Consider the following 144,179-nt stretch of genomic DNA (forward strand, 5'->3'; position numbering starts at 1 on the left):
TTTTTTAAGTGTATCCATCCATTCATTCATGTGCAGGTTTCATGCAAACTCTGTCCAGGAATGCTTTTTTGTTACTTCAGGTGTTCTTTCCAAAGGTATAATTAAGTCACAGTAGGTGAATAATAATAGTAATAATACCTCCTTCCCCCTTAAAAAAAATCCCCAAAACCAAATAACCAAAAAAATCCCAAACCCAACCCCCAACAGTTTTTTAGGAGAATACTTATTTCTGAGTTGTACCCACTAGTGCTATAATGCCAAATTTCACCATCTTATTTATTTGAAGTTAAGGTGACGTAAATGATAAAGTGAAAGTTGTAATGTGTAGCAGATTTTTTGTGTCCTATCTTCCCGTCTTGAAAAGAAATAGATTATTAAAGATATCACTTTTGAAGAGGGCTTTTTCTCCAGGCTTTTACTGTGACCACTAAGACACAAAATTTCTCAATTCTAGTCTGAAGGATATTTTACACATTAAACTTCACAAGGAGCCCTCTATCCTGTGACAAACACTGCATATTCACAGTTGATCTTTTTTGAAAGGATTTTAAGCTCCTCCTTGTCCCTGATACTGAAACAGGGAGCTACGTGGCAGCACCACTTGTCTGTGAGGAGGTGTGGGATGTAAACTATGGAACAAACCTGAGGTGCAGAAGGTGGAACAACACTGACCATATGCTGATGAAAGAATGTCATAGTCACAGAAAAGTGTTAGTTGTCAAGGACTTCTGGAGGTTGTCTGGTCAAACCTTGAAAGAGGTTTTTGACCTAATGTCAAAACAAGGGTAGATTGTGCAGGGCATGGTCTCATGAGTTGTTTCAAGTTCTTCTTATGAGTTTGTTAACTTCTTTCTTCTGCTAGTAAGATGCTCTTCAGAAGGTATTGAGTGAAATGCCATACACAACATATATAATCCCCTCTATTCCAAAGAACATATACATAAATCTTTGCTTTTCAGTTATTCTTCCTGCACTACTCTATCAGATGTAAGCAATTCTGTTCAAAGGTAACAATTATGTAAAATTACCTTTCACATTTTATATGAAAATATATGTGTTTACTTTGTGCCCTGCATCTTCTAGGTGCTGTATAATTTCATATTCACACAGTTACAAATGATTTTCACAGGCATGCTTTTGGTGGGAAGGCAGGTGAGGAAGACAGAATATGTCCCCCAGTGTGCAGGGAAGAGCCAATTTCAACATGATGATGCAGCAGTGGCTGCTATTCTTGTACATGCATTAACATTCAGTGTTTGTACACAATGCACTTGGGTGTTTTGACCTTAAAGTTTGCTACTTCTGCTTCCACAAACCGTCAATGGAACCCCCAAATACTTATTCTGTATAACCACTGACTTAAGCATGCACAGGATAACACCATGTCTCATCTCTAATTCCTCTGGGGACTGAAGAACACTCACAGAGGCTTTTTTAGGGTTTTGCACTGAGTTGAATTCCCTCTCTGCTACTCATCCCCAAATAAGCTTGTAATCTAATCTTTCTTGCACAGCAATATATGAGAAATATCCAGGAAGGCTTACAAAAGAATCTGGAAAATATTAAGTTCAAGCCAAACTGTGGCATTAACAATGCATTTCCACTGTGTTTTATTCAGGCTCCTATTTAATGAACACACCTTGCCTGAATTTCAGCTCTCCATCAAATGGCAATGTTTTAATCCACCGGGTTGTCAGAGGGTGGCAATGTAAGAACACAAAATAAGCACATGGCGAATTAGCAAGAGCTTCTCCAGGCTGGGAGCAGCCAGGTTTCCTGACAGAGCAACAGCCTTTGCTTTGTTTACTACCATCACACTTAGATTTCTGTGAACTCCATGCAAAGCAAGACAGGGTAGTCCTGAAGAGGCAGCATGCTTCCTACAGGACTGTCTCATACACAGAAAACCTTCCAGATAAGAGACAAACACAATCCTCTTATTTATATTTCAGCCATGCTCATCCCAGACTGAATTTTTTCCAGACTTGCCAGAAGAAATAGAGGAGGAAGCCTCATGATGTGCTGCCTGGAAACATTCCTCAGCCTTGCCTTTCTGCATCCCATGAAGCTTACCTTGCCGTGTTAGTAGTTTTTTGATGGATCTACACAGAGTTGCAGGACTTGTCAGGTAGATGCCTATTACAGCAAAAAATGGCAAAACCAGTCCAAGGGTGCTGGTGATTCCTCTTGATGTCACCTTCTCTGACTGTGCTCACATCTCTCCTCTAATTAACTATGCAGTCATATGTGATCATGGTGCTAAGAGCCTCCAGGTGTTCCTGGGCAGCAGCTTTCTCCTAAACCTTACAGTGACAGTGATTAGGTACATCCTTACCTCTTTTCAGTAAAACATTCCCGTGGTGAGCTGTGCTGTGTGATGGCTTGTATGAAAAGAACTGAAATACTTTGCTTCATGCAAATTTGGCTTGAAGGATTGAAGTACATCTGACTTTACCATGAGAAGGAATACCTGGGAAAATTAGCACTTTCTGTTGTTCATATATACACATGTACAAGGTATTAACAGTGTACGAGTAGGACACCTAAACCTGCCATTTTTCCCAGCAAATAATTGTCAGGTTTGCCTTTCAAAGTAAAAGTTATCTTTTGTCTTGACTCCTGCTGGTAGGGGTTTGTACCAGTAGATGGGGCAGAGGTACTGGAGTGGCTAAGGGGAGTATACACAGGGAACACCTCCTGGGCTGGAAAAGGTTTTCTGTCAGATCGTTGTGCGTTGGCACAGAGCAGAGGGAGGGTGCTCTTTCACAGACTGAAGCAAGAGAAATGTTTGCTCATGTTTCTGGAGTATCTTTAATTTTGTAAAAATCACACATGGGACCATTATGACTGTTACTCTTCTCCCAGTAGGACTGGGATTAAGGCTGTGTTCCAGTGCCTGCTGAGATGAGTCACTATTCGTTATATCTCTTATGGTGGCTAAGAATAAATTTTGTTGTCAGTGCTGCAGCATCTTCAGAATAAGTGCTGTCCCCTTTGTACTTACAGAAGAGCTGAGATTGCAAGAGGAATGTGTCTAGTTCTTTTCTGAACATAGTCCCAAATTTTTGCATTTGAATTATATATCTTGGACAAACAAGATATAAACATGAAGGGAATTTGTCACAACATCTTTCAGTAAATTCATATATCAAAGTGTATTTTTCCTGAAAACATTTTACTGTTGTCAATGCATGTACCACATCTAATTTATAGGGTGATGTCTCTTGGAACAGCAACTCATCTTTTCCTTATAAAGCACCATGCACAAAAAAAGTATTAATAAAGGAATAATAATGGGATCTGATTGTCTCTTAGGGACTGGGGCAGGGATAATTGATTCTGTTCCAGAAACTAGAAAAGACAGTATAGTTTGTCTCTATCTTGGATAAGGCTCTGGGCTGATAATGCAGGATGTGTAAAGTACAGAGGCCCATGGATGCAGGCTCAAAGCAATCAGATCTTAAAATATAAATCATAGGTCAGAACCCCAAAGAAAATGTATTATCAATGCAAAAAGTTTTGCATTACCTCCAGTTGAGATTATGACCCAAAATACAGTTAATCTCATGAGATACTGCAAGAATGCTATTCCACTGGAAAAGGAGAGCACAGAGGAACAGTTATTTGGCCAAGAAATTAATTTCACTTCTGAATATGGAAGTAAACTTATTTCTTTGCTACAGACTAATCAATCCACACGAACAGATGAATTAGATGATCTTTAAGGCCCCTTCCAATCCAAACCATTCTATGATTCTGTGAAGAGTTAAGCCTAGATCAAATATGAGAAGTTTTCAAGTCTTATTTCCTGATCCTTCTGCTGATTATCTGAGGCTAGAAGTTAGCAGTCTATTGATATAGGTGGGGGAAAGACACAGAGTTTTGTGCTTCTCAGCAAAGAAACACAGAATTTGAATATCGAGCTGTAAGCTGCTTAAATCAGTCTCTGTCCACTACAGCATATATATTACTACAGTCTGTTATTGTCATAGCACGTCGCTACTTAATGTTTGAAACAAGAAATACTTTTAAATAATCAATATGAGTGTATTGCAGACAAATTAGTTCACACATTTTAATTCTTAAATAATATAATTCTTAGCAGATGCCCATAATTACCGATAGAGATGTAAAAATGCAATAAAAGAACATGTGTGGAGTTTGCTTATATTCACTCTCAGATCTACCATATTAATGTAATTATATGCTTTAGTTTAGGGCAAGCTTGACAACTTCTTCATTCTTTCAGTTAATATCACATATTTGTAGCTTAAGCAAAATAGAAAATGACAGGAGAGTGGACAAGCTGTTTATATGAGCTAAAGAAATAATTGTCAGATTATTCATGGCACTGTAAAGAGTAGGAATGATAAGCAGCCCAGCTATTATAATGTGATCAGCTAATGTTAGTCAAGCATTGTGAAGATAGAAAGAACTCCACAAAGATTAAACATAGCTATTATCACTGTTAATGCAGAGTGATAGAAGGCAGTGAAACCTCCTAGCATGAGCTGCATAAAGCTTGCAGAAGCTGAAATTTATAACTGAGAGATTTGCAGATGGGATAAAGACCATTACCAGCTGGTGAGCTCTTTCTGCTTGTTCCTTGCTGAGGTCTGAGTAGGTGGACATTTGAAAAGATAACTCATAGATAGTGGCAGAGATGTAGAATATATCACAGTAGGAGGGACAAATGTGGGTCAAACTGTGCAGCAGCCTGCTTCCCTCCAGATGCCCTCTGGGTCCTCTAGTCCCATACAAGGAGCAGCAACCCTGAGAGCTACAGTTTGCTACTCACAGCACTCTGTGGACCTGGCAGGCCTTTGAATGTAATCCATATAGGCACAACCATCCTGGAAACATTAACTTCCTTTGGCTGCAGCCTTGTATTTTGAGGTATCTTGATATTTATGCCATGGATTGTTACTTTAGGCAAAATTTCTTCTATGTACTGCATAAAACAAAAGATGTTTCCCTAGGATTGTTTGTTCCATCAATGTATTGTTACGTGGAAGTAACTGAAAATAAGCATTTTTAACTCTAAAAGAAATTTTTGTATTTTAAAAGCATTACTGTTCCATCCTGCAAAACAAATGAGCCACAAACTCTTGCTGTACCAAATACTAATGCCAATTCTAATGCCAATTCTAATTCTAATGCTAATGCTAATGCTAATACTAATACTACTAATGAATCACTTCACAATATTGATGGTTTTTATTCAGTTTGAAAAAAATTGAAATAAATAAATTTATTTGAAATATATAATTACAGGAAAAATGTGTATTTTTATAAAAACCTATTTTGCCAAGTTTGTCATCTAGCTCTTCCATGTGAAGTGTCTCTTATGAACAGCATTGGAAAAACACCCAGTCTTCCAGAAAAAAAAACAAACAAAAAGCCAAACCTACTAAGGAGGGGTGAATGGAGACAGTTAGGAATCAGAGATGATCTTAAAACATAGGTTCAAATTTAGGAGACAATGCTGCATGACCAGGGCCTCAGTTTCTTCTCAAGTGGCAAACTCTTATATTTTTAAAGTTTCAGGGAAATATTTTCAAAGAATATGAAGATACCTGCTCCAGCTGGGGTGCTGGAGTGTCTTCACCTTTCAGATTTATTGTTAATATCTCTGATGGACTGGGCATCAATAGTATTTTGCAGATTCTCTAAATGGAGAAATCTCCATCCCAAAGTCTCATGCATGTGGGCAGGAATAGCACAGAGATGAGGGAGGATAAAAAGAGTAAGAAGAGGAGTACTGGAAAGCTGATTTACCACATGACATTTGGAGATCTTTCCAGCTGCTGGTGAATCTTACCACTCACTTCAGACCTTTCAGTTCATTGAGAGCTGACATTCAGAATAACAGCATTATAATGGCTCTTAAAAGAGCTCTGAGACAAAATCTGAAGTGATTCAGAGGGTGATTCACTTATATTGATAGCAAAATATCAGCAGTAGCTAAACATGACAGATACAGTGTGTACAGAGGCAGCCAAGCCAAGTCTAAATTGGAGTTTTGAGCATGCATTTGTGATTTAGTCATCTGGATAACAGGCTGCAGGCTGTGAGAAACCAATATTAACTGAAGAGCATTACATTATCTCCAGTGTGAGTAGTCCTAAAGGTACAAAATGTTTGTCCCTTTAAAACTGACTGTTGTCAATGTTGGGGTGTGATTCAGACTAATAATTTAACAGATGACCTCTGTCATTGTTTTCCAGCTAATTTGTATTACAAGAACTGAATTTAATTCAACTCAAGCTTCCTATACGTTACAGAATTTGGCACCTGTACTTCCACAGATTCATCATTTGTGATGACAAAATTGAGTAGCAAGAGCACCACAGGTCAAACCATCTGTAACAGCACTGCATGTCCTCGCTTTTCACACTTTTGTTGCTAAAAGACTGTGTGTGTCTTTTGACACCTTTTGATACAATACACTGAGAGACGTGGAAGTACTATATCACAAGAAGAACAGTAACCCTGCTAGTGAGCCACGTATGTTCCCCCTGCAGAGCCTATGACTTTGGACAATGGTTGAAATGGAGGTGATAGGAGGGAGGAAGTAGGAGACCAGCAGTTTCCTAAGCTGCAGTGGGAGCCACTTCGGGAAGCTTAACATAAGACCATAAACAGTGTTCACTGTGATGTTGGCGTATAATGGGGTGCCTTCCAGTAATGTACTAAGAACATATTATTCCTGAAGCTGGACACAGGGGCCATGATAAATTGGGATGTCAGGGTTAAGTTGCTCAAATATTTGGATAGATATGACTATCTGGGTAATTTTACTGGAAGGTATTTATTTTTTAATCAGAAATTACATGGAAGTGTTCAAGTGTTTGATGGTAACGGTTGGACTTGATGATCCGGTGGGTCTCTTCCAACCTGGTTGTTCTGTGATTCTGTGATTCTGTGAAGTGTACCATGAATGCTGAAAGTGGACAAACAAAACAATTAGGTGGAATGAAACAGAGCAAACTGCAATATTAAAAGACAGCCTCCAACCTGTAAATAACATAGACTGGTCCCTCAATGACTGTATGATACCCTTTCTTTTCAGCAGCATTCATCTCTCTCAGTGTGCAAATAAATCTTTGGACTAACTCACGGAAAGCTTTGCAAGGGCACCCTCATAGCGGACAAGAGAGACAGTCAGTGAAAACATGTTTCTGATTCACCTTGCATGTTTTATTAATTATATTAAATTAATACTGAAAATGAAGCAAAGAAAGGCCATTCTGCTTATGAGAAGACCTTGGTAGTAAAAACCCGCTGTACCATTGCCATGGCATGTTAAACAAGCATACTTCCTCATAACAACATAGAAGGGAGATTGGGCAGGGGTTATGGACCTATGAAAGATCTGTAGAAGGAAAGACTACATTTCTATCAGTAAAATGATAAATTCTGGTGTTTTTCTTAGGCTTTGCAGCCAACACAGCTCACAGTTATAATATTGAAAAGAACAGGGTGCCTCCATCCAAACTACATACCTGAAAAGGCCCCTCTAATGCCAGGGGAGTATCCAGTTTGGCAGAGGTCTTATCCCAGGGATATGACCTCCCAGAGAGGTCCTATCCCTACCCTTCTGGCAGCATAGCAAGATGTAGAGGAGAAAATTCCAGTGCTTGAAAGTATTGTCTGACACTGTTTACTCTGCTGGAGAGATACAATCAAAGAGTACTGAAGCATCCGTTCATTGCTGTTTCCCCGATGTAGCTGTGGCAGGATAAGTGTAGCTATGACTTGGCATCAAAACACTTGTTCTACCTACTTTGTTGTTCTGTAAACTTAGGCCAAGTTCCCCTGTACACATAAAGCTTTTTTTATTGAATCCTTTTCTTTCCTATGGTCTTTCCCTCTCTTTGTTGTACAGTACCCTCAATAATAAACCACCCCTCTTCAATAAAAGAAAACTTCTCTGTTCCTCAGTTTGGGGATTTTCCTTTTTTGTGTGCACTTCCCCAGAGAAAAACAGATTTTCCATTAAGTATTCTCTTCACTTCAGCCACTGTTCATCCACTTGTTAATGACATTTTTACTTGTGCTGTAACTTTTTCCAAAAGGGTGGGGAGAAGTGTTGGAAAATCATCTGATGCTAGCTGTACATTGAAGCATTTAATAACATAACAATTCCACAACAAGAATCAAGATTATTTAAATTACCTTTTGGATAAATTCCTCAAAATACCGGGTTACACTCACTTGGCCTAATCTTGGCCTAGAGAGCAGCTCTTCATTCTCTGTTCCCCAAACTGAACTTTCATTGTTTAATTTGAATTTTTTTAGCTATCTTGTCTTAAATAAATGTGTTGAGCTGACTTTTCATCTAGGAAATATTGAGCCAGTAACACAAAGAACTCTGGCAGAATTTCTTTTGCCAATTAAAAGAGAGTTTCTAGAAGCACAAAAGATTTGTCTTCTTTGATATGAAACAAGAAATTTCTTATGTAAATTGGTTTCTCACAAATGAGGGTCTTAATGCTGATACATGACTCTGATGGGTAATCAAATAATAAACATTTTCATTTAGTACAGACATAGTGCTATATCATTTGAATAATAGCCTTAATGAACAGGCATGTGTAGTTTTGCAAAAAAAAAATATGTGATGAAACTCTCAAATGTCACATTAAGAAACCATCAATCTAAATTATATCATTAAATCCTGGCTTTTCATCTTCCATGAAAAAAAATATGAGTGGTTCAGGTTAGAAATGCAAGCAAAAATATGGAATTTGGATTCTTGATTGGAATTAAAATGAATATTAGGACAGATCCTATGTCCCTTTCCATATTAGTAACATTCAAACATATATCATTTATCTCATGAGATATGATATTCCCCTTCAAAAGTCCAGTTTGTATACTTAGAGTTTCTATATGCCTCATGACTACAATGAACCCTGAAATATGAGAGAAACTTATTCATTTAGTTCCAAATTTAGAAAACAAACTGAAAAAAATCTAAGTAAAGAAATCACTGCTTTCCCCCACCAATACTTGTTGAGTTCCACACTACTCTTCAGGTCTCTTTGCATTTCCATTAGCTCAGGAATGCTTTTGCAGCAGCAGGATACAACTCTTAAGCTCTGTGAGGTTCTGTGAACTAGAGCAGCTGCTGCGCAGTATTACAAGTGCAGTGAGCTACCTGCATGGTGTCTACAGACTCTAAAGCAAAAACATATATGGAACTCCTTGTATTACATACCTTGTATGTTAGATCAACCAATAACGTTGAATTAGTTCTCTCGAAACATGCAGTTTTCTTAAAGGCCCTGGGCTTTTTATTTTTCCTCATTGCACACTTCATTTTTAAATTACTAGTATATGTTCAGTTTAAAAAAAAGATGTAATGGAAACCAAATGTTACAATGCCTTTTCCACTTAGCATTGTAACAGGATTTTTCACTGTAAGGAAGGAAAATAGTCTGACTGACCATTTCCAGGAAATTGACTACTTTTTTTAAACTTTACTTCCAGTGCAATCTGTATTTCTTCTGTGCAAAACATGATACATGGCAAATAATAAAGGGTGGCTACCTGACACATATGTTTTTACTCAAGTCCAGGCAGAAGGGTAAATGATTAATCTATTTTTAAATGATGCTGCAACAGTAGACCTAGTATGTCATCTTTTTACTGATTTATATAAAAAAAAAAAACCTTAAAAAAAATCAGAAGATCAGAACCTTAGCATGCCACTGGTAGCTATATGCTCATGTAAACTATCAAAGAATCTAGCTGAATCTTAAATCTGACTGAATTCACAAGACTCATTGTTATGTATGTTTTTAGCCTAGGCAGTTGAAGGACATGTGAAATAATTATATATTACAAAAATGTTACCCAAAGGATCCATATTTAAAATTTCTTATAAGTAAAAATAATAACACTAAAATTAAGACAGAGGCAACAAAAAAAATATTACAAAAGTGACAGTAATTAAGATGATTCAGAAATTCATGTCATCTTCAGGTTATTTTCTCCAGCACTTCAGAAGAGTAAAACAGGAGCCATAATGCAGTGACAAATAACAAATAACAGTGAGACGACCTTTTTGTACTTGCAGATACATTTTACAAGAGGTCACCTCCAGGTTTAACTTCACACCATAAAATGCAAAATAAGAGAAATAAATAACATGCAACTTTGTGTGCAAAATTACAGCACCTAGGCACTGGCCTTCATGGCTTTGCAGCTTCCCTTGAGAGCCTGAGCACACGTCCTCCTCCAGCCTCCTCCCATGCTCAGGCCTTCAGGAGTAAATACTCCTCCCCTGTTTCTCGTGGAGTAACGCTCCAAGCTGAGACTGCCTGTATTTGCTGTATCAAACAGTGACCCATGGGTAGCAAGTTGTACAAGGTGCTTGTTCTCTGATGGACATAAATAGTTTTTTTAACAAAGATCTCTGATTTCCTTGTGAAGGCTGAAATATCCCAAAACACAGATCTCATGCTGTTCATTATAAAGCTTTTAAGGAAAACAGAAAAAGTCTTGAAAAACTTAGCAAGGCTCTAATGGCACAAATTCAAACAACTTGACTGAAATTCAAGTAGCAAAACTTGTGTGCTTTTCTCTGAAACTCTGCTGGGAGCACAGAAAAATTCCCATCCATCCACAATACATATGAATCTATGTTAAATAAACTCAATTGCCTACATTTTTTCAGATATTACTTCCCTCATTAACATGATAGCAACTTATGCAAGAACTTTTCATAGTCTATATATCAGTTAGCTCTGTAAATATGACATAATTTGCATTGAGGTGCTAGGATTGAGTCGCACACCATGCAGGATGGTCAGGGTAGATTACTTTTGTCTGCTTATTCCCTGTGTGAAAAGCCTGACTCCCAAGACGCTCTGCCATGAGAAGCAATCATGCTGAGAAAAATGATCAGGACTTGTAAGATCTCTAAAAGCTGCTGAAAAAAAAATCCATCTTCATAATCTGTTGTCTCTAAAACTGTGGGTGGCAGCAGTGTCCAGGCAGAGGGAATTTTTTGAAGCCTCCCCCCAGGGCTCTGACCTCCACTGAATATTTCTGGAAGAGTCAACATTAATTGCTGCCCTAGGACTGGAAGGCCAGGCTCACAATAGACAAACACATTAGTTTGTAAATGAAGGATTAAGTCAGGAAACCTTGCTAATAATTTAGTTCAGTAGCTCCATAATCACCACAGTATGATGGTGAGTAATTTGCAGCGTTTGTAAGCATGAGTTCAGTGGCCCTCTAATTGACTCAGTTTCCTATTCTGGATAGCTGTGCTGATACTTGGAGTCGTTCTGTAAGATGATCTTTAAATAATGCTCCATGTGTCACAGCACATGTGGCATTCCTGACTTCCACTTCTAGCTTTCCTCATTTGGATGATTTATGGGCTTGTGTAAATCAGTCTTGAACATAAGTGGGTGCCTGTTCTTTTGCTGATTCATATTCCCTCCATTGTAAGCAAAGTTATGCCCTTGTACGATCTCCATTATTCACAGACTTTGCCTGCCTTCAATCTGAATTTGCAGGAAAGAGCACAGCTTTGCAGAGATTTCCAGCTCGAACAGATTCTTTTGTATTTTGTCTGCCTGAAAAATGAGCTGAATATTTTCTGAATAAGCAGGTGTACAAAGCACAACTTCTGTGGCAGAATTAGCATTCCCACTGTCCTCCTGGTAACTAATTACATGACAACTGGGGAAAGCTGAAATGAGCTGGGAGTGATGTCCCTGATTCACCTACTCCAATACAATGTGTGCAAAACAGACTCAAGGGTCACCTTTAAAAATTCAAGTTCTATTTAACTATGTTTTCACATGCTGGTTTCTAATAATGATTAAAACACATTGATGATAACATTTTTGCAAGGCCATTATGAAAGGACAAGGCAGTATATGAAACAAGCATTTTGTAGTGAACACCATGCTCCTGCACTCGTAATGAACACAGCCTGCAATGAACACTCCACAAAGTCGGCTACACATTCCAAATATAAAATGTAAATAGATTTTTTTTAAGTGTCTGAGGTTTTCAAAAACAGTGAGGGGATTTCCCTCATTAACTACGGAAAAACCAACATGTTTGAATTAGGTAGTTTAAGCCAAACACTCATGTTTCGTAACTTTTCTCTCCAGACTTACAGTGGAGCTGGTTGTGACACAGGAGGATGAGATGGTTTGGTCATGTTTTTTCATTGAATCAATTCCTCTCCTTTGTTGGAACTTTGACCTTATATTTCCAAGACTTGCCAAGATCACCAGGTCTTACAGCCTTCTCAGAACAGCACAAGAATGAATACTAGTGTAATATCAGTTTAATGAACTTCAGTATCAGGGTTAGTTTGCAAAGGCACTGTCACCTAAAAATGAGAAATCACAAATCAGCTGTAAACTAGATTGTGAAAGTTTCTTTCCTCCTCTGCTGAAAACAGTTAAAGTGATGAGAACAAATGAGAAGGAACAAACTAAACTGGATTTACTACACCTCATGCATGGAGGGCCAGAATTTTTCAGAAGTGCACTATATGACTCACACCCTTCTCATGCAGAGTTCAATATAAAATGCCCGTTGACAGCAGTGGGAACAGTGTGAAATTCTACCCTACAATTTATTGATATGATCTCTCTGCAAAGAACAGAACAAAGACCCAGCTCCCATGCCAGACAATTCACAGCCTTGGCACTGCAAATGGAGGTTGAGAGTTGCAAAGGAGAATGATGAGAAGTAGTGCAAAAACTGTAGTCATAAAATGTTATAGTACCTCACTTGTGGCATATTTGTACTCTGTAAGCTTTTCAAGTGTTTGATTTTAGTTTCATTTTACTTGTTTGTCCTGATCAATGGATGAGTAGAGTTGTGTATCATTATTTTGAAAAGCACTATAGTTTCTATGCAGTACAATAAATTCAATGATTCAATTACAGTTTGATCAATGGCAAATTCAGCATGGCAGTGACAGAAGGTCTCAAATCCCACATCCCTCCTCTAAGCTCATCCAATGGAAGAATGAATTTTGAACCTTTGTACCTGTACTCCGTAATTTATCCAGAAGTCCTGGCTAATGACTTGCAAAACAAAAATTAATCATGTAATATCTATTATCAGAGAGAAATAATCTAAAGGAAAGCTAATAAAAGGTTTTAAATTGTCAAAGAACACAAAAATATTTTAGATTCCTTCCTATTTGTATTGAATACTGTAATTTTAAAGGAGGCACTGGGAAATGCCTATCAGAAAATTGTGTGGAGGTATGTGGTAAATGCCCTGTCACCTCAGAGTCAGTCAGTGAGCACGATACACCTCTTAAAAGAAGATGTTTAATCCAGGTCATTCTATAATTCAGGACATTCTCCTCTCCTCTCCTCTCCTCTCCTCTCCTCTCCTCTCCTCTCCTCTCCTCTCCTCTCCTCTCCTCTCCTCTCCTCTCCTCTCCTCTCCTCTCCTCTCCTCTCCTCTCCTCTCCTCTCCTCTCCTCTCCTCTCCTCTCCTCTCCTCTCCTCTCCTCTCCTCTCCTCTCCTCTCCTCTCCTCTCCTCTCCTCTCCTCTCCTCTCCTCTCCTCTCCTCTCCTCTCCTCTCCTCTCCTCTCCTCTCCTCGCCCAGCCTAGCCTAGCCTATCCATGCCAGGACATACACCAGTTTATGGCAGGCCATGGACTGCTCTTTGAACATGCAGAACTGTCTGTGAACTCCTGTTTTAGCTCGTTTATAAGTGGTTTAGTTCAGCTCTTCAGCAGGTAGTGGTAAAAATCTTACAAGAAAATGCTTAGCAGCAACCCGTTGTTTAATCTATTAATGATAGCAGGTTTCAGTTTTTCATGGAGAGACAACTTAAGTCTTGAAAACAGAGACCCTACAGTGAATAGACCCATGGTTTACAATACTACTTTGTTCTTAGCTTACTCTGTAGACAGCTGTTTCCACCAATATGCAGAAAAATCTGATAAATAACAAGTGAAACTGTCATTTTCCTTCAGTTATGAAGACACATGGATTAGTCGTAATCAACCCTACTCAAAACTTGAAAATGTATGATGGAAAAGCTATGCAATTTTTTTTCTTGCTTTAAGAGCTTTGTAATACTTACGATGATAGAAGGTCAGAGAACAAAAGGCTATTTCATTGATAGTTCTATCAGTGAGAAAGTTAACACACTAACCAGGGGGCTGGATGTGAGATAGCTGGAATAATAAAAATTCTGAAAGGTGTTTCTGCCTTCAATATTTTTTTTTATTTATTCCTGAGACAGTAAATGAAGAAAATAATTTCTTGCTCTTTTTCTCTTTGTATCTGTCTTTTTTCCCTTATCACATTTACTCTTGTTATGGGTAATTCTTGTGACAACTTGAACAAACCTGCAGTTTTCTTTTTTCATGTTGCTAAATAAAGAATGTAAGATGTAAAAATGCATATTTATTATGTGGTCTGTGAAGGGTTACATTTCTGAGAGTGGAGTGCTTAAAGGGCTTGCCAATATCTTATTATTCCCAATTAGTCAGAAAAATTGGCATAACTGTGGTTTAATTAAATTTATGGACCAAAAAACTTCCGCATGCCTTTGCCTACATTCTTTGTGGAAGCAATGTACCAGTTTAAGAATAGAACAAAAAACGTACTTGTAAAACATTTTTTATTTTCTAGTTTGTGTTGCTTTTATCATCTTTAAGTTAGTCTCTAATCATAAACTTCGAAAGATGTGGAAGAATCCAAGCGCAGCAGTTTGCACTCTTACCTAGAATCATCTGGTACTGGTCATGGGGACCTGCCCACTTGATGGAGCAGATGATGCCTGACTCAGTGTGCCCGAGGAAGGCAACAAAAATATTCAGATCTCTTCCAATATATTGGGGGAGGTGGGGAAGAATGCCTTCCTGACCACAGATTTGGCAATCAGTTCTGTTTGTACATGTGAGTAAAGATCTGCTCTGTTTATAAGCAACTCATATGTATCCTGAAGTACTGCTTGTGTCCCAGTAGTTTTCCATCCCCATTTGGCCCTTTTTAGTTATTTTTAGTGATTCAGTCCATGTACTTCTATAGGCAGAGAATTTGAAGCCTTCACCTAATCCGTAAGGACTTGATATCCCCAAGCACTTGGGCAGCAATAGTTGCACCGCAGGCAGAACTTGGGTTACCTAAGCACAACCATTTAAAAAGGAAATTTTATCAAAAACTCATGTTATTTTCACTGGAGAAAGTCTAAAAAAGATAGATGCAGATGAAACAAAAGGGAAACTCACTCCTTTCTAAGATTTTAGGGAAGGTATAACAACTTACTCCCTTGAGATGCTTGTCTGTATTGCAGTTACTAATTCAGATCAGATGCTTGATTTTCTAATGGCTGACATTGACTGGATGAGTTTCATATTCTTTCTTATCTCCCTAGTGCTGGTGGAGGCAATGTACCTAATCAGCATGACAGATGATCCACCCTGACAGAACAGTAAGTTAGCATATTTTATTACTTCTCTCTAATGCTACACAGAAATTATTAAACATCCAAATGCCAATATATGGAAAATGGGGCCAAATATTCAGAAGGGACAGCAGCTGATCCAAAGACAAAGCCAATCTTAGAATGCAGCAATTTCTGCTCTTTACCCACACTAGTGTAAACCTGGAAAAAATCCTTTAACAGGAATGTAAACCAGAAAGGACTTTGGATCAATGTACTTTGCTGGTATTATTTACGTTGCCAGGAGTGACCATATTTTGCTGTTCCTTTTTGTTTGTTTCTCTTACAATAAAAATCATTTTACCTCCTAGCTCTTTCTGTTTTGCAATCTAGCTAAGGGACTGAGAGGACTATGTTTATTTGGATGTATTTTAAGAAAAAAATATGGGGGAAAAGCCATTGTTAGGAATACAAACCAAGAAATATGGTGTATTTCTCATTGATGAATTAAAATATTCTTTCACTAAGAGGGTATTTACTTCTGTCTAGTAATTTGTAGTTAATTGCATATGCTCAAACACAAATTAATGAAACATAAAGTTCTGATTTTTTTGTCACTAAGTAACCTTCATGTTTTGTGTGTACTGTTTTTAATAGGACTCATTGTGTTCTCAGGAAATTATGTGCTAATCTTTTTAGCTTCCAGAAAAAAGAAAATGAAATATACCATCAATGTAAGGAAATTCTTCTACCTTCATCTGAGCAGACTTAAATTATGTTGCTGATGGTATTTACAAAATATCCGTGGTCAGTACAGTGTGTCTGTGCTAAAGTCAATGAAGCATACAGTGAACAGGACATAGTCACATGAGGCTTGAATTCATTCCAGTTTGTACTCTGGAATTCTTTTTTTTTTTTTTTTTAACTCAGATGATTGCAGTGACCAACATGTGATTTGGAGCGAGGCTCACTCAGGTCAGGCCTGCAGAAGCTAGTGGCAGAATGCCTGAAAGCAGTTCAGACCAGGAGTGTTTGTGTGTGGTAATTCAGTGAGTGTCACATGCAGATAGATATAAGTTTTGAGACATACTGACAAGGTGTTCTGTTGAATGGTAAATGCTCCTGAAATAACAGCTGAAGGGCAGGTAGCTGTTCCCTTCTCTCAGTTGTTTCCAGAGGTATCTTCCCAGGTGTGGGTCTCTCCTGTGCACCTTTCAAGGCAGAGCTCAGTTTTGTAGACATCCACTAGTCAACTTACTTCAAATTTACTTGTACCACTTAAATACATTATGTAGGTACATTCAATATACTAATATATTATAGTAATGTCTATAACTGTTTAAATAAAAAACATATTTTAAAATAAAGTCACAGTCATGTAGCAGTTACGGAAAGAGAGTTCCTTGAGATCTCTGCTGTTAGGCAGTGTACGTGCATTAGACCATAGCTCTAGCTAAGCAAAGTTTTGTGTGTGTATAAATTGCATGTTACCTTTGCTCTGCCTAGGTTTTGTGCACCACTGCTCATCCACTGCTCTCATATTTCCTCTGTTGCACAGACAACCGTAGCCTTAACACAACTTTCCAAGGAAGACTGTTGAAGCATTTTTCAGAGAGAAGCCACCACTTGTGTCCCCAGACATACAGCAAGTGCAGAAATATTAATACAGTTATCTGGGAACAGCTTTGGTTCTTGGATGCCCCCAGCAGAATTGGCAATGGAGATGTCTTAGACAGCTTCTGTCTTTCTGACTCATTTTATCCGAACTATTTTGGGTGTTTCCTGAAAACAGCTGTTGAAAGCCATTGAAACTATCTCTCTAGCAACTGTGACTTTTTTTCTTTTCAGAAGGAAAATCTGCTGTCCCATCAAATATCAGGGGTCAAGAATCCTCACCCATATATATGATAGAAAGTGCATTCAAGTCTGTTGTTCAACATAATTATTTAATAGATCCCCCACATTAGTCAGACCTTGGATTTATGAAGACTGTTAGTATTTAAAATTAAGTTGCATCTTCTTTGTCATTAATCAAAGAATAGTTTAGGTTGGAAAAGACCTTTCAGATCATCAAACTCAAGCATAATTAAGTTGTTCTTCTGAAGGAATCCACACTGTAGGTATGGAACATATAAAAAAGCACAACTTACGCTGGAGTATTTAGGGAAGTGGAACTAAAGCACAAATGTACTGACATCTTCACCTTTCTGACAAGTACTTATGAAAAACAAATAGTCATAGGCAAACCCCGTAATGTTATGAAGGTAAAAACAGATCCTTGAGCTGTGCAACTGTGTAAAGCACAGCAATGCTGCGTGCCAGATGGCAACTAGGCAAATTCTCTATAAGATAGGCTGCCTGCTCCTGCTGAAGCATCCGGGATGACAGAGCCATGATATCAATAAGTAGCAGTATAAGCAGATGAACAGTGGCTCCTACTGCTCATATGGGACTAAATTTATAGAAAACTAAAATCACTAGGAAAGTAATTACAGAGGCTGGAAGTCTGCCTTTGTATGAGGCTGTGACAGACATGTCTCACACGGTATGCTCTCCTTAAGTAAGTTATTGCTTATAATGAGCCTCACTTACACTGCTATTTTTTCTTCTTCACTTAACTCGTGCTGGGATGATGTTGTAATTAGGAGGAAAGTGCTCTCGTTTGATGGATGTTTCATCTTTGGAAGTCTGGCAGTATTTTTTTTTCTCCAACATTGTGCTGCATCTCCTTTCTCCTAACCTTCTCTTTCACCACGTACAAAGGAAGGGGATGAACTGCCTGAGGTGCACTCAGATTACATGGAAATATCAAGGATTTAGATGCCTCACCTTAAAGCACAAGATGGGGAAAGAATGTTTTGTTTTAGTAGCAATTCACTGTCACCATTTCCTGTTAACTAGTTGACTAGAACATTCTTGAGGAAACAAGAACAACTCTGATTTTTCATTATACCCTGAAGCATGTAAGACTTGAAACAAGCTAAAGAAAAAAGATGCAAAGAAAAAGTACGATACACCTGATCTGTTCAGTTGTGTTGCATAGTAACTCAGCGACACTGTTGCTGGACTCTTTATGTTTGGAAAGAGTGAAGAAGTTAATTGACAATGTACTACTGCAACCATGTTTATGTTATATTCACAGGGTTATGTTCACTCTAATGACTTATTTACCAGAACAGCTGGTTTTATTAAGAATCTGGTGTAACTTGTCAGCCATAGTTATTGAGGCAAAAATTTTCACCACTTTATGGTCACAAAAAAGTAAAACAATGCAGAAATGCAACAACATGAGAAAATAGTGAATGTTGGTAACAAAAGTCTTCCTGTCACTGATTTGTAAAACTTGTTTTCTAGACTTTAATAAGCAGGAAGTTTTAATTGCTAGGAGCTGTTGCTGCAGCAGTTTTTTCAATATCTTGGATAGTTGATAACAAAAATCTGCTGGCTTGAGTTAGTGTATTTTTGTAAAACATTCATCGGCAGCAACTGCCATGTGGAACTTAGAAATTATTTTTAAAATACCTGAGATACATACTCACTCTCTTTTGCTGGTTATATTTACCTGTACACTTATCGTTACATGATGGACCATTTAGATATCAAGAGAGCTCTACATAAATATTTTAAAGAAAGCTATTTGAAGAATATTTATTAATGTTCTATACATAAATATGAATTTCTGAAAGTCACAACATGCAAATACTGTGATACAGAAATAATTAAAGACTTCAGAAGACATTCTAAAAAGCATAAATAGAGTATTATAGTTTTAAAGTACAATTTCTCTCTGAAGCAGCTACATTTATGAGGTGAAATCTCAGAGGAGAACAGGGAATCACAGTTCAAATCTGAATAAGGACAAAATCTTTTCTTCCTTATGAGGACTACAAAGAAAAGAAATTCTGTACATGAAGTAGTAAAATATTTTTCTCCATTATATTCATTGGTCTAATAGGAGATATTGCTTCTTCCCAGGAACTTGGTCCTGCCAGAACTGCAGTCTAAGTTATTTCACCACTTTTCCATTCAGGACAACACCCTGGCTATTCTATCTGGCCGAGCATTTTGCCAACTATCTATTGTTGGAAATGAAGCTACTGGGAGAATATGCACCTAGCATGATTAGGCTCTGAAATGGCACAAGAAACCAACAACTGGGCCATGAAACAGCCAATCCAACTCTTTCCAACAAGGGCAGTGTGTTATTGGCATACCTTTCAAGAAGGGTTTTCAAAGTGCTTTCTAAAAATTCATTAACTGAGCTACTTGCCACTTAACATGATTATGTTAGACTGGGATCATTTCTTCAATACTGAAATATGACTCCCATAGTGGTAGTATGGGGGGAAATGCATAAGGCCTTAATCCTTTCTTAGTGGTGATGTGGGAATTTGCAATTGTATTCTCCTGGAAATTGCTCAGACACAGGGTCTGCCTGTAGCATTCCCAAGGGCCTCAGCTCTACGAGTCTGCTCCCATTTGTAGTAAAGGAGGATAAGGCTTACTGAGTTAGCATATTTCCAGAAATGAAGATAGTTTTCATTTCTTATGAGGGAAAAAAAAAAAGTGCCTAGACAATTTACTGCAACTGGTAACAGCCTCTGCTTTATACTCCCTTTGAGAATTAGCACTTGTGTGTCTCCTACAAACATAAAGCTCATAAAGCTGATGCTGGAAACAACTAGCAGTCTCAGTACTTACGAATTCCTGAGAAAGCATTAACCTAATCCAAACCTCATCTGCAAGACATGATAGGATCATGACAGAAGTTTCCATATTTGCAAGTTTACAAACTTGGAATAAGTAAAATCTTGCTATTATAAGTAATCCTGATTTTTTTTCCTGAATAAGAGTAATGAAGAAATACAATGAAAATACAGCAGTTTTCTGAAGGTCAGAGGATATTTGCTAAAATGCACAAATTGTTGCTTTTGCCATGCAAGCTAATAAAGGCAAAATTCTGGTCAAAATGCCTAAATACCAGTTCTGATGCATATTATCCTGAAGGCAAAGCAGAGCTAGCCAAAGTTTTTCTCCTGGAAGAGAGTTGTCTCATTTGGTTGATTTCAATTAACAACTTCCTTGAAACATTGTTGACCTTTGTGGCACAGTCACTTTCAAGTGAAATAAAGGATGCCAGTCTGATCCACTCAGCTCCAGAACAGTTTAACCAGTATCCGTAGGGCACACATCCTGTGACTTGATTTAATCTTATGATTATGGGAGTGTCACTTGATGTGTTAGGTGCTGTAGACTTAGGAGGTCCTTGACCTTTTTTACAACTATAAGACTTCCTTGTTCTCAGAACAAAAAGAGTAATGATGAAAAGTGATTTTTTTTGCCTTTTTTTTTTCATTTAATGAACACAAAGCAGATGAGAACTAGCAATGATTACAATAATAGGAAAACATATTTTAAAATTAAGGATTTTTAAAATCTCCTTCCAAAATGAAGTTGATGTTTCAGAGGCAAACAGTTATTGATCACTGCTTGTTTTGTTCATGGAACTACAGTTGCTTAGTAAGCTGGGCATTTCTGCAACTAGTATAGAGAAATGTTTCTACTTGTCACAATTTGTGCTTTTCAAAGTGGATAACAACTCTCCAGGAGTAATGTTTTCTCTGATGTTACTTTAAATTGTAGTATTAGTAGATAATAATATTAGCTTTTTATTTCATTCAGGCAATATAACTGGTAAATACCTTGGAAGTTTCTAAGCCTTTCACTTGAAATATCTGGTAACAGAAAAATGTGATCTTTGTAATGATTAAGTAGACAGGACAATAAGAAAATAGTTTTGTGGGATTGCACCATTAATAAACTATCAACCACTTTCAACTAATTTCAAGAATGGGGTCATGTCTCAAAACTTTAATTGCTATTCCAGTCTTGAACAATGTGTGACTCATGGGAAAGGCACAGGTGGAACGAAGCTGAAGAAATTAATCCAAAAATGTTGAGTTGCACAATTCTGGTATGGGAAAGGAAGAGGTAAAATATGAAATACCTATTTTACATTAACATAGAGACTTTAAACTACAAAGCTGACATCTTCTAGTGTGTTTTCTGTCAAACATTTAATTTTGATTAAAAGATTTCAAATACATTTTAATGGTCAAGGTTTTGGGTTGTTTTGTCACATTTATTTACAGACATTATTTTACTGCTGAAAAAAACACATAGTGGTTTGACTTTGCTAATTAATTTTAAATACAAAAGTAAATGTTCATGGAAAAAGATTCTTGTAAAAGACTGTACAGCTGCTTTTTCACTTTAATGATAATTGCGTGCCTAAGAAATCTCAGACTGTTTCCAGGCTTCATTATAACACTGAGTCTACTCGTAAAAGACCTTGTAATGATTTAATCATTCACTCACTCACTCATTCATTCATTCATCCATTCATGTACTGGGACAACAACAGTCATGTGGCTTGAACCGCACTTGTTCTAGTGGTGGATTATAATCTAACTGATTATAGAAAGTTATTCAGCTTGCTTTAGGCACTTTTTGGGAAGTCTTTCATTTTCTATATTATTTGATATCTATATCTGCAATCTAACTTCCTATTTATGTTAGGAGACATTCAGCATTCTGAAAAAGGTTATATTATAGACTGTGTTTTATTTTATACATCCTCAAAAGAGCCAATGTTATTTCTCCCAAAAGCCAATTGCAAACTTTGCATGGTTTTACCTAGGAAATAATGATCTTTTCTGTAGACATAAGCAGCTTTTCTTACATTTAAGGGGCTAAGGTATAGATGTATCCCACACTACCTTTTGATGTTATTTTTGGCTATGTCTAGCTATGTCTGGTCAACATCATGTAGAGACTTGACATGAGACTGGATCCCAGAAGAGTTGCATTGGCATAATTCTGTGGCTGGCACAGCATTATTGCTGGTACAGCTACATGGCTTCCAATTTGAGACCTAGCTTGTGTGGCACTAGCTGGGGTATCTTCTCACATCCCAGAATAAAGCAATGTAATTATAACCCTTTCACTTCTGATATATCTGTACTTAGGCTCAGCACAAACACATTATCAAAGCAATCTTAATAATAATTAAAAAATTAAAAATGCTGCCTTCAGAAAGCATATATTAACATATCAGAGCATGTCAGAATTGAAGTCACCTAAGCAATCCTTTGGCAAATGTGAACAATGCTCTTTATTTCATTGAACAATCACCATTATTTCATAAGATTTTTGCCCCATTTGTTTTCTGACAAACAGGCATCTGGGGAATTTGAGGGGATAGAGAGTGTTTACTGTATAAAAAATCTTCAGAGAATTCTGCTGTTGGATTTCAAGACACCATTGGACCAAAATTTTGTAATGACACAATACAGATTAGATAGGGTTGGCAGTTTGTTACCTGGAAAAAACATGCCCTTGCAAATATGGCTATCATGCTGAGGACTCTGCTCAGAGGTATGGCTTTCAGTAAAGAGACTGGAACAATTTTTAAAGATAAGTAGATTTTCTTAATATATTTATTTTGTTTGAAATAGCTGAACTATATTTGATGAAATTAAAAAGAGACAAACAAGCAAACCATTATCTGAGAAGAAAACTTTAGCAAGTAATTTTGGGAAAACTGTAAAAGATAAAGCCATGGAATCTTACGGTAAAATTTTTTGGGCAATCTTGGTACCTAAAACAACAATGTGATGAGATTGTGTCCGTTTGATCATACACAAGTAGAATTCTTGCTTTTAAAAACATTAACATAGGTGTTTTAACTGTGCTATCTGAAGACTTGCAAGTTACATATATGGATGTGATGAAATCTTCCTAGTTTATTACAATTTCTGGTATGCTCTGTGTAATAACACTTTTAGTTCCATTAATGATTTTGCAGGAACACATTGTTCTATATGACGGTTTCTTAGTGGTTTCCTTAAATGTTGGGCACATCACCCTTCTGACTTTTCCTACAGCGTGCCTGCTCACTGGTATTGCAGGATTGCAGCAAAACCAAGTTGCAGCAACTGGAGTTTGACCTTTAACACAGAACTGCCCAATTGCTTTTAGACACACATTTACTACTTTTAATTGGTTTTTAATTCTTTTTCTTTCTTCTTCTTCTTTTTTTTTTTTTTTTTTTTTTTTTTTTCTGAGGGGGATATTCTTTTTCTGGTGAAAACTGCATTTGACCTTTAGAACAGAAACTCACAAACCTGTGCTGGCTAGAGGCCAGAGCCCTTGGTCTAGCACAGAGGGCAGCTGCCAGGCTGCTAGTGGAAAGGAAATGACATGATCATGCTGCCACCTGTTTCCAAAGAGGTACGCTAGCTGCCAGGTTGCTTGTTCGCCTGGTCACCTTGTTGTAGCAGGGTCAAATCATGCTGGGTGCTGAGCTCACTGGCTTTACAGCATACTGGGTACCTTGGGCAGAGCCTGAGCTGGGCTGGCCAGGCAATGGACACTGGCTGTAGGAAATATGATGCAACCTGTTAAGAATAGTACCTTGAATATGTCAGGAACTGTTTTTTTCCAATCCTTTAATATATAGATGTCAATGATGGCAAAGGGAGAGAAGAGAGTGTCAATGTCTTGTCCTAAACCACAAACTGATTTCAACAAGCTGCATGCATTTTTTGCTAATATAATAACCATTTTTAAAGCTGGGTTTTATTGCATAAGTTCAAGACAACAGTATATTGTGAGTATACTGAAATGAAACTCTCAGCACAGCTGATGTGCTGTTTCCACACACATATCTGATGCCTCTGACTGGCTGATCAAGAATGCAGTAGGTACATTAGGCTTAGTTTGCCAAACCAACAGCGTATCCTGTGAGGCCTTTCCATAAGGCTGGGAACAAGCTCTGGCTTTTGTGCCTATCTCATGTGATAGCTTTATCAGAAAAACAGATGAGAAAGAATGGACCATGATCAGTGGTTTAAATATTAGAACTGTCCTGGTAACATAAAGAGAAAAATCTTCCTTCAGTGGCTTTGAGAAACTTGGTATTCTGAAGTTATACTCGCTGGAGTCTTGCTCAGAAGCAGATGCATCCAAAGCAGCATAGAGCGAGGGAAAAATAATGTAAGAGGAGGTCATAATTTAGGCCACTCATTGAACCACACAGCTTCAAAGTGGAGAATTCTGAAGGTCTTGAGGTAAACCTGCTGTTAGTTGCATCTTTAAAACATTTGGAACATAAGGTATACCACGAAACACTGCAGTAACATTGCAGCAATCGTGCAATGCTGGTGGGATGCAGGTGGTGGAACACAAGAGCTATAGCTGTAGTACCAGCTGCACTTTGCACCTTTTCTAACCCTGCATGAAGCTCAATGATCCAGATTCTTCTTGCAATGCCAGTAGCTAATCTTGTTTACAATATGCAGTTGTGGACACTTTTGCTGCTGCTGATTGACCAGAGCCTGTAGCCGTGAAAATGTAGGAGAGCCCCCCAAAGCTGTCAGAAACAAAGTCACTCAGCTTGAAGGGCTCTCATCAAATGGAAGATTTAATGCTAAAGCAGAATGAAATAACACTGCTTGCACATCAATGGCTACCTACCTCTACAACATACATACCTTTTGACTCATCAATCACAGTGAAAAAGATCCTTTAATAGTGCAGTTTTAGAATTTAGACCAAGACCCACAAAGGACTCGGGTACATCTGTGTGCCTGCTGCAGGCAGATACAAGTAACCTCTGCACACGCTCTGAACTCACAAAAAAGCCCATGTGACTATAGTTTAGTCAGTTACTGAACCTCAGCTAACATGCTCTACTGAGACGAGTAAACAAGTATTCTAACTGAATGATAAAACACTTAAAAACATTTTTATTGTCATCACATTTCTTGGTATCCAAAAAGTATTTACCAGTACCATTTTGTGGAGTACCTGGAGGCCCTTGGCTTCTGCTGTGTTACGTAGAAAATAAAAATATAAGACATAGTTCCTACCTTTCACAGTTTGTCGTCTAGCAAAAGGTAAAGACAACCAGACGGTGGAAGGGACAAAATAAGCTGTTGTACTACACCAAAGTAACTTTTGATTTGAGCAAAGTGATGTCTGCCTATCCCATCATTATTCCGCATGTATTTTTTTCTTTTTTTCTTTATGATGTAGAAGAACTGCTTTCAGGGTTTAAAGTCATACATGAAACATTGATGGGACTAGAAAAAGCATTAAGAACAACACTCTGGTTTTGGCCTTGGTAATTCAAACTTTAACACAGTCTTAGTAAAATTGAAAAGTAAAATTTAATGTGTAGATACACTACAAAACTGTAGAGCAGATTGTGGAAACTGCATCATCAAAACTTTTCTGAAGCAGAGCTAGCCTTTCCTCTTTATGCTTTCATCCTTTGTTACACATGTTATATTACATATTAACTGGAGTTGTGGGTGATTAAGGAAAGTGGCTACCCTCTGGGTCAAAAGAATAGCTGTTTGTGGGAGATGATGCCTGAAGCTACTCATAGAGGGCATTACTACCCAGAGAGAACAATTTTTTTCCTAACTGATGGGTATTCCTATGCTTACAAACTCAATCCTCTTTGTAAATAAAGTGAATGGTGCTTTTGCATGTATAACTCAACAACTAGGAAGGGCTGGGTAATTCCAAACAGCCAGTGGTCACTACTTTCTTGAAATGGGCTTGTCAATGAGATCCTTGAAAATTCCCAGATGATCAAATCACAAGTTAATTTTAAAAACCTCCACCTAATTGTAAGTACATTTTATTACAACCTTTAAAATAAGGGTAGCATTAAATGATAATGTGCTCTTAAGTAGCTTGGATATTACAGGGATACTCTTGTATATTCATCACTAACTTACTTCTCCAGTGCCTTCTAATTCTGAGCAGGCATCTGTTTTATTGCTCTCTTAGAGCTCATGGCAGCATGGCACAAAATATCTGCTTGCCTTGCAGGCAGCTTGATACTAGCTGTTTTGGGACTTTGTCACTGGGGAAAGCATTCCTGAGTAATGACTTCAGGACTGAGTCCAAGGTAAATCCTTGCTCAGAAGTAAATCTGCGATGGTCTTCAATTCCATACTTAATTCTATCTACAAATCTTGTTGTTTATCCCTTGATACTGAGTATTACATTGCTTTTAGCTGCTTCAGCATTAAGTAGCATAGATTTTCAGGAGCAGGCAACAGAGTTGATTCAAAATGGAAGTTTTATTTTGTGGAAGTGGCCAGTGAAGAGCTTTTTTTCTTCCTTTTTATAATTTAATTATTTCAAAATGGAAATTTCACAGTAAGAATCATCATGCACTGGAACACATTGTCCAGGGAATCTGTATAATCTCCATCCTTGGGATCTTTTTAAAAAAACCCACTAGATGTAGCTCTGAACAACCTGTTTAAAGTTTTGAAATTCCTATGCTTTAAGCAAGGCCGTGACTAGATGACCTCATTTGGCCAGTGAACTTTTTGCAAACCTTTAGGCATGTTTGCACATTGTTCTGGATATGGAGCACAGATCTAAAACTAAAACTAAAGCTGACCTTTGCCAGTACATCTACATGGCACAGAGTGTCACAGATATACAGCCTGCAGTCCCAAAGCATTGGGGACATTGCTTATTACCCAATCTAGTCACTTAAGGGTCCTTCAGAACTTATTGTACAGCGTACTGGTTCAGGCACAGTACTTCAGAACAACTCTCGGTCTACAAGATGCAGGGAGAAGCTGTTGTAGTAAATAAAACCCAGGTTATCTTTTCTTCTGTACCAATACTCCAGTGGTGCAAACATCACCCTTTTTGTCCACTCTTCCCTCTTTGCAAGCAGTTTACATTGTGAGATTTGACTTTAGTTTCTCAGTCTGCTCTCAGACTAAGGAAAATATTTGGTTTGAAAGGTGAAACTCAGAGTAGCTGAGGTGCTTGATGATAGTCACCTGGTATCAGTATTAACAGAGGACACTCACTAATAGAATTAAAAATAGCTACTGAAAGTGAAGTTTTTGGTTTTAACTTACTGTGAATGTTATTGCATTTTATCAAGGCATTTTGTGCTAATAGTATTTAGTATGATAGCAGGAGTAATATGGGATGCTATAAAGCTACTGGCCAAAGCATAATGTGGCGTTTGGAGAGGTAAAATCTTTATGATGACAATTCTTCTCAATCTCTAAAGAAACAAATACCCTCCCACAATTTCCAGTCATTTCTCATGGATGCTGGACAAGGCCCTCAAGAACTGACCTTGGAGGACTCTGAAGCTCATCAGCATTCAGCTGTGCTCTGCTTAAACCAGCAGGAATCAAAGGCACTCAGAACTTCACTTTTTGATACCTCTCAGCGTTTGGTCCTATGTTACATCATGTATGTACCTTACCTTGTAGTCAGGAAACACTTAAATTCCTGCTGATTTCAGGGATTGTATATTCACAAACAGTAAACAGAGACATACAAAAGGTTTGAATAAGCTGTTAAATTTTCTCACAGTCGAGAAAAGTTCTCATAATACAGATTTGTAAAGAAGTCTATTTACTCACATGTATTTACTACTGGCATTTGAAGACTATTCTACACATCATTTACAAAGAGCTTTTGTTTACTAGATAGTTATAGGAATCGGGCAACATCAGTTGGATGCCTCATGTGGGCTTTACCTAGGGTCACAGAGGCTATGGCTTTAGCAGATCACTAGCACAAGAAACATCTAACTTTTGTCATCCAGGAATTAGGTAAGTCATCTCTGTTACTCACTGAGCGCTCCTTGATAGTTTGTGTAAAGAAAGCATCTGAACCAGGCAGAATAAATATTTGTCTGCAAGTACCTGTCTCTCTCCACTGACTACAGAGAAATAGTTGAGTGCCTGAGACTAATATCTGATGTTTAATTCAGTGGAAAATCGCTTCAGTTCCTCTGTGCGTTATCGGAATGTGCTCAGATGAAAAAATATACAAATAAGCTAAAGAAGATTTGGATATGTAAAGGGATTTATTTTTCAGTTTATTAAAATATTGAAGTCTTTACATTAATCTGTGTTGAATAGCTATACTTCTGTCAATACACAGTGGAAAATAGCACTGCAGTTTCTAGAGTTACTCCTATTTTAGGAGGCAGTGAGAGCTGAGTGTCCTCAATAACTCTCAAGATAAGCCCTTTAAAAAAGTTATTTGAGACATAAGGTTCATGAGGTTTCTATGGAGATGGTTTTTTTTGTATGTGTGTATATGTATCAAAAGCATTTGCATCAAAGGGGAGTTCTGGAAAACAGTTGTTACAAATTCTGTGTTTTTCAATCCATAGCTTCTCATATAGTATAATAAAATATCCCTGATTTAAGTATTGAAGCCAAAAGGAGTAGCAGGATTTCAAGACCTATGCAAATCAGATCATGCAGATTAAATCCAATCCTATGAAATCTGTCCAACAGAAATACCTTCAACAACAGAAATACCTTCACTTTTCTTACGTCCTAGATGACAATCCACAGCACAACCACTTCTGGCTCCTATCTGCAATGATGCTAGGTCCTTCCTCCCTGCTTTCTGCAGCTTCCCTTAATGGGTACTGTACAGTGCTCAAGCTTGCTCCAAACCACTCTGCTTGATGAGACAGGCACTCATGTCACATCCAAACCCTGTGATAATTTTGGTAAATTCCTTAAATCCTGTGTGGCCTGGAAAACCTCCTAGTTTTGCTGGGGCTTTTTGACCAAGCCAGGCTTCTGGTGGTGTTCCACAATTCTGCACTTGAGTGGCAGGGTGTGAGCATGGACAACTTTCAGCATTCCACAAAACCCGCAGCATCTCAGACCTACAGTATCCTTTTGCCTGGTACAAGCCCCAGTTATGAAAATGCAGGGTGGCCTGCTTGGTCAGATGTCCCGTCTTGCTGATGAGTTGTCACAGATGTCAGGACAACTGGCAAGTAGAACTGTCTGACAGGGGTACAAGCACCTGGTGGGTGCTTCTGTGGTTGTGTCTGACACCAGGCACTGGAAGACATGGTGCTCTAAGAGACACTTCCTTCTCCTTTTAGCAGTGTGTTCAGATGTTTCTTACTCCCTGTCAGTTGCAGAGATCCTCTGCACTTTTTCTGACTGCATATTTGAGTTTTTTCCTTGCTTCTTGGAGATCCTCTGGCCTTTTCCCAGTTTGGATTCACATCTGTGCGAAAGTGTAACTTGAAAACTTACCTCTGCTTCTGAGTGCTGCAAATATATTTGTTTGGGATGGTGTGATACGGATGGGGGCACACTTGGAACTAAGGCATCTACTAGTTAAACTCTTTGAGTTGGTTCAGAAACTTAAATATTTGAACAATTATCTTAACAAAGGGCAAGGGGTAACTACCCTCTGCTTTTCAGAAAAGAAAATGTTTTCATCCTGATTATTTTTCCCTAAACGCTATTAGCCATACTTCCTAGTGAAGTTAGGTAGCCTGCAGGTTAAAGTTCAAGAAAGTGCATTTGCTGAATCCATGAATATACAAACATACCTTGCTGTCATCAGCAACTGAAAACTAGGAAAGTCTTTTGCTTAAAAAAAAACTAACAGGAGTTTAATAACTTGCTATACCTTTAAATGCCCTCCCTGAATTAAAAATTAACCACTATAGTTAAATAATTTTTATTAGCTAGCAGCAAGTTAACTTTGCTGATTATCCAGATATTCAAATAGAATTGACATCTGATCCATAGCAATTTCAGCTCATGTGATTACGGACACCTACTAGATCAGATAGGTTCAGCTTTCACTGTTCACTGCCACTAGGCTAAGATTTACCCTTGACACACATTTTTCAGCTGCTCGAATAGAAAAAACATGCATAGATTATAGTAGAAATTCAGAAGAGCGCTACAATTCTGTGGTACATTATATATACATGTAAGACTCTGCAGCAGCGAAAAAAGATGGAAAAATTACAAATCAAGAACAACATATGAAGAATGTAAAGCAAGGCTCTAAATATTTTATAAATGCACAGATGCCGTAGTAAACATACTCCTAAGAATGTTGAGGGAACTAGTTAATGAAATGTTCAATAAGAACATCTTGTACGTTTTACTGCAAGAACATTAATTTGGCTGGAAGAACAGTTTGAAGGAATGATTAGTACTGTCACTGGCTTCTCTGAAGAACACTTGCAGGCATCTAATTTTATTAACCTAAAATGGCAGACACTGTATCTACACTGTGTGAAAGATAATATAAAGAAAAGAATGTTGTATATATGCAGAAAAGAGGGAGTACTAATTACCAGTGAAAATATACATTATAATGGATAAGAAGCACTTAAAATACATTTTTCTTTGATAACAATGTTTTTCTGGAGTTTACAGTAATCATTAAATGAAGTTACGCAGCAATATATGGAATATCAGTTTCTTTCATACCAAATCAGAACTGTAGGGATTATCGCAATAACTATAATGTGTTTTCCAGTGTGAAATAAATAAGTCTTAAGAGTCCCATTATTTCATCTCACTATGTGGGGATTTACACCCATCCTTGCCAACGCCATTAACAGAGATAAGACTTATGTATGCAAATCCTAAGACAGCACATAGAGAATAGACCAGTAAATTTTGCAGAATAGTTATTAGCCTGAAATTCTAGGGAAAATACAAAAAGGAACTCTCTTGTAAGAAATTAAGTATTCTGGGCTTGATCTTTATGCCCAGAGCATGGCAGATGGAAAAAAGTATCAATTGTAAGATTAAGATGTGAAATAGTACAATAGAGAATGTTTCTCCCTGTACTCTGGTCATGAGCAGGCAGTGCCAGAGCGCATTGTGCATATTAACTGAAAGCATGTTAATCTGAAGGTGTTCTAGGAGGGGGAACAAAGGGCTATATTCAAATAAAATGCTGTACATACCTGATTTAGGACCTGGAATTGCTCTGGAATTTAAGGTTAGGAGCGTGATGAATGAACCAAGCTCTTCTTGCTCAGATTGGGCACACTCAGGTTTCCTGCAGAAGCAGTGGGGATACACAAGTATATTAACATTAGATAGCCTGGTTACTCCTTATGTATTGCGGGGTATAGTTTCAGTCTACGGAAAACAATGCCAAAGAAAAATTTTAGAGGATAAAGTATAAATGTGTTAAGCAGCTCCATCTGTGTGGTTCCTCTTCCCCAGAGCAGTTCTTGAAGCTCAGGACTCCCAGTATCACTCTGGCTTTGGGGCTTATGTTCTTAATCACGTAGTCTTTCGCCATTACTGGGCTTTGTCATTTCTGATTTATGGGCAGCCAGTTAGAAAAGCTCTTCAACACATATTTCTTTCTTCTGTCCCTCCTCTCCTCACCCCCACCCTGGGGTTGAGCACTGGCTGAGATCCTTTACATTTATTTATTTTTAAGGTACCTTTAATTTCAAGATCTCACCTTACTTGTGACTCAAACTGTGCATGTCATATCTTTTGTGTATGCCTGAGATATTTTCCAAGAGATAGTTGAAGTACCTATTCTGTTGTGAAAATGAGAACTGAGAAAACACAATAGTCCTACTAGGTTTTCTGTCATTATATAAGGAAAAGAATCAATCCTATAACAGACAGCAGGGCTTATCCACAGGTACTACAGATCAGTTGTACTGAGACAGGTACAAAAAAAAGTGACGAAAGGAAAGTCCTTTTTCCTCAAAACATAAATAATTTTTTTTTCTGATACACAGCAGAGCTAAGCAAAGTAGTTAACAGTTTCAGCAACTCTTCATCTCTCTAGTATATAAGATTAATTAATATTTACTTTACAAGTAATAATTTTATTTGGCAAGTGACAATAGCCTTCCAGTTTTCCATTAGCAAGAATAATTTCCAAGTTCAGATAATATCTGCTTCCCTATTGCTTGTGCTAATGGAGAATGCTCCTTCTGTTGTTTTGAGCTATGAAATTTAATTGCCCAGAGTGGCTGATACTTATTTTGAACAGCTGCTGAACAAACCTTTAAAATGCTATAATTGCATATACAAGAATTCTTAGTTTAATGTATGCCTTGTGGCATTAAAAACATGAGTGCACACAAGAGAGATAAAGAGCTCACAGACCTTCTGAACCATCTTCATTTGGGGAAGGTGATTTCTTGTGTTTCATTCTGCTCTCACTTATATTTATTATACAGAAGTAACATACTTCATTTACATGGACTTTTCCTTATTTGCACAAGTAACGGTGGAAAATGTTTTCAACTCTTCCTTTCATGGACTGCTTTTTCAATAAACCTGAACACTGAATGGCAGACATCATCTTTGTTAGTCATGGTATAGTGCATGTTTGTGTGACAAGAACAGTATATTTTCTCCCTAAAAATATTTTCATGTCATAATTTGTAGTCCAATACACAAACAAATTTTTTTTCTGAAAGGAATGAGTCTTGAATACAGTGTAATATTTGCTATGATACTTATTTGACATCCCATCATATATTGTGCAGATAATCTATTTGAATAGTTTTTTGACTATTGCAAACAAATACAGTGACAAAATCTTTACAAGAAAACATTCTGAATTTATCTACACGAGTATATAATGCATTGATTTTGGGGCAGTGGCCAGGTTTGGAGCACTGACTCTCCTTCATGGTCCCTGTAGGGCTCCCAAAGTTGATGGCTCCCATCAGTCTGGTTGAGGTTTTAATAAAAGCTGAAGAAAATATCCACCAAAGCCCAGCATGAAATAGCTGTGAGCAGAAATAGTACAGCACAGTAGCAAATAGAGGTTTTAATAATTTGGCTGTTAGGCAAATCAATCAAAACACATACACTACAATTAGCAGTCTAGGGTAGGAAGCAGTATGCACAAGACACCAGGAGTGGAGAACCAAGATGTGTCTTAGTTTACTCTATGGACCAAGGAATTGAGAACTTCTGCCCTGGAGGGGTAGACATATTAAGGAAAAGTAATTATCTGATGTCGTAGAGTCCTGTTTAGATTACAACAACATGATATAGCTGCTGAAGTGCTGAAGCTTTCTAAAGAAAAGGCATTTGGCCTACTCTGTGGGGTCCATTCCTTTCCCATTATACAGATCACAGAGTAATAGTTTAGCAACCTAGGCGTGTCCTCTTTTCAGTGATGAAGTCACTGACTTTGACTATCCTAGATCATATAAATGCTGCTAGGGGATCCATTAAGTGCACAGTGTAATTCTCAACATTCCCACAGAAGAATGTGGGGTTTTTTTCTTAGTTATACATTTGTGGTAAATGAACTCCAGTATTGAGAGACTTCTAGGATAACAGCTCTAAAATTAATTCACAGGTTCAGTAGAGAGCCAAGTAAAGATTTCTTGCTTTGTAGATGTTCTGAAAACAGAAGGAAACCTCTTAAAAATGCTGTTTTCACTTATCAGCAACCACAGGTATCCTGTTGCATTCTGTTCTGAAGAATCTCGATAAAAAAGAAATCATCCTGGTAAAATTTGCAGGGGATTAAAAAAAGCAAACAAACTCAGCAATAATAATTTACTCAGAAGAAGTTTTTCTCCTCCACACTGAATAAAAAGGCCTGGAATTTGCATTCTTGGGACTGAGCAAGTCGTTTGTTTTTAGGATGTGCTGCAATGGTAAGAACAAGAGAAGTGGTGCAGAGGGACAGAGGGCACATTTATATGTTGCTGTCACTTCTGAGATGCTCTCTGGAGATCAACCTTGCAGAGCAAGCAGCATTTTCCCTAAAACAGTATGGAAAAATTATCAGATTAATATGGAAATGTAGGTTAAAAATGTTCTCTGTCATTGGGAATGCATGGGATATACTTAGTTCCTATCAAGGGATTGCGAATGAGTTTCAGGGCAATTGAACACTGAATTTCCTAGTGTATCACAATTATGGAAACAAATGTACCATGAGAGGGAGAGCTTTTAAAATGTTATTAATTACTTCATCAAAGGTTTAATCCTACTATTTGTGAGGATCGTGCCTTTTCTCCCTCTTTTCCAGCAACTGTAATTAAATTTCCTTTAGCCTTTCAGCTTATGTATTTGGATATTTATTGTAGCTATTTTCCAAGTCTGAGGCAATAGAACACATCCTGGGGTGAAGAGAGGAATGAGTGGAGGTAGGTAAATGTAGAATTAGAAAGATAATGCTCCAGTTAAAGAAATTTTATTGAGCCAGAAATCAGATGTTTTGATTCCCAGATTTTCCACTGCTTCCTACAAATGTATTTGTGTCAATCATATCAACTTCTGATTAATCAAGATCTCTTGCCCTAGATGAAGGATTTGAGTGTTGTTTAGAAGAATTGGCCTTGAGTAAAATATCTAGGGTTGCAAAACTATCTAAAGGAATAAAGAAAACATTCCTGCCACCATCTGATATCTATTTCTCTAAGCGACTAGGATCTCAAGTGCTTCTACTCACACTGGGAACAATCAAATTTCCACTATAATTTGGCACCTTCTCAGAGCATCTCGTATTATTCTGTAGACATCCTTAGAAAGCTCTTTTCTGTAATTAGAAAAGGAAACAGCATTTCAGAGCTACTGAACATGCTTAGCTTATACCCACTTGTGGTAAAGAAGATACTACAGTATGCTTTTTTTATGCTTTAACCTTGGATCAAGTTTTATGCAATTCTTTCATGCATTTTTACATATTTTGAATGGGTTTTGAACATTTTTTATTTTATTTTAATTCTCCCTAGTCTTTATTAGCTGCTGGTTAGTTATGGTTAACCTTGAAAGGTTGAAGTACATTTCAGATTAATTTTATGGTAAGTGAACGATTAAGGCTGCATAAGTACTGGAATATAGTTGAACCAAAATACTACATATGATATAAAACTTCAAAGGCTTTGCCAACTTGAAATTCAAATACAGTTCCAGGCCACATTTAGTAAATCACCTCTAGCAACAGAAAGGGCTGAGCCAACCTCCACTTTTTGTAGGAAATCTGTCCTGGAACCAGTAGCTCTATTTGTCTCCACTGGTAGAGGAAAACCTCTCTAGAAGTGTAAATATTTTGGTAATTCTTGTGGTGTTAGAAAAGCCAAGTCTCTTAGTTTTATTCATTGCCTGCATGATAGCTGAGGGAGTGAGCAGCAAGAGAGAGGAGATGCAACACAAGGTGCATGTGAAGGTAAGGATCGTCAGTGCAGTGCCCGTGCTGCAAGGATAGCTCAGCTTCCATGACCATCCACTCGTTGATATCCTCCTCTATGCACATTGGAAAGGGAACAGGTTTGTGCAGTGGCAATAACTGTCTTGTAAGGTTTCACCTTCTTGCAAGCAGCCTGTTTTACAGGGGCTCCCTTGCAGCCATCAGATGGCAGTAGCTTTCAGATGTCACTCCCAGCCTTGCTTGTATTCCAAATCGTGGTCAAAAAGGTTAAAGACTGCATAGCCCTTTAGCTCTTAACATAAATCCAATTTTGCAATCAAACTAAGACCACAGCATAAAAGATAAGTTGGAGTTATTTAAGTTGTGAGGTGTAAGCTCGAGGTCTCCTCTAGCCCATTGCAGGCTCTGAGTTCTGGGCAGCAGGTTTTGTTGTACAACTATGTCATCATCAGCTGAGTTTTGGTATTTTGTTTTCCCGAACTACTAGTGCAACAATAATGAGCCCAGTAGTAATTTTTGCAAAATCTTGTCTCATTGCTTACTATATTGAAGTAGGATGAAAATAAGTTGGCAGCAGGCATCTAGAAAATCAGAAATTAACTTTCAAAAGTGCGTGCTAGTTTGCCCTATAATAGCTGGTAAGCAAGAATGTTATGTTTCAGCACAGAACATTTTTGGGGAATCAAAATATTCTCTCACTATAGCCTGGTTCACATCTGCTGTGGGCTTTAATGTTGTTAACAATACTTGTGATTGCAGTAATAGAAATGTAGTCAGGAAAGAGAAAAAGAAAAGCCCTCTTATCTGTATTCAGAACCCTAACACTAACAATGCAGTTAATCCTGCTGCAATTACAGAGTAAAAAAATGGAGGAACAAATCTCAGAAAAGAAAATTAATGTGAAAAAAACCACTCCTCTGCATTTAATTAATGTTAAGGATGTGAAATAAACCCACATAAGCCAAGAACTGCGTGACTGTGACAGAAAATCTGGATCAAAATCAAGACCTTGATAAAGACTGTTATTATAGAAGTAATGTAGTTGACCACAGAGAAAGCCAAAGGAAAAAAAAGTTACTCCCATTGACTATAAGTAGATATAGAGCAAATCAGACAGATGAAGCTGTTATTAAAGTGACCCTTGGGTTACAGACTAGAGGTAGCAGCATTACTGGAAAGGAAGTTGCATAACATCAGAGTTGCTACTCTGCCCCGTGCCTGTGAGTTCACATATTTCACCGGGCAGTGCTGATGGGGCAGAGGTGCTCCACCCTCTGTTCTTTCTCCTTCCCAATAAACCTAACAGAAGAATGCAAATCATTTCCCCACAAGAAGTAAAAAAGAAGGTATGCTCACTCTCTCTGGTTTCAGCAAAGGGGCACTTGCCCATTTTTTTTATTTCTTGTTTTTCCTTGAGCATTTTGATACGCTCATTTCCTTTCTTTCACTGCTGCCTGACATGAAGCTTTATTGGCAGTTTTCCGTTTTTGGCATCTGTGGCTTCAGCTCCTGTCCATCAGCTTCTCAAGATCTTCAATGTGGATTTTCTTGCCTGGATTTACTCCTTCTTGTAACTCTTCTTGTCACATGAAGATCTGTCCATCCTACTTTTTATAGTCCTATTACTCATGGTGTCCCTTTTTTTCCAGCTACAGGCATTACTATAGTTTGTTGGAATGAGATGCATTCTCAAAATGCCCGTGTATCTTACTTAAAGTAATAGGGAGTTATACAAATAGGTCAGATGAAATTGTTGACATTGTAGCTGTGTGAAACGAGGTGAGATTAACGTCTCTGGTATATTTCTTCAGAAGGTAGGATAGAGAAAACATATAACAAAAAATTATTCAAGACTTCTTGTAACTAAATATTAAGTCAATTTCTGAGAATGATTAAAGAATTCAAATAAATTTTACATAGTACTTGATTTTTATTACCAACAGAAGTGTACTATTTTCAGACTATTAAATAATGCTAAGAACAATTCAGGAGCATCTGTTTTCCTTATATGTTGATTTGTTTCCTGATGCCCATAAAACACGTACTTTAATCTTAATGACTGATAAAAATTGTGACTTAGGAGAAACTTTATGCTATCTTCTTAAAATAAGACAAAAGAATTTGTAGATGTTGGAACATAATCCAGGTATACTGTGAAACTATCTCCAGTCCTGTGCAATAGGATATTGAAATGATGAACCATCTAAAAACTACCTTTGGCTGTTCTTTTTTGTTCTTTTTTTTGGCGGTTGAAAGAGCTGGGGTTGTTTAGCCTGGAGAAGAGGAGGCTGAGGGGAGACCTCATTGCTCTCTATAACTACCTGAAAGGAGGTTGTAGAGAGGAGGGTGCTGGCCTCTTCTCCCAAGTGACAGGGGACAGGACAAGAGGGAATGGCCTCAAGCTCTGCCAAGGGAGATTTAGGCTGGACATTAGGAAAAAGTTTTTCACAGAAAGGGTCCTTGGGCACTGGAACAGGCTGTCCAGGGAGGTGGTTGAGTCACCTTCCCTGGAGGTGTTTAAGGCACGGGTGGACGAGGTGCTAAGGGGAATGGTTTAGTGTTTGATAGGAATAGTTGGACTCGATGATCCGGTGGGTCTCTTCCAACCTGGTTATTCTATGATTCTATGGTTCTATATAGAAGTACAACGCATTTTTTTTAATTGTTAAATTACACTCTTTTGTAACAAAAGAGTTTTGTTTTTAATTTAGTCTCCTGATTCAGATGCTTCAAGCCACCGGGTTATGACATTGCTAACATACAATAATAGATTTTGCATGACAATAATGTTTCACATTTTATCAAATCATCTAGAGTATAATACTGTTTACTTCATAACTATGTTGGTCATCTGAGTATAGGTTGCTTCTGCAAGCACTAAGCCTCACAGTTGCAACTTTCTGCCTCTTACAATGAACCACTGCTTTGTCACCTTGGGCTTCTCAGCCCTGTTCACTAGTGAGGCAGGTGCTGAGATCTTTCCGCTTTACCCCAATTCACCTCACTGGAAAGATCATTGTGGTCTGTCTGGCTCATCCATTTCACTCAATTCAGTTTTATTTCTCCCAGTGGCTTATGCTTCAGTGGTGCATCTAATCAATGCCTTGCCTTGAGGTCTCCACAGTGCTCATCCCTTTCCTATGTGACCATTCTTTTCTTCTGCTCAGTCGTTTTTATCCCTGTTGCTGCACCAGTGATTGCATATCGAGTTTTCTCTTCATTAATTTTTCTGTCTTCCATTTGCACTGTCTACTAAGCAAATCACTTCACCTGAAATTACTCTCCTGATGTGACCTGCAGTGCCCCCCTCCTTCAAATTGCTTCTCAGTACAAACTTTTGCTAATATTGCTACAAAATTCAACCAATTAAAAAATCCTTTATAGTGGTTCAGGCAAGGGTACATCATAAATTCATGATATGGAACAAACCAGAATGAACAAAGCATGAAATGTACCTTGTGTATATTTTTGCCTTTGTTTCCATTCTTAGTATGTTTATTTTTCCATAAGAATAAGTATTCACACAATGTTAAAATAAAGCCTAGCACAACTTGCATGTTACTGAAATACTGAAGATTAGCAGGGACGTAGAGGTACAACCTATAAACATTAATGCTGAAAATTGTACGATATTCAGTACAACACCATATGCACAAACCAGATTTTTTTGAAAGTTTCAATCTTTTTATCTTGAGTGCTTCCATGAATTCTGTTACTATTGCATCTCCCAATTACTTCTCAAAATTTATAGTATTTTTGTCTCCTTAACACCAATGCAATCCTAATATGTGCTATTGTTCCAATTTAAGAGACAGAGAACTAAAGAAAGGAGAAACCAAGTTCCAATAAATAACACTGACATCAAAAGCAGAGCTCAGTTGGTGTGTCTAGTTTATTAATAACCAACTCAAAGTCACATTTGATACATTTAACTTACTCTAAACTCCATTGTAACTGACTGCGCACTACAATTCTTAGTCAAAAGAACTTCAAAATAAGGATATTTCTGTATTTATATCTCAGGACTTAACACACAGTATCTGATTAAAGATTGCAGTTACCCAAGAGCCACCATGCAGCAATGGGCAGAGGATACTCAAATTTTACATCCTTATGTGAAAAAACTCACAATAAGGGTGAAGAAAAGACATACCAAAAATATCTCATCACATCCATGTAATATTTATGATTAAAGACTAAAATTTAATTAAGCTTAGAAAACTAGTTGTAAGGAATAGCTAGATAAAAGGGTAAAATTCTTATGTTTTTACACCACCTTAGAATCTTGGAGAACATGTCCTACTCATCAAAACATATGTAACAAGAAGAGAATTTAAAAACATTTAGATGATAAAGATAGAGCTCATTGGTGAATAGGACTAGTAAACAAATAACCTAGTAGTAGCCCATAGATGAAGTATTACAATTTTTTAAAAATATATATTAGTAGTTATTATAGGAAAGACTTAGGAGCTACCTATACAGCGGAGTTTCTTTACAGGTAAGAAACTTGAAGATTGTATCAGTGCGAAGTGATAACAGAAGGGACTAATACTTAGCAATTTGATACCAAAATAATGGGAAGTGGCAAATGGACAATTAGCTGTTAAAAAGGCTCTTCCTTGCTCCAACAGATCAGTAAGTCTGGCGTGTGTATCAGGAAAATTGCTAGACGGTATAATAAAAAATAATTAGTAGACAAAAGAGTAAAGATGATATATTGGGCAAGAATCAACACAACTGTTGTAGAAAAAAGCCGACCTTTGCAAAACTATGACAATTCTCTGAAAGAGTCAAGGATTATTTGGATAATGTTGATTCAAAGTTATGAGCTTAAATTTTTACAAAAGTAGTGAAACTGAATTGCCATGGAGTAAAAGGGTAAATCTTCCAGATTATTTGGTGAAAGATAGGGAACAAAAAGTTGTGTGAATGATAATTTTTCACAGCAAGGAACTGTCAGCACTACAAGGATCTGGATTCATAAATGCTATGGAAAGATGGTGAGATGAGAGGTGATTTTTTTGTGTAATGATACAGAATTAATCAGGATAGTGAAAGCATCAGCTGGATGTGAGGAGTGACAGAAAAGTCTCATGATATTGAGCAATGAAATGACAGATGAAATCAATATCAATAGATGGAAAGTCATGCACTCAGAAAAAATAACCTTCACTGTTCATTCACAGTGATAGACTCTAAATTAGCTATTACTGCTCTTGATAGCAACCTTAAAGTCCCTGAAAACTTCAGTGAAATGTTTGGTTCCTGTATCTTCTACAAGAAATAAGTGGCAATTAAAGGAAGACTTATTGCAGAAGGAATGAGGAATTCAAAAAATCAAATGGATATGTAAATCCATTGTACACCCATATCTGAACAATTAAACGTGGTTCCGGGTAACCTGTTTCTAAAAGACTGTAATAGAACTAGAGAGCACAGAGAAGGGTGACAAAGATAAACTGTGTTACAGAACAATTTCTATACAAGCAGAGATTAAATAGATATGACTGGAAAAGATGATTGAGGCAAAACAATGAAGCCTGTAAAAATAAAGAACTTCAGAAAAACAAGTAAAAAAGAATTATTCAGTTTCTTTTATAGCATAAGAATTAAGAAGGCAACCAATGTATTTATTAGGTACCAGACTTGAAACCAATAAAAGGAAGCACATTTTCACACAACAAAGCTGAAAAAGACATGGCGAAGAGTTCATTATTAAATTCTGGCTCACGAAGTCCCAAGGGTGATGAACTGCAGAGTCTGGGATTCTATATCAGAAAAAAGATCATTTGACTTGATCCATTTCCTATATTCTTTCCTTAACAATCTCTTAGACTACGGTTATTCTAGGAAACTAAATGGAGCCAGAGCAGAGACCTGAGTCCAGAGATTTCAGCTGTTCTGACAGAAGTTGTGCTATGTCATTTGTCTACAAGGCCAAAACCACATGCCTTGGCTTCTTTTATTCACTGTTAGAGGCATAACCTCAGTGACCATGGTGAGAGTGGCAGGCAAGGTAGATCTTTGACACCAGCAGGGCAATTATTAACTTTTAACATTTACCTCCCTTTCTTTGCCTTATACAATTTTTTAAAAAATCTGGAGGCTAGTTAAATACTTTACCTCTTTTAAATCCTTTACCTTTTTGTTCAAAATATGAGATTATTTTTACTTCTGCAGATTTTCATTTTAGCTGTAAAATATGTGCCTAGTAGATTTTCTGCCTGCTTATTTTTCTGTAATATGGTTTACACATCTCAATCATGTACATGTAGAAGATGCATTCTGGTGTAAGAGAAGTGAGATCTGTTCAAACAGAGATGATAATTTGTTCTGTTCAAATCCAAACTACCATAATTTGAACTCATGTCCGCCCAGAAACAAAACCAACTGCAGATCTCTCACATGGGTTTTGTTTTATTCTATTCCCTCCCAAGCATTAGAGTAGCTCTAGAAATAAAAAGAAAACAAATGTTTGTTCCCACGCTTCTGTTACAGCAAAACAAACGCTTCTAATCTTTGGGGAAATTTTGGAAGGCTATTCCATTTCTTGTTTTATGTGCTTGCTACAGATGAAAAAGATTTTTGGAAGAAGCTTTTTGTATTCTTATGACAATAATTTCCAATTGTTGGATCACCTCTCGTTATTTCTCACACACCACTCTGTACATCTACTGTCACACTTCTAATCAATCCATTTGTGAATGTTGCTGGTTAACAGTGTTCCACAGGCTCTCTCACAAACCATCAAGGTTCCAGATCACAGCTTATGAACCACTGACATGCTAAATAATTTAATTTTTATTTTCCTTTTCAAAATAATCCAGGAGCACTACTGAGTTAACCACTATTCAAGAACTGCAACATTTAAGCTGATCACAGAACTGTATTTATTGTGTGCAGAGCTAGCATACCACTCAGGGTGGTCTCTAGACAGCAGATCACTTCTTACAGCTTGGTTTAGGTACAAAGTCAGTGTGGGCTGAGAAGCTGTGTGCCTGCAGACATACAACATGTCTGGACTCATGTGCTCCTCTCTGGATGACTCTTACCGGAGGCTATTTTCTCTCTAGCCTTCCTTATTATTGCACAGTTTTCACCTATCTATACTTACTCTTTCCCCAGTAAAAATTATTTTTTTATCACAAGTCCATTTCCTGGTGGTGTTGATTACTACATTATCCAAAGGCATGAAGAAAATAAAATTCTTTTGCTCCTATGTATGTGTCTCTGACTAAAACATCTGCAGGGCCTGACATACACACACACACACACTTGAATACAGATTACTCATACCTCTATTTGAAATCAGATGATTTCACAGGTTAATATTTCAGAAAAAAAGCAGGATAAGAGGTAAAGCTTTCACCTTTAACAGTATACTTATTTGAAGTGAATTTATTTTCTGAAAAGCAAAAGTGTTGTAAAGATGCTGTTCAAGCAAGAGATTTTGTCAGAAATTTTTCATATGCTTTCAGAGGACAATGATGAAGATATATCAATTTATAATATATCATAAGAAATTAATATGACATCAAATATCATAAGAAATGAAACAAGTATCAAAAGTGAGAATAAATTATGAATATTTAGGTGATTGTGTAACAATGTCCAACAATTCATTTTGAGAGAATTCATCTGAGTACATACTGAACTGAAGAAGAACACTCCCTTTAAGAAATTATTAAGGGGCTTTAACTATAACATAAATAACGATGTGGCAAAAGCGTTTGGATATGCCTTCAATGGAAAGCAGATAAGCTGAGATGAGAATGGAATCTGAAGAATTTTTTTCTAGGGACAAGAAGTGTTATTCTCAGAGCTGAATGTCATACATGTGTTTAAGGCTACACTTAGGATAGCATGAAGTTTTTCGTTAAGTCTACATTGTGGTATTGCTGTTACATAAATTATAGTTATTGCTCCAGGTAAATGTAGGAATTTGACCTTGACACATAACACAATTCTGATCCATTCATCTAAATAATGTTTCTAATGAAGCAAATTCATTTGTAGTTAAATATAACATCCACTCCCATGCTCAGTTAGATTTATCTTTTAGGCAGTAAACTTAGTGTGATTCTCACATGCATGAATGTGAGACGCAGAAGTAGGCATTTCCCTGAGGCTTCCTTTCTTCCTGAGTGTATGGGGCTCAGTCCAAGCTGCCTGCCTTCTTGGGATATGTCCTGAATGTGTACATTGGTCAAATAAGAACGAAGCTAAGAAGTGCCTTTTTTTCTTAAAAAAAATAATTTGCCATTCTTTTGAATTGGGGATTTGCTATGAATAATCCATATCTGAGTTGTCTTGGCCAGCTCAGGATTATAAAACACATAATAACACTTCTGACTTAATGGTGCATGAGATGTTTTCAGAACAAAGAATCTCTTACTCACGTAGTTGTTCCTTTTCCTCAGACTTAGAGAAACAGGATTATTTCCAGTCATCAAAAGGTAACCTCAAAATAGTTGTGAACATGGCTGATGAAAATTATTAAAAAAACCCAACCAAATAAGCATCTATTCACCAAAAGAGTCTGCAGAGTTGTGTAAGTGTTCAGTATCATTGAATGGACCTAGCATCAATAGGACAGACACTTCTATGGTTGTAGTCAAATGAACCTTAAAACTGGTGGTCTAGGAGGAGAGCAGATGTGATAGTGCAGGCTATTCATGATGAAATGTTACTGAGAATCTGCGTAAGTGCTCAGATGGCTAGTCTCAGCTGTATCCCTTGTGGCAGCCGTCATTCTCCTGCACAGGTCATTTAAATTCAACAAAATTGCAGACAACTCAGTGACAGTACATCATAAGTTTTATATACTCCAGGTGGAAACTTTTGACAAGTGCTCACCAGCTCCCCTCTGCTTATCTTGCTTAAAACCAGAGTAAATAAATCCATAATATGTTTCCTAAGAGAACACTTAAAGGTATGTCTGTATAGAGCTCTCTTTGGAACCAGGAACAGTGTGAAGAAAGTGCCAACAATGACCAGATTATTGACGAAAAGAGTCTGACATAGAGGGAGAAGTTGAAGCACCTGGTGGTGCTTTACCTGAGAAAGCTAGTGGGAGACAGTAATTTTCAAATTTATTAGAAACCTGCTAAAGAATATCAAGGAATAAGCTGGAAAATAAATATTGCCAAGCCTATCATGTCTAGAACAAGAAATAATAAGCTGAAGCAATTTTTAGGATATCAGGAATAGATTAATGGTGTAGTAGATTGCTCAGGGAAGTTATGGGATGTCTGTCACTGAATACTTTTAGGAAATGACTAGAAAAATATCAGTAATTATTTGGACAAAACTGATGCTGACTTTGGGCAGAGAGATGAGCTGGATGATCTCTTAAGGTGCATTCTGGTCTTATTTTCCATGATTTTATGACCATGGTAGTCTGCTCAGATTGATATACTTGGGTGCAAGACCTTGCTAACATGATCATGCTGCATTTCAAGGCTGAAATATTCCCTGCACTAACTTAATGAACTCAGCAGTAGCTCGGGAGTCCCTGTAGCAGACCTCAACACAGCCTGCAGATCTGCTGTTTAGCATCAACCAACCACCTTAGATGTTCAAAAGATACACTCTGAAAACCAGATTGAGTATAGCATCGGCTGAGAACATCTTTGTGCTCAGGGGTCAGTTAGGGAGACAGCTCTGTTAACCACTGTCAAACACCATCTGTGAGGGAGTCACATGAAGTGACACTTCTATGTCCCAGGCATCACACATTCTTTCCATGATCTGCTGCATGTGACCACTTGGTCCTGTCTATGACAGCCAACATTGCGGGGGGGCAAGCAGCTGCAGCAGTCTGTCCTTAGATTCTTCTTTTAACTCCTTCTGATAGGGCTTGTGGTTAGGGGTTATATACCTATGTGATGAGTGCTGGTGACACATGGATCTCTGCTTGCAGACCACAATCTGCTGTTCTCTATAAAAGAGGTCGACTTTCCAATCTCACCACTTTTCATTTGATAAGCAGCTAGCGTTGTTGTGCTATTTCTGGTCTACAGGGAATTCCTAGGCAATACTACAAATAGAGGCGATATTGCCTAATGCCAGCTGAAGGCTGTGAGAAGATGCAATGTACTGCTTTGCTGGGGACAGAAAATTGGATTGTGTTAAATCTAGTAGGTATGCCAGCCATTCTTCATTTGGCATAACTGCAGAAATCTGTTGATCTCTGTTACAGAAGAGGCAGCTGAAACACAGGCTACATGCACAACTCGTGTAAGAAAAGTCATCGGTTCAGAGGCTGCCTGAGGTCCTCAAAACATGTCTGGGGAATAGTCAGGGGCTTCTGTGGGGCTCCTGCTTTCTCAAATTCCTGCTACAAAAGCATCCTTTGGCTTCATACCACACACCAGTTCTGGCCACTGATGTTAATCTGTGAGACATAGTGACTGTATCTTAAATGTCTCACTTGCTCTTGAGCTGCACGTGAGTACTTGAGCCACAGCCTATCCCCAGGGCAGACAGAGCAGCCAGCAGGGTCATGTCCTTGCCCAAGGACAGTTGCCTCAGCTGTTATAAGGAAGAAATCAGTGAAGTCTTCTGCTGCAATAAAGACCACCTGTTATCCTGAGATCTGGCAGTGGAGCTAGTGGAGACCAATCTTGCTTTGCAGTGCATGCACTTTGAGGAGAATTTAGGAGAAAGATGCTTGGTTTACGTGATTGTGGTAAATTGTTTAGCTTATCACAAGAGGAATTGGGGTCAAGAGAGAAATTCAGCATAGGAATTTCAAAGCATTACATGATGCAGAACCTGTGTTGCCCTGGAGAACTGCTCCTGGAAGGAGAGGTTGTAAAGAAGGATGGTAGTAATCATCTGATAAGACAGGGGACATTGAATCATGAGATACTTTGAATCTCTTAGGGAAAAAATAAGACCCATGTATGAGTCTCTTAAACCTTTCAACAGAAATTTAATGGTGCACTAATGAAACAACATTCATGTTGAGTGAATGAATTTCACAAGACAAAGCTTTTGTCTTTTGTCTGTAGTTCATTCAAAGCTACTGAATTATGATTTATACAAGGAATGGCTATTTTTGCAGTTAAAGGGACTGAAAGTGACATATGAGCTTCTCCCTACTGGAACTGAATTAACCTGAGTGAGGATTTTAATATCACTAGTTCTCACTCTTGTTCTGAAGATAATTTTGTTTTCAAAACTGCTTCCTAAATAACAGTAACAAATGCCAATTCAGGTTTTCATGGCATAGCATATGCTGCTACTTTCTCCAATTAACAGAGTTTCTAAAGTTTCTTAAAAATCCTGATACACATGCATGCATGCACACGAGCCTGTGCATGTGTGTATTCAAAACAGTTGAAAGAAACCAAATAAAAAATCCAAAATGACACGAAAGCTGAACTGTGAAGATAGATAAAAATGCTCTGAAAAATGTGGTTACCAAACCACTTTGCTCCAAAATATGTTACCATACTCCTGGTTGCTGTTCTAGGCTGCTCAGCTGGCCTGTCTTAATGATGGTGATGTGAACTGACAATAATCTCTTGCTGGTATCAGCCAGAGAGTAAGTCTGCATATCAGTGTGCTTTAGTAAATGGTTTCAGTGATTTTTAGAGGGACTTTGTATGTTTCATTCTGGCTTTTAATAAGCAATATGTTGGTCGCAATGAAATGTCCTCTCTTTCCAAGTATTTTTTTCCTTTGAGGTTTTAAGAAGACTCTCTTCTATAAACAAATGATTATCTTCACTGAATAACTTCTATTTAATACCATTTGCAAAACTGATAACCTTTTGTTCTCCAAAGAAAACAAGCATAATTTCTTTATCATTAGTCTTTTAAAGCTCATCTACTGTGTCATGGGATTGCACGTCATGTTCACTTCCCTTTTATTTCTCTGTATAGGTTTTAATGCAATATACACATTGTTTTGCCTATAGACAAACAGGCTCACTAGTCTTGTATCTGTGCAGCTACACTGCTGACAAGTACTGTCAATAAACACGGAGGCATTTTGTTCTGTCTCGTATTTAGGTAATATAGTTGTCACAATAGACAAGACCAACAAAGAATGTCAACAAGCTCCAAGCCTATGTGACCAGGTTTTCAGTTTGTCTTTGGTCAAACTTTGATTTAAGAGAAAATAAAAGCTTAGGCTAAATCTCCACCTGATATAAACTGATGTAGCTTCATTGAATTCTGTTTACAACAGCTAAGAATGTAATCTTGTGTTTGTTGACTAGAAGTTAGCTCGAATATCTGATCCAGGCTAAGTGTGGTTGAAATGATCTCATTTATTCTGACCCAAACACGTGAAGATGTTGCTTTTGATTACAGAAGGTTTATCTAAATAGAATATGAGGCAATGTCTCTCCCAGAGGTCCTAGTTCACACTTAGGGGTGCTGCAGCATGGCTGCAATTTGTTTATCACTGTATCAGCAACTGGTCTGAACTGTGGGATGGCTGCAGTATAATTTGGGAAGCTCTGTTTCTGTCGTTTGAAATTAAGTTGGACAAATGATGTAACTTTTTCATTTGATTACCTGATTACCCTGCTACTAGGTTGGAATATACTCTTAGTGAAAACCTGTTTCTGTAGCATAATTAACAAGCTCACATTAAAAAGAAGACCAAACCTTGCCTGATTTGAAGGCTGCCTGCCTATAGTCAGAGGATTTGAACACTGGAAAATAGAAAAACTCCTTAAAAAGTGCAATATTAGAAAGTTTAATACAGAAACAGAAGATAAAGGACATACTTAGACTGAAACATGTTTAAAAATATAAAAAAACTTCTATTTATTTTCATTATATTTCTAGTTTTATCAGTCAAGTCTTAATTTAATTGCTTTAAGTTACACATACCAGCTGTAACAGACTTAGAAGTGAAGTGAACACAGTAGCAATCAGAGGCCTCCCTGAATATCCCCTGTGGTATTAGCCTCCAATGATACTTACTAGTGTTATTACATCTGCCTGGTTGCTGATTTGAACCAGCAATTTTCCTGAACATCATAGTTTGCTTTGACATAGCCAGAACTGAGTTACATACAAAAAATTTTCCTGTTGCTGCAGGAGCACTTGGAGCAGGATAGAGGAAAATTGACACTTGGTTAAGGAATGGCCATCCAAGTTTCATGGAGGGTCTCATTAGGCTCTAGACTCTATAGGAAAAACTTGTGATGGATGTCCAGATTGCAGAAGCTAGAATATATCTGAATAATTGCAGTTGTTCGTTATGGCATTTAGATAATCAGCCTGCAATCCCTTCCTGAAAGTCAAGAAATAAAGGTCTTGTCACATGTACTACTAGTACCTGCCATATTACAAATCACAGGGAATATAAGTAGTTGCTAATTTAAAACAAGTTTCAGCAGCAGAAGAGCTGGTGTTAGCTATTGTTTCTTGTTTTGCTGTTTTGCTAAAGGCTTTTGCATGTCCTTGATAAAGTAGAGGTAGCCTTTAAAAGACTTTTGATAGATACTTTGTGATCTTCACGCAAAGTGAAAATCAGGTTCAAGATACTTTGTTAACTGGAATCTATGAACGTATCAGGAAATGGACTGTTACTTGGCTGTGCATTTATTCCCACTCTTTTCATATTAAAAAATAATAAAAAGTAAAGTTGTAAAGAAGAGGCAAACCTTTGCATTTTTAAAGATTGATTTTGTCAGACAGAGTGAGAACATCTTTGTATTTGCATAGTAAAAGGTAAGAAACGAAAACGAAAACTTTTATGCTAAAATTGTAGGAAAATAAACAACCCCAGGTTGCACAAACACTGTGATAATATTGGTTGTTTTGTGAGAGCACTACATTTAGCATAAGTCAGCAAATTACAGTTTACTAACCATTTTCCAATTTGCTTTTGTAATGCAACATTTTTTCCAAACAGCTCTACTCTGCTGGGCATCCCTGCTATGGATTGTTCATCTGTTAGGTAACACATGGACTCCTGCCAGCACACTAGCTTCCCTGGAACCCATCATTTTTGCTAACCCTGGGCCTTTGGTCGTTTAAAACCCTTCTAGCTTTGTATTGCTAGGAAATTCAGCATGAACTGACCTCTTATTCTAAATCAGCTTTGCAAACAAGAACAAATCTGTCACTTCCCTTGAGAAAAAAACCAAACAACTCTAACAACAAACCCAAAAGCCAACTACTAGATGCTCTATTGTAAGTTAATGTATTTTGATTATACATATGTAACATTTGATTTTCCTATTAGATATTACTTTATAGTGCACATAGTCCCATTCATTACATTAGGATCATGCTGGGGCACAGTGCATTCAGCATAAACAGCGCTATAAAACTCCATCACATTGCTAGCTGCCAGGACTTACAGAATCAGAACTGAATATATTTTTTTGAAAACTTCCAGAATCTAACATTCAACTTGCCATATTGTTCAGGAGTCACACGCATAGGAAAAACAATTCTAATTCTCAATGGACACGTTATTCTGCAACAGAGAAAAATTACATGTTTCCAAGCTACACTGCATTACATTGCAGAGCATCAGCAGCTATGTTATTTTAAATATTATATAAGCATAAGAAACTACAGACCTTCCCCATATAATCTGAAGCCCACAATAATAATAAAGGTGGTTGAAAACACTACATTCTTCCATTTTAGTGATGCATAAGGGTTTTTTAGAGATTTTTGGACTCTAGGTGGTTTATTCTATGCAAATTGTCCTTTGTTCTTCTCTTTCCTTTTATCTGCAAATCACTGACCTTACTTTTCCTTATACTGTGCATCAGCCACAACATTCATCTTGCCTCTGTTTGCCACAGTTCCTGCTGTCTATATTGGTTATTCCTAATTGTTTTTTAACATCAGCACCCTAATTTCTTGTCTTGCTTCTGCCTGGCAGCAGACTACCACCTTTACCACTGCTGATCTAATTGCTTCTTCTAGATTGGCATTTAGTGGAAATATTCATGTCTTTAGCAGGATCGATTAGCAGCACACCTCAGAGAGCAGTGTTTCTGCTTAAGGGGAGAACAATTATTAGCTTATATAAACGGACAGCTTCTGAGGTGGTTAAAAAGACCTGTAAAACTATGACACTAACTGAAATACTTTTATTCTTATACAAAAAAACAAATCTATAAATGAAATTATTGTAGTTAATAAAACTGATACTGAAATTCAAGAACCAGGAAGACTTACAATGTTGTAGTGATTATGCCTCATTTAATTCTTCTCTTTTGGCTTGATTCTTTTTTATAATATAGAAGGAATAGGAAGTCCTTTTCTTGATTGCTTGGAGTGGGACAATTCAGAGGAAATCCCCTAGCGAAACAATGATTCATTGGTGATGACTCAGTCAAACTGCAGTTTCAAACATTTCAAGCACTTAAAGAAGCCAAAGTAATTTCTGTAAGAACAATAATTTTACTATGCTCCAATCATGTTTTATCATTTTCATGTCTAAATGCTTTTCCAGCATTTTCAATTAATTAAATTGATTAAGGACTATTATCAGGTTTTTAAATGGCGGTTTGCTCTAAACTGCATACAAGCAGCTGAAAAATGTGGTGAAAGTTGGTGCCTAAGCTATGTATCTAGGGTTCTCATTTGGACTCTGGTTCCACTGACTGTAGGAGAAATCCACAATGAAACAGCAGCAGTCCAGTGCATTAGAGCGGATCTGCATATAGAGATTATAACAGCAAAATACGTCAGTCCCTGTGATGGGAATCACATTGAGGAGATGAAGCATTTGTATGGAGAAAATAGGCCTCTACAGTACATTTTCGATCAAAAATCTAGTAATCTGTAGAAAGGAAGTCTACACACAGTTTTCAATGAGTTCAGTGGAAATGGCAGACCTTCCTTCATTAACCTACCAAACCCAGTTTGGTATTCACAGCATGGGTCTGTCTCTAGAATTCATTGTTCAGAGGCAAAACATCTGTTTGCTTCTTACATCCAAATTCATCACAGGTAATTTTAGGCCTGCTTAAAAGTTGCCAAAGACAAACTTTTCTAGTACCTCATGACTAAAAGATTAATTAAATTCTTTGGATGTGGTGCTCTGCAGAAAGCAGTCATATATATATATGCTGTATGAAGAAGTCACACTCAAACCAGTGGGCAAATAATTAAACAACTTGAATAATCTCTTCTGTCCCCTTAAGTTTAGGTGTTTTTCCTTCTTCTGACTGCAAATGTGTATAGCCAAGAAGAAATATAAGTGAGAAACTTGTAAGCGAATTTTTCAGCTGTGCTCTTCCTCTAGTTAAAATAGCAACAGCTGTGTATGAAGTCTTGGCCAGATCTTGCAAAACCTTTACTACACTGCTAAACCATAGGAATTTCATATACCGGTTTGTATTTTCTGCAGATTCCGCTAGCTTGGACAAAGCGGGAATGAGAGAACAGGTGTTATGAGATACTAGTTAATGTCAATGTTAGTGTTATCCAGTGAGCCAGCTAATTCTAGCCTGATCCAGTGCTCATTCAAGAACAGCTAGCTTATGTGTACTATTGCCATGTACTTGTGGTAGAAACAGAGAGACCTTTTGAGCCAGAGGCAGCTGGAATAGGCAGTTCTTGTATGCAGATGGTTGCATAAACATTTGGACTGGAGAACAGTAAGCCATACTTTTAAATCCCATTGTAGGAACTATTCTTTCATCTGACAATTTCAGAGAAATCAAACTCTTAGCAATATGAAGAAGAGTAAATTCTTATCACTCTTAGTAAATTATGCCAAGAATCAAATTGATGATATAAATTTTATTCCAAAAAATTTGTTAAGAATTCTTTTTTCAGATTCCAGATCCAAGTGTCCTGCTATGTGTTGATCAAGAGGTGGCTTCCAAAGGATTTTTAAAGGTCTTTTATTGTTCCCTACTTCTCATGCTGCTTCTAGCCCCACTCTCTGGCAGCACAGTCTGATGCCACTCCAACTTATTCTGGAGGACTCAAAGTAAAACCCAAGGTGAATGTGCCACAGTACCACCAAAGTAATTTGAAATCACTCATGAGCACCTGTCTGGCTCCATAGGATCCCATATCAGGTGCAGATACCCACAGGCCAATTGCAGCCAAAGTTGGAGGCCACAAAGATGATCAGCAGGCTGGAACACATCTCCTATGAAGAGGTTGAGAGAGTTGGGGTTGTTCAGCCAGGAGAAGAAACTTTATTTTGTCCTTCCAATACTTAAAGGAGGCTTACGAGAAAGTTGTGGACAAAATTTTATCAGGGCCAGTTGCAACAGAACAAGGACAATAGTTTTAAAGAGAGCAGATTTAGACTAGATATAAGGAAGAAATTTTTTACAATGAGCATCGTGAAACACAGGAACAGGTTGCCCATAGAGGTGGTAGATTCTCCATCCCCAGAAATGTTCAGTGTCAGGCTGGACACGGCTCTCAGCAATCTGATTGACTTGAAGATATCCTTGCTCGTTGTGGAGAGGTTGGACTGGATGGCATTTAATGGTCCTTTCCAACTGATACCATAGCAGTAATCTAACTCCTCTTCTGAGAGCCAGGTCCAGCCCGTACCACTACAGTTTCCATTTTCACAGTTTCTTATGATACTGCTTTATTTCTGTCAATGTTAGAATGCAGTTCATAAAAATATAAAAGTTTTGCTGAGCTGGTTAGAAATAGTATAGACAGATGAAGAAAAGAAAACAAAATTAATAGATTGTTGTTTACCTTTCTTTTCTAATGCTTGATATTTTTCTGTGAATTTTTTATGTGAAATCATAAAGAGGACTTTTATATGAGTTCAAAGTGAAATATGCAACAATTTTTAACTTAAATATTGAAGACCAGAGAAAGGCTCATTATAAAGAGGAAATTGCAGTCCCAATTCTGATACATTTCCAAGATCCAAACATAACTATTTCCCCACACAAACTTTGCTCTTGATTATCATATATTAAAGTACTGTTATTACCTAGCACATTTTATGATCAGGGCCTGAAAAGGACCACGTAACAGTCTGTTTATATGCTTTAGGGTATGCCTGCAATGGAGTTCAAAGGGATGTCATCTGTTCATGTGGTCATACTTAAGGTGATTTTAAATGGTCCAGGTCAAGCTTAGAGAGCTGTATAAATGACCTGCATAAATGACAAGGTCAGATATCGTGTCCTGAGCTGCTGTTTGGAAGCTACTGTCAGCATCTAATCTGTGTAACGTAATGCAGAGGTGGAGAAATATTCCTTTCAAGGGACTGAATTGGCTTTCCAAACAACTTTTATGCACCATAAACCAGTATGTATTCTTAAATCATGAGGCTGCAGATTATATGACGGCTTTATTTGGCCTCCAACCTGAAAATCTCCTCCAGCCTGGAGGTTCCCAAGACCAATCGCCAACAGCTCCTCAAAAGAAAAAAGCCACAAAAGGAAAAAAAAACCACAAAGAAGTAATAGATACAATATCACTGATTTCAACTCGTTAACAAAGTCAAGCACTAAATCCTGTCATTCTGAATGTTACACCTGCAGCCTGTGTATGCACAAAGGGAGTTTAGTGATAGGAGGATGATGAAGGCACTTCATGAAAGCAGTATAAAGGATTAACCAGCTTTGATTTATGGTGGTAGTAGGTTGAGGAAGCCTATATCTTCTAGGGTCTCCTAGCCACCTCCTGCCAGCCATAACCCCACCTCCACTCCAGTTTTCTGACAATGCACCTCACTCAAAAATCCCTGAATATTCTTTGAGGCTTGTTCCAAAGGTCACAGACTGCTGCCCTGATCTGAGGTGATGAAAAAAAGGCTTTTCACAAGTGACCACTATGTAGGTGACTGAGAGATGTGAGAATGGAAATATTTGCAAGATATGTATTGCTGAAATTGAAAACAACTGCTGATAAAGACATGTTTTGTCTAAAAAAATTTATGCCATGAATTAATATAGGAGTAGGCATAAATGCTATATCATAGCCTATGTTCAAGGTATACTTGCTAGCATACACACACATGCGCACAGAGTGTACATATATGCATTTATATGCATCTCATCAGAAGCTAATTCTCAGTTGTTCCTATCAAAATGATGTCTGTGGTGGAAGCAAACCATCTGCTTCATGGCACTTCTATTTTTAAGATCTGCATTATGGCAGTTTAACACATGCAAAGTCACGTCAAGTTCTCCTCCCCCAGATGAACTCCAATATGTCACTGGGTCGTCCCATCAGCTCTACATTGTGCTAGTAAACAGAAACTCTGTCTCCTGCAGTCTGAGTCAGCAGCTGTACTGGAGCAAGACCTATCTTTAAGACTTACAGAATGTGTAATCTGATGTCGAAAAAACCACAGGAGGGTATTTGCCACCTGACTCTGGAATGAGCAGTGACCCTTTAGTAGGAGTTTCTACAAGTCTGTCTTCCAACACAGGGATGAAACCCTTTTGTGGCATTTACTTGACTTTTTCAAGGCTGGAAGAAACCCATCCACTTTTAACTATTTTTCTGGGAGTTCTGACTGCATGTCATTTTAAGACTGATGTGCAATGTACTTAAAAGTTTTGCATATCTGATAAGTAATCATAGAATCATAGAATCATAGAATAACGAGGCTGGAAGAGACCCACCGGATCATCGAGTCCAACTATTCCTATCAAACACTAAACCATGCCCCTTAGCACCTCAATGTGCATATAATTTTTACTTCCAGTTTTGTGATCCTTTTCAGTTATCAAGGAAATAAATACAGCCATTCAAATCTGACTGAGAAGCTCCTGAGGTGTGAAGAAACCTGACAGGAGCACAAGCAGACCTCAAGAAGCATTATGAAATAGCATGTTGACATACAGATGCTTGCATTCTGCATCCTGTTTGAACTTCTGGACACACTTTAGTGCTCTCCTGTCAGCACAGTTTATATGAATTTCCTTCTAGCATTATCATTAAATGTACTCAAAAAACACCCCACAGACAATGATTCTTGTTGACACTATGGGAGATGCTTGTGCTAAAAACCACTACAAGTATTTTCCTATTGTGGAACACTGAATGAGTGTATCTGAGTGGACAGTTTCCTTTTCCTGTTGCATCTTGATGGAAAAGATGGGTTTCGTGATGGCTTTCAACACAAATCTTTCCTTTCAACACAAGCTCTCTCCTTTATTTATCCTTTACGAGGAAGACAGCACAGATTTTTGTCTTTTATGCTCAAAAGGTTAAAGTTGCTTATACCAACAAGTGACTTCTCCTGGAAAAAAATCAACACAATACTTCGTTGCAAGTTATGTTGTGTGGGAGACTAGACAAAATGGAATTAGTAGCATTCTCCACATCTACAGGGCACAGCATGATCTTGTTAGAGAATTATACTGCCTCATAATCCTCAAACAAATAACATTATGCTATAATGGATTGGTTTTAACTTCCTAAGCAGGAGATAGTAGGTTTGCTTTTCCTATTAAACCTAATTTTAGTTTCAGCGACAAGCTAAATGATATATTGATGTATTCACTTATCCTTTTATTGAAGTTTACAGCTGAGAAAAGGAAACTTATTTTGTGAATCTGTTGGTGTAAACAAAGCTTACTCTCCTGATTCATAATTTATCATTTTATTCTTTTCTGCTGCTTTGAATCTGAGTATTGATGGAAGAAACTGTTGGTTAATCAAATGCATTTGCCATTCTTGCTAGCAAACAAGAATGAATTGTTAAATAGATGGTTTATTTCATCTTGCTATCACAAATAGGAAAAAATATTACTAGGTCAAATTAATCATGACTAAATCCTCCCCACTTCTTGCTTTTTTCTCCTTCAGCCCACTGGCAACAAGATTGACTGAGAAAGACCGTCATGACTGAAGCTTAGTCCTTTACCCTGCAAAACCTCTCCTCAATGTATAATAGTGATGTGAGAATGGTTTCAAGTCAATTAAAATTTTTATATAATTTTATTATTTTTTTTACTCTTCTTGTTCAAGGTTTCAATCTCTAAATGAAACATTCCCAAATAAAAAATGTTATAGAAGTGGATATTTAAAGAAAATATTGATATAATCCATTCTAAATTTAAAAGAAAAGTAATATTTTTTAAGTTAAAATTATTTAATGGATGTTAACACATACTTCTAAATAATGTTGATCTACTTAGGAATGTATGACTTAAATGTAAAATTAAAAGTCTCAAAACCAATATGCCAAGTACTTGAAAATATTTAGGCACTTTTGACTCCTAGCTATTAGCCTCTAATAACTGCCTTTGTGCACTGGAATGAAGCAATCTCCCTGCAAATTAAAAAGTCTTAAAGGCAAATACAAATAGATAAGATTTTACTCTATTCTGACTTTCCTGGACTTATCCTATCTCGTTGCCATACTCCCCAGTTTGTTTTTGCCATGACACTGTTTTCTGTCATATAAAAAAAATATGAAAAATGAAAATAAATTAATAATTATGCAGGAGCAATGTCTTGCTCATTTTTAATTTTTGTGGTCATGTTTTCTTTATGGTAGCTCAGTAAAATACGACCTCCCTGAATACTGCCATCAGTAGCTAGTTTGGTGAAAAGCTCGGTCTCAAAATACATTAAACATAGAAAAAAAACCCAGCATGTCCACAAAATTCCATAGATGGTTATATTTCATGATGGATCCCACTTTGACATTTTTAGTGAATTATGATATGTGTATCAAGGGCATGTCACAGAGTCTTCTGTTGCTTTTGTCTTTCCATTTTATCTTTTTCTTCCTCTAAAGAGTCCTCTGCTGAAAAATGTAAACTTATATGATGCTTATGCTTTGAGACTTTTTTCTACTAGAGTTACTCTGAGAACACTTGTACAAATCTCTATACACAGATACTAAGGAAGCAACTAATAAAAAAACTCAGTTACATGAAATGGGACACATCAAGTTCATTAATCGCTGCATGAGCCATGTACTTAATTATTTTAACTTCCCTTTATTTGCCTTGGAAATGCAGTATGGACAGGGACAGTAAAAGGCAGAGAATAAGTTTGTCATGTATTCAGCTGATATTGTGTGGAGTTGCTATCTGCACACAGAAAAATATACTCCATTTCATTACTATGTCTTATCAGTATCAAGCAGTATATCTGCCGTCATTTTTTTTTTAAATGGTTGATTACAGTTTTAAGTAAATTAGCTTAGAGCTTTAATGACAAATTGTGTAGCTGAAGCCTTTCAGATCCTTTTTGCTTTATGAGTCACAGCTTCCGAGACAGGATTTTGTGACACCCTTTCTAGGTAAGTTTTTTAGCAGCAACAACAGAGGCAATAACATTTTGGACATTTAACTGCCAGGTATCTGTAAAATGGCTCTTCTCTGGGGAGCTGAAAGGAATGCAAAGGGAACCATTAACTGTCTTGGCCGCCAGCCTAACCTGCAGTGGCTTTGCCTCTACTGTGGGAAAACTTACTGCAGTGTCACAGTCCTGTTACTATCAATTAGTGTCAATATGCACAAAGAACATCAACCAGATATAAGGCCAATGTTCCGGAAATATAACAAGCAAAATTGTGTTTTGCAGCAGAGCTGAACTTTCACTTTGTATGTGAAAGAGGATCCAGGAAAGGGGAAAAAAAAAAAAGCAGACTACTCTTACATCTAAATTTAGGGGTTTTTCCATATATGCTACTATTTCAGATAGGTCATGGAAACTCTTGAAGTCAGTGTTATGAGATGAAAGGAATCCCATGGTGACCTGATATGAACTCATGGAAGCCTGATAGGAGGATTTGGCAAGGAATGTGGAGGACCTTTTTTTATCATCCAATGGCTCCTTTTAACAGCAACTCCAATCGTGCTGTCAGCTGAGCAAATAAAATTGGCCCACTTCTCAGGCCTAGTATGTCCTAATATCAGAGAGCTGCTTTGATTTTCTGGCTCTGCTTGAAGGCTGCACATGATTCTCCCCAGAGGGAAAGTGGATCTATTGACCAGAAGTATTGCCCCTGCAGAGAGACCACAGACCTTCTCAAAGAAGTAGAGGATAGGATGTAGCACACAGGACTTCTGCTTGTAGTGCAGGCATCCTATTTTTTTCTGATCAAAGCTTAGAAATAAGGACTGTAAACCACTGGTTATTCATTTGTCTGTCTAACCTCTCCTCCTCCACAGCATTTCCCTGTGCTGTGCAGTTGTGCACCAGTGCAGTAAAAAAAATAAACATAACAACCTATAGAAACTGAATCTCATGAGATGCAGCTATTCTAGTTTACTTTTGATACTACTAACTGCTTCACATGGGTAACAGGGACAACACTGACATATCCTTGCTGTCAGTGTTTGCTCGCGAAGACAAGAATAGAGCCTGTAAATTGAGCACAGTTTGGTTAATATCATTAATAGTAATTGTGATCAGTTTTCTAGCATCTAAATTCATCAACATGACTGTAATGGCTGAAGCCTGGCTTAGAATCCATCCCAGGTTATCAGTATTTGTGGATCTCTTGCTCAGGTATACTGCTATATTTATTTGCTTATATTTTTTTAATTAATAAATTTATGTGGAAATGACCTTGCTATGTGATTTTAATGGGTTTAGGAAATTAGTTTTTGCACTATCTAAGGACATGTTGCTCAGGTTCTCAATGCGTGCAAATCAGAATCATTCTATTATTAATCACAATTTTGCAGGCCTGCTTAGAAAATAATAGTGTTAATTGCAAAATTTGTTATTGTTTTCCTGCACATTGTTCTAGACTAGTCCTGTGCTCTCCCTCTCTTAGAAAGGAGTAACGGATGCAACTTCTCACTAGTGGTAGAAATAATGCAGTATTGTGTACGATTACTTGAGACAACTCTAAATAATTCATCTTGGATACTGGGAACAATCCAGGTTAGTGCAGAGTTCTGACTGGGTTAAGATTATGCCTCATAAAACTGCTGGCATCTGAGTGAATTCATTTGGAGCTAACATCAGCATTTCCATATGACACTGCATTGCACCATTTTGGCAAACTTTGAGGCCCAAAGACTTCAGTCATTACTGGGCAGCAGACATAGGGGTTTGAGAATCGGATTTTAAGGTTAACTTTTTGGTTAAATCCAAATCCAGTGCAATAGTCCCTGCTAAACAGCTTGGATACTTGATGTGCTGTTGGTGTAAACTGATGACGACCCTTTCCAAGGATGATGAAGCTATTATTTTTTGTTACATCTACCCTGGAAAGTGATAAAGGAAACATCAGATGACTCAGCCAGAATTCCTTCTGATGACACCAGTTGCAACAGTATTCCCTTTGCAACCCTCACTCCTTTCAGTTTACTTGCCTCTTTGGCAGAAAACATACCCTTGAACAGTGATTATGCAAGAGCAGTTCAGAAGCGTCACCCTCTAGTAAGACCTAAATGTCTTTTACAGAAATATTTTCCTAATCTGAAAATAACCATGGGAATTGCCTATAAAACAGCAGCTCTTTTTCTTTCAGGTATTCTTCTACAGAAAGAAAATATATACATTAAGGTGGGAAAGTTGTTTTTTTTACTCAAGTGCCCATACCATCTTGAATAAAAATAATGTATTTTAAGAAACAAAACCAGAGACATTGACCTACTCAAATTTGTGTTTTCATGATTCCACTACATGGTGAAACACCTTCATACCCTCGTGGCATTTTCCAAGTAGTGTTTGGTCTTCAATTCCTGGCTTTTAGCATCTGAGATGTTGACTGAAATTCTTGCTTGTCTGTTTACACAGTCTTCAACATATTTTTTTCCTAAAAAGAGGACCTGAGCTTGTCTATGTTTTATTGATTCTTCTTCTGACATGCAATTAGATTTCAAAAGAATGTAATGCAAAGCTACCACCTCAAACTGTCAAATCATATCCTGTGTACTTTTTCTCAGAATTGTAAGCACAAGGTTTTTACTATAGGCAAAATAATAATAGATAATATGCAATGGAGTGCTTCACAGATGCAACATTTAAACAAATTGGTAATCACGTTATTTTCCTTACTGCATTGTGTTTTTGCGTCAGGCAAACATATTCTGCCCTATGTGTACTATTGTAAAATATTTCTGTAAAATATTAATAAATATTTTTAAGAGTGCTACTTAAACCTGTTTACTCATTAAGGTTCCATCTTGCCCAAACTGGAGGTCTCACTGTCCTTTTTTTTGCAGGTACATGGACTCACACTGGTACATGGAACTTGACTGGACAGCAAGAAGATACAAATGAAACCTTGGATCCAGTAGCACAAAGGCCTGCATAACCAAGCCAGAATAATCCTAGATATAACTGATGTGATTGAGCTAGAAAACACCTCCAAAGATCATTCTGTCTCCCTGCCCAAGAGAGGATCAGGTCTACCTGTGGTAATCCTCACATTTTATCTAATTTATCACAAAAGACCTTAAACTGGAGATTTTGTGATTGCCCAATGCAATCTATTTCAGTGTTTCACTACTTTTATTGTTAGGAAGCTCTTCTTGACATTCTAAATAAAGTTTCCTTGTTGAAATTTAAAACCATTCTATTTGACCGTAACAGCATGCACATAGAACATGTTTCTGGGGAGGCAGATTACTAAGATTTTCCTCTCTGTCCTCTTATATAGGATAAATAACCCTAGTTCTTTCCATTTTTCCTTCTAAGCCATGCTTTCTAATCAATTATTCATTCTTGTTGTTCTCCTCTTGATGCTGTATTTTGCCCAGTTCCGGACAGAACATCCCAAACAAGACTTTGTCAATACTAACCTTCCCTCATCTTAAAGATCACACTCATGGTTGTCTGATTTTCTTTTCCTACAACATGACTACTGATTTAAATTCAGTTGGTAATTCAGTGTAATTTCTACCACCTTTTATAAAGAATGACTTATTTACACCTTTCTGTGTTATCTAGATTATTCCTATAAGCAGTAAGACTGGTCTTTTTCTTACAGACATGCCATATTTTTCTCCAGGTAATTTCTTCAGATAATCAAAATTATTTTGGATTCAAAAGTAATTTCAGATTTTTCCAATCTAATTTTGACTGAAGATCTAATAAACATATTCTTTTTTCTCTCATTTAGAAATTATAGTGAAAATATCAAGCATATATCTGATAAGCTTCACTAAATACATCCTTACATTTAAAAGGTAAGATGAGAGAACAAGCTGTGATAATTTATCCCTGAAACAAGAGGACAACCAATAATCAGACTATAAATCAGGTACAACTTGGCTTTTCGCATTCTTCTGAGACAGTGTAATCAACTGCTACACTAGATATGAAATGGAGTGCTGTGTAAGTCTTTTCATGGAAGGACCAAATTGAATGCATTGGGATATTAAGTTCAGTTTTTGTGATAGTGACAAGAAATATGAATAAATCAACATTAAAAAATTAAATGAAAGAATATGAAGGATATCACAAGGCTCCTAGAGTATTTTTAATGGTAAGGTTTTTTGAATGAAATTTGGAGAAACCCTAACCACCGACGGGGTTTATATTAAGAATATATACTGAATTTTGGTCAGAGATCCAACCCTGAATGTTGGCCATAGGACAAAGAAATCAGGGAAATAAAAAAGACCAGAAAGTGATATATGAAGTTTATTGTGGTGTTTTCTCCCAAAAGGAAAGAAAGATTCTATTAATTTTATCCTAAGGAAGAGAAGGTTTAACAGTGAGCATATGTTTGAGCAGTAGAGCTTTACAGAAAACTGGACAGAAAGATGTCACAGTTTGATAGAGAGACTGGTAAGATGTCTTACAGAGATTGGTAAAGATAGCAATGACAGGTTCAAGGTGTGGTTATCCAGTGAAGTGATTTACCTGCATAAAATTATTTTATTCACATTGTGAACAAAAAATAAAAGGAGTAGTAATAAGCAGCTGTTTAATCATTGTGAAATTTGATCCATACCCATTGAAATCAGTGGAAAAGATACATTGACACACGTGATTTGGATTAAATTCCTCAGGGTATGCCACTGAAACATTATAGGATAAATTAATACCTGGTGCAATTTTTTTAAAGTAAATTGAATTTATTGTAAGGATCTGTTATGTTAGATATATATTCATTCATTCATTTACTCATTCTTCCTTTCATTCATTCAAATGGGATCTCAGTGTACTGTTAGAAGAGTGCTTACTGGAAAGAGACAGGAAACGTGCACCATAAAGAATATTAGCTAACAAGAGATACGGTTTCAAAAATATTTGCTCCAGTACATATTTTTAAATACCTTTCATAATTATGAAACTTAAAAAAAAAAAAAAGCTGGAAAAAATGTCCCCATACACCATCAGGGGAACACTCTTCATATTCCACTAGATTTGTGGTTCCTATCTGATGAAAACAGCACTGAGCTGGAACAAACAATGCGTCAAGGATGATTATGTAACATGAGATGAAGAAATATTTCTCAACCCAGTGCCAGGAAAGCTACAGGCAATTCTTCCAGAAGTCACATGCTTTCTAGTGGGATTTTTTTTGCATTTCTGTTTTTGTATCTTGTACAAAAGGGTAGCCCTATTTCGGAAGTCAAGTTGCAGGAGGAAACAGCCAATAGAGAGGATCCTTTCTGTGTTTGTGAATTCCGGTTGAACCACAATGAGCACATTCTTCCTTCTCTCTTTTGTATGTGTATTTGGAGTTTTGTTCTTGTAGTAGTGAAAGTTAAACGGATAGAAAAGGATTAATGGGGACATTGTTGATCTGACCTCTGGTAACCATCTGAAAACAAACGAGGGCCACTAGATGGACGCTGCCCTAGCTAGCCATATGTGTAGTGTACAATATCTATTTTCAGATGATTTATTCTATACGGTATTCTATATTGTTATGTTTTGCTCATATTATCATTAAAGACGCTAAGTGCCAATGGGAGACTAAACACTGTATCCTAAGAAAACAGCAGATAAATGTCTGGGGAGAAAAACAAAGCAAAACAAAAGAAAACAAAATAAAACAAAGCAAAACAAATCAGGGATTTTGCATAGTAGCATATAATATGTCTGAAAAGTAGTGATAAAATGATAATTTAAATATAATTCAAAACAGATTGCTATGAACATTGTGCCAGTTGCAGCTATCCCAAGCTGGCTACAACACATCTGCATGAGGAAGGAGGAGGCTGAACAAATCCTAAACCTCAGTGGAAAATTCAGTCAGTCCACAGATGGTTACACAAGGCTGGCAGAACTGTCACATTAAGAAGTTCTGTGCAACACCATGGTCTGCAGCTAGTTCCAAGCCTCAGCTATGCAAGTCATGGCTGTAATATGGAACAAAAACTATGAAAATTGTTTTAAAACTAGAATCCTTCTGTACTGGGATGTATCCACTGATTTTTATCTTGATAATTTCCAAGTTTTATACAAGTTTCCCTTCAATCTGTGAAAGTCTTAACTAAGTTGTCTTAAAATATTGCCATATGCCATTTGAGACTTCAGCATTTACATAGTCAGTAATGGCCGGACCTGACACTGGACCTATGAGAGAAAATCTTCTTCCAAAAAGGAAAGCCTGATGCAAGAAGAAAATCACCATATGCTTGTGCTTTGGAAGCTGAATCTCACCTTAATGATAGAATTCAGATTACAAAAGCAAGCACCTGTATTTAGGTATCTAGGCACACAAGACATCACTAGGACACATAAGTTTGGTTAATCACTCTTAAGTTTCCAGTGACAGTAGTGACCAAATCTCAATTATTTACAATGAGAGTTTAGGTGCATATTTAATAACCGCATAACTTGGTTTTGGTGCCTTGATCTGACAGCTAAATCCTACCTTAAGCTTCACAATCTGGTGGTATTTCTTACATTAATTTTGCCACCAAAACATCAAATTCATGTAGAAGAGGCTGATATTGGGTTGAAACCAGAGATATAGTGAACGACAGCTTCAGGACAATACTTGAAACAAACTTATTTTTACCTATTTTTCTCTTGGGAATTACTTACATGCTACAAAGTAAACACTAAATATTAAGTGTCGGAGAGCTACGTCAAATTTGTGCTTTAACTCGTTCATTTGCCAAGTAGGTAAACAAGATTAATCATTTGGAGAATTTTGGTTTGTGTTGAGAATATCTTTCCTTTCATTGTTCTGTGTTCTCTTTTATGGAATGACCTTGAACAGTGTAAACAAAACACAAGACTAAAATGATACTTTTATTCTCTTCAACTGAACTCTAAACCAGATGGTGGTTTTGATTCACGCTATAATCTGTATAAACAGTGGTAGGATTTTACAGAAAATTCCAGGTAGTTTCCTCCCAGTTTTGCTTCTTCCTCTTTTTGCTAAATATTCTTTACTTATCATTAATGAGGAAACATATCAAGACAGATGTGCATTGTCTTTTATCATGCTAAATTTAAATATACACCACTATACCCTGGCTCCAATCCCACAAACTCTCCAAAAGATATGATTGAAGTATATAGGCAGCTTTTCTATTTCATTTCTTTCTTCTACAGCTGATGATCCAGTGGCTCAGGGAAGGATGGTCACCAGACAAAGAGACTTGCTTAACTTCACAGACAACCTGCATACATCTGGCAACGATAAAAAGCCAGAAATTGAAACAATTTCCAGAAGGATGTGTTAAACATTCTTTATTGAGGAATAGATTCAGTTGTTGTTTTTGTTTCATTAGTTGTTTTCTTTTTAACCTAAATCTGAGCATATTCATGTTCTAAGGACTTGAAGGCTACAAGCACAAAAATCAGAAAAAAAAAGTCAGATTCTTCTCTCAGTTGTAGTCTTATACAGGACATCTGTATTGAATTCAGTAGATTTACAGGCAGATGTAAACTGAGACAGAATCTCCACTGTAGAATATTAAACCCCTAGATTAAATGTTCTTAGCATATTTTGAGTGCTTGTGCATATTAGCAAATATAATATTTATTTAATATTTTCTCTTAAAAACCATATCAAAAGTACCACTTGGTAGCTGGTATAATAAACCAAGTTTTCGCAATGAAAGTACTCATACCTCCCTTACAAGAATAGGCAGGAAAGGGAGCAGTCTGTCATGGCTGAGTCGAGACCTGTTGGTTAAACTAAAGAAGAAGAGGGAACTTCACAGGCAGTGCAAGCAGGGACGGGTGACCTGTTGTGTAGGGATGAAGTCAGGAAGGCCAAGGCACAGCTGGAGCTCAAGTTGGCAAGGGAAGTAAAGACTAACAAGAAGGGCTTCTACAAGTATGTCAATCAAAAGAGGAAGGTCAAAGAGAACGTACCCCCACTGATGGATGGGAATGGTGATTTCATATCAACAGATGAGGAGAAGGCTGAGGTACTTAACCTTTTTGCCTCAGTCTCAACCAATAACCACTCTCCTCATGCCTCCTGGGTCATGGGACAGCAAGATGGTTACACGGGAAATAAACCCCCTCCCACTGTAGAGGAGGATCAGGTTCATGACTGCCTGATGAACCTGAGCATATATAAGTCTATGGGACCTGATGAGATGCGTCCCAGAGTCCTGAGGGAATTGGCCAATGGGGTTGCCAAGCCACTCTCCATGATATTTGAAAAGTCATGGCAATCGGGAGAAGTCCCTGGTGACTGGAAGAAGGGTAACATTGTGCCCATTTTTAAAAAGGATAGAAAAGACAACCCTGAGGACTACCGAACTCTCAGCCTCACCTCTGTGCCTGGGAAGATCATGAAACAGATCCTCCTAGAAAACATGCGAAAGCACATGGAGGACATGTAGGCGATCAATGGCAGCCAGCACGGCTTCACCAGGGGCAAGTCCTGTGTGACCAACCTAGTGGATTTCTATCATGCAGTAACCACAGCAGTGGACACGGGCAAACCAACAGATGTGATCTATCTAGACTTCTGTAAAGCCTTTGACATGGTCCCTCACAACATTCTCCTCTCTAAATTGGAGAGATGTGGATTTGATGGGTGGACAGTACGGTGGATAAGAAACTGGTTGGATGGATGTATTCAAAGAGTAGTGTTCAATGGCTCAAAGTCCAGAGGGAGATCCATAACAAGTGGTGTCCCTCAGGGGTCTGTACTGGGACCGGTGCTGTTTAATATCTTCATCGATGATATAGACAGCGAGATTGAGTGCACCCTCAGCAAGTCTGCAGATATCACCAAGCTGAGTGGTGCAGTTGCCACAGCAGAAGGATGGGATGTCATCCAGAGGGACCTGGACAAGCAGGAGAATTGGGCCTGTGAGAATCTCTTGAGGTTCAACAGGGTCAAGTGCAAGGTCCTACACCTGGGGCGGTGCAATCCCCATTTTCAGTATGCAACGGGAGATGATTGAGAGCAGCCCTGCAGAGAAGGGCTTGGGGGTGCTGGTCAATGAGAAGCACAACATGAGCCAGCAATGTGCACTCACAGCCCAGAAGACCAACTGTATCCTGGGCTGCATCAAAAGAAGCGTGGCTAGCAGGTCGAGGAAGGTGATTCTGCCTCTCTATTCCTCTCCTGTGAGACCTCATCTGGAGTATTGTGTCCAGTTCTGGAATCCTCAACATAAGAAGGATATGGAGCTGTTGGAACGAGTCCAGAGGAGGGTTTCGAAGACAATCAGAGGACTGGAGCACCTTCCAAATGAGGACAGGCTGAGAGAGTTGGGCTTGTTCAGCCTGGAGAAGAGAAGGCTCCAAGGAGATCTTATAGCAACGTTCCAGTACCTGAAGGGAGACTACAAGAAAGCTGGGGAGTGACTGCTTACAAAGGCTTGTAGTGATAGGACAAGGGGCAATGGCTATAAATGGCAGGGGGGGGCAGATTTAGAGTGAGAGTGGTATGAGTGGTGGGGCACTGGAACAGTTGCCCGGACAAGCAGTGGATGCTCCGTCCCTGGAGGTGTTCAAGGCCAGGTTGGATGGGGCCTTGGGTAAACTGATCTAGTGGGATGTCCCTGCCCGTGGCAGGGGGCTGGAACTAGATGATCTTTAAGGTCCCTTCCAACCTTAATTATTCTATGATTCTATAATGCTTATAGAAAAATCTTCAAAAATAATGGCTTCCTTTTTTGAGCCTTGTGATGGTGTGTCCAGCAATGAACTGCTTTTCTGGGAAGGAAAAAAAGGATAGAGAGGAAGTATAATCTAAATTCGCGCTGCTTATTTGCTACTGTTGAAACATTTGTTTAAGGCACGGGTGGACGAGGTGCTGAGGGATATGGTTTAGTGTTTGGTAGGAATGGTTGGACTCGGTGATCCGGTGGGTCTCTTCCAACCTGGTTATTCTGTGATTCTGTGATTCTGTGATTTCACACAAAAGGTGACTCTGTGCAATAGCATGACTAACAAGCATCACTGTTGTGTGCTTATGGTTTTTGTGGGTCAAAGGTAAAGGTGATTTCTAAGAGGAAGTTAGTTACTATTAGTTTTCCTTCTACTTTACCCTCTATCTGGATCAATTGTAGCACTTCATGTAAATATTGGGGTATATTACCCTCTTTCTCTAGGAAAATCTGTTCAGAGAAACCAGCCCATAGTGAACAATAACATTATTGTTATTTATGTGCTGATATGGTGTCCAGTTCAGATCTCTTCCAAGCATTTTATGTACATTTGGGGGAGAAGTCGTGTTTTCCATTTTCAATACTTCAAGCTAAACAAAGTGAGAAATCCCCACTTCACAAAGAGGTAACAAAGCATCTTGTGAAGAGACTCATTGCTGAAGCAGTGAATAGGCTCTGACCACAGTATTTATATGAGGTAAAATACTTCAACAACAGTTGTCCTCCAAGTAGAAAAACTCAGTGTGTTGCCACAGTACACTTCCTGCATAGTGACACGGAGCATGAACCGATATCTCCTTTGGAGATAAATATATGAACTTGTTTATTTCCTTAACAATGGTATTAGGGACATCCCCTGTAGAAACTGCAGGATGCGTCAGGTAGAAGATTTATATGATGTTGTCTACCATATATCTTCCTATGTATTTGCTTTTTGCATACTAATTCATCTCTGTCAGAGAGAGAGTATTCCAGACTTGCAACAGACTAGAATAGTTCTTCTGTACTGCTTTTATTTAATGTGCAACATAGACAAGTGTTTCCTTTTCTGGGTGCAAATATGGAATTCCCCCGGAACTACCCTGGCGTGAAGACCAGGATGAACAAAATTCAGATGTACATCAGTAAACATAAAGATTTAATCGTTGTAATTTTCTGAGTCCTACAAATGGCCTGTATTTTGTGAAAGGTCACTTAGGTTTGAGGTTTCAAGGTTGAGTACTCTGCAGTGATTGCTACCTAGTAGAATTGTCAGCCATGTTTTAGGTTCCTAGATGAGTGAAGATAATTAGAAACCTGAAAATCTAATGGTCTGAAGGTGTTTTATTTTCAACAATTATTTGAATACTGTGCTTGTCTCACTCTTATACTGGAGATAACCATTCAGCAAAACTTTTCATTACCTTATTCATGTGTAGATGAGTAAGAAATGTAAAAACACATGCAGTGAAAAAAGTTACTTTGTATGTCTGCAATTCTACTCTAATACCAACTTCTGTTCGCTCAGAATTCTAAAGAAATCAGTGGAAAAATATTTTCTATATTATAAATGAGCATACATCACTGACTTCTTGTGAATATTAAATTCTAAGTGTCACCTTCAATTAATTAGTATTTTATGTTAAAAAATACAATTTCACCGTGATTGAATATTTTTTGTTTCTTAAACATGCCAGTATTTCAAAATCAGAGCGATACTGAAAGGCTTCTTTTCCAACTCCTCTATTGATTGGCCAGAAACAGATAAAATGGAATTCAGAGTTCTCCCTAAGGAAGTAGAGATGCATTCAAAATCTCTCACTCCAGCTAATAGTTTGTTATGCAAGAATGAAATCAGAAAACTGACTGAATTTATTTGCCCTTTCAAGGACATGTTCCTGCACACAGTATGATCTATGATCAAGCACACATAGCTATGAACTAACTTACTGCTTTTGTATGCTGCTTCCCTCTGGTTAAAAAACTGCATGGCTTATCTCACTAAGTATCGCCCATCAACTAGCAGTTGCTATCCTTCTTTTTCTTTTAGGTAGGAAAAAAAAACCTGGATAGTAAATTATATTACTATATTTTCCTGAGTAACAACCATTTTTGCACTACTTTCTCCTCAGCAATTTCTTTCATGATTAATCTTCCTATTTTACCACATTTCTTATGAAACAGAGAGCACTCACTGGCCATTGAATGAAGCAGACCTGAAGGCTGGACTGGACACAGTGAATGAGGAATAGTTAGGATAAAACAGGCCCTGACCTGACTCCATGCTGATTTTGCACCAGAGAGAATTAATACTGGAAGAAGAAGACAAGAATTCAGAAGGGGGTGGGAAGGGCGTGAACATGTTATTAAAGAGATTTTGATGCTTTAGTAAATAGAACAAAATCATATTTGTGCAGGTCTGTGTATTTTTCACCTTTTTCTGCTTTTTAAGTGCACTGCCTTCCAACATGAACATTGGTTTGATATTGCTTTTTTCCCTATAGACTTGAACAACAATACACTGCACTTCAAATCTGCAAAGCATGTCACAAATGCTGTTCTGCAACTTCAGATGAGAATGGTTAAAAATGAGAATGCTGCATCTAAAAGTTGATGAGGAACAATAATAAGAAAAATGATAAACAAGATGGGATAGATTTCACTAAGCTGAATTTCCTCCTCAATATCTAAGAAAAAAAAAGAGACACTATTTTTTACAGCTTTCAGTAGTCCTATTGACTGTGACAAGGAGGTCTGACTTTGGCAGTGTCAGATGTTAAAGGACTCCTTTTTTTCTCCATCTCTTGTCCCACTACAATGGTGGCAGCAGCAACTGAGACCTTTGCCAGGCTGCTCTGTTTTCATCTCTCCCTCATGGAAGTAAAGTTATTCTTACCTTCTCAGAATCATGCATGAGAAAGAGATGTACCCACCTCTAACAATGGTCCAGGGCTCTGAGCTTCCTGTGCATGTTACATAAACTGTTCTTGGTGCTTGAGCTGCTATTTCCCTTACCCCCAAGGAAAAGCAGAGGCATCAGATGACTGTCATTGCAGCTGTATGTTGCTATCTGGGTTATGCTGCATAAAATAAAATTCACCTTAGCACAGGGAACATTGCACACCTAGCCAGAGATGCAAGACTGAAGAAGTGAAAAGCAGACACAAAGTGAAATATTATGCCAAGCATTGGAAAATTTTGATTCGTGTCCAGATTAATGAACCTTAGAGAGGTTGAGCAATGCAGAGAAAATGGGAGAAATGCCTGCTCCTTTTTTCTTTCTCCAGCAACAGAGGGTGAGAGAAAACCAGGGTCAGAAGAAAGGGGAAAAGATATTCCTTGAAACTCAACTCAACAACTGGCACCAGGCCCAAAATCTGTGAGTCTTTGTTTTTCTAGTTCTTGTCATCTTGCTGGCAAGTGAAGGGCAGTCAGAGATGCCACGTGTCACAAATAGCACATGGCACTTGAGCATCTGTCATGCCTCTTCCCATCCCAGGTAGAAGGTCACTCACTGTACTCCTGGGGAGCGCTATTTGTCTCACAGGAACGTGCTGCAGGCCAAAAGTCAAGCAATCACAGGCTCCAGACTCGGTTGACTGTTGTTAATAATTCCTTGTAGTTCACAACCTTTGTAACCAGTCCGGGTTTCATTTCCCTGAGCAACTCAGCAGGCAGCTATCAGCAGATGTGCAAAACCAGCGATAAAATGAATATATTATTAAACAAATAGCCACAGGCTCAGGAAATGTAGACCTTTAAAGTTTTAAAGGGTATACATTCAGGTTTGCATTGTGACTCAGGACCTTGTGCAGTACTGACTGTTGTGGCAGGTTTGCAGAGCACAGCATGCTGGAATCACTCCAGCCTCACCAAGAGCTCAGAAAAAGAAACATGTTCAGTGTGGCTTCTCAAAATAACTGGATACATACAAGTGAAGCGATCTTGAGAAGATGCCCTCAGCCTTTAGTAACACTGAAAATCCTAGAAAACCAGGAAAAACCTTACTGTACTAATCTGGAATCCACCAGGGGAGTGAAAGAAGATAAAATCTTTTGAAATTCATCCTAAAAGATACCATGACTCTCTTGTCTTAGGAGGATATCACCTGATGTGAGAAGAAGAGCCATTAACAGTAAAAACTAGCTGCTCCCATTGGGTCAGCCTGATAGCTATTGCTGCTGATTCTGTTTTCAGTGAAGCATTTTGCAACTCTAGCCGCTGAGCAATAGAAAAGAATCAATGTACTAATTGCTAAGCTGTATTAAGAGTTTAAGTAAATGATAAGTTTGGAATTTCCTTTAATGGCTTATTTACTATACTTACAGTAAGGTTTTGAACTATGTACTGAGCTTTTAGATCTGTCATAAGACTTTTCTTACTTTGCCTGGAGACACACAACATGTCACCCTACTGCCGTGAGCTGTTTTTCTGTGCAGTGTTGGGGATTTAGTCACTCTCACTCAAATTGGCACAGATGGGTTTGTGCTTACAGAACAATTTTATTTTCAGTAAGCAAGACTGAAATATTCAGTTAAGAAACAACTTTAGGTTTCTTAGAGTGAGATGAATTTTTTGCTATGAAATCTTCTTAAAACAAATGAAAGGCTTTGTTTTCCTGTGCACCTTGAAAATAATAAAGATGAATTATTAAATAAAGTAAGAATTGTAATAATAATTGTGAAGTAACAGCTGTGAAGACATAAGGGCAAGTGGACAGAAATCTGGTATTAGAAAACATGGACAAGCTTTTAAACATTAAACACCTCCAGTCAGAAAAACTCACTTGAGTTTTTTATACACTGGGATGTGTTTGCTGAACTCTGACACAGAAGATACCATGCAGAGAAATTTCTGTGAAAACTATTGCAGATTGGCAAGACTTAAATAAGCGATGCCATGGTCTCACTGGACTATGCAGTGGGATTTTTGACTATGGCAGAGATGAAGGAATGCAGAGATGAAGGAATGCACTTGTGACAGCGTTTTTGAGGTCTAAATATTAGCTTTGCCACAGCGCAACATGTATTTTTGCACAACGTTCTGTAGCTTTGGGGATTCAAGAGAGGTTACAAAAGGGTTTTAGTCAAATAGTAATGCAAGGCTGGTGCAGCAACTTAAGTAATAGCAGTTAATTAACTATCTGGAGCTACCCTGCTACTCTGACCTCTTTGGTAGCGAAACATCTCTGGATAGTTTGAAAGCCTCACCGTACAGCTACACTTACACAAACTAAGTTGCCCCAAGTCAAGCTAACTCTTCATCTCTGTGAAAGGATTTCACAGATGATACTGAGCAACCTGCATTTAGTATTGATAGACACATTAATTCATCTCAAAATACTACCTAATTTGACTTTAAGATTAAAGTAACTAGAGAAAAGAGAAGTCTGTAAAGGAAAAAACTCAGCAGAAGTGACTGCACTTGTTGTTTTTGCAAACACCAAACTATTTCATGAAAATATGATAAGTCTCATTAAAAAAACAAAAAGACCTGTTGGTTAACTAGGCTAAGAGTCATCTAACCTAACTTTAAATGTTGAAAAAACATTTCAGTCTTAACCAGTCAGTTTTGCTTTCCCTTATAGTCGGAAGCTAGCAACAAGTTGATTCATGTGACATGCCTTTCACTTTTTATCTGGACATGAGATGAATCTCTCTCTGCCTGTTTCTCTTTGTTGACTATAAAGAGAGTTTAGGATGCACAGTTCAGGCTTAGGTGTTTAAGTTTTATGTAACTAATATTAGACTAAATCTTATTTTTCCTCTGTCTTCCTTCCAATGCTATTTCTTTCATTCTGTTTTCTTCTGTGTTTACTCCATCTCAGTAATAAAACTTCTTCAGTCTTTCCTGCGAACTGATTGCGGCGCAGATCAGAAGACATGTAGCTTACCTTGATACTCAATCATACCAAATTGCTTCCACAGATTATATAAAAAGAAAATGCCTTAAAATATTCAGCTGTCACTGACTTTCTCTAATTCTCTTCTTTTCTTTTCTGTTCTTTCTTTGTTAGTCTCCTTTTCTATATAATTATGCAATATAATTATTGCAGAATAGGACCTCTAAAAGTTTAACTTATCAAGCCATGTATGCAATGATTGCAAAAATATATAGTAGTAACCAAAACTTCAGTAGTGCAATAAATGCAGTAAATAATTTCTTGATTTTCTCACTTCATTCCTTGAGCCTTGACTTTACTATGTGTGAGCTTGTTCTAGGAGTGAAAGAGGAATTCAGTTCTCTTGCTTAATGAAACTTTGGGTTTTATATTTTGTTTCAATAAGAAGCCAAGACTGTGGCTACTTTGGAAGCTTTAAAGTAGCAGAAAACATGGGCAAGAGAATATGAGTATGGTTTATTTTCACACAATCCATGATGATTTAGAAAATCATCACTAGAGACATTTGCTGAAAAAAATACTAACAACATTTACCAGGCTGACTGACTTCTGGCCTTATTTTGCAAATCAACTCAACACAAAATGGTACAGAGCAAGCAACTTCATCAAACATATTTTTCCCTCTGTTATTACTGTGTCCTTATTATATAATCTCAAAATACATAGTCAGAAGTGTAAATAACATTCTTACATTTTACAACATCTGGTTTTTGGCAATTATGCTGATTTATTATATGTGAAACATATTGTATTTATTTTATGTGTACACTGTATAACTTGCCGCACAGCATGTGTTACTATAAGATTTGTTAATGACACAGTAATTACGGTGTTTTTCTGAGTTGGGTTGTCATAACCTGTCTGAGTTATACAGAAACACTGCAAACAAAAGTTCTCATTGGGAAAACAAACAGAAAGGAAGACAAAAAGAGAACCAAACTGCAGTTGCAGAAAATTATGATTATCATTCCATAATTTCTTATAAAACATTAGAAAAAATAGAAATCCATGTGAAAATACTGGATTATCTACAGGGAAGTTTTGCTGGATTTTTTTCTTCTGTCTTTAGTCTGCTTAGTCCAGCTCTCAAAAAGAACTACCAAAAACCTTAAACAGGATCCCACAAAGTTAGTTCTTGAAAACAATAAGATGGAGGCTCATTTAAAATCTACAGAAAAGCTCTTGGGAAAACTGCAGGTGGCTGAAGAATCTAGGTAGGACTGCAGTGCTCTGTGGTATATTCCCAACATTTTCGGTGCTGGACAGAAGATGATGGTTCTGCTTCATGGCAAATTTTGAGGTTTGGAATTTGCAGGGTTGAAACAGAATATATGGAACACAATCTCAAAGTATAGTTGTGCCAAAACATAGGTCAAAGGTTTTTCATTCAGAAATGTCATTGAAAGCATCTTCAAAACCTGTGCAGCTCCACTAATGGTTCAACTTAAATAAAACACCTTTCAAGAAAAATACATTTTGTCAAAAACTGCCTCATCAACTCTGCCTTGTGTTTAAAGAGGTCATTTAAAAATAGGTTTAAAGGCATTTTTAGAATTGCAAATTAGGGGAAATCTATTTACTTCAAAAGTGTAGATCCATAAATAATGCTGAACTTCTATCTTCATCTAGTAAGAACTGGTATTTCTGACAGGTTGCAATTACTTTTCAAGGACAAAAGCTGCATGTGACTTTTCAGGACAAACCCTTCAGTTGCTGCTTAGAACTCAGCAACCTTTCTGTGACTGACCTCTGCTACAGAGCTATCTACCTTTTTTTTTTTTTTTCTCCAGCTACATGATCTTTTGCGAAAAAAATAAAATCCTAATAAATAAGAGATGCACTATAAACTGATCGCTTATAGATCTGCCCGTAAAGTAGTTCTCCGATATCAATTTCTGCTGTTTACTTGTAGTCTTCCCCTTCTCCTTTGTCTACATTCGTCTGTGATAATTACTTTGTTGTCTTATGTTTCCAGAAATATTCTCCTCTGGACAATATCCTTGCATTTTTCCATGTCTGAAGGCTATCTTGCTCACGTTTGGAGCACTAGTAGTAACAGAGAAGACTTGACATGCTCACCAGGGTTTCAAATGGCCTTGTAGAGAAATGGGACTTATCTCTGGGGCATATTTACAAGAAGCAAAAAATATAAAAACTGTTGAGTTGAGTTAGATTCTTTTGTGGGACCTCTGTTCTCAAAAAATAGATTGCAGATTGAATGGAGATTCACATTTCTATGTTGCTGCCTCAGACAGTACTAAGCAGACAGCTCTAGTTTATAGACAGTGTTCACTAGGTCACTTGGAAAAGATATGACCGTAAAGATCTCTACCTGCCTTGTAAATGTTTAATGCCAAGGCATTCTCTCATAGTTTTTGTTAGTTCGGACAGCAAAATTATAGGTGTCTTTGCTAAATATAACCAATCAGAATATGAAAGCATAGTGCTAAGGAATTCTCTCTAACATCTTTGGGTCAAAAATGAGAAGATTATGTAATTTGAAGACTGAAGTTAAATTGTCCACTCTGTGAACCTTCAAACAAGGTTTGGGACCAGGTGCAAGTGCTTGTGAAAGACTGTGAAAAAGGCTGATTATAAGAAATTAATTTTAGTGGATTAAATAGCACCATCTGAAAAAAATTTCATATTCAGGCTAATAGAAGTTGAGGAAACTGTCTTCACAGACAGTGTATATTTAATTTAGGAAGCTTAAAGCACTTTCTGCCATGCTATTACCAGACCTTAAAGGTAATAAAAGTCAAAAAATACTTCAGATTACTTTTGCTTTCTATGTGGCTTCTTGTTCTGAGGTACCTGGAAACAGATCTGGTTTTCAGCTCATTATCTGCTCTGCCCTCTGTGAAAATCAGGTCAGAATGATGTCTTGTGTGTTACAGTCTCCCTAGGGGAAATGCAGGACATAAGGAAAGCATGACTGGGAGATATTTGAAAGTCATTTTAGGTAAACCCTCACAAGCAAGTCCCAGGGGACAGAATCTTCCAGATACACAACATATAAGCTATTGGAATTCCATGGGATTGCTGGCACTCTAAGCCCATGGTATGTGAGCACAAAAAAGAATGGTCAATAATTCAGGTAGTGGCAATTTGGAATTGTTGAAAAATCTCAAATACAAGATATTTTGAATGTTTGGGACCTGACAAAGCAAACTTTTTTTTTCTGGTAAATTTTCAATATATTCTAATTAGGGAAGATGTATTGCTAGGTGATAACTCAATAAATATTCAGGGAAGAAGCATAGCGTTTGAATTAGATTGATTAATTCAATTGACAACACAGAAGCAATTTTAAAAAAATAATCAATCTACTTTTTCTGACAGATAAGTTCCTACCCTCAAGTCAATTTGATGTACAGCCTACACATATGATTTGGGAAAGAAAGTTTTTGTGTGCTACTTCAGGATATAATTCTCTAAAAGAAAGAGATGTATACAAATGTAAGAAAAAAAACCCTATATTAAAGATAAGTGTACATGTCATACCTTTCTTTATTCCAATCCAAGAATCTTTAAAAGCACTTTAGAGTGCTTAATATTTTGTCTCCACTGACCTGTGTTGAGCTTGTTCAAGATTTATGATCAAATATACCATTTTTCCAAATCAATAATTTGCTGGGCATGAAGGATTTCCTCAAGCACGTACAGCTAGAAGGCTGCCTGAAGATGCTGAACACTTTCCTGCTCTGCAGCAAAGGGTCATGGGGGATTTTGTCATAAGGTCAATTACTTACAGATGGATGGAGTTCTCAGGTCTTTTGAACAATTACTTTGGTCATAATTTTCTGTAACCAGGAAGGAACAGGAAATCAAAATGCCTCAGTAAATTTATTCAGTGTTGGGGGCAAATTTCTATTATGAATTGTAACTTTATTTGCTTCAAGAAAGATATTTACCTCAGCAGAGTATACACTGGTAGATGGGTTTTCCGTCTCCTTGCTCTCACTTTTCCAATACCATGTTGCAGAAAAACAGCATTTCCTATCATCTTTGTAATTTGTTGAGAGATCTACAATTCCATGGAAATCTTTACTGCTAGTCTGTGCCGTTATTTACTTATTGCTATTCATTTGACAAATAAGGTCAAGCCAGTGGTTGTAACCACAGGGATGGGGTGCCCAGGAGATCCATGGGTGGCAGAGGGGAGCAAGACAGCAGCGGTGCAACAGTTGGAGAACCCTCCTGTCCTCCAAATGGTAATGCTGACTGGAAAGAAGCATGGCTGCGATTGCCTCCTCCCACCAATGGACTAAAAGAGGAATCATGGTGAATAATCTCTTCTGCCCTCACTCGAACAAAATGCTTTTCGAGTGAGACATTGGCTAGGCCACTCAAGAGCATTAGTACCAGCTATCTAATATGAGCTTTCTGAGATTAATTTTTAAAATTGTCAAGCATCTAATTTCTATTGAAAACATGTTGTACGTCAGTGCTTTTTATAACACCTCATTCATTCATTTGAGTAGGTATCTTACTGTGGAACAGACACTGTCTTCAAAGAATCCAAAAAGAATATTTTTAGGATCCAGTATGACTCTCCATACCATATCTACGAACACAGATGTACTGAAGGGACCATAAAATAGCTACCAGAAGAAAATAAGCATTTAGGAAAAACAATAGAAGAGACAAGCAATGCATAAATTCAGAGAAATAGAAGGTAAGTTGAGATCCAGGCAATAAGAAAAAATGCCACTTAATCATTTGATTATATCAGAATTCAATGGGCAAATGAACTTTTTATTGTTTCCTGGTAATGATGTAACATATAAATTGAGTGGACCTCAATAGATATTGTCTCTCCTGCATCAGAAGCAGGAGGAAGAAAGAAATGGGTTCCTCCATCTAGTAACTTTCTGTGTTTATCCTTATCTTCTCCCGTATTTGTACTCTGACGCTTTTTTCTCAGAATTCCTGACCTAATCACAATTGTTAACCAACCTATTCTAAAGCTCAACTTTATTTCTTTACAGGAGATAGTATTGTAGGATTTTCCAAATTTACTACCTAGGAGTCTTCTACTCCTTGCTACTTACTGCTTAGTTTTGAACATATAGTCAACCTTCACATAATTTTTAGGGACTGCCATTGATTTTTTTTTTTAATGCTTTCCCACTTGTTAGTTTTTCAAACTCATCTGGTCTTATACATTCTCTGTGAGCTGCTTTGTTATGTATGAACATATACAGTGCTATCTGCCCTAAACAGAATTGTTTAATCTGTCTGATTTTTAATCATCTCATGCGTTTTTGGTTTTGTTTGTCTTGCATACCCTGATTCCTGCTACAACAAAATCTATGATATATTTAATAAAAGATTAGCCCTTACTGATTATCTCTCAAACCGGCACTTGTACAATAAACTGCTGAATATTAATTAAATTAACAGTTCTACTCTGGAAGAAAATCTACCAAACAATGAATACTTTCCAGTCTTCTTCAGCTTGCCCAATTCCTTTGATTTGTGCTTCTCTAGATAGGCCTATGATGCTGCATCATTTTACTATTCTTATATTTCTTTTTTGTCTGTGTTCTTATTTGTCATTTAGTATGGTAATAAACCTTCTTTAGTACTTGCTTTCAAGGAAAGCATTAGCATTTATAAAAACATAAAGAAAGAGGAGTGGATAGTCTCCTTTCCAGTTCCAACCAGTGCTGTCCCCTCAGTGCTCTGTTCTTGCTTGTTTATGTTTGTGAGGTACAGTTTTTCCCCTTACCAGATGGTCTTCTGCATCAGATGACATCTGCATCACATTTACAGGTACAGGCTATATGTGCGCCACGTACCCAGGTAACTGCCCCTTATATCTTAAAACATTGGGTGTTATTAGCAACTTTAATTAACAGTATGTGAATCATGTACTCACATGTCATCAAGTTATGATCAGTTAGATGAAACTCTTATCTATGTTACAAACTAACAGCACCTAAGAGAACACACACAAAGCATCTCTGATTTGTGAATAAAACAACATTTACAGAGCATTGATGAGAGCATTGATTAAACATTGATGAGATACATTTCCATCATCAACTAACATCTAATGTACAGTTTACGTATGTGAATTCTGACCCAGTTTAAATAGAGGTTGAACCGAGGCCTTTTAAACTGTTTCATCTCAACAAGAACACACATCTTTTCAGTAATACAAACAGCTGAGGCATAGTGAGATTCTTTTCCTTAAACAATCAACGACATCACTGAAATAAATATTTTCTAGTATGTTTGACAAGAAGCATCTTTTATGTCTTCTTATCTTCTTTTATATAGGAACTATTTTTTTCCAATTTTTAATAAGATTAATAAAAAAAATCTGACTTTTGTGTGTTACAGAGGATCCCAGAAATCTGTGAATACCCAAATGTATACCACCTTTCATCCACTAAATTACTTGGAAAGTGTTGGAAGCAAATAATACTGTAATTAAAGAAAATACAGATAATAAGGTAATGGAAATCCCCTTCTTACCTAAAATATCTGGTTTGGGATCTGAAATAGTCTAGAAAACTTTGGGTGTTCCCTCTACTGATATACATGACTAAATGCCCTTTAATGATGCATGAAAGTGAGTAGCTGGTGCTGTGAAGTCCTACAGGCATCTCATTTCTTTTTCTGGGAAGCTCTGTGAGGAAGGGTCAGGGTGCCTGGGGATTTAGGCCTTCTCTGGTTTCTCATGTTAGCTCTTGCCAATGGGAATAGTGGGGTCTGTAAGCTGCAGGGTGTAGGACAGCTTCCCCAGGCCCTGCTGACCCTGGTGCTCCGGGAAGGTTAAGTCTGAGTTGTGCAATGGCTTTTCCCTGTATTTGTCCTCAGACTTCTCTGCTCCAATTGCATGCGCTTTATCTTTTCTCTAGAGAGCCATTTCTTACTCCTTCTGGGCTTGATCCCAGAAGCACTGATATGATAAGAAGTCGCAGAAGAGAGTCACACTAATTTTAGTAGATTTGGGAACCACTCCAGTGGCAATCAGAGAGTGCAAGCCCAGAATACGTAAAGAAGAGATGAAAAAGCTATGGATGAAGACCTATTTCACACTGAATTGAACAGAATTTTTTATTATTACTGAAATTAAATTCAATAGTGTTAGGATTTAACTTTATGTGTTCTTGAGTGTTTCTAGCAACCAGTGAGATGTTTTAGCAAACAGAAAACATTTTAACTACTTCAATATAAGATCTTTTAAAAACTTCTCTAAAGTTATGTTTTGTCTTTATGCTCCTAAAAGGAGTCCTATAGATAAAAATCTCTTTACCACTAGGATGCACTAGAATCCAAGAATTATATGGAGTATGTTTAATACTTTCCTTCCCTAGTTTTTGAGTTTTCACTCTTCATGGCAGAAATGAATAATTGGACTGTGTAAGTGTAAGAATTGTACCTCAACTTTTGATGAAGCAAAAGATGGCAGTGATTACCCACTAGTCCATTTCTCCACTGTGGAGGGAAAAGAGAGCAACCATCATGACTTTACATGGTTTGTCAATGCCCGCCAAAGCTGATGTTCCCAAACATGTCTGAGCCTGTACAGCACAGGGCTGCTTTCTTCTGTCTGCATGTGCCGTTTGGAGGACTCATAGGTAAGATCTACTGAAACTCCCAATGCCTACACAGTAGGGACTTGACCATACAGTGAATTTGGATTTAGTTTATGGAGGAATCTGAAATGATTCTTTATCCAATAAGTTTCAGTGTAGAGGGCAGAGATAAAAAGTGATGCTTTTACAGTGACATCTGTTATTGAGCAGATGGGCTGTTGTGTTCTGCGCTAGCTGGAACTGTTTCTGGGTGTGTAGTCTTCATTTCTGTGCTTAAAAGCACTTCCATTATTTTATCTGTCCATTAACACAAACTGCAGGAGAAGAAATTACATGTAAATGTTCAGTAAACAGTGGTGAGTCCCTCTGTGGCAGACCAATCCTTTCTGGTGGAGTACCTGCCCACTGAGGTTTTGTTCTCCATCAGTGGCAGATCTCATCTGGCCTTTGCTGATGACACAGATTCATCTGAAATGAAGTATCTGCCACCATGAATACCACTATTAGCTTTTTATTCTCTCTCCCACTGCACTCCACAATAAGCTAGAAAATGGCTTTCAGAAACAAAGAAAAAGGCCTTAGCAACTGGATTTGTGATTATCTTTCCTTCTGATAGAAATGCCTGATCTTATAGTCACAAAAGCAGCTTCAAACATAGGATAGGTTAAGGTGGGAGTGGTAACCAAAACCACAGAATGAGGAAGAGGCTGTGGGCATAAGTGCAGAGGAGAGATGTTCAGAGTCACTTCTGCAGCATTTATCATTTCATGCATATTAAATTTCTGTTTATAATACCCCACATATTAGGAAGTATTCATCTCTGTGTGTGAAAAAAGGGGAAAAAAATGTAAAAATAAGAGATACAATTCTTAGAGAACTCCCAAAAGACAAAATTTTTGTTGCTACTTAAGCTATACAATTTCATATTCACCTGTCTCATCAGAGACAGGCATATCTTCTTCATGAGGTAACAAAACTCTGCACTAACGGTGATTGTGACTCCAAACCCACAAAGATACACTTTGACTATAAATCATTACTCCAAAATAAAAGAAATACATATTTCAATATTTATTTGCAAAGAAGCAATAGAACTTGACAGGGAAATAAATGCTATTTAAGCTTGGACATAAAAGGAAAACTTGCAGAAACTGTGAGCTGATCCAGTGTTTTATCTGTAACTGAAATAGTAAAACAAGTTGGTGTTCAGAGCCATTTATTGCTGAACGGTTGTTGCTGGTAGGTCAGGCTTTATCAAGGAAGCTTATATTTAATTAGATGAAGATCTAGAAATGTGAGAGGGAGCCCTCCCTGAACTATTCTGATCCTGTGGTTAGTGTAAGTTCTGCTTCAGTGACTGAACCCCACTGTAAACTCGTTCACATTTGAAAGTGGTGTGGAGTCCTGGTTATTTGAGAGGACAGATCTGTCAAAGAAATAGGATTTGATCAGGATATGCCAGTTTTCCAAAACCACATCACAGGAGAATAGGATTTTGGATAAAAAGAGGAGGGAGTAAGCTAAAGGTAGAGTTTCTAGTGAGACTGGGAAGACCTGTTCTAGAATTGTGCCTATTGGTACCTATTTGGTCAGCAAGACAACAAGAAAACACAGGGCTTGAATTTTTATCTGTTGCATCCCAGATAAATGCCCTTACCATAGACAAATTTCTTACCTCACCTAGCCCTGTTGTACCTGTGTCTTAATCAAGATCTCTCCAGTAATATAAGTCCTCCAGAAATCATGAACATAGAAAGAGCAAGCAAGCACCATCAGTAAAAAGGTAAACAATCTAATTGCCCTATCAAATGATCAGTTTATTCTTATACTGATGAGCATATAAGTAAACCGTAACTTACCTATATAATAATGTATATGCACCATCTTTTGTCTTTATATATGAAGCACATTATAATCTGTAAGCTTTAATTCAGGATGCCATTTAAGCATATGTTAAACCATTCTTCTGAAAAGGACTTAACTGAAACACTTGCTTAAGTGTTTTTCTAATTAGAGGCTAACTGAGGAAACTTCCTGACATTTCTGTGAAAGGATATTTTTCTGATGGCAAAATGGGAGCCAGACAATTTGTCTTGCTAAAGACTGCACAGAGTTACAGACAGAGCAAAGATTTGAGCACCTATCACCTATCTCCAGAAAGTACTGTTTTCCTAGGATCCACGCACCTTTATTTCATCTACTTATACTATATTCACAGGCTAACTGGTAGAGCTGCATCACAGACTTTGAAGTCAGGAAGTATGGTAGACTACGAGGATACAAGCTGACAACTTCTGAAACATTCTCTAATGTCTTTTTATGGGTCAGGACACAGCAGAATAAATGAGAACCTGGATACTATTTTATTGACACTCTTTCTTTGCAATTCTCTGACCTTGTAAATCACTCAAAAAATCCTCATTTCTGCACATCAGACAAAGAGAAAGGGAGAAGCATTTTCTTTGGCAGAGAAGGTCAAGGATGTTTTTCACTTTCAACTACAATTCTGGCAGCCAAGGGAAACCCAGACTCGTGAACAAGGAAAATTATTCTTACGGTGAACTAATCTATTGCTTCATTTCCCTTGAGAGTGATTGCCATGATCCCCAGGTGTTTTTACCCTGAGCAAGTGCTGCCTGTCTTAGTCTTTGATGACAGACTGACAAATTTCTTATGGACAAGTGCTCACTAATACACATGTTAATGCATCAGCCACACAGCAAAATATTTGTTAGGTTAACTAAAAGCCTACATATTATCAGTGTGTAACAGCTAATGCCACAGTTCTGTAAACAGAGATGGTTCATTGTCATAGCAGTGTATGAGAACAATTATACCTTAACAAAGTACTTTCTTCAAAATATTTCATTTCAAGCCATACTTCTGTCTATGACAACAGTGGCCTTTCTGAACAAAGCAGGGACTTCTGCAATGAATTTATAGGCACATTTATCAAAACCTAGCAACACCACAGCACTAATTTGGGATTCAGCACTTTACCAAATGTGCTACAAAACAGCAGCCAGAGGTGTTGCCAGTTTATGAATGAATTCAGTGCTCAGGGAAGTGGATGAGCCAAGAACAGCCTGGGCAGAGGGAGATATGTGGTTCCTCAACCAGCTTTCCCTCTTCTCTGCAAAATAGCATTTTCCCAAAACTGGACCCATGAATTTTGAGGGTTGTTTTCAGAAATGAGCTGTTTTCTGAGCAAATGTATCTTCTGTGGAAAGTAGGGTCTGAAAGGTTTAGCCTCAAAGGAATATTTGCTTTAATCAAATTTTTTTGATTAAAGAATATCCAGCAGAATACCTATGACCTAAAAATTCTGAATCTGCCTTCTTACACAGTTTTGACATTTTTCTTTTTATTTTGTCCTTTTCTCAGTATCAAAGATGGTAAACTAATCCTTTTTACTCACTGGCACATATTCTGGCTCCGTTCTCTCCCTACTGCTCACTAAGCTTCCTACTTCACCTCTGAACTGCTGTAGCATTTGTGTTCAACTTTTTGTTACACTCCCACACGTCTTTTCCAAAATCCACTTCTTTCATAGGACGTCTCTCTCCAGCTAGTTTCATATTTTATCTTAAATCCTCTTCTTAATCTTCCTTGACTTTTTTTAAATATAGATACACAGAAGGGCCAGAAATACTAGTAACGTAAAACAAACCCAAGAAAACAGGTTTTTAACTCATGGTTCTAATTTGAGATTGGCATGACCACTGTTTGAAGATATTCTTCAGCAGGGCCAACTAAGTTTTTCTGCTTTTCATTTTCATCTTGTTCTCTTTTTGACCTGTTCCTGTCTTTCTACTCATTCTCACTTTGTCTCCAAAACAGGTGAAAACACACAGATTGAATCCATATACATAATCTGTTGGAAAAAAACGAGGGATTATTTTTACCTTGAGAATGTCTCTGTCTATACAGATATTTACCTGATTTTGAACCAGGTACCATAACCAGAGTGTATCCATGTGCTTTCCTTCCTAGAAGTCCCATTAATCAGACCCTCAGCTCTCATTAACTAATACAGTTCCACTGACTCAGAGGCAACATGCTAATTTACCACAGCTGAAATATTGCTAGATGATGTCTTTTGTGGTTGTCTTCCTTGCATTCTCTAGCAGGCATATTGCACCAACAAATGCACAACATGAATTGCAACGTGATAAAGCAGCATGGCAATAGATCTATTTTACACCTGTACACGCAAGCGTGGTTCTTCTGCTGTGTAAATGGGGTCAACATGTTTGCCACTGACACACAGAAAAGAGCTCCTGTACTGACAAAGTAGTTATACAAGAGCAATTCAGGGCTAAGAAATACGTCATGAAAGAGACATTGAGAAGTTGTTTTGCTCAGGAGCAATGTATGTTAATACACATGTATTTATGATGCTGGATCACCACCTCATTTACTTTCTTGATATTGTACATAGATTATATTTCAATTCTTATGCAGGAATTCAAACTAGAGCCTTTCATTTTCCCCACTTTCTTAGCTCTGCTTCTCTGTCTTTTATATGCAAATACACCAGTGGTTTTACCTCACTTAGCTTCAGCCTTCTAAAAGTTAAATACCTCTTCTAAGCTAGCTGATCACATCCCCTCCAAGGCTGATGGCAATAGCTTAATTCCAATGGAAGGTACATGTCTGTAGTTTACATATAGAATCTAGGTAAGGTTACATACTGTGACTGCAAATAGCTGAAACTATGTAAAAACAACTTCATCATTTTTGACTGAATCTTATGCACCACAGTGAAGCTGCAGCTGTAGTACAAGGTCAAGTGTTTTAAGTATAAAAAGGAAACATCACAAAGCAGAGCTAGGAAGTTTATGTACTCCACGGATATGTAATAACGTACTTTCCTGGGTATAGATATGTTACTATACGTGCACCAAAAAATCACAAGAATAGTTATTACAACCATCTATTAACTATTTAATTGAGCTATACTTTCATTTTTCTGACATGACTTAAGTTTAATACTTTAACTTTCCCAGTGAAGAGAGGACAGTCTTATCCCACATATTTCATGACTCAACTCAAATCTTCAAGTCAGGTTTAAACACTCAACGGTTTATATGTACATAGGATTGATTTCCATTATAGTCTGAAGCTGTTTTTCTACACTAAGCTACAACGACGCACATATTTGTTTATTCCTATAGATACAGCCAGGTAGATGAGACACTGGCAGTCTCAGCAGTAACAGACTTGAAGTACCCCATCAGTTAGCAGTGCTAAATGTGTCTAGAGGAACAGAGTAAGCACAGCAAGAATAACACAACATTGGAGCACAGGACTCAGGTACAAATCACATTCAGCTTGCAATGTGAAGAACATTTTTCTATATTTTTGAATGTCTAGAAACCTGAACTGCTGTATATCTGTAAATCTAAGGAGTTCCTAGCCATACATTAGAAGCAAAAGGAGGGCTAAGAAGAACCTCCATCCTTTATTGGATGCAAGTGGAAACATAATGGGAAAGGATGAGGAAAAGGCTGAGGTATTTAACGTCTTCGTTGTTTCTCTTGAACAGTAAGACCAGTTGTTCTTCAGATACTCAGCCCCCTGAGCTGGAAAACAGGGTTGGGGAGCAGACTGAAGCCTCATAATCTAAAACGAAATGGTTAGTGACCTGCCGCACCACTTAGACATACACAAGTCCGTGGGGCTGGAAAGGATCCACTAAGGGTACTGATGGAGCTGGCAGAGGTGCTCTCAAAGCCACTTTCTATTATTTATCAGCAGTCATATCTAACCAGGGAGGTCCTAGTTGATTGAAGTTTAACAAATGTGATGCCCATTTACAAGAAAGACCAGAAAGATCTAGGGAACTACAAGCCTGTTAGTTTATGGAATCTTAAGGAGCAGATCATCTTGAGTGCCATCACACAGCACATACAGAATGAACAGGCGATCAGGCCCAGGCAGCATGTGTTTATGAAAGGCAGGTCCTGCCTGCCTAACCTGATCTCTTCCTACCTTTAGTGGATGAGGGAAAGGCTGTGGATGTTGTCTACCTAGGCTTTAGTAAAGCCTTTGACCACATTTCCTACAGCATTCTCTTGGAGAAACTGGATGCTCATGGTTAGGACAGGCATACCGTTCTCCGGGTGAAAAAACTGGCTGGATTAAAAAGTCCAAAGAGTTGTGGTGAATGGCGTTAAATCCGGTCGGCAGCTGGTCACAGGTGGTGTCCCTCAAGGCTCAGTACTGAGGCCAGTTCTCCTTAATATCTTTATCAATGATTTGGATGAGGGGATTGAGTGCATCCTTAGTGAGTTTGCAGATGATATTAAGTTATGAGGGAGTATTGATCTGCTTGAGGGTAGAAAGTCTCAACAGAGGGATCTGAACAGGCTGGACAGGCCAGATTTTATGAGGTTCAACAAAGGTAAGTGTTGGGTCCTGAAGCTGGGACACAACAACCCCATGCAATGCTACAGACTTGGGGATGAAATCCTATATGACCGATGTAGTGGCTTTCTAACCCACTTCACTAAGCTGGTGAAGGGTCTAGAACACATCTTATGAAGAGCAGCTGAAGGAATGGGGGCTATATACCCTGCAGAAAAGGAGGCTGAGGGGAGACCTTATGGCTATCTACAAGTACCTGAAAGGAGATTATAGTGAGGTGGGTGTTGGTCTCTTTTCCCAAGCAGCACAGTGATAAGAGAAGGAGAAACAACCTCAGTTTTTCCTACTATCCAGTCTAAGCCTCCCCTATTCTATAAAACTAAAATTACCTAGTATGAAAAGAGGCAAAATGCCATACATAAGGATAAAAAACGCAAAATGTCTGAATAAGGGAACTGATATCAATTCATAGGAAAAGATTTTGGAGATAAATGTGATCTTAAATTAATATTTTTGCTAAAAGAAGAATGTTATTCCAGTTTGGCTAATCAGCAAGCCATATAAACTAACCCTTCAGCTCCACTGAATTTTTTTAAGGTCTCGGTTGGAGTATTGTACATGTTTTTGGTGCAACAACTCTGAAAGAATAGAAACTAACTGACAAAAATTACCAAAATTACCAAAAGCCTTAAAGCCACAATAAACTATGGAAGAGTTAGCACTGTTTATTGTACACAGTACAGGAAGGGGGATATGTGGAAACAGTTTTCCAATTCATTTGCTGCAAAGGTGATCAGTGTGTTCCCTGAGGTGTCCATTACAGGATAAGAAATGGAGGCAAGCTGTTTGGAACTTATTTTTTTTACACACAGACGAAAAAGATTTGATTCCCAGCTCCTTTAAATGAGACATAATAAAACAAGGGAAATCTGGGAAAATATAGCTTTTCCCAATAAAATAAATGATCTGCCAAATATAATTGCCTACAGAACGATATAAAATACCTTTGAATCATTTTGAGTAATAGCAAGCATAGATTTATTCCTCATGACCCAGTACTTTTGTCTAGAAGCAATAGTACTTAAAACAATGTACGCAACTTTTCTGTGATACAGTATCAGTACAGATAATGCATTTTGGCCATATAGGTGGACATACACTTCCAGGGAAGTTTTTGTTACAGATAATATCCTCATACAGATATATCACTTATTATCACTTATTATTTACTCTTTGAGCTCAACCTTGTCCCTCCTGAAATCACTGTTTACTTCAGTGGAGACAAGATATGGTTCTGCATGTTTTAAAACTCAAATCAGACCTTCTGTCATAGATATTTTCCATGTGGAAAATGATAGGAAAAAGTAATTGCCCTACTTGCTCTTCATCTATGTCTCTGTACCAAGCTAAACACAGTCCTGACTGAGCACGTGTGATTCATTTGATGTTAGGGATGATGGATGGATAAGGAACATGGCTGACAAGTCCTTGAAAGAGAAGATTTGTCACATATTTTAAGCTTAAAAATATCTCTATTCAGGAATAAAGTTCATCCCCATTTCTAAGGTTCTAATATTTTCCTAACAGCAAGTGGAAATAAGGAATGATATAAAACACAGATGAGCACAGTGCGAGAATATTGGTTGCTAACTGACTTGACTGAACCTGTTGTAATGAACTTGTGAGGATCAAGGCAGTTTCTATTGGTATTTCAAGAAATATCTTAGATCTGGTTCAGTTATAAAAGACTCAGCTCTTCAGGGACAAGATAGACATGTTTTCTCTGAGTGGATGAAACTGGTATCTCATTTGCATGTGACACATAAGTGCTTAATTCAAGACATTCTTCTTTTTCCTTCTCTTTCTTTTCTCAGAAAAAAAAAAATGTTACCATGAAGCTAGTGAACTCAAGGACCTAATTCCAATGAATCAGGAATAAATGCATGTAGAATGCATGTCTCAACACTGGCTTGACATGTAGCACTTAAAGAAGATAGCTGTTCTTCATTTCTCAGTAAAATATTCTGCCATCCCACATCTGCCCTGCAAGACTTTTGGCATCAGCAGTTTTTGCTGTACTACAGAGAAAACAGGACAGCTGAAGTTACCCAGAAGGCAGAATTCAGCTGAAGAAGCTGGACTGACTTCTGCACAGTTCTTCAGGAGAGTCAAGCGGTGAATAAGCATAAAGAAGGCATAAACATCTGGCAGCTTGGGACAGCTTGGGGCAGTTTTATCTTTTGCTGTTTGTAAAGTGTGCCAGAGAACAGGTGGCACTGCTTTTTTACAAACAGTAGCCCAATAGTATCTTTTACTTTGGCTGTCCTGCCAGTGCCTTGATCTATAAGGCTTGTCTTGCTTAAAGGGATAGCTGTACTTCTAGAGACATGCAATCCCTTCTCCCTATGCAATCCCTTCTCCCTTTGGTGTGGAAACAGCTTATACAAGAGCAGGAGTTCCATTGCGAGTATTATTCTCAGGAAAAGCTGCACAGACAAAGGAACTGTTTACTTTTTTAATGCAATCTTCTAGGGGTTTTTTTGGTTGGTTTTGGTGTTGGTTTTTTTTTTAGCATAGTTATATTGGTTAGAGCCATGATACTTCTTTACTAACAAACATAGTTATGCCTGCAAAAGTTAAAAATGTAGGTCTGCTTTAAGTGCATGATTCAATGGCTAATTCAGCAATAGCAAGAAAAGTTCTGGGACCTTTTTTCTTTTGCTTAATGCCTAACATTTTTCAATGGAAATAGCAAATGATATTAACAAGGACTCCCAGAAAAAAAAATCTAAATGGTTTGTTCCTTAATTTATGCAGTCATACCTCTTCTTTTTTTTTGCATTATTACTGAATAAAGATGTGAATCACCAAAGGTATATGAAAGGTTTTCTTGGTCCTGAGGATTGAAATGGCTTCTTTTACCTATTATAGACAGCATAATTATCTTAATTATGTGCACTATTAGAAATGTTTTACATGATCTTTGATGAGTCGGAACATTGATTTCAGGGGAAATCAGATACAAAATCACTTAAGGATAAGTTTTTGCTCGTAGTTCCACCAACGCTGTGAGCTGACATAAAGATTCTCTGGTGCATCCTGTACTCCCCCATCCTCCTGCCCATAAATTCTGTCTTCCCTTTTGCGTATATAAGACTTTGTGAAACTGTAGAGTGAACTAGAGTAAGAAAGTCATTGGGGTGAAAACAACTTCCCAGAGAAGTGGTTAATTTTAACCTGAATTAATTCCTTGACAGAGTTGACCGAGAAGGCTCTTTCTGGCAGAGATCTTCACTTGTGCCTGCCTGGTGGTCTGGAAGATGCAGTGTAGAAAAGTGCACATGGTTTAGTTCCCCTTCCACAATATGGGAAAAACAGTTCTTTCTCATCTCTCACCAGTACTGTGAAGATAAGATTTTACAGACTGTGATCTTCAGTATTAACAGCTATTTAGAAATATGTCTGCCATGGGTAAATTAACGTGGTATCTCCAACTGTAAAACAAAAATAAAAAACATCTTCAGAAATACAACAGGAATAAATCTATCAAATTTCCATCCTTTCATTCCTTCAGGATTGAAGAGTCACCCTGGCACTGTGCACCTGATCCTCTGCCATGCGTAAACAACTCAGGATCCTCAGTGTGCGCAAAGGTCTTGGGCCTAAACAGGACAAGTCATGTTTTTACACATTCATTGAATCAGTTCATGTAACTCTACTGGGAAAAACCACTGATTGTGGGTGTTACTTCTGTGAATAATGCACAATTATGCTGAAACATCCTAATATTGATTTCATGAGAAGAAAAATGTGTCTTTTAGAACTCTCTCTTTTCATAGACACCTGAATCTTTGTGAATTCTACTGTAAAACATCCTTTGGGCAATTGGACAGTCATTGCTTATACTTATCAATAAGACGCTTCTGTAACTTAGGTCTTCTAAAAATGATATGGCAATAAACACTGCCTTTTTAAAAATTTAGTTTATTTTGGAATGGTTCTCAAGAGGCTCTATAAATATGCATTTCAGTTAAACATTGATCAAGCTAACTCTGAGTTACTAGTAAGCTAAACGTGTGCTTGGCAGAAAATATACTATGTTAGGTGCAGGGAGAACACAGACTTAAAACCAAAGGACTTGGTAGATCCCTAAATTCTCTGGGGCTATCCCTGTCAGTAATGAACACCAGCTGTTCCACCCTGCTGGTCAAGATCCCAGAGGGTAGGGCATGGTTTGTTTCATGTATTAGGCAGTTTTAACAGCCTAATTTAACAGCAGTTACCAGGCTGCTCAGCTTTTCAGAGATAACAGAATGATTCTTACAAACTGCTTCATGACAGTTTTTCACGTCCAGAGTAAGTCAAAATTTTCTCAACTGCATATACCCATGTAATGCAAATGTTAGTGGTTTGTTTTACCTGAAGATCAAGTCTGCAACAGTGGCTTTGTTCTCAATAGCAGAAAAGTTTATTTGCAGTTTTGAAGAAAGCTGTAACCATGATATCAGTTCTAATGGAAAAACTATAAAGAATTTGAATATTTCAGTACCTACTGAAAACTTTAAGTTTGACGTTGCGTCATAATTGTGTCTCCCTTGTTTTGGAGAAAAGAGGCATTTTTTTTCTAACCATATATCATATTTTGAGTGAATGACTAGATAGACTCGGGAAAGCCTCTGTTTCTCAGCCCTAGGAAAAGGATGGAAAAATGTTATGAAAGGAAGGAAATCAAGAATACTTTTTATGTAGATCTAAATTCATGGGCTATGATGGTATCATTTCCTCCCTGATTTTAGTTTATGGTAAGTCAGATACATAGATGTATCAGGCCCTCATGTTTTGTAAAATAAAGCCAACCAAAACCATGCCAATAAGAATAATAGAAAAGTCTTCCTTTCAGACAACTGTACACCGATAAATTAATTGCATTATAATGCAGACTGCATATTTTATGAATAATCTCAGAATCTACCAAAGTGCTGGCATGATAACAGAAAGGATGTTCACAGATGCCCTTTCCATCTCTTTCTTCATTAAAAAAATGAAAAAATGCAGCTCTAGGTACATCTGAAACAGTCTTTTGGTTTATGTTGTAAGTCACTAAGTCTTGTTTGTGTCATCTGAAATCATTGGATAGACTGCTACTTACCTGACAAAACATTGAATAACCCATTTGTATAGTAGAATTTCATTCCTGTTGAAGCCAGTGCCTAGAGCTAAATTTTCAAAAAGCCTTAAGGAAGTTGAAGGAAGGAGTAATGTTAAATGATGAAACCCAGAAAGAGCAATAGGGAATGGATTCAACATCCTGTACCAGAAGAGGTGGAACTAAACCAGGTAAAATGTTTCCTTTCTACAGGAAACATAGCTATCCGGGCAAGTTTGGATGGTGGAGAAGTATTTAATGAGTATGAATTTAGTGGCCATGAAGGAACATCTAATAAAATGTTTGGCTGATGATTCAGTGATGCAGATATACAAAACAGATACATCATTATGCATCTGCCCATGGTCTTCCTATCAAATATTCTCCTTTACATTGTTCCTGCTTTTTGTTTTGACCCATGTGCAAAGCTGTCAGAAGGAAGACCGTCTCCTGATGGAGTTGTAGATAATCCAGAAATCTCCAATGTTTATAGTGACAGCTTTCAGTTACTGCTTCCTTGGTACATTGGTTTATATATGTCCAGGCTCTTTTTTCACTTGATTGGTAGTAGTCTTTGGAGACAAAAACCCCTCATATTTAAATTATTGGTCTTTTCTTGAAGATTTAACTATACAAATATTGTATATGTTTTTGCATGTTGCTTCCTTTGAAATGTACTATAAAAATTGATTCTGTAAGGTTATTTAATAATCTGAGAAGGAACAGCTTATATTTCTGTACTACTTTCATTACCAGTTCTATGGAAATTAGGAATGTGGATACTGTGAGCCTGGAAATCAAGGTCTAATCCTATAGTTTTATGTTGTCATTACAGGATGTAGGGTTCGGGGTTTTTTTTGTCAAATTGCTTTTTCAAAATTTTTATAACATATATAATAGAACTCAAAATCTCAGGAGAAAGAAAAATTAAGGTTCCTAAACCCACATATCCTTCGGTTTTCTACTGATTGTTTCAGAATATCTAATGTGTTTTTAACTTATCACCGAAAATTCATTTCAGAATTGAAACCCAACACTGAAGTCACCAGCTGGTGTAAGAGGCATATTATGTCATGTCACATCAGTTCCTACGTTTGTCCTACTAATAGTCAGTATCTCATATTATTGAAGATCCTTGATGTACACGCATTATCAAGCTCTGTGATCATTAGTGAAATGGATTCTAGACTGCTAAATGATGATATATATTAGATGATACACATTATAACTCATCTTTCCAGAGATCAACATGTGGCTATTTTTTTGCATTTTGATATTTGTTATAATTTCAGTAAATATTTACTTCGATAAATGTTACATTTCAAATTATTTGGTTTTAACTGAATTGATTTTTATTAATAGCTTATCTATATCCTTATGAGCCTCCTGAATTTAATACTTATATTTCATACCAGCTGGCAAAATAAAAGTCATCAGGATGTCTATGAGAAAATTATGTGCCTACTAAAAGCTGAAAATCTTGACTCCTGATCATTTGATTAGAAAACACTAGCACATTCCCTCCCTCACCAAACTACATATTTGCTCATAACAGACAATGAGGCTAATTATACAGTATTTCCTTGCATGGTGACTGAAGCTGGTTTGCTTGTTAATGTGGAGAAGAAACAGCATTAAGACTGTCAATGCTGGACATGCTTCAATGTTACCCTTTAATTAAAAGTTCAAATTTCTGAAAGAATAGCTGGAAAAGAATGTACCGGAATCTTACACAAGAGCTCGACTTACAAAACACAACAGTCACATGGGTTTGTTTCCTGTCACACAATGTTAGCATCAATGACATTGCTGCTGCCAAGTTCACTTGATCTATGCATAAAAGGGATGCTTACTTTTCAAGAGTTATTTGCCCAGCAATAATGAAAACATCCCAAATTCCTTCATAGTTAATGTATCCCCACCCCCAGACATTATTAATATGTGTCCATACAGCTCAAGGAAAACAAACACTTGAATTGCTGACATGACGACTTTTCCTGAGGGGTGAGGGTTGCTTTGATTTGGGCTGTTTTGTTTTTTCTCATAAGAGTGCAGTTTTCTTTTTATAGTCATTGCATGAATACACATTTACTGTAATTACTGGTGTATCTGCAGCATTTTGCAAGGATTTCTAGATTGAAATTCCTCTGTCATTAATGGAAATTGAGATAGCTGGCAGTTCTTTCAAAGCTAGATTTATGTCCTGAAAGTATAACAGCCCAAGGAAATTAATGCCTGAAGTTTGTGATTTAAATAATTTGTTCCTAGCAGTAAATGAATATCATATTTTCAAAGACAACATGTCAAAGTTTCCTAGAGATATTCATTACAATGGATCACATTTGATTATCTGTTGCACTAGAGCAAATGCAAAGTCACTTCCTTAAGCAGATGAATCTGCTTTGTCATCACACAGCTATAAATTGGAGCAGAGCTGGTCCACCCTTTTTTTGATCTTTGGAGTATGATGACTCAGGTCAGAACAGCACTAGAATAATACTTGCGGTTTTGTTCCATTTTAAAATAAAATAACATTATTTAAATGAAAAATGGAATCTTTTCTCTAGAAAAGATAACACAAACAATACAGATATGAATTAATCATCTTTCTTTATGAACTTTACTGTTCAATGAATATCATTTAGCCAATGCAGAATAACTACATTAACCAGCATAATACACCTAAAGTTGCATTAAATAAATGTTGAAGATCCTTTTAGTGATTAGGGGAGTTGGCCTTGGTGCCATCTTTTTTCTACTTAAACTTGATCAGATTTATTTTTCAAGTAATTTTTTAAATTGATGATTAAAGAGCAGTCTATCCTAAAGTCCTGTCTCTGACCTTAGCTGAAAGATGATGTCTAGGTAAGGCATGATAAGCAATAAGAGTGAGTAGACACGTATAATATTCCCTCAATCTGCTTATTTTAAGAAGTTATTACACTTGTGTTCTGTGATTCGGCTTTTCCAAAGGATATTGAAGGCACTTGAGTCACCATGAGACTCTTGAGTCACCATGCTTCTGTTAGCTATTCAAAAATTTGCTTCCTCTGACATTTCTTGTTTTGAAAATAGCTCTGTTGGCTTTTCTGTTTTCTTTTGTTTTCTCAAAACCAATGCAACAATTTTTACCTTTTCCCTCTTTCTGAACTTCAGAAACAGTGTACGCATTTTTGTTTTATTATGAATGCATGGTAGTAACACTCAAACACATGAAAAAGAAGTATAAGAGAAAGACATCTTTGGCATGGTGATGCTTCTGAGTTATTTTGGATCTAGATTCCTCTCCAGTAGCATTTATTCCAGAGTATCAGATCAGCTTAGAGACTAACTCCTCCTTATAAAAGTGCCTGCAAATGCTGGCATTTTCTGTTGCTTCATTTTTGCACTAGTTAGTTACAGAACAAAGTAGAGGAAAACTAATTCTTTGCAGCTTTCAGGCATTGCTTTAAAGCCAGAACACAGCATTTTATGCATCTGTCTGAACCATCTCTTCTTGAGGCCTAATTGCCCTAGGCTCTCAGTAAGCTTGGTTCATGGGGAGAGGCAGCTTATGACTGCAGCTCAGACTTAAGGGTGACCCAAATCACTTCCAAGGGGCAAAGCTCTGATAAGATCAGCCTGTTCCAATTGCGGACACATCTTGCTCAGCTGTCTGCAGTAGGATGATATATATATATATGTATTATATAGTGGAAACACAAGTAACGTTAAACAGTTCATGAAAAGCAAATTTCAAAACTTCATACCTACAGATCATTGGAACATATTTCACATGGGCACATGGAAGAGTCCTTGCCAGGCACGTTCCTATGTGCAGCCAAGTACCAGAAAGAAATGATCCCACTTGAGTGATCTGAGTAACCATAACAACAGATCACAGCTTGATTTCCAAGTGTCCAGGCATGATTATTGAGTTAAATGATTAAAAAAACCCAATTACTGAAAAAGTTTCATATTTTATTATCTTTTTGGTGCTGGATTCTCTACACAGATATTCTACAATCAATAATGATGCTAAATTTATCAAACAAAGCTTTTGTTGTGAGTTAGTCACTCCATGACAACTACAAGCACCAAAAGATACAAACACAAATCAAGAACTGCTTTACGAAATTTGTTAAAAATTACATCCTTCTGTTAGGGCCTCTAACAAAATGAAAATGGGGTCTGTAGTATCTGAGTAATGTGAGAAAGCTGAATATGTCAAGTCTGTTGAATTTATTCAGACTTTTTCACTCCAGTTATACTAAAACAGCCAAGTGCCTCCTACAAACATTTTGCCAGAGACAATATTTTACCATTAGTTAACAAACAACCATTAAAAAACTACAAAAATCCTTACTATCTTTTTAACTTTCTTACGTTCTACTTGTTTTTTAACTCCCAAAATAATGATAAAGAGATACACTTAAACTGTATTCAAAACATAGCAAAGGAAAATTGGCCAAAAAATCCTCTTACTCGGTAACACAAAATGATGTGTCTTTATTTATTTATCTATCTATCTATCTATCTATCTATCTATCTATCTGTCTGTCTGTCTATCTATCTATCTATCTATCTATCTATCTATTTATTCATGTTCTCACATGCAAAATGTGCCAGAGAAATGATAATATATTTTACAAATAAGTTATGATCTAAGACATCAGTCTGCGAAAGCACATATGCACATGCCTGATCAGGAAATTACTTAACCATATGCCCAGCTTCAGTAGGACTTAAGCATATTGAATGGGAACGTTTCCAAACTTAGGGTCTCAGGCAGTGAGAGAGATAGTTCACAAGAAGTCATCTGAACTAACTTATGCTGCAGAGTCAAGTTGAACAGTAAATGGACTGAGGTAATCCCAAAACATACTCTTTTGTAAAGTTAACATTTCAACAATCTTATTTATAACACAGGGCCCAAGGAGCCATGGTGGCATGACTGAGCTGGTGATATGCTGCAGGAAAAAGTGGAGTGGTGAGAGAAGACTGGGAGGTCAGGCTGCAGCTGAAGAATGAAGAGGGACCCACGACCACCACCACTCCCACCGCTGACTTGGGGCCTAACAAAATGCCCCCAAGACATGGGATGTCATAGACTGCTCTCCGGAAACTCCAGGTCCAGCAATTTTTTGCTTTGACTCGTTGGGTAATGTTTTCCATGTCTATAATAATTTTTCAGTTTATTTGAATTGTTTTTTGGGTTCTTAGGCGTAGCATTCGCACACTTACAATTTTATTTTTCGTTGATATAAGGAATTTTACTCACTCATGCTACTGTTACTTTTAGGAACATCAAACTTTGTCTTTATTAGACAAATGTTTGATTTTCCTAAATTAAACTTTTGGCAGATCCATCATAAAGGTTTGCTTGAAATTAACTCATATCTTTAATGCAATAGTAGTGTAGAATCACAGAATCATAGAGTCATAGAATAGTTTGGCTTGGCAGAGACCTTAAAGATTATCTAGTTCCAACCCCTCTGCCATGGGCAGAGACACCTCCCAGTAGCTCAGGCTGCCCAAGGCCCCATTCAGCCTGGCCTTGAACACCTTCAGGGATGGGGCAGCCACAACTTCCCTGGGCAACCTGTGACAGTGCCTCACCACTCTCACAGTGAATCAATTTTTCTGTAGAAGCTATTTGTTACAACGCTTGACTTTGAAGTCTATTTTTGCAGCTACTAATCAAATTGGGTCTGTCACTGATTTGTATTGAAAATAAGCCCAGAAAGCAATAAAATCACTTGTAGAAAGAAAATTGCAAGATGTTTGAAATCTGAAGACAAACTCAGTGTCACCCTTGCAGCAGAATATGTTGCATAGGGAAATTGTGTTTGGGATTCTTGGCTCATTCCTTCTTGACTTGGCATACGCTGAAAACTGAAGAAGCACATTAACAGCCAGGCAATCACTATCCTCAGGGGTCTCGTTCCTGAAGCATACTTAGTACGCTTAGACACCAAATGGAAGGGGTTTTTTGGTGCTCAGAGAAAAGCTCTGTGATTTAGGCATTTGAGAATGTGGGGCTGACAATTTTGAAAGTAAAACTGGGAAGCTGAGGATGCAAAATACTTGTTTCTCTTTCAAAATTGTATACAACTTCTTGTGAACAACACAGACCTTCCAATTTCTTTGAATACTTTGTGAAAGTATAAAGGAAAAGGCTATTAATCTGTCATTTGACCCATAATTATTTTGATCATAATATAACACAAGCAACTCCTACTACTTTATACCTCAGGCTGCTTATTCCCACATTTGCATCACTACCTCATTTCATCAGTAAAACCATTTTCAGAGCTTTGTATACAACATGATTAGAGAAGTGACCTGGGTTAAACATTAATCTTGTCCTCATTTTTCCATTTGCAATGTTAGCCAGGTCAACTCCTGATCCAGATGACCACAAACCATAGTTTCTGATGTGGATAGGAGCTGGTGGGCAAAGCACTTCAGGAAATTTTCAGTGCATTTGGTGCTGTGACTTGTTCAAATAAGCTGTGAAATGGCACCAACCCATCTGCTCTCCTACCCCTCATCCCATGGTTGTCAAACATAGACCATTTTCCTTCTACCCTGTGAAAGAGCTGTTTTAGTCTGGTCAGTACTTCAGTCTGTCTCATTATTCCAAGCCACTCTTCATAAATGCCACAACACTCTCCATGATATTTGAAAAGTCATGGCAATCGGGAGAAGTCCCTGGTGACTGGAAGAAGGGTAACATCGTGCCCATTTTTAAAAAGGATAGAAAAGACAACCCTGAGGACTACCGAACTCTCAGCCTCACCTCTGTGCCTGGGAAGATCATGAAACAGATCCTCCTAGAAGACATGCGAAAGCACATGGAGGACATGTAGGCGATCAATGGCAGCCAGCACGGCTTCACCAGGGGCAAGTCCTGTGTGACCAACCTAGTGGATTTCTATCATGCAGTAACCACAGCAGTGGACACGGGCAAACCAACAGATGTGATCTATCTAGACTTCTGTAAAGCCTTTGACATGGTCCCTCACAACATTCTCCTCTCTAAATTGGAGAGATGTGGATTTGATGGGTGGACAGTACAGTGGATAAGAAACTGGTTGGATGGATGTATTCAAAGAGTAGTGTTCAATGGCTCAATGTCCAGAGGGAGATCCATTACAAGTGGTGTCCCTCAGGGGTCTGTACTGGGACCGGTGCTGTTTAATATCTTCATCGATGATATAAACAGCGAGATTGAGTGCACCCTCAGCAAGTTTGCAGATATCACCAAGCTGAGTGGTGCAGTTGCCACAGGAGAAGGATGGGACGTCATCCAGAGGGACCCGGACAAGCAGGAGAATTGGGCCTGTGAGAATCTCATGAGGTTCAACAGGGTCAAGTGCAAGGTCTTACACCTGGGGCGGGGCAATCCATGGTTTCAATACATGATGGGGGATGATGTGGTTGAGAGCAGCCCCGCAGAGAAGGACTTGGGGATGCTGATTGATGAGAAGTTTGATATGAGCTGGCAATGTGCTCTCAAAGCCCAGAAGGACAACTGTATCCTGGGTTGCATCAAAAGAAGCATGGCAAGCAGGTCGAGAGAGGTGATTCTGCCCCTCTATTCCTCTCTTGTGAGACCTCATCTGGAGTACTGTGTCTAGTCCTGGAATCCTCGATGTAAGAAGGATAAGGAACTGTTGGAATGGGTCCAGAGTGGGGCTACAAGTATGATCAGAGAGCTGGAGCACCTTCCGTACGAGGACAGGCTGAGAGAACTGGGCTTGTTCAGCCTGGAGAAGAGGAAGTTCCGAGGAGACCTTATGGTGACATTCCAGTACCTGAAGGGGACCTACAAGAAAGCTGGGGAGTGACTGTTTACAAAGACTTGTAGTGATAGGACTAGGGGCAATGGCTAGAAATTAGAGAGGGGCAGGTTTAGGCTAGACATGAAGAGAAATTTCTTCATCATGAGAGTCGTGAGGTACTGGCACAGGTTGCCCAGGGAAGCTGTGGCTGTCCCATCCCTGGAATTGTTCAAAGCCAGGTTAGATGGCCTTGGCAGCCTGATCTAATGAAGGTGTCCCTGCCCATCGCAGTGGGGCTTGGAACTAGATGATCTTTAAGATCCCTTCCTACCTAGACTATTCCAAGATTCTATATTGCCACTGGAGAGTCTGAGATGGGACAGCATGTGGGCCTGTGTTTGGGGGACAAATGACCAGCACTGTCACGTATGATGGGGCTCTTTTCATGAGCAGGGTGAGGAAACACCTGGACAAGCAACACTCTGTGAGCAGTGCTGCTACAGGTAAAGAAAAACCACCTCTGAGACAGCGTGCTGACTGGCAGTGAGTATGGAAAGGAGCAGTGATGGATGAGGACAGCCCGACCTGGCATAGCTGGGAAAGAAATACACATCAACTCATTCTGTCTAATCTGTCTCAATTTTTGTCCTGACTACTCCTTATACAAAACCCTGAAATCAGGTTAAGGCACATAATTCTGAGTGGAATGTCCACACTCCCTCTTACTGCAGTTTATCTCTCCTACTAGAATTTTACGGGGTTTAGTTAATTTAGTCTACTTTTCTTGAGAAAAAAACCCAGTAGAAACTGTGTGCTTAAGTCTTGTGCACCCTTTGTGACTTCAATACCAGACGTGTGGAGCAGCCCTGACTAATGCATTGCTGCTCTCCCTTTTGCCAGACCATCAGCAGCCCTGCTCTGTGATCTGCGAACTAGCTGCTAACACAAAAGAACTGGGGAGCAGGAGAGAGACTGTGGTTTGCAGGGAACCCTGGGCTGTATGTTACCCCCTGGGAGAGGTTATCCAGAGCAGGATCACTGGAAGGCATGATGCTCTGCGGCAGCCCAAAAATATGGAGGTGACAGCCTGTTCTCCATGGTGTAACCAACATTCACCATGAGACCCATCACTCAAGTGTACCCCTCTCTGATCCTCCCTTTTGGGTTTCACAGTGCAAGGCAACAACACACTAGCAAGAACTTGAGTGCTGTGAGGACTGCTGGTGGCGAAGGAACCCAAACAATTAACAATTATGCAGAAAAAATATGTTGTTTGTATTTGAAGAGGACTGAACTATGAGTTCTCAAATTAGATCTGGAATTTCCTATTGACATGATGACCGCTGTTTGAATTTACACAGCTTTCATAAAGTATATTTTGTCATCATCCACTGAAGATTTTTATTAACTGGAGAGCTTGTGTTTTCTTCAAATTTTAAGAATTATTTCCTTTGTTTTCAGTTTAATTCAGTTAAAACTAATTTAACTGAATGGAATAATCAATTCAATTTGGGCTCAAGAATTTTGAGCAGTTTTTAAATGATCAGCCCATGAAAATGCTTACTATATAGGATTTTGAAAACTCTAGGGTTCTAATTCAATCACACAGCCTGTATGGACATGATTATTGTGAGCGTTAAATGAACTTCTTGAGATCCATTAATTAGAAATTATGTTAGGTTTTTTACTTTTTTTTAAGTGACAGAAGACATTCAGCTGCTCTAAGCTTGAGCTTAAAAAATATTAAACTGAAAAAAATTGCTGTTAAGGGTCCGTTTCTTTAACCATTTGTTTGATAAAAAACTCAGAACTGGTTAACTCAGCAGCTGAGAACACATTTAATCTTGATTGCTTCATTCTAGCATTACCTAATTTAATTTCCTTTATCTTTATGCCTATCTTTGAAATCTTACTAGCTCTTTCCAAGGCCCTGTGATTGATACTCATATTACTCTCATGTGAATTTGTACTGAAGGTGATGTTTCTTGGCTTTGAGAGCAATGCCACAAATGTAATTGAAAACCATACTTTCATAAGGAGAAAGAGCATTTATGATTTGGATAAAAATATCAACCTTGGGACGAATACAAAAATTGAATTATAAGACTAGCCTCATTTACTCATATCCTACATTTAATTTACATTTTATATCGACCCTTAAGTGCCAATTTTAATGCTAAATGAGCTGTTACTTCAGAAAGATTATCTGGTTTGAGGGAGTGGAAGAAGCTTTGACATCTAGCTCAGCACAAGGTAGTTGAAGAAAGTCATCTTAAATGCAACAATTTTCAAGGGCAATGGGAATATATAGCTTTATTCAGAAAACTCAGTGTGCTAGACACATGCTGCTTATGGCTTACATGAACTGAAAAAGGGTAAAGCACTTATCCAACATCTCTGTTAAAGAGACACTTCTGAGCATTAACTTGCCTTAACTTACACATCTTTTAAGCTATTCCAGTTGAATTGATTCTGAGATCTGGTTTTACTGCAATGTATTGACAGCAAGAAAAGCAAAGAAACTGGGGGTTCACATTAAGGTTCAAGTTTCTGACTGAGTCAAGGCTGAAAGTGGGACAGCATTCTGGAGCTGAGGTCTCAGAGAGCAGCCTGTGTTGCTTCCCCAGAAGTGCTTGTAATTAACCCACAGTGAAGCCCCAAGTCCTCCCTCTCCTGCATAGACATGTCCCCTTTTGAATATTAGGTCTCCTGCCTTCTGGCTAAGCAGTTCAGAAATAGCTAGGAAAGTACATAAATGTCTCCTAAATTCCCTAGGTGATTCATCAGGCATGTTGAGAGAGTCTAATACACTGGACAAGCAAAACCTATAATTTTCATTAAAAAACAATCATTCACTATACTTGTGGGAGTCAACCAGTCTGATCATCATCCTAGACACTCTCCGTCTTGAGAGATGTGAGTCTATAGCTTCTATTGCCAAGGAAACTGGTATAATCACTACAATGGACACCAGCCACAGGGCTGCATTCCACAGTTGCCGTGAAGAAGAGTGAAAGATACATATTGCCACAGGGTGAAAAAAATGAGAAATGTGCAACCCTGTCTGCCAGTGCAAAGGAAGTCTTAGACTCTGCTTTGCTCTCACAATTGTTTGTAGATTTTTTTTCAATGATAACTTTTTTATGCAAAATTCCTAGATTAAGGGCTTCAAGGAAAATAGTTTGTATTTACATAGTTTGTATTACATTACCATCTACAGTCCATTACAGTGTTGATATCTAATATTCTAGTCAGGACATTAATTTTTTCAGGGACAGTCCTTAACAGTTTACAATCTAACAAAGAAAACACAACAGAATCAGGAAAGGACAGAATTTTTATGATTTATATGATTTTAGGCCATTATGGCTCCTTTTCCTCTTGTGTGAACTTCAAATAAATTCCTGTGGTTTTGTTTGTCCCATTTTTACAGGGAACTGAAGGGCTGTATACACATCAAAACATCAAAATATTCCTAATATCTACTATCATGGATGCATTATTTCTGAAATGCATCAGAACAACAATTATGACATTTTGAAACTATTCTTTGTATTAATAAAGAAAGACTCAAAATGAGGTGCATGTAATAAGCCATGTTAAATTTTGCATTTGAAAGATTTACAGGTTACAAAGTACACGAACTATCCTAATTCTGCAAAGAACAGTAAATTCTGTGCTTCCGAACTGAAAACACTAACACTCGTGGGAGCTTAAATTTGATTAATTGTATAAATCACTGCAGACTTTTGATACTCAGACTTTGACCTTGAAGTATGAGCCACTGAAGAACTAGTAGTCATCAGCTGTAATTTATGGTTATGTCTTTTTCTGCTCTGTCTTTTTATTAGTACTCCAAACTTTGTCAGGATTAGGTCCAGTCACCTTTCTGTATGAGGCTTTGTAACAAGAAGAGTTGATTTTTATAGTTCATCAAAATTAAATCAATGCTGAAGCAATGACCCATTGACCTTGGAAACAGGGGCCACGGAAGGAAAGATGTGAACAGAGATTCTGCTTCTAGAGGTACAGGGTCATGTTTTCACATGATTATACCATGCAATCTGTGCTAGTTTGCATTCACTCAAACTGCATGAACCCAAATTAGTGTGCTGCATTCACTGTCCTTGAGATTCACTTGGATTAAAAAAATCTATGTCAATCTGTGCACCAGAGCTTTACCTCTTTCTCTTCCTTCATCTTTTGTGCATACTTCAAACCCTATGGTAAGATCTTATGATAAGTATACATCTTGTCTGTTTGGTTGTCCCTCTCTGAAATCACTTATTAAGCATCAATAGAACGAGATTAAATTTTGCTATCAGTAATGTTAAAATTCTTTGTATTTTTAGGTTTCTGAAATAGCAAAAAAAAACCCATATATGTACTGTAGAGGAAAAACATGAAGAAAATTACTAGGTCAATTAAAGCTCTTTCTGGGAGAATTGGAGGAGAAGTGTCACACCTCTTTTGGGATGGATACAGGTAGGTGGCAGGCTATACAGTTAATCCTCAGAAAGAGTACTAGATAGATAGATAGATAGATCGCATAACTTCACTCGTGTATAAGATTGCATACTGTTGTAAAACTGCTCTCTGGGTAATGGTATACTGTTGAATTTATAGTTAAAATATTCAAAGTAGACGAGAACTACTGGAGGAGAAGAGATAAGATCCCTTTCAGTAGGAAGGGTTCTACAGTGATCATCTAGTCCAGTTGACTGACCAACTCATGGCTGTCCAAAAGTTAAAGCATGTTATTAAGGACATTGTCAAAGTATCTCTTAAACACTGACAGGCATGAGGCATCAACCGACTCTCTAGGAAACGTCTTTGTGTTTGACCATCCTCTTAGTAAACAGATGTGTCCTTAGATCCAGTCTAAACCCCACCAGTGCAGCACTGAAACATTCCCATATGTCCTGTCTTTGGATAGCGGGGAGAAGACATCAACTACTTCCTCTCCTCATGAAGCTGCAGAGAGCAAAGAAGCTACCCTTCAGGCTCCTTTTCTCCAAATTAGACAAGCTAAAAATTTGCAGTCACTCCTCACAGGACATTCCTTCCAGTTCTTTCACCAGCTTTATTACCCTCCCCTGGATGCATTCGAGGACCATCGTATTCTTCTTAAATTGTAGGGTCTGGAACTGCACACGTGCTCAAGGTAAGGCCGCACCAATCCTGAATGCAGCAGGATAATCATCTCTTGACAGGCCAGTTATACTGCATTTGATGAACCCCAAGATGTGGTTTGTCCTCTTGGCCTACAGCACAAACATTGTATATTTATATGTTGAGTATTGCATTATATTTTCACTCAATCCTTCCAGTTCTTGAAATATCCAAGAAAACTGCAATTCACAAGACTGTTGAGTAAAAACTAGATTGATCCTGAATCATGTTGGGGAAAGGAATATATGGTAGGAGATATTTAAGTAATCTTTTGTAGATTGGAAGCACTGGAAGTTTCCTGCTTTGTTTCAGAAGCTTTGTATCTCACTACCATCAAGCCCAATTTGTGCCTAAACTGAGTGTAGAAAAGTACAGAATGGTTTATGATTTAAAAAATAAAAATGTGAAGGTGAGAAACACTAAGTTTTAGTGCATTTATAAATAGTAATATGAAGAAAAGCAGCTTGATGGGAGAGGAAGAGGGCTCTTGGCCTCTCAGCCCCTGCCCTCGCTCCTGCTGCTTCCACAAGTGTCTGTGGGAGCCTTAACCACTTCTCTGCTCTTGCTTTGCCTGCACCTCCACACCCCACTGCAGGGTAGATCTCTTCCACTGCAGTGCACATCCTACTATGCACAACCTACCCACTTACATAAATGGCTCTCAAACTAGAGGTAAGGAGAAATGCGCCATCATTGTGAAAGGAAAAGCTAGGAGAAGGTAAAAAAATTTTTTTGAGAAGACAGGGACTTAGCCTGTCTTTATAGTCTGCAGACTGATTTATGTCTTGTCTGTGAATAACTCCCACAGAGTTGAAATTACAGTGAACTATGACATAATTGAGGAAAAAACCCAGAATCTTGCATGATGATGACCACATACTCCTGTCTGCCAATAAAATTAAGCAGTCACATTTATTTCTGCTTTCACTGTAACCAATCAGCCCACTTTTCTGGTGTTTTGTTTCTAAAAGTTCAAAGAGTCTGAAATACTACATTACCCTTCTTTTTTCTTATCTAGACAGATTTAATATATGCTTCAACACTGCATATACAAAAGGACTGTTTTGACAATTATTTGCTGAAAACTCTGTTACAGTTTCTAGCTGTGAAACTAAACTTACATTACCTCAACTGACCGGACCCGTAGCAGACTGTCAGATGGAATGTATGCATCAGTCATTGCCAGTTCAGAGGTTATTTAATACGGTATGTCTGGAACCAGCCTTTTTGTTGAAATTGTTTTGGCTAAGAAACTATCCAGATGAGTCTACTGCAAAACTATGTGCTTTGACTGGGATTTTCAAAGTCTGTTTGGAATCAGAACACTCAAAAATGGGCAGTGTTAAGAGATTACTTCTTTTGGAGAATATATCTCAAACTGAAATTTTGTTTCTTTTTTGCTAATTTTTATTTTATTATTTTTATATAGGTTCAGAACGACTCGTGTATGCATGCATTATTATATGCAAAGCAACTTTACTTTTCTTCCACATTTTTTTCACTGGCTGTGTGAAAACTATTCAATTAAACATCAGCAGAAATAAGGTGATAAAGACAGGAAGAACTGCAATTCAGTCATGTGGATGGGAGCTATCATTTTGCAGTTTTCTGTTTAGTCACGCATCATACTACCCTGAAATGGTTAGTTACTGTGTTAATGGGAATAGCTGATGTATTGCAGTAAGTGCTGGCAGTTTTTGCTGTGACAGTTTTCTGTTCACACTAATGTACATTTTCTTTTAAATTGGTTGCACTATTTAATTCATTGTTATATTTATTTGACACCCTAGAACAAATTCCACTTTAAATTATACTAGTGTAAATCTAGGATAAGCCATCTGTTGTCATCAGTATTAGATCTTGATTCATCCACTGATTTAAATAAGCCTTTAACCTTAAAGGCATTTCCATCGCATGCTGCTAGCTAGGGAGACTCTGAAGCGTTGGGGTTTTTTTTCTTTCCTTGTGTAGGTGAAAAGAAAAGTGTTTGAGCTTGTACAGTTAATTCTATTTCATAGTTAAGTGTAGAGCTATGTATTGCACAGGTTGTACTAACTGAGAATGAAACATCCTGGAAACCAGCAAACACAGTGAGTGAAATATTAAGCCCAAGTCAAAAGGCATTGCTGAGAAAGCAGAGCTTGTTAACCTGGGCATGACAGCCTCACTGCTCCTGCTCTGCTTTACTTTTGAAAGGCGACTGAAAAGCAATGGACTCTGCCAAGAAGGCTTTGGTACATTTAGCAGAGATGAGCTCAGGTGCAATCACACCCAGATACCTACCCCACAGCTGACACTTAGTGAGATCTGACACCTGTGGAAGAGGCTGAAGAATCCAACGTTAGCTCCTCCCTCAGCCACTGGAGTTCACAATTTGGCACATTAATTTGAGCTGCTTTCTTTGGCCGAGTGTTGTCTGGATGGTTTTTCAAGTCCCCTAAGGTAGATTGGATTCACTTTTTCATCTTACTCATCATTAAGTGTGTAATGGGCAGTTTCAGGCTCGTAATGAAACTAGGTCAAACAGTAGCCTGCTTGTATAAGCTCCAAATGTCTGATTCACTGGAGTCTGGTATATCTTAAATGACAATGGTATTTTGACGTACATTGCAGAGCAGAAAGGATAGATGTATACTAGCTATGAAAAGATTTTTCTTCTAAAATGTGCTAGAAATTAGTTATGTCCCAAGACCAGCATTCCACTCTTCTGGCCTTTGATGTGTGGTTAGAAATGTAATTTCAATGTTCAAAATTCAGTTTATATAGTTTAAATCCTTGCAGCTGTCAGTGCACTAACTCTGATCAGCATCTCAGAAAAGATAGTTTGAGGTGCAGAATTTAAGTCTATGTGGGAATATAATGCAAAGTAGCATAAAATCTTTATATAGCCCATGCTCCTCACTCATTCAGTGTTGCTAGTACTTTGTCCAGCTGTGACACAATAGATAATATACCGTGTAACTCTCTTTAGCAAAGTTAATGCAAAAAACCCTCAAACCAAAACAGTTCACAGTTCTCAATTTTTGAAATTTTAAGCAGATCTCCCATGACCACAGATGACAGTAAAGTCAGAACTTATGATTTTTATAGTTAGAAAATGCACATCTTTGTACAATCTTCATAATAAAGGAAACAGAAAAAGGAATAAATGAATGCTAGACACTGAAATACCAGATTATGAAGCACAGTCTAGAGGTGTTCGTGTTGTCCCTTTTGAGCCCTCAGCAAGTCACTGAGCCAGGCTCTCCCCTTTCTCTTCATGCATTTGTTTCTTCTAAGCTTCTGTGGAGCAAAACTGTCTCTTAATCTGTGCCTGTAAGAAGTAGATGGTTTAATCAGGAACTAGGTTGTGAATATTAAATTATGCTAATGGTACGTGGTTACAATATATAATAGCACACTTAGTAGAAAAAGAGTCAAAACCATTTAAGGCTTCAAAGAATGAAAACAAAGGTTTAGAAAAGTAGCAGCAACAGAGGCCAGGATATTTACAAGTTCACAAGGAATGTGAATGTGTATATTCTTCAGAAAGTGCTGACTTCCCATCTTCAAGGACCTAGGGTTCTTTTCAACAACCCACACTGTGAACCCAAACATACATTACCGAAAATAATGACCTTCTAGCTTTCCTGGACTATATCCCCATCAGACTCAGTGTTGTTCCAGTGCTGCAAATCTCACTTTTCCTTGTGCTATCCTCCTACCCCTCACCTCCCCAGAAGATACCTCCAAGGGTAACACTGGCCTTTGTCTTAGGCTATTCCACTGTCTTGCCGTAACAACACCTTCTTAAAAATGGGTTCTGCACACTCAAAACTACCATGGGCCATAAAGAGCCAAAAGCGTAGGTTTCCCATATTGTAAATGTTAGTGTATTCTGTTAGGCTATTGTGTGGAAGTCAGTGCATGACCTGAGCATGTCTAATGGATCAGGCTTCTCTAAGCAGTTAGGGTAGATTTAACGGCCGCGTGCCTTTTATCTGCTTGCACTGGAATGTTAATGCTTATCCCCTCCTCCAGCGCATCTCTGAGTAACTAATATGACAGTCCTGAGGAACTTTGTGCACTGAAATGGAGGAACAAATTGATTTTAAGCACCTTCAAGGCTCAGATGGGACTGCAGTGTCAGCAGTCTGAGAACTGTGGACCTGGTATCAGGGACTTGAGGAGTGAGAATGAAACCTAATCCAAGGGGCAGGCAGCTGGTCCCAGGCTTTGGTGTAACTGTTCAAATGAACACCTACACCAAATGTTCACATTCTTGCTTTTTTTGTAAGGAAAAATCAATGCATTATTTTGTTTTACCATGACCCCACTTATTACTTGAGCTGAGTGAATATTTTGCAGTATATATCTTCCCTGACAGAGAGAGTTGCTTTTTCTGCTCTTGGACATGAATCTATGGAACCATCTGCCTGTAGCTATGAATAGATTGCTGTTTCCTCATGTTTATCTGTCTGCAAAAATGCAATGATGTTTTCTCCCCTCCAACCCCTACCAGATCTTATTATCTCTATGGATTGATTGTGGCCTGTTCCCTGAACTGTGTTTTCTGGTCACAGAAATCACCAAGGTGGCATATTTCAGCCACAGGTACGGAGTGCTCACATGTGTTGTTCTTTGTTATTTTTAAACCACTTTTTTGTTTCAATTGATGCTTTCAAAATTTATGATAAGCAAGTTTGCACATTTCTTATCAATTCAATATAGTAAGAGCTTGAGAAAGATAAAAAAACAGGTGCAGCGTAAAATAAAACTGGAAAAAGGTCATTAATAGAATAAATAGTTTTCTGAGTCATTTCTGGACCCCAAGTCGACATGTAGATTTCAAGTCAAATGTGTTCAAAATCTTGCAAATGTTAAATTAAATTTGTGCTATCCTTTATTGTAGTAACGTTCTGTGACAAGCAAGTACAGCAGTGGCAGCACACAGTTTGAAGGAACCATAACAGATATAACTATTTTAAAAAACTTACAAGTATTTTTGGAATGATTCAGATTTCATTTGGGATGTATCTTGCTATAGTCATTCCAGCCTTTTTCATGCTTGATTAATCATTGTTAATTTGTGAACTGGCTCAGACAAGGGCTACTTCTCACTGCAAAAAAATGAGTCGTCTTGGTGGATCCAAAGCATGTCATTCTCTGTCTGCTCTAAAATTATATTTTTCTGTCTTTCTACAAGTGTGTTGTCTGATTCAGCCCTACAGCTGGATCAATGAAACAGCATTGAGTGAATTATTTGCTGTCATCCCTGTAAGCAAGGTTCTTGTTGTAACTCAGTCAGGTCGAGAACTAATGCCAAATTTAAGATATGGCCCTGTCTAAGCTATATCTTTACAAGAGAATATGAGAGATCTGTAATTATCTTAAGTACCTATTTTTATCCTCTGAAAACAAATCTGGGAAAAGAGATAAAAGAGAACTGATACTGCACTGAAACCACATGAGTTTCAAATCAAAAGTCTGACGATAACAAATATATATTGCAAGCTTCTACATCCTGGGCACCTCAAGATATACTGACTATCTTTAGTTCACTAACCTTAATAGGAGTTTAAAGAATTTGGTACAGCAGGAGGTAATAATCACTTATAGGGTGGAATTCAGCTGCGTGGCAAGTTATGTGAAAAACTGTCATGTTAGCTGTGGCATTTTGGGTTTTTCATTGAATCTTAGTACATATTCAGACTACTTAAGCCCATCAAACTCTGTCTATCAAAAGGCAAATCAAGGTGTTCAGAAGCGGTCATTTAATTTTTCAGATTTATATTTGAAACTTCTGTATGCAATCTGAATCCTGATTTTCTAATTACTTAGCTGGATGTACAGCTATTTTTTGTTAAAATTATTATTCCTTTTTTACGAAACTTCTGAAAAATGAAAATTAGTTTCATAAAAATTTCAGTAATTGTTGTTTTCAATACTGAGATGCTTGAAAACATTTGAATTCTTTTCTGTATTTCTGTATTTTAATTTGGAGCTTTGCTAGTTTTAAATAGTCACAAGTTATAAGCAAAATGTGATCAGAAAGTTTAGCAGAAGTGGTTTTGAATTATAGTACTTTAAGATTATACCAGACCACTATGATCACATCTGAACAGACGAAGAGGAGGTAATCTACCTCCAGCCCTGTATAATGCAGAAACATTAGGGAGAAAGGTTTGCCATTGCCTGTCTACTAACTGTATGAGTGTATTTCTGATCCATTCTTCTGACAGTTACCACATCACCCACACATGGTAGTGTTGTACCTTTCTTCCTGTATAGGAAAAATGGCATGAGATAAAATAGTGATACAGTCTAGACAGATTTACTGCATGACTTATTTCGAACAGCTGAGTTGTCTATATTCTTTGCTAATATTTAGGTACAATTTCAGTAGTCAGGTTGGCTGATTTCAGTACTTGTTTGGGTTTTTTCCTATGTCTGCCTATGGTGAACCTGTCTTGCAATATGCACTCACTTCTGTGTCTATGGCAGTGTTAAGATTTCACAGCTCCTTCATGCTTCTGATTTTTTTACTGCCTTATGTGAGTGCCAAGACAGTAAAGACTCCTCTGTCCTCATACCGACATAAAGTTGACCCAGTGCAGTGGAAAGTATGCCCCAAAGCATGCTGACTTTAAGAATCAGTCATTTTTCAGTATCTAGTCATTCCTGAATCAGGATCAAAACACCTTCATCTTACATGAGGTGCCTTGACTCTACAGAGGAGACTTCGTATAGTAACTCATGAACTAGCAGTCCCCATCGCCTTCAGTAGCATTTAACAACACAGATTTCATGCCCCAAGATTACAGAGCCATGTTTATGTGTAAATAGTTTGTTGTGTTTTATTGTAACTTTGTGTTCCTAATTCCTACTCCATATCCAGTCAGAGAGTGTTTCCACTGACCTTGAAACTTGAAGCGCTGAGATCCAATACTATAGCAGCTCAGAAGCAGTTAAAAAAAAGCACCAGCTACTGTAGCACATATAATTAAGGAGTCAGTTACCAAATACCAGTGTAAAAGATTGAAGCCAAGACACTTCTGGAAAGGTAGACTTAGGAGTAGAGTGAGAAAAGCTTCATATGGAGATGAAAACTTCATAGCTAAAAAAGGTGTTTTAAGTAGAGGGCAGTTCAAAGATGCACATACGATTTCTGCAATTGGCTAATCCAGGGTTTCTGGGCTAAGAGCAGAGGAAATTTTGGGCCTGGATGTAAATAGCTGGATGTAAATTCTCTCTATACTTGGACACCTCCAGGGATGGAGCAGCCACAACTTCCCTGGGTTACCTGTGCCAGTACCTCACCACTCTCATATTGAAGAAATTCTTCCTCGTGTCTAGTCTAAATCTGCCGCTCTTCAGTTTATACCCATTGTCCCTAGTCCTACCACTACAAGCTTTTGTAAACAGTCCCTCCCCAGCTTTCTTGTAGCCCCCTTCAGGTACTGGAATGACACTATAAGGTCTTCAGAGCCTTCTTTACTCCAGGGTGAACAACCCAAACTCTTTCAGTCTGTCCTCATAGCAGAGGTGCTCCAGACCCCTGATCATCTTTGTAGTCCTCCTCTGGACCTGTTCCAAGAGTTCTATATCCTTCTTATGTTGAGGATTCCAGAACTGGGCACAGTACTCCAGGTGAGGTCTAACAAGAGAGGAACAGAAGGGCTTAATCACTTCCCTCGACCTGCAGGCCACACTTTGACACAGCCCGGGATACAGTTGGCCTTCTGTATGGTGACTTATAAGTGCACAGGAACAAATTCACTTTCCTCAGAAGGATCTAGTAATTTTTCAGACTTTGGAAACAGAACAATTTATTCATACCCTTTTTTTTATTCACAGAAATTTGAAAACTGTTATATACACAGACTATGTAATGCCAGTCTGATTCTATAGTGGTATCAAAGGCACATATCCAGCAAACAAAACTAAATGATCTGAGGCATTAGTTCTTAATGATTTATCTGTACAGGCTCTTTGGAGAGAAAAACTGTGTCCGATGAGAAATTTTTATCTGAAGGAAGTGCTGCCATTGCTTAGAGATGTAGACACCTAGCCATGGTTAGAAGTTCATGTAAGTTTAGGGACAATTATTTATTTGTTTGTTTGTTTGTTTATTAAGAATAGGATTAACTGAATGTCTGGCATAACATGTGATTATCCTGGGAGACTAGTGCGTTTATTGACATTCAGTACAAACACATCAGGGTGCAAACCAAAATAGTTAGTCTATCTCTGCAGGTATTTCTTGGGGGGAACACATTCTGAAGGACAACTTTGTGTTGTGCTTTGGAAGGCCTCATGGGAGGAACTCCTTTCTACAGCAGTGGAAAGTCCTGAGGTGCCAGATGAGCCATAGCTGTTTCAAACAGGACTTACTAACACAGGAGACTGGAATCCAAGTCTCTTCCCCTGCAGCAATTCAACAATCCAAGTGTGCAGATCTAAGAAAATTACGGTAAATTATTCTAACCTGTAAATCTTAACAGATAACATGATGGGGGTAAACTTTTTAAAAAAATGCTCTGCTAACCTTCAGTAACCAAAGAGGTAAAAGAAATACATTAAAGAGCTTTCCTTTGGACTTCTAGCAGAACTAATAAAGGATGGCTTCAAAGAGCTTGTGTCAAGAGGCTCCCTCACAATAATCGCTTGAATACAAGCTTTAAGTGAAATATATTTAGTTAATTGGGTGGAAAAAAACAAACAAAAAAATTATAATCGATAGTGTAAACAAGGTTAGGTCAATGGTACAAAGTCCTAAAGAATGATCCTTTAAGCTACCTAATCCCTCCTTCTTGAGAAGTTATCAATATGGGCATCACAGTAAAGATATGTTGGCAGTATAATCTTCAGCTGACACTAGGAAAGTTACCCTTACCAACTTTAATGGGATCATCACTTTACAAGTTTAATAAGTGATGAAAAGTTTGAGTTACTTGAACAGCATTTTTACAAAACTTCAATTGTAATAGAAAATACCCGAGAGGACTACAAACTAAGGTTAAAGTTGTTTTGCACATCTAAATGAGGCAATTATGCTCTACTTATGTTTTAACATTGAAATCACAAAGAGCTATGCTAAGTTTGATATTTTTTAACTTTCTTTTGAGTTTTAGTACTTCTTTATTCTACTTATATTTTTACACTATTTTAATAAACTTTTATTTCTTCATTAATTAAGCTTCAATTGAATTTTCTGTTTTCTGGAAAGCTCATGATTTCTGGATGACATATAAATAAGGACATCAAAATAAAGATTGAAAATTATGTATCCTTGTGATCTAGGAAGAAACACTGAGGTTTACAGTAGCAACCCATGCTTGAATAACAGAGTGGTTGGGACTTTATTTAGCACATAGTTCTAATGGATTTTAATAGGTTCATGTGTAATTTATGTGTTTACATAACTTCGTTGAAAGAGATACTTTCTGAACTGGGAACAAAAGGACAACTGAATGAAACAGGAAACAAATGAATAGAGATCAAATAAACAACTCTTATATGCCTATGCCAGAAGTAAACTGACAAAATACTGCATTAGTCAGTGAGGAAGAACAATAATGGAAACAAATAGAACAAGGATGGAAAATAAATTATTTTTTTGTGGCAGTTTTTTTCTCCCACATATTCTGATGACACTTCAAACCAACGACAGATGCAATTCTAATTTTTCTCATACTGTGAGTGAGAAGACTTAAATACCTCACTTTAAAACCTATACCCTTGTCTCAGCCTCTTGAGAGATTTGGAACAGAGAGAATGAGGAAAATTTTGGAATTTTGGGAAGGGTACTCAAGTTTTAAAACCTATGAGGACATTTAAGGGATGTCAGTACGTATCTTTTACCTCATGTGAAAGATGCTGACTTGTGGAATTGTATTACAGAAGTTAAAATATTTTCTTCACATAGAAGTAAAACTTAGAAGCATTGTGAAATACAGTAATAAAGTAAAAGTCTTTTCATTGATTACTGAGGTTTAGGTCAGTTACAAGCTTGCATTTTTAAGGGATTATCTCATAAGAGATAATATCCCGATTGAAATTAAAAAGGGGGAGAAAAAGCCCAGTTAGACTACCAGAGGATCCAAAATGAATTTCTAACAAAGTAAGGAGTTCACCAAAGTCCAATCTGTACATCAGTTTATTTTCAACTTCTGTCCAAAAGAGAGAGCATCTCTGTGATTAGGCAGTGATTGAAGATGTTAGTAATGGATCAAAGTAAAGGATGGGAGAGAGATGGGTGAGCATCTGAGAGGGAAAATGGATAACACGGTCTGAGAAAAAATGAGAAAGTGAGGGAGAGAAGGGGGAGGAAAAATAATATCAGACTTCTCAGGGGAAATAATTTTGCTCAGAATGAACAGTGAAAATTTCTAGAGAAAAGCTTGAAAGATGCTACCACTGTACTTTAATCCTTCAAAATGTTTTCTGTAACTATTTGCTCATTTGAAACCTATTCCTTTGTTTCAAAATACACTGCACAATTAAAATGCCACCAAAATCCTAAACTACAAGCCAGATTTATTCTTTCTCTTTAGTGCTCTGTTGTGTTGCACTGGGTTACAAAGGGATTTTTTTTGTTACTTTTTTTTTCCCAGAGATTTTTCCTCTGAAAATGAAAGCAGCTTCTGTATTAGCTGTATAACATTAGGCCTCTATTGGTGTAGTATTCCTATGTCTCAGGGTTATGCATTTTCCTTTTTTTTAAGAGTTGAAAATATTTTTTTTCTCCTGTTTTCAACGTTTTAAAGTTATAAGGCAAAATATTTCCCATAGTTTACTGTATAAATTGATCTACAGTCATATAGCATTATTCACTGCTAAACAATTTGTGCAAAGTAAATTTCTTAAACTAATGACTTTTAATAAACAACTAATTGCTGTATGTAACCAAAGTCTTTGCAAAATATCCTTGGTTTTGGAATTAAGTTCTATGCATATTTTTTGTACTACAGTAAGCAACTCTGAAATATTAGTGTCTTAGCCTAGTTCCATCTTTTTGGTTTTCCTAGTAGAATCTTATTTATGTCCTAGTTCATTCTGTTGATGGTGCTCCTGACCTGCACATGGTAATCATGTGCAACTATGTTTAGAAGAAATTTGTCATCTCTGCTGTGTCTCCCAGAGGGAATCTTTGTGATTTTACAGTTGGAATATATTAAGTATCTCAAACTATTTACCTGTATGTTACAGATCAGAATCAGATTTAAAGGTAGTATTATGTGTATGACTCCCAGTACATAGAGTGTTGTGCGTCAGCACAATACAGGCTCTTCATAAAGGCAAACTCTGTGTATGGAAGAGGGAATATGCTTTAGATACATAATTAATGAGAAGTAAGCGTATTTCTCCTTGTGGTTCAAATGAATGCCTCGGGTTGTTTGATAGGGGTAATGGACAAGATGCAAACCATCTTTGTGGGAATATGTACTGGGGCATTTTTAGGAAATGAGGTACTTTTTTCTAGGATGAGAGCTCTAATCACTAAGCCACTGAATAAAGTAAAGCTTCTCCTCTGGATCAGTTTAAAAATAAACCCACATATCTCCTGTTGCATTTTGTACAGGGTCTAATTCCATGGTTATGACTTAGGTTCTGGGAGGTAATCGCTCAGTCTAAGCATATGCCTCCAGGGTTGGCAGCATTTGAGCAATGGGTTTTGAAGGTCACAATTTTGGACTTAGACAGAATTCAAATACTAATTGGTGGGATTTGGAAGCTTTCCCAAGATCAGAAGCTGTGGTGTGGCAGAGAAGGAAATCCAGCTGTCTTGTGTTGCAACCCATAAACACCAAACACCGGGCTCCAGAAAGACTATGAAAGAGTTTGGATATTAAGTCATTGTCTTAATGGAACAAAAAGGCTAAGGGGTGGGGCTTTTAGCTACTTAAGGATCTAGTCAGCAACTTGGTCTTTTTATGTACTGATAGGGTAGATGATATTTGGGCTGTAAATATTTTAATCTATTGAGGAAACTACTATGAGGAGAAGGGTTGATGCAGTCTCTGTGACAGGCTTATCAATGGTCTTTCACAGTTATAATTGACATCCTGCAATTAAACAGATGAAGGAAAGGAATTCAGCAGAACAATTTCTTAAAGACAGATTTGTGGTAAAGAGTAATAAGAATAATTATGTTTTTTAGAATTCTGTTCTCTGTCACTTTGCAAATAGCAAGTATTTATTAAGTTTGGGAAAGTGGAAAAATTATACTGAATGTCTATTTGCCAAAAAAAAAAAAAAAATCAGCTCAGCAAAAAGAAAGAGCTGAAGTAGGTGGTCTCTCTGATTTATATACTGGAAGTCCTCAATCAAGTACATTGTTGTTGCAGAACAAACACAAATCCTAATGTGCCTTGCTATTGAACCATGACATTCATCATGGTGAAAAATGTACATGTTAGACATAACTTAAAAAATATTTGTTGGGAAGGAAGGCATGGCTTAAAATATTTGTAACTGTTAAAGTACATATGAAGGGTTGCAGCGACTGCCTTTCTTTTGATTTCAGGGTCAGATTCACTTTTCTTGGTACACCAGGTTACATTTAAATTAATGGAAGTAAAAGAGGAGACTTATATTGACTTCAGTAAAAAGATTATTAGATTTTTATTAACATGAAGTTATTCAGCAAGGCAGTTATACATGTGTGAATTGGAGCCATACTACTGTATATGCTTTTCTGGAGTAGTTTTTATTATCTATAAGGCTGTATAATCATGCAGCTTGTCAGTCTTTCTAAAGGAGAGAATAATTGCATCTTCAGGAGTCAGATTTTAGAGAGACGCTTTATATTTTGGTTAAGAACAAACCCTCACTTTTCCCCCAGTAAAGGACTTTCACATGTGAAAATGTTCAGCTAACCTAAAAACATATTCTACAATTAAAGCGTATCTGAAGAACCTAAATAATCAAGCAAAGACAGATTTAAAATATGTCCAATACTGAACTAGGGAGAAAGACCACAGCTGTATTTAGCAAAGTCTAGTATAATGACAGGTAGGGGAAGAGCAGATCATTATACCTACTTTCCTGTCACTTCTGTATAAGTGCTGTCCCTGTGATGATCTGATACATTTAAAGCAAATTCCTCATTCTGATAAGCACTAGAAAAGGTGTTTGTAATTCTAACTGCTAAGAGTTACAGTTTATCTGGAAGAAGAAAGGGTTAACAAAATAATCTCTCCCCTTCAAGTGCTAAAAGCCAAGAGTTTTCACTGCTTTCATTTGTAAGAAGAGCCTGATTGAATTTGCTTCTGCTTCCCTTCTAAGATTTCCTGGCTTTTCATTCACAAATCACACGTTTTTCTTCTCCGGAAAAGCTTTGCATTTGTTTTTGTGACCTACATTTGTAGGGCTCCTAATTAGCAGGCAGCACTGGGATCTGCTGTCCCTCAATGGCCTTGCTGCTTTGGGATCCTTAGCTAAACAGAAAACATGTTGTTGAGATCTGAATGAAAGCACCTACCTACTATTGGTTGGCATCTTTATGTGAACTGTGTAAAACAAAAATGCATCGTAACTACAGATTTCCCATATAATACATTCATGTCCTAGTTTGGCAGCCATCAAAGTTAATATGAAAAGGATCAAGCACAGAGGTATGGTGAGATGAGTTTTCATTGCCCTTAAAATAAAAATGTACCAGCATTATGTTCATCAAAACATTCTTCCATTCACTTCCTCAATATTCTGTTTTTTCAAAAAATCTTTCCTTAGTTTCTGGAGATAAGCTGCTCATTATTTTTACCTTTGTGTTCAAATGATAATTCTGGCTTATGAGAAAGTGGCACAACATCCTACTTCAATAGCATTAGACCACACAAGAACTAAGTCTTCTCTGTTCCAGTTTTCAAAGCAAATAGGAGTTTGGCTGAAGCCAGAATGAAGCATTTGACTCTGATTTTGTATTAAAAAACATATTATGTGCTGCAGTGAATTGATAGGAACTGCTGCATTCAAGCACATCAAACAGCCACCTACTCCCATCACAAGGTCTCCTTACTTGTTCAATGACATTTTTAGACTCCTGCTATACCCATCCTGAACAGTGCCATGTTAGTAGCTGGTCAGCCTAATGCTTTCTCCCACAGAATAAGTAATGTCATTATCATTAGAACAAAGTTTCGTTCTCTTGGGATTTGCCTCCTGCTTGCCTGCATACTTTGAGTTTGCTGTGCTTAAAGGCATTCTTTCACTAGAAATTTGCTTATGGTGAAGACTTGTCCTAAATCTCATCATCTGCAATGTTTCTCCAAAATTATAGTAACTTTAGCTCTCTGGCCACTGTTCCTCAATAATCAAGCTAAGTGGAAATTAGCCAGTATGCTCAAAAACTATTGGGAGACACAGATGGTGACTGAATGACTGCTCTTACCCTAGAAATTTAGGCTTTTCTGCCTGGAAATATGTACAATGTATCACACAGTAACGTCTGTGAAATTTAAACCAGATACTGCAGGCTAGAACCACAAAGGCACAAGGTATGGAGACACCCTACTTCTACATAACCTTCTACCTAGAATATTAGGTGTTCAGTCTTTCCCTGTTCCAATATTAGCTGATAGTAGAGCAGAACATTTGTCCCAGTGGCAAATCTAGCTTGTCTTCAGAAGCCATTTTCCTTGGGTTTTTTTTTCCTAGTCCATCATAATCCATCATCTGGCACAAGAATGGAAGGAATGTGTTGCGTGTCAAGTAACTGTTTTGTAGGTATGCTTGTTGTGCTTCTTTTTTTCTGGGAAGCTGCAGGATACACTGCATGTGAGCTTTATATACAGAACTTTTTGCAACTACCAGATCCACTGTACATAAACAAAACTAATCTTCTGTGTCTAGCTTGTAACTCCCAATTCTCTTGCAACAGAAGTCACTCCTTATCTAAGTGATTGCCAAACCTACAGGCTGTGTGACATATTGTATGAAGTCAGAAATGGAGAGACTGCTGCATACACCCCTTTCCAAGACTGAACTAAGAGGACTGCTTGCAGCCTGGATGCATATGTGTGTGCAGTGACTCATCCAGTCTGAAAGGTTGCACAGTGGAGACTGAGGGGAATTGATGCTCATACTGAGGAGCCTCTATGATGCCAAGGGAGAGTTGGCCTAGATATCACTCCCAGGAGTGAAAGGACAAAATATTCCTCCTTTTTTATCCAGTAGGCAGATGGTTTCAAGAAGGTGAGATGAAGTTTCACCTTTATTTAAATGGATACTTATGTCTTCAACAGCATGGTAAAATTTCACTAGCAGAAAATTAAGTTTGTTTTCTTAAAAGGTGGTTTACTTATTCTGGTAGAGAGGTTAGTATGCAAATACAAGTCTCCCATTCTACACTGGTTTCTGAACTGGAGGCTGTTGTCTATAATGGGATGATTAATAGATTATTGGATTCTCCTGTCTTGTGTTCTTCACTGCATCAGATGTGTTCCTCCTCCCATGTGAAAGGTATCCTTTAGTTTAGCTATTGTTGAACTGGCTGCTCAGAGCTTTCAGACTAGATTTTTTGGTTCCAACTTTCTGGCAGAAAGACAGAGCACGCTTACAAATGACAGTGGAGTTAAAGGTCTCCAAGCTGACGCATAAGTATGGTGCAGTGCAGTGCCAAGCAGAAATATGAAACCAAAGCTCAGAGCAAGAGTAGTGTTACGGTGGCACCGCGGTCATACTAGTACACTCTTCTAGAAGGAAAGGGTGACTGGCTCAAACCCAGCAGTTCTAAAGCCAGTAAACTGCTTTAGTTTCTTTAAGAGATTCAGTCACCAGCATCTTGGGGCTTTTTGCACCATGTTTGATTTATGTAGGCATCTGATTTTTGTAGTTTTACAGTCACTTAGGGCCCTTGGACTTTGTTAACATTCATGACAAGGAACTTTGGCAGTGCCAGAAAGATATTTTAGCAAATGCTGGCTGCTGAAAGAGAGTTTCTCCTCTTGAATCTTGCTTGTTCTGTCAGCTCCTGCAGAGCATCTGTACAATGAACATCTTGGGTGCAGTTTTGTCTCTGTGACTGCAGAATATCAAAGCCCTTAGTGTAGTCAATGGAGATATGTATAGTCAGTGGACTATAGGGAGATATTCAGCTGACCAACCATAGGTGTTTGGTTTAGGTTAGTTGATTTTGCTCTTCATGTAGGATTTTTAATATGTCAACATGCAAGTTGTCTCCTCATGTCAATCTGTCCTCTCAGAGCTGAAGTGACAGGTGTCACAGGAGCAATCCAGATCTGCAGCTACAAGAATTTCCACTGCACAGGAATGATGCCATGATGTTAGTAGTTTACCCTGAAATTGTCCTCTATCCTGAAATCACCTTTCATTCAATCCACATTATGGCAAGAACAAACAATACTTATCTATGAAATCTGAAATAGCAGTTGCAAAGGTTTAGGAAACCTGATATGTGACTGAAATAAAATGATCCTTTCTGAACTCTTTCCTTCTATGTGTCCAACAGAAGGATTATGCATGCTCCGATAACCAGACCTCATTTTAGAGTCTTTTATACATGAATGTTAGCTTGTATTTTCAATATTCTGCAGATTCACCTAGAGATTAAACTCAAATCCCTTCTTTTCTTCTCCCTTGAAACGTAATGTCTCCTTTTTTACAGGAAACAAATATAAGCTTTTTTTTCCCTTCTGTTTGTTGACAATTACCACCACTTTAGAAATCATAATGTCTCAGTGGAAAACCTAATATCCCAGTACCCACTTCTACATAAGCCAGGAGAGTTGGAGCTCTTCACTTCTTTCTTCACTTCCCTCCTCCAAGAACATCAAGAAATTCTCACGTGTCTTTTCCAGATTCTGAATGTTATTTTGACAACCACACAAAATGGAGTTCTTGGCATGAAGTCTATTAGTGATTCTTGACTGAGATTAGAGATAATGGGAAATAGCTGCTCTGGAGTAATAATGGATCTGGCATGGCTCAGCCCCCATCTTACCCTCTGTAGATGCCATGGCAGCTTCTTAGATATTCACTGCAGAATTCAAGCCCTGGAGGCCTCTAAGTGCATCCTAGAAGCAGCTGTGCAGATGTGCTCACTGCCTGCCATTTCAGCAGTGGGCCTGGGTCCCCAAGCACATGCAACAATTCTGCTCCTTTGCATTATTGTGTGAATTATGCAGGCTGAGAGTGGGCAGTGGGTGCTGCTGAAGTGCACAGATCACCTACTTTAATTCACAGTAAAGCTAATATTTTTTTCCTCCTACACAGTGCACACAACTGACTGGTAGTCAGTGCACACAACTGACTACTATGCAGTAAAAAAATGTACCCTTTGGAACTCTGAAAATAAAGTTACTCTCTTCCTGTCATCAAGACACTAGTAGATACAAATATTTACACACTTGAATGCAACATTAACTACAATAAGAAGTGGGCAAGTGAGGCTGAGTTGTTTGAAAGCTTCCCAAAAGCAACAATTTTCAGCTGAGTTGGAACTTGCAGCTTCATTTCTCCCATTCCACATAAGCTCATGAGTCAAGAGATAGTCTTCGTACGCAGTTGGACACAAGACAGAGTCCTTTTCCTAAATCACCTCTGGGAACAATGAAATTCAGCGAATGTTTCTGCTCCCTTCTGTCCCCTGGTTCAACTCACAGCGTCTCCTTGGCAGTGAATGGCAACTCTGCTACAGCACTGACTGAATAATCAGAGAAAAATACATCTATTTCCTTTGCTCTTGTTGAAGTAAAAAAATCACTTTTTGTACATTGGAAGGCAATTATACTTATATTTCTTACTAAAAACTCTTGTTAATATACTTTAGTTGAGAGGTTTTCTATAAAGATATACTTATGGAGAGATTAACTACATCACAAGAGGCAAGATGTGTAACACTGATATTATTATTAAGGAAGCCTTCAATAGCTACTGAAATATACATGTTAATGAACATATCTACTTTTTTCTTCCTTTTTTTAAGTGAAAAAATTCTGAGTTCAGAAGACATAAAATTAAAACCTACAACTGCTTCATGCTTATAGCAGTGATATAGTGTAACTAACGTGACAGCAGTAGGGAGCCTACTGTTTTTTAATAGATACTTAGTAAAAAAACTGTGTCCGGCTTGGGGTTAGTAGAGACAGTCTTTAAGTGCTTTATCTAATTGTTACATTTTACAGTTATATGAATCAAAATACACATAAATAAATCCCTGATGAATTATTTTGGTTTTATATTTATTAAACATATTTTCTTGATCATTTTATCAACACAATTATTCATCAGCCTTTAAATCTTGAAGCACATACAGATTTCTAATGCTGAAATTTCACACTGAAAGAATACTAAATTCTCCTTAAACTATGATGAATGAAGATTCATTTCAGTAAGAAGGATATATCTGCACTGTTGCAGTCTCTCACTTTCATCAGCATCTCATGTTTGATTAGCTGAAGATATACCCTCTGGAGCCATCTTACTGCACAAAGATTCCTCCTTTCTTTGTATTTTTTAAATTTGATTTCTAGCTCTCCTAATTTTAACAAAGGCTTTTTCACATATTTTTAATGACAGATTCTAAGTTGAGTGAAGTTTCTATGAGGGAGAAAGACTAGGAAGGTACTGCTTAAGGGAGTACAGCACAAGGAGCAGAAAGGAAGAAAAAAGTGGAGAGTTATAAGGTTTACTGTCTTACCTTCTTTGGTCCAGCTGGTATGGTCTCCTTACCCACAAGCTCCATATTTGATAGCTAATGGGTATGTGTATGTCCATGTCCTGCTTTTCTTAATTTGCACTAAATGATGAAAACTCCACGCTGATGGAAGAGTAGGCTCATAAACCTGGAGGATTTTTATTCCAAATGACCTCATCTTCCATCCAAAATGGATGGGTTTTGACAATCTGATTTTTGTGTGTGAACTAAAAACATTTAGGTGGTTTTGGTTTCCTCAGCTTCTTCCAATACTCTATGAAATTTATTTTTGAAATGTAAATAGAAATGCCCTCTGTGGTTTATATTATCATGTAGGAAGCCTACATGTGGGATTTTTTGAGAGTTTACTATTGTTAATAATACCAAATACATGTTTAGACTGTGTAAGCAGTGTAACTGGAAAGAAAACTAAAAAAGACAGATCTTGCCTTGCTCTTGAATACTTATTGTCTTACTAGACCCCTAACACTGACAGTAACACTCTTCTATGTATGAAGCTAATGTTGGATCTAGGCTGCCAGATTAAAGAGGTGCTTCTACAAAACACCATCAAATCACTGGCGGGTACCTATCGTGTTCCGGAGCAGCTGCATCCTGGTAATGGTGCGTATGCCTCTCCACTCTGGGTACAGACCTTTTGATGTGAGGCCTGAATACCTTGCGTGGTATCCACCACAGGAGCCAGGCTGAAACAGATTTACAGTGACACTCATTTTAATGATGTGTGATATCTTCTAAGCGTGGCGAGGCAGAGGTTTCAAGTCCTGGAATACCTGTTTGAAAGCCAAAAGACTACTCTCTAACACACAAGATCTCCCAGGGTTAAGGTTATCATGAAATACACCCCCTACAAAGAGATTTTACCAAAATGTGATTTCAAGCTCTCATATTAGTTCTTCTCTTCTATAAACAAATTCTGTTGCTTAATTTTTTATACGGGACCAGATGTTCATCTGACAGTGAGATGATCTGGTCTGATTGACACCAGTGGGCGTCAATCCTTATCCTCTTATGTGTGGTCTTTGTTCCTACAATACTTTAACTTTGTAAGAGAATGAGAAGGTTTGACTACCTAATAAGGAAAGCTTTGATTAGGGCCTGGCTAACACAGTCTAAAATTAATGTTCTCAACAATGATGCTTTGTTCCCTGAATCTTTTACTTTTTCAAATGGAAGAAAGTTAAATATAACCTGTTGGGACTATTCTAAAGAACTACATGCCAACATTTGATTAATTATATTTTTTGCTTGGCTTTCTGTGGAACATGATTTACACAATCACTCTCTGCATGTCTATGTCCAGTCTCTTGGCTAATTTCAGCCCAGTTTGATAGAGGAAAAGCATTCAGAGATAACTACCTTTTTATCAGTTTTGTTCAAACAGATACTTGTGTAAATGGTTAAAAAAATAAATCCTGATATGCAACTGAAATTTCCATTAGTCCAAGCTGTGTCCTTTGCCTCTTGTCCCATTGCTGTGTACTTTCAAGAAGGCTTTGGCTTTGGCTTCATTGTTACTGGTACAGAAGGGGTGCAGAACTAATTTTTGGACACACACATTTAAAAAAGTGAAACAAACCCACTGGACCATGTATTTTAAACTCACATGTCAGAGAATGTTTAAAATTGGGCTAAATAATTTCTCCTACCAAAGAGATTTTCTTATAGAAGCTATCCTATTAATAATACAATATATTTTACAAGAAGTAAGAAAGGTGGAACAGGAGAGGGAAACAAGTCATTACTCACAATAAAAACATCATTAGCACAAACAGTTCAGCAAGCTTTAATCTTCTTGTATTATTGTTATATTGTAACAGAATAGTGTTAGTGCTGAAATACAACTGAATACAATGCAAGTAAGCTCTCAAATGCGTGTATATCTCTTCAGGTATGGAGAGGCAAAGGAAACTTATCAGTAGTTCAAGAGAAAATTCTTTGTTTAGTTTTGTGTTTCTATTTTAGTGATGTTTGCAACAGAAACCAACAAATATTTGCACTGGAGATTTTCCATACTGTGCTTGAACACTGGAAACCTATTCTCATTCATATGATGTGTGATATAGAGATACATAAATAATTGCCTTTACAAAATAACAGTTGTCATTTTTACTGCAGGTGATATTTTCCTGTCACTGTTAATTCTTTGTTTTATTTACTATTGACATTCTAGTTATTTGGCTGTGAATTTTCCCGAAATTGTGCAGGAAGTTGAATTTAGACTCTCACAGTGGAAGATTTCAGTGGCTTATGCGAATTATGCTTTGTTCCTAACTAAATACAATAGGTAATAGAGTCAATAGTACAATTATGCTGAATTCCATAAGTGGATTCACAAGGGACCTGTGATATTTACTAGGCGGTGTGTAATTTAGACAATTATTTCTACATGCTGTCATGTTTAGATACTCCCCTATGCCATACAGAATAAGGGTTCACTACAGAGTTACATTTCTCTGCCTTTGATTAGCCAAACAAAAGGCAATGAATGAACAGCTAATGTTTTACTTCAGGCCTTATGAAGATTTAGGTTGCCAAATCTGATTGATTCTGCATTGACTTGACTTCCAGTCAGCAGCCCTACTGAACATAATGCAAATCGATATTCTCTGAGCTTTCTTTATAATGCTGGTAAGATTGTCTGTAAGAATGAAAAGCTCATAAAGCATGACATAGCGAAGGGCCTCAAACCTGAAGTCTTCCCACCCTCAGTATTCATTGTATCTCTTTACTTCCACAGCTTACAATTGCAGAATCACTAGGAGCTCTGCAGGATACTTTTCAATCCCTCAAATGTCTTTTAACATTGGAGTTGAAAACGAGTTTTAGAGACAAACCTAAAATAACTTGACCACTTTTCTGTAAAATATTAATGCTATTTTTGAGTAGAAAGCAGAGTTTAATTTCTACATCACAGAGATAAAGGATGTTAACTCATGCTTGGACACATCCCACTTCTGTCCACATGAAGGGCAATTTCTCAAAGTCACAACCATACAGTATTTGAAGACCAGCCAAGCAAGGAGCTGGAGGCTTTTGAGGTGTCACAGATGAGAAGCAAGTAAGGAACCTAGCTAATATTTTACATTCTGGATAAGGAATGATTTGAAATAAAATATCTGTCTGTAAGTAATTTCAAAATAAAGGTCTGGGTATCGAGGACAGAGAGAGAACAGCAATCTGAAGATGAAAATGCATCTGTCTCTTCCTGAAGCTTACTAGATTCGGGAAATTCTATAAGATGAAATTTCTTCCTTGGAAAACTTGTTCTGCTGGTAATTTTGGAGATGGTATGGAATTTGGTGGCTTTAAATCCTTCTGCAAGGTCTAATCTAGTCAATTTTAACATCACAGAATTCATCATCAAAAACAGTGTCCTGATCTTAGCTGGGGTAGAGTTAATTATCTCTCTAGTAACTGCTATGAGAATAATGTTGAGAACACACTGATGTTTTTGTTGTTGCTAAGAAGTGTTAATACTAAGTCAAAGACTTTTCACCTTCCCATGCTCTCCCAGTGAGGGGGTGAGCAAGAAGCTGGGAAAGGGCACAGCCAGAACAGCAGACCTAAAGTGGCCAAAGGGATATTCCATAGCATATGACATCACACTCAGTATATACACTGGGGAGGAGTTGGCCCGGGAGATGGGATTGCTACTTGCCAACAGGCTGGGCATCAGTGGGTAATAAGCCATTGTATAGTGCATAATTAATTTTGTATATTTTATCACTTTTATTACATGTCAGCTCAGCTTTGTTTCTTAAGATGTAAAGTCCAAGGTGTTTTGGCTGCTCTCATAAGAAAAGCTTTCCACTGTTACGATAATGCAAGGAGCACCCTCAATGCATCTTTCACTTTGAATTTATCTTTTCTGATTAGTGAGATTTTAATGTATTCCTCCTCATGATGGGCAAGAGTCCTGAGGGTTAGGGGGTTCAACCAGATGATCTTGAAAAGTTCCTTGCAGCCCAAACTCTTCTCTGATTTTATCATAGTGTCAGCAGTCCTCTGAACTGTGCTGCAGATCCTTCAGATTATGGATCCTCATGCCGTCTGTTTTTCAGCTGCAATGTTAGCAACTCCTAGCAGTTCTCTAATCAACTAATATGCACAACTGTATTTTTCTTAAATTTCATTTCCAAATTATGAACTCTGGGGTCATAGTAGAAACTCTAGGTAGTATTGGCAAAAGTCCAAATTCACCCTGCCACAAAACAAAATAAATTGATGCCAAGCGTAGTTTCAAATAACCCTCCATAAACACCTGCCTGCAGAGTAAACTCAGGAGGGCAACTGACCTATTCCCCTGGTAGGAGGGGGAAGGACTAAAGTTCTTCTCCCTACTATGTTAATCAACATCTATTATATGATGGCATTTCAATAACTCTGAAGTTCTTAAAGGCTGATGCTATTGAAAGAAATTGTGGATGGGGTTGATATTTTCCTTGTAAAGAAGTTGGAATGTTGTTTTCTAAACATCTGAATTCCTACCAGGCTAGAAGTATTTTTGTTTCTCTGTATAATTAAGTATACACTTCATTTGAATTAAAAGTCCAAGTATGACTAGGTTATCATCAATCAAAGGAGTGTTTCAGCATGCTTAATAAAATACTGACCTAAACAACTGTGTTTCTGGAGGGAAAAGAATGACAAAGCCTAGGACACTTAGAAAGAAAATATCATTTGCACAGTCCCTGTGCTCTCCACACTTCATATCAAACACCGCTGCAGTGTTGTTATAGAAAAAAAAAAAAAGCTGTATATGATCTTGTATAAATGTGTTGGAGCTTTCATAGGAAACCTTAGCCCCCTTCAAGCCAGGGCAAGTGCTGACCTGGGCTGCAGTGTGTCACCTTTCAGCATCAACCTGCTGTGCTGCCTTCTCCTTCCTGCTTCCCTCACACTGACATGACCACTAACAGAACAAGGAAACAGATGAAAGGGCAAAGATATATTTAAAGCATTTTTTCAAATATTTCAAGGAGTGCGGTAGGGAATGGTGAGAAACTATATTTCTTTTAAGAGAAGGGGCCTGAGGGAAACCTGGGAACTACTGAAGAAATACTCCAGAGTGCCTGTGGAGTTGCATGTGCACTTTCAAGACAAAAAAACCCAGACAGTTTAAAGAAAAGAACTCTGAATTTTGCTGATCACTGATAAAGACAGTCTTCTGGTTTGGATTTTAAAAATATTGTCATACTTGGCGCCATTCAATAACTCTAATTTGCCTATTAAGTTCCTGTCACCTTTGCCCTTTCCTAATGATTGTGACAAAAGACTGTTGGCAATCAGCAAGACTCAATTGTTGTGGGAATAATTTGAATAAATAATCAAGTCTGCAGCTCATCCATCACCTTGACTGATTTCTTTATTCCCTGTTCACTTCTCCATGACATTTCGTAGGTCAGTTGATGTAAAATATGCAAACAAGGAACTGAAATAGTGCACATCTGCTGAAATATGCTGACTGAACCTATTGCCTTAAAGTAGTTATGAAACTTTCTATGGTAAGCACATGTATATTCTGTAGTTTTTTCCCTTGCTAGCTTTAGCTTGACTAGGATGGTATTTGTCCCCTTTACATTCATAGAGCTTGTTCTTATCTCACGTGAATATGGGGATTGCCTCTTCACTTTCTTGAATAGGTAACTTCTAAAGGATAAGAGAAAAGGAAGACAGGGCAGGAAGAAAGGCTAGGGAAATCGAAGAATTCAAGAAAGTAAGAAGAGGAGTTGAGAAGCAAAACAAATGAAAAAATAAGCAAAGTTTATCTTCTGTTTTAATGAAATAAATGTAGATATCTTTAATATGTTTAAAGAGGTCTAAAATGAAATTATATTAAGAATACCTCCAGATGGGATCATCTAAGTATTTCCAGGGCTGTTTGGGCACTTATCAACACCCTGCTATCCACCTGCCTCTCTGCCAGACTGACTGCCTTGGTTGTATGCTGGGCAGCAGGCAGCACACACCAGCTCCCCTGCAGCTGGCTGCTGCAGAGTTCAGCCTGGTGTGCAGGCACAAAGCTGCATTGGAGTCAGTTCAAAACAGTATTCTGGGCTGCAAATGATGGTGCTGAGGTCTGTGCTTATGTTCATTTCTGCCAGCTGTGTTATGAACAGCAAGAGGCTCCTCTAGCAGAGAGACAGGATATCAGCTGTGAACAGCAATCTCCAAAACAGTTAAGAGGTCACATAGGGGCTTCTTAAGACTAATATCTCAATTCAGGTAAAGTTATCTGAATAAGTCCCCAGGAGAACCATGAGTGAACTGTTCTTTGAGTTTTTTCAAACCCTTACTTAGACCTTTCTCCTGTCTCCTCCTCTTTTCACGGTCTTTATTTTTCCTATGATTGCCTTTGTGTTTCTTACATGTCTATGAGAGAAAGAGAGAATGAGTTAGTAAGTGTTAGTATTTAATAAAAATTAGCATCAAATCACTTTAGGATGTAAGCCTTTTTCAGTAGGGAAACCTGCAAAATAAGGGAAAAATTATGCTATTGTGGAATCAGGAATGATTCTGGGTCTGCACACTTGCTAGAACGTATCAGTGATCAACTGTGAAATACCTGAGTGACTAAAGGTTAAGAACCAGTCATGTCTGTTCTTCACAGTCCTTATTCCAGAATTTAGATTTGAAGCATGAAACCAAACTGTTTTGGGGAGGTACAAACACTGGATTACATTTCTGGATGTACCACAAAACAACTTGTTCTCTACAAGCACAGCGCAGAACTGACCCTACATACTGATTTCTGATTTTCCTGTCTGTGTTAGCAGGCTCAGTTTGTGACGGTTGCATTATAAACTAAATAATCCAAACAAAGTCATTTCAAAAGAAGCCCACCAGATGAGGAGTGCTTGGAAAGCCTTTTTCAGTGATCATTTCTATTGTCAGCACAGACACAGATATGCTGCTAAAGGTAATACTCATGGAGCTGCATTTCCAATCACAGAGTGGTTATCCAGATCTGTCTCCACACTGGGGATGCCTTGTGCAGGTGTCAACCTGGCTGCTTATTCCTGTCCTTTTGCTACCACTTGCACATCAAAGATACAACTAACAAAGAGGATATTTTCCAGCTGAAAATAATTATATATTCCTCCTCATCTCTTCTTTTCCAGGACACTTTCAGTGAACCAGATCCAGTACAACCTGTGATTGGACAATTGTCTGCCCATAAAGGAGGAATGAATGGGAAGGATTTCTTAAACCAGCTAGAGATGCACTGTATTTAAAGAATCAACATGGACTGAGAAGTGAGATGAGTTATCCCAACAGATTTTGTGTTGCCATGGCTGTGTAGTTACCAGGAACCACCATAAACAGCTAGGCTGCTTTGTCTATGTCTAGATTATACTGCAGTATAGGTATGCACAATATGCAAAGTTATTTGTTAGACCAACAAAGGAGGAATGTATTCCACTTTCAAATTATTTGACTTTTATTATGTAGGATATAAAATTTGTACAAACTTTCACCATATCAAAAAAGTGCAAATACATAAAACAGGAAAATTATTCAATAATTTCATACAAATAGAACTCAATATAACATGATTTAAAGTAAACATTTTTTTCATCTTCAAAGTTTCCATTTCCAGGTATTTTATGATGAATTTTAATAAAACAATAATAAAAAAGGAAGGAAAAATCCTACTTCTTTTGGGAAGGTATGTTCATAAAAGCAAATTAATACGCTAGTGTGGTATGACATATATAATGAAACAACTCATACTCACTGGTGGAAATCTTCATAAAAATGACATATGCTTTTGTTTGACAAATATTTTATTGCATGCCTCTCAGATATTAAATAATTCCCAGTTTAATTTTCATCATGTCCTAAGCAGTCAACAGTAAAGATTGTATTCCCTTGGCCTCTTATATTTTTATCTACACTCACAAAGAGAACTTCCATTTTTTCCCATTGTTTCCTTTTTCTTTTTATATACAGAACACAGTAACTGTTATAGCCTGAAGCTCAGTTCTTAGGATATATGGTGACAAACTTTCAAGCAATCAGATACATAACCTGCATATCTTGCCCTCTCTTCCAGGCCAAATAACCGAATAAGGAAGATCATTCTATACAGTTAAGAGCTCCTTTTTTATCTCTTTCCAGTTGCCCATAATGTATGGTGAGCTTCTTAGACTAATTCTGCATCTTATCTACATTATCCAGAGCTGTCTGGTTTCCCTTTAAAGGTAAAAATCTTAAATGCTTACCTTAGTATGTCACAGGTGGATTAGTCAGATAACGGACTGAGGTATCAGGGGATCTTCACTGTGACTGCAAAACACAAGTTACTTGGGAGATCTGCAGAGGCTGTAAGCCTTGTAATTAATACCATTTGATTTTGCTCTCCTTCTGAGGCACTCCTTTACTATGTGGTAGGGGGATATGCCCTATAGTTGTTATTTTAATATTTTGTGAGTTTTGTGTCAGATAACAGACAACCTTGTTGATGCTTACCTGGTGTGCTCAGATAGGGTGGCCACACCTTCCTGCGGTGTCAGGACTGTTTTGAACTCAGGAGTTCCCAGCTGGGAAGCTGCCCGCTACTCTGCTTCATTTCTGGACCCTGATCAGATGGAGGCGAGAAATAGAAACACAGCTGCTTCCTACAGGGTCATCCCAGGCATGTACAAAAGCATTTGGAGAACTTTCAGGTCAACTTGGCATGCTCCTTATTCGGGTAAGTGACTGAGCAAGGGTTCCCTGCTCTACAGTATTAAATAGGCACCTGACTTCTGCTCTAGCCATATTTTTCAACATATTAGGGCAGCTGAAATGTATGTGACTAAACAGAAATTAAAGTCTGCAGAAACAAAATATTCAGTTCACTGATTCATTCATAGGAATGTTTCTCTTTATTTCAACAGAGGTAAAATTAGATCCCAAATAAATCATTAAATAGCATAAACCTTGGAAGTCTGCAGTGAATTACAAACAGTGGTAAAATGCACACAGCAAGAAACTGACCCTTTTCTACTTAATCTTAATATACCTCTGTAACACCTGACCACATTTCTCTAGTGAAACATGATTAAACAACTGTCAGATTGTGATTCCATAGCTATTATTACCAGATTTATGTATTACTACATAACTTTCTAGTATAACGATAGTTTAAAATAAGGCTGGTATGTGCCAGCTTTGCAGTTAACTTAGGCAAAATATGTAATACACTTTTTATACTAAGGAATGGAGAACACCTGATGTGGGACAAAGTTAGCGTGTCAGAAATGCAGGATGAACCCTGAAGTGCCAGACTGATGACACTAAATCAGAGCTGTAGTGTGGGCATAGTTGTTGTAATCTAGTGCCAGATTCCTTACCCCAGATTTACTGTGTTGTTGACACCAAGCCTCATCTTCTTTCCTTGAGAAAAATGAATGCAGGAATGACAGATTTTACTTTGTAAAGAGAGCAAAAAAATGTAATGGTAGGAAGCATCACAAGAGAAGTCAATAATGTATTGTGTAGTTCATTTGTGTGCAGTCTTTCAACATCAGCTAGTAGTTCTGTCAGCCTTCACAGCAATACATCTTAAAGCTCAGTCAGGTGCTCCTGGCTTGATATCAGTATCTTTAAACGTTTGCTTTCTTAAACCATAATGGTAGAGTCTTGAGAGAAGAGAAACTGAAAAGAAGCATTGAAGTTGTCCTAGAAAACAGATGGTGGTACACACTCAATGCTTGTGTATGGTTTCAGTTAGATAATTAACACTAACACTATTTCTGCTGATAGAGTGCTTTCATTAGGCTGTAGCTCTCAATTTCTGTTACAAAACACCAAAAACTCTGTCTTGCAGACAGCAAAGCTGAAAGTCAAAGAAGCTTAAATGACTTGTTTAGACCAACGCAGTGAGTCAGCATTACTGCCAAGCAGGAAAATAAGAACTGCCAAGTTTCCATGATAAGTACATAGTCTATTATAAAACATTAGTACTCTAGTCAATATTGTGTAATATATTACAATGCCTCATTTGGTCTCTGTTACCCATTCCAACACACCTCAGCTGACTCATGTTGCAAAGGTCTTTCAGTTATGTCTTTACCAGACTTCTATATTAAAGTACAGAAGTGAACTTTTCCTACCCCACTGACAAACCAAATAAACAGTGTACTCAATCTGTCCAATCTGGTACTCACTGATGTTGAAGTAATGTACATCTTCCCAACACTTCAATATACAGGTTGTAGCTCAATAGGAAATTTTAAGATTGGCTTCTGGGAAATGGAAAAACTGAAAGCAGTATCATTTATAAATTTACTTTCACTGGAGAGATTAGGAAGTTTAAATACAATACCTGTTTCCTAAAAACAGCAGAAAGACTGATGTGCTATTGTGTTTCTTATGTTTGCTAATGTCATTATTTATTATCTTATTCTCAGCAAACAGCTGTCCTGCCACCTTGCTCACATTCTAGGTGCAAAAAAAACCAAACTTGCTGTTTTCTTCATGATGGAATCACCTGCAGTTAGCTCCATGCAGATGGAAGAGCGAAACTGAATTAAAACTGCAGGGCCCATAGTAACAATACAACACCCCTCAAAAAAACCCAATCAACCAACAACTTTCTTGTATATCTCATATATAATTTGTCATAGGTTGAAAACTACTAAGTCAAACATCCTTTCCTTTCTAGCAAGGTGAAGGTCTACTCTTTACATCACTTGATAGACAGCACACCAGACAGAAAGTTTAAGAATGAACACTCAAATGAACACATCACTTTTGCTGACCAAATTACAGTCTTACTAGTATAGCACAGGAATTTGTGTGACCCCAAATCAGTCACTTTCACTCTTTTATTTGTATTCTAGGATATTCCAGGTATCATATTTACAAATTGAGCTATTTGGATAGTTAGAGCACAATAAAATTATCAGCAAACCATGCGATGAGGGTGGTAGCTATGGCTAAAGAGTGCCAGAAGTGTGAAATTTTGAATCTAGCTGTGGTTTGGATGCCAAAAAATTGTGCAAACTGTATCCTGAAAGAAATATTTGTTATGATGGTTTCCTCTAGTTCCTTGCTGTATGAGTAACAAAAAATAAACTTACTAGTTTCAGAGCAGATAGGGGGTATTTTATGAAATAAATAATTAAAGTTGTAATACAGAAGGCATTGGCAGCCCCTCTGAAGCAAAATTAAAGAGCTCTTCACCCACAATAGATATACAGTTTTAACATATCCATCTTGGGACTTCTCTTAAAAGTTCACATAAAGTAGGACAAGTAAGAATAAAGAGAAATTGCAAAAATAAATGTGATATTTACGGGTCACAGATCTTTTTTGCATGTAGGAAAAGATACAGTTGATCATAAGACATACTCATTGTCAGCAAAAGTTCAGTGAAATTTCTGCTATCCTAAATTAACTAGTTGTTAAAAGCTACTACTGATAAGATTGTCAGCAAGAGGAAATTACCACTGTCGAGAAGTCAAGTCCTTACAGATGGAAAGTACTATAACCTTGAAGACTGACATATGTTTATTAAACCAGCAATGAAATTTATCAAAAGTTGACTTCAGACAGCCTTTTTAAAAGAGTTTTGCATCTGGACTTAACATCAGTATCTGAAGTGTAGGTTTCATGTAGATAGCAGCAGCTTGGCTTTGGTCATAAAAAATGCAAGGAATTAATGCTACCCAGAAATAGTTTCTACTAGAGTACCTAAACCAGACAGTGCTATCAGACATATATAGACATTTTAGTCTCTTTAAAATAATTAATTCAAAACCTGAAAAAATTAACTTCTGACTTCAAACCATTCTTTCTCTCTTATAAAGAGAGAACATTGAAAATGAAAACTGTTTCCAGACATATTGCACAAACTGTGTTTCATACAACATTCAAACAAAATTTTACATCAAGTACTACTAAACTCAGAAGGATTAATACTCATATATGTGAGAAAAACATTTTTCCTAGCTGTCTTTTCATGTTGTCCTCTAGTACACCATTGTTATCAAAATGAAATTATTAAAAAATAGTATATATATCATGCGTTATGTAAACCATGAAATTACATGAAGAATATTTTAACTGTAATTTATCAATATATATCAATGTAGAACTAAAGTATAAGATCTTAAAATCGTTTTATGTAAGTCCATATAAAGCCATGTAATATATATATATAAATTCTCATGAAACTTTTGGCAATTCCCTGCCAACGTCAGTGCAAACTGCCTATACATTCCCAGCACGTTCTCTGTTTCTTCCATTCTGTTCTGTTATAGAAAGTTGCAACATGAAGAAACCTCTCTGCATCTCTCATCGTGAGGAGCAATGTTCAGTTTCCCCTTGATTTGTTTTGGCTTTCAGCCCCACTTCAAATGTACTCTCCTTGCAAAGACAGAGATGTGGAAAGGACTGTCAGAGGTCATCTAGTCCAAGGTGGGATCTACTAAACCTTCGTCACTGCTGACGTTCACAGAAAATAAGGACAATTGCACACCCTCCCTACACAATCTACTACAGCACTTAACAGTTTCTGAGGATAAGAAGATTCTTCCCAAAGGCTGCATTAGATTACTGCAAGCTCATTGTCTAAAATTCTCTCTACACTGGAAGAGGAGAACAAATTATTTCCTTTTTCTTTTCGACATCCTTTCATATTTCAAGATTATTATCACATCTCCTCTCAGTCTTCTCTTTATTCTGAGTAGCCCTGTTTACTTCAGTGTTTCTTGGGAGGCTGTACCTTGTAGTGAACCTCGCTGTTCACCTCTGAACTTGCTACAAATCCATCTCAGGTGCCTCAGGCCAGATATAGTAATCCAACTAGTCTTAGTCATTGCTGAGCAGGGTGGAAAGACTAATCCATGCACTCCTGTTTATAAGTCCCAGTATAACGTCTGAGTGTTTCAGAATAGCACACCACTACTGATTTGTGTTCAATTTATGATCCACAAACTTGGATCTCTCCTTAAAGAATAAGTAGTACACCAGCTGTTCTGTGTGTGTTATTTTGTAGTTAGTAATACAACCTAAGTTCAAAGCCTTGTGCTAACACAGGTAGAATTGAAGTACCTGAAGATAGAAAACATTTCAGGATGCAGGAGACCCTTCCAAAATCCTAGTTCAATATATACATCCTTTCAGTTAGACTGCAGAGTAATGGCAACCACAGTTGTGGTTTTCTAGTAACTTGTTATCAGGCTGCAGAATTTTCCATCAAACCTGATGTGCCTAATTGTTAATGAGAATGGCACATGAGAATCAAGAGCCGCATTAGAATCAAGCCATATTACATTTCCTGCTTTACTTCTGTCCACAAGATCTGTTACCTTATCATAGAAGAAAATTAGATTGATTTGGCACAATTTGTTCTTGACAAGTCCCTGTTGGCTATTGTTCCTGTCCCTTGTTATCTTCAAGGTGCTTACAGACAGGTTGATTTTGTCCCAATGTTTTTCCAGGAAATGAAGTTGAGCTGTTTGGTCTGTAATTCTCAGTTTCTGTCTTTTTCTTGTTCTATCTCCTCTTTCTCCGTCCTTTTGTTTCCCTCTATTCTCTCATTCCCTCCCTACTTATTAAACTAGACATTGTATTTACCCTTTGTAGTATTTTGAGAATACTTCCATCTCCCTGAGTTGCAAAAGAAACCAAATAACAATTGAGTTTTCTAGAGAGTTTATGTTATTATGGGTAGCCTTCTCAAAACAGCTATTACTGGGATGTGATTACTCAGAGCCACTCTAATATTTAATCTACCTTCATACCCCAGCTACCTTATTTAACTTCATATGAAGATGCATTTGCATTAAGATGTCAAAATGTTAATTGAAGCAGCTGAAGTTGTTTCTTGTTCTGCTGTTCCTGCTGCAAGGACAGTGACCTGGAACAGAAGATGAGACTGACAATAAGAAGGGTTGTTTTACACTGCTCCTGTCATGCTCATCTGAGTTCAGTGTTACAAGCCCTAAATACCTTTAAACCAGTGCTGCACATTAGCAAATGGAACAACACAAGACAATCCTTGCACTTCTGGCAGCATCTGTGACCAACGTTTCCCACGTAGTTGTGAATCAACACTCCACCAGATTTTCCACACACTAATAATCTATTTACAGATGGGTTTTTTCCCCTCTTTGTGGTCTTTTCTGATTGTACCATATTTTGTGGCTTAGCTTTTCTAATTTCACCTGTACATACTTACACTGTACTTTTTTCCTTGTCCCTGATACACTGACCTAGTTTCCAATTTCCTCATGCATCCTTTCTGTGTTTAGGTTAATGAAGAACAGAAGGTTTAGCCAAGTTGATCTCTTGCGTAGGAATAGTTTGTGATTGTGATCTTAATAGTATTTCTGTGAGGAAGTGCCAAATTTCCTTTTTTCGTTAGACTTGTTTCTCAGGAGAACTAACCTAATAATTCTCTGAGGGCAGAGCTTTTCTCAGAAGCTCTTAACTCCATTTATTCTCCATTACTTGTATTTAAAACAATCTGTCCTGCTTCAGATGAGACAAATGGGACAAGCTGTCTAAATAAAAACAGTTAGGATCAAGTCCATGAATAAAATTCAGCTGTTGCCTGTGAAATAATTCTTCAACATAAGTTTGTTCAGGTAGGCTCTGTTTCAAAAACATTGGGATATATTTCAAAAGCAGAGTAAGAAATTGTGACTGATGGTGGCTGGACTTCAGTTTCACTAGAAGAATGCACAAATGCTAGCCTTCACTTTCAGCAAGTTTGGAAAAGTCAGTGTTACAAGAAAGAATGTGAAAAGTTGCCCTATTGCAGGAAAGAACTAATGCAACTCTGCTATTTATGTTCTGCATTAAGAAAACACTCTACATTTTATTCCCCCTGAAATGTGTGAATTTCCTTGGGCTTTTGTATCTTTACAACAGCTGTAAGGCTTTAAAGGAGATCACTTTTTAACATTAAATTCCATTATGCATCATGTAAGCTTCTTTGATGTAGGATGTAATTTCAAGTATCCATATACAGACTCACAGCTTGCAGCAGTCAGCACCGCCACTTAGAAGTTATTATCATGGGTTTTACATTTTGTAACTTTCTTTTAATCTTTGAAGTCTCTCCAGGGAAGCCTATCATGTTTCTCAATGAAAAGTTGAAACACTAACAATCTTCTGAAAGTATTTTATAGATAATTTCAGTATTTTTAATAACATTGATTACTTAATTGCATTTCAAGTCCTAAGTAAGAGTTTCAGATTAAGGTAATGGGCTAATGGATTGCCCATAGCAATGTGTAACTAATGTTTTTATTGCTGTGAAACATTGCCCTGAACCCATTCAACCTATCCTGAGAAGATAAAACAGGAAGAAAAAAAACATGTACTGCTCAGACACAGTCAAGACCCACAGAGTCACTCACAGAAGACTGTATAGCCTTTCTTGCACACAGGTGAAGACCTTATTTATTCATTCATCAGCTTTAACAGTTACTATGCTAGGTTACAAATAATTATGATATTAAAATCAAATTTTTAAAATTCATTATAGGTTATTTAGGTTTGAGAACAGGTTTTAGAACTGAATGAGAGAAAACATATTTCATATTACAACCACTAAGAAACGAGATGAAGCAGATTTCCTTTGGTCTGAATTCTGTCACCAGTCAGAACATTGCAAGTGCGAACATTCACGGGTGCTTTTGCAACTTTTTTTAGTGATATCAAGTCCTGAGCACTCTAGATGGAAGTGTAGAGCATGAACTGTTTGACAAAACTATCAGGGGTTAACATTTGAATGAATAAAAATTGCCTCTGTTACAAAGATAATTTATTATGTATAAAAGAATATATCACTCTAAATGAGTGTGTACTTCTGTAATCTGCACACATGTAAATAATAACCAGATATCTACTTTTTGTGAGGTCTTTAAATTGTCTTGACCTGCGAGATGAACTATGGACCAGGGCAAAGCTGAGGTCAATATTTTCTTCAAGGGGCAATAAATCACGGTGCTCACTGAAACATAGTCAATTAAATGTCAAACCTACCTTAATGTAAATGTAAATATGGCTATCACAAGCTTTGTGAAATAAAGCTATTTTATGAGGAGTTTTTTCTTTTCATTTTACTATTTTACAGATGAAGAATAAATAATTGTAATGAAAGGAAAAAATCTGGAGAATTCAGTTAATGTGGCACTAATGGACTTGTACAATTCTATCTTAAATAATCATTTATAGAATGTTAAACTCATCCTCTGTAACAGCAAAGTAGCCATAGCCCTGCTACTTATGAAATTTGATTGAGGATAAAGCTCTGACTTCACATGTGCTATCAAGACCTGGCTTAGTCAGTGAGTTCTGGTCTCTGCCTGACACTGCTCAGTCAGCTTCTGGGGTTCCAAAATAAGTGACTGTTTATCTTCAGTACCCTGCTAAAAAATGTAGCAATTCAGAAGTAGATCAGTGGGCTGTTTGACACCTAGGCTGCTAGAGCAGAGCATTTTGCTCATTGTGGAAACTTCCTGGGATGCCTCAAACTACATTTGCAAATGTGTGGGGATTTTATGAAAGTCATGGTCTCTGATACTGCTGGTGTTTAATGGGTTTCCAGGTTGGTTTTGAAGCTTCTGAACTCCTATCCAAGCTGAAGTTTCTTGTTCGAGCTCTTGCTGATGTCACCATGAATTACTGCGATGTGCATCCATGCAAACAATAAGTGGCTTTGGACCCATGAACTCTGTGATAAACACAGAAATATCTCAAATGTTCCCAGACTCTGTATTTAGTCAGTTACAGTTTATGGGTGCATGTTGATTATGAAAGGATGAAATTTGCCTCTTTTTTTTTTTTTTTTTGTGTCAGTAAAACGAAAAAATGTATTTCTGTTTCTATCAGGTAGAAGAACTAGTTTCACTTGCTTGCTTAGTGAGACTGAGTGGTTTCTCTAAAATGACTAAGGATACCTTCAAAGGAGTGGCACTGTGGTGCTAGTAGAAACTAAAACATCCTGATTTTCTGTCTTTGAAGGTACAGCAACAAAGTTTTCCCTGAGAGTAACACCAGCAAAAGACTGAACACTTGGGAGGAAACCTGGAACTCAGTGAGTGTAAGCCACACTAAATGGGAACTATCATTTCATTAAATCAGTGGGGCAATGTTTTTTGAGAAAGCTAAGCAGTAGAGCTGATATTATAAAAAATATTCCCAGGTGCTATTCTGGCTTTCTGGAACAGAACTTTGCAGAATCCAGGAAGTTTGTGCTGGACCAGCAAATCTGGAACCCTTAGAACTGTACAGTGCTTACCCTTTCTCAGGAGAGATGTGTCCTTAAGTAAAGTAATGTGGTTGTTTCAATGGCCTCTTCTGGGGAGTCCAGTCTAGCTGTTTTCAGATTGTTTCGGTAAATATTCACAAAGTCTTTGGAAATCTACTGTAAGCATTTGGAGGGTGTGGTGAGTTGACCCTGGCTGGACGCCAGGTGCCCATCAAGCCGCTCTATAACCGCCCCCCCTCAATTAAACAAAGGGAGAGAAAGTACAAAGAAAAGCCCTGTGGGTCACAATTAGGGCTGGGAGATCACCCACCAATCACCATTGTGGGCAAAACAGAGTTGACTCAGGGAAATTAATTTAATCTATTCCAATCAAATCAGAGTAGGATAATCAGCAATAAAAGCAAATCTTATAAAACACCTTCCCCCTACTCTCCCCTTTTTCCCTGGGCTTATCTTCACTCCCAGTTTTCTCTGCCTCCTCCCTGTGAGCAGCATAAGTTTTTTCTGCCTTGGTACCCAGTATCAACAGCCTTCAAAGCTGCACAACTCTCTATGCAGGTTGTGTATTTTCCTCTGAAGAGTCAGAAGAGCTCAGCTCTGGTTTTGGTGTAGGTCCTAACAAGGTTAATTTCTTGTTCAATTAACAAGTTAAAAATACCAGCTGTCTTCCATAAGGTTTCTGTAGTGATCTGCTAATTCTGTAGCACCATTCCTTATTTTTGTTTATCTAAGAAAAAAATGTGAAATACATAAATAATTCCTATATTAGTTTCTGATAGTGTATGCTGTCATGAACCACTAAAATCCTTTTTCAAACAGATCAACTCTTACTGTACATACACTTTTTTTTATGTGTTCACAAGGGTATTTAAATCTGCAAACATGCATACCCAAATTAAGCCCTTAAAGATTTAGAATGGCATTAGCTGACTCAAATTCAGCTTTTAAAAACTTCAGCATGTAGCAGGGTTGTCAAGACCTTTTCCTAAGTAATATAGACAGACAGGCATCTTTGAAATATGCCCTGCTCATACCAGCCTATTACAAGTGACTCAAATAATTGAAATTAATTACTCCCTGAAGGCATTTCTGTTTATTGACTATAAGGAGACCCTAAGCAATATAATGACACCATCAAAGTAGATGTCTTCAGTAAGAAAACTGGCTTAAGAAGTCCTTGTCCATCACTGTCCACATCAGCTATGCATTTAGGTCCATATGAGATTACTTGAGCCACACAAAATAGATCTACTTTGGGAGAAAAATGGCTGTTCAGTGGGTGAAGGAAGGTATTTTTAATGCTCTTTTACAAAGATATTGCAGCTTCCGAACAGCAATACGGAGTCAAAACCGTAGAGGAGTTGGATCACTTTAAGTCAGATCTACAAACCATTTTAACAAACTCATTTCTTAGAATGCCCTTTTTAGTTGGCTAAAATGGTTGAATTCACATTACTCTGTGTATAATGCATGTAAACTAATAACTTCCTAAAAAATCATTTCAGAATTTTGTAAAATTTGTAACATTTGAGAAACTTAACAAATCCTTTGGGGTTTTTCCTTCTTGATAACTCTTATTTCTATGACTTTGTGACTTTTCACATAGGCTGATGCAGGAGCTTCATAATTCTGTAAAACTAAAACTAATATAATCAGCAGGAAAAAAAAATAGTAGCAGACGATTTCAGTTACAGCTTTCCTTTAGCAAATCGGACAGGGTTCAAAGTGCAATAATTTTTATTGGATTAGCAAATAAATTATAATACAAAAGCTTTTTAGGACTGACAATTGAAACAGGAACTGCAGAAGTCTGTAAAGTTATAATTGGTTTGTCTAATTAAATCAGATAGTAAAATATTGGGTGTCATGACCTCTTCTAGAGACTGGCCATTAAAGAACCATTTTTTATGGGATTCATTTTCCTATGAGACAAGATTCATCACACCAAACTTTAAGTATCTACTTTGTAGCGTTATATATCTGAAGTAGTCATCCTAAAATCCCTTTATATCAGTGATAAGAAAGGCAATTTAGAATTCTATTCATTAGATATATTTTAGATGCCTATTTTGACATGAGGCGAATAACACCCAAGAAGAACATGTTTTCCTCTGCAGATTATAAAAAAACCCATGAGGATAAAAGGTCAGATATTTACGTCTACATTGTGGAGCACGGAGTATGGGTAAGTTCATTTGCATGATCCACAGAATGTAATTTTCATAAACCTTATTTATTTCAGTTACTAGAATCACTCATTAAGTGAATAATGGTTTGTTTGAAGATAAATGGTTTATCTGCAAGAAAAAGTTATAATGGCACAGAAGGTTTCTGATTAAGTACAGGTTTGGCCCTTCAAGACAAACTTCTAAGAGTGTTTAACATTTTTCTACTCTAATTTAAAATTACTTGCCAAATTCCTCTCTCACTAGAAGTGTATGCATTTATTCACTTGGCTTCATTGCCTGGATATGTTGAACAGGCTCTGTGTATGGGAGAGCTAATCCTACAAGGATAGTTCCAGAACTTCAAAATTCAAGGAGAGTTACAAGAAGCCACGATTGTGGGGTAATATACTTTATTAGATCATCTCATATAGTCAGAAAGAGCAGACAATTTTCCAGCACATCTTGTCATACACCTCCCTCCTGTTTTGTTCACGTTCTGTCATTTCTGCTAGATAACAAGATTTCAAGTAAGAGCTGAGGACATTGAGCAAGTGAAGGATACCTTTTAATTGCTTGCACAGGGAAGACTGTTGTGATCAAAGGCTTTGGTCTGGGAAGCAGAAGAACAATGTTTAGGGCACCTCTTCATTTATACATCTAGGCTTTTTATGTATTTATTAAATGAGTATTGTGTGCCTTTTGTCACATGTGTTAAGCAACTGTCTCTTGTAGCTTTGAAGTAAAATAGATTAGTGATGTAACCAGCAGAATTGGGACATCGGACTCACATAGATTTCAAAAACTTCTTCATACAATATGCTTTCTTAGACCTTGTGTCTCCACCTGACAGTTCAGTGTATATCCTATTGTGATAGTTTAGCACCGATCCAGCTAATCTCAGCAGCTAAAACTATGCAGTTGGGCTCCC

At 37.6% G+C, this 144,179-nt stretch overlaps 2 long non-coding RNA genes across 6 annotated transcripts; one reads left to right on the forward strand and one right to left on the reverse strand.

The window, feature by feature from the left end:
- Window positions 1-6,710: 6,710 nt before the first annotated feature.
- On the reverse strand, window positions 6,711-50,668 carry LOC138716836 (uncharacterized). Its single transcript, XR_011336752.1, has 3 exons — window positions 50,579-50,668; window positions 31,219-31,313; window positions 6,711-6,943 (listed from the first exon to the last, which is right to left on the reverse strand). It is a non-coding gene; the product is annotated as an uncharacterized lncRNA (long non-coding RNA).
- On the forward strand, window positions 36,660-97,262 carry LOC138716815 (uncharacterized). Of its 5 annotated transcripts, none has more exons than XR_011336747.1 (7): window positions 36,660-36,754; window positions 59,793-59,827; window positions 60,490-60,684; window positions 61,389-61,455; window positions 77,683-77,876; window positions 79,550-79,662; window positions 97,175-97,262. It is a non-coding gene; the product is annotated as an uncharacterized lncRNA (long non-coding RNA). The 5 variants fall into 5 exon arrangements; XR_011336750.1 differs by lacking the exon at window positions 36,660-36,754 and adding an exon at window positions 59,143-59,200; XR_011336738.1 differs by lacking the exon at window positions 59,793-59,827.
- Window positions 97,263-144,179: the final 46,917 nt, after the last annotated feature.

This window comes from Phaenicophaeus curvirostris, chromosome 1 (assembly GCF_032191515.1).
Source record: "Phaenicophaeus curvirostris isolate KB17595 chromosome 1, BPBGC_Pcur_1.0, whole genome shotgun sequence".
NCBI lineage: Eukaryota > Metazoa > Chordata > Aves > Cuculiformes > Cuculidae > Phaenicophaeus > Phaenicophaeus curvirostris.